This window comes from Corvus hawaiiensis, chromosome 5 (genome assembly GCF_020740725.1).
Source record: "Corvus hawaiiensis isolate bCorHaw1 chromosome 5, bCorHaw1.pri.cur, whole genome shotgun sequence".
Lineage (NCBI taxonomy): Eukaryota > Metazoa > Chordata > Aves > Passeriformes > Corvidae > Corvus > Corvus hawaiiensis.
In genome coordinates this window covers 32,336,031-32,480,209 of record NC_063217.1, presented here as the reverse complement: position 1 = coordinate 32,480,209, position 144,179 = coordinate 32,336,031, and the positions used below count along the sequence as shown (strand labels likewise).

The following is a 144,179-nucleotide window of genomic DNA, read 5'->3' as shown; positions in this document are numbered from 1 at the left end:
ACCAATCTCAGCTTATCTGTATTTTAGGGTAGGAAAGTGCAATGCTGTATATTGCAATTGACTGTTTTAAGCATGCTACCTCATAATTTTGATCTTAAAGGTTAACTTGGAGCTAATTTTGAAGTCGGGGAGATGAGGGTGGGTAAGGTTCAGGGCTATAAATCCTGATCAGAAGCTGATACTTTTTGATGCCCACAGTCACAGACCAAAGTTGCTGAGATAGGTGAGTTAATACTCAGCTTTATCTTCAGTGGCTCCAAGACTTCTAAATCAGTGCATCTCGTGGTAGATCACACTAAGAGACCTACTTTGCTACATATGGAGTGAGGTTGCTTACCTCAGACTGTTCTTCTGGTCTATTTCTTTGCCAGGTCCATTTCTTTGTCCTGGGATTCTTCAGGATATTGGCCCCAGCAACTACTTTTGAGAGCTGATTGATGTAGATTGTTCCACAATGTGAGCAGTCCAGTAACAAACAAGGCTGCTAGAGACAGGGCACTCTGTATTACCACACGTGTGTGCACCAAGGAAACAGAACTGTCCTATTATTTGTGGTTGCCTTCAGCTTCCTTCAACTCTGCATTTAAAATGTTAAGAATAAGGATTTCCATGGCAGTAGCATTTTACAGTGTCATGACAACATGTCACTCTTCTGCCCTGCCCCCTGAGCACAGTTCCACAGTTCCTGGTAGATACCATTTACTTGCATTAACTATAGAGGTTTAAATACTCCTGCAATAAAATAAAAGCTGTGCCAAAAGCCAGAATGTACCTGCACATTCAGATTGTTAGCTGGTATTCTTTTCTTGCAAGGCTGTTGCCTGGTTTTTTATGCCATTACGGAGCTTTTTTATTTAGCAAGCTCAAAAATTCACAGTGATTCCAGCCCACCCATTTCTCTGATGTTCTCACTGTGCTGACCAAATCCAGCCTGTCTACTTAACATTTAAATTTGTTTTCGTTTTTTTTTTCTATACAAGAATCTATTACAGTCAGGGAAATAGCATATTCCTTTAACAGAGCATACAGAATGGTTTAAAATAGAAATAACGTTCACTTTCTTGTTGTATATTTTTATATTCACCTTTGAATATTCTGCTGTTGTGTGTTTATTTTTTTTTTTTTCCTCCTTGGCAGCTACTTTAAAACCTTTCAATATCCCCTTGTATTCTTTTATATGACTCTTTTGTCAGTCTGAGTGAATGTTTTCTTTGGCTTTCCTTTTGTTTAAATATGGGGAATAAAAGGAACATGTCTTGAATTGAAATCACTGAACTGGAAAGGGACTACAGAAAGAATTGACTGTAGTAAAGCTTAAGTATTAAAATCCAGCCAGTGCAGTTCTTACCAAGTGTAGAAAAGCAGAAAAATGCATACAGCCTCAGAGAGTGCATGGAGAAATTACAATGGAAACGGTTGAAATGAATGGGAAAAATTGAAATTGGTAGTCTTTGGCATAAAGCAAGAAAAGAATGAGCCAAGGGTAGGGTGGGGTGCTGAGTCTGGGGGATTGGAAGAAGTTAAAATGCTTAAAATGGAGAAGCATAGGATTGTTGTGTGTAGTCAATATTCTAGTTTCAGGCTGTTAATAAAGAACTGAAATCAGCGGAATAAGACTTGATTGAAACGGTGATGACACAATTCCATGATATAATGCTAGGGCGCACTTCACAATGGGCCCTTTAAGAAATATGGAATCATTTGCAATTAGAATTGATGGAAAAACATGAAGATTTAATCTGAACTGAAATCCTCAGATGCTGTACTAAGTATTGAATGGTTTTGTCACTATAGAATCTCACCAAAAAAAAGAATCAGCGACATAGTTGCTTTTAATTTTTTATTCAGCACATATGAGTTGAGCCATTTTCTTCCATTTGAGTATCATCAGCAAATCAAGGAAGAGATTTTTAAACAGTTTGCCTTGTCTGCAGTGTTTCCAGAGACCTTTTCAGGCTTGAGTCTACAAATAACAACTTCTAGGTTTGGGGGCTTTTCATTTGTTTGTTTCTGTTTGCACACACCCCCTTCTCCCCCTACACATGCGCTTACATACACACACATCCCCCAGTTATTCCCGGAGTAGGCTTGGATGAAGTTTGTAGATGATCATAGGGTTCATGACAGCGATTTGCCTTCCCCATTTCCAATGAAAATGACAAAACTTCTACTAAATTATCCAGGTGATTTGCCACTGTGATCAGTTTCTAAACTTGAATTCTAGAAGGACAGAATGTTTATGAAGAAATAGAGGCTAGAAAGACCAAATAAGTAATTTTTCTGAGCTGGCAATTGTGTACTGCTCAGCAGCTATTTATATTAATTTTGCTTACTGCTTTCAACATATTGTTTCATACTTCATCTAATTTATTTTCTACTCTTTTTGTTTCACTAATAAACAAAAATGGATTTAGTGACTACTTCTGCTGTAACCTTTTAATTCCCTCTCAGTGTGATGCACTAGACTTCATCCATATTAGTTTTAGTAACTCCTCAGGTAGTTAAGAGTTGTGTCAATATAAAACCTAGTCACAAAATAAACCACGAGTTCAGCAAAGGTTGCTTAATCTTCTCAGGGATCTCAAAGTCACCAAATGTGATTTTTTCTTCAAAAGACTAAACAAGTGACACATCAGAGGTTCTTCAGAAAGGATTGAACACATTTAGTATTGCTCAGTAATCAAAAAACACCTTTGTGTTTTTGATACAGTGCTCTTCAAAGAGACAAGTAACAGCTCTAAGAAATGTTGCCTCTATGTGGAAAAGATACAATACATCCAGGGAATAGAAATGCTGTCTCTATTACTCTTGTACCTGAATATATATTTCGGAGGCAATGATGTGTGAGAGGGAAGTTCTGGCTTCAGAATAGGAACTTGCTATTTTTTTTGGAACTGCAACCAGAATACCTGCTCTATTGAGATAGTTAATATTATGCAGAACATGTAAGACATGTCTTGTTTCCTGTATCTGCTCAGGAAAAATCTGGAGTGGTGATGGGAGGCCATAAAATATTATTGAAGTCAGTGGTCAGCACTGCATCACTCTGACCCAACTTGTTCTGGGTAACATGAACTGTGTCTTGTGATTCCTCACACGTCCTATTCAGGGCTGATTGTATTCATTTCATCTGCTGGTTTTGCATCCTCCTGTCAAGATATTTGTGTGGGCTTGTGCTTATCTAACACTTAATAACCTTGCAGCATTTTTTAGTATTTGTTTTATCTCCCTCTACACATCCCATCCTCTTGCTGAGGAATCCAGTTTGTTTGCCTGACTTAGTCACAGTCCTCATGCTCAGCCACAGAATTTCTCTTCAGTTTTCAGGCAGTTTCACCCTAAAATTTAATTTCTGCACTTTCTGCACTTTAATTTCATTTCACTTCCATCCTTGAATCCTCAGCCTGTGACAATAAGACAGAGGTATTTATTAATTTGTGCCCACTACTTTTTCAGAACATGCTCTTTCCTGGTAATTACTCTGCTCTTTCAACAAGAAACCTCCAATGGCTCTCAGAAAAGATGAAGAAAAATGGGAAGACAGTAAAACAGAATAAAATAAATCTGGTGATTAATCAGTCAATAAACACCAGTTGTAGTACACACACTCACTAAGGGGATACCATTTAAATCTATTGGCTTAGAAATCTGACATCATTAATCCATTGCTAATTTTTGAAAAAAAAAGCTTGTTATGCTGAAACTGTTTTGCATTCTAAAACTAAATGAAAAAAGTGACAATATGCAAATCAAAACTGCATAAGAAGACAACACACATAGAAATGAAATCATCAAAATTAATATAAAAACCTTTACTCCTTGAGAATTGTGATAGTTACCATAAAGTGTATTTATTCTCATTAGTTTATTAAAAAAAGGTACCCGGTTAGCATCTAATCTTGAAAATGCTAGAAACTATTCACAAGAGTATAATTACTTATATGCACCAGGCTTCTGGGCTAAGTTCTTTTAAACTTCTATATAAAATAAGAATAACCTGTGATTTAATACCTATTAGTCTGTCGTGGTCAAATGATGTTTTTTTAAAGCCCTTGAAAAACAGGCTGGAACCGTTAAGTCACTCTTGGTGGAAAACCTCAAAGTTATGAAAAAACTCAAGGAATTACTTAAATTCTGAGCATGCACATAAATAAAGCGCTAACAGAGCATTTCGTAGTCATTTTCTTCACTATGAGGGTAGTGAGGCACTGGCACAGGATGCCCAGGGAAGCTGTGGATGTCCCATCCCTGGAAGTGTTCAAGGCTCGGAGCAACCTGAACTAGTGGAAGATGTCCCTGCCCATGGTGGGGAGTTGGAACTAGATGATCTTTAAGGTCCTGCCAACCCAAACCTTTCTATGAGTCTGTGATGTACTGAGTGAAGTGTTTGATCCGTTTTGTGTTGTCAATTTCACCTTGTCTAAATTTTTTACCTACTGGGACTCCAACTATGAAAAATTCTGCAGCAATAACCTACATATGAAAGTGCAGACATTGTGTTCAGAAGTCATCTGTGCTAGGTAAATTTATATATTAGCCAGAAATTTTTAGTACCATCAATTTCAATTATGTTGATTAGTACATATCTACTTTGTTGACATGAGTGATTAATTTCAGCAATGTTTTGCTACAAGGTCTGCTGAAGGTATGTTTTCTCTAAAGTTTGGATTTTCTGCCATTGATAAAATCTCTAGAACTTTTCATATAACTTTGATCTCCATTATGAAGACATACTGCTTTTAGGCTTGTTTTTAAAACAAAATAAAGTAAAACATCATATAAAATTGTCATATACTTTTTATGTGATCTGGGACATAGAATAAAGGCTGTCACTATGATACTGTGCATTGACTTTGTTGAATTTATCTGAATTATTACTGAAATTGGTATAGTGATCCATTTCAGGGAAGCTTTTTTGCTTTAGAATTTCAGAGCAGATTTTAGCTATATTTATTTCATTGTGATTTCTTAGACAGGTACACATATCCTTTGGACTTATTTTGGAACAAATATGTGATTTCATTGCTGAAAATGGGTGACCAACATTTTGACTCTGATTCCTGTGATATCTCCCTGTTTATGTGTGAAGGATTGGTTTGTAGCCTATTGTAAGAGGTACATGCCAGTGATGCCAATAATATTTATTATTTTTCCAAGAGGGGAGGAAACAATGGAGCTGTTAATAAGAAAGAAGATTTCTAAAGTTGTACTATATATTTTTTAATAATATATAAAGTGGGGGAGAATACAAAAAACCGCCTCAGATATTAAACACTGAAGCTTATTCTAAACTCCAGTAGCTGTGACATTATATAAAAATATCATCCCCTAAAAAGACTTCTTTTCCTTATGTTTAGTCCATCTGACTTACTTGATAAATGTTCACCATTCAGTGTTTTATATGAAATAAACTAGTGCTTTACATCTAGTTAATGGATCAAAGCAGTGTTCAAAGAAGAAAAGCTCCTTTTATTAGCATTTTGTAGCAAATTCAGCTGACACAATAAGAAAGCAATGGAGGTGGAAAATGACTTGCCCTTTTATCTGTGAGTTTAACTCAAGGTTACAGCTAGCATGTGTGAGTGGTAGCTATTAATATTTTTAATTAGTCTGTTGAGAAATTTTCTATTCTATAGCTAATGACCCAACAATTTATTTGTAGACTGAATCCACTTAAAATTATCTTTGATGAACAACTATCTGACTAATAAAGCATCCAGATATAATACTTAAAATGCTTTAATTGAGATGGTTGAACTTGCAGCTATTTCATTGTAACTGAAAAACTCTTGTGATTTTATGGGAGAAGAAGTAATCTAAAAGCCAACTCCCAAGATTTTCACTTTTCAAATGATAAGAATGTGGAATAATTTGACCACAATACTATTTTTCTTGGCAAAATTTTTATAGCATTATTGGCTGGTTTTGTTCAATTAGAGTACATGTTCATTTTTAAAAATCTGGAGGAAATGACCCAAAATACAAAGCAGCAAAAAGCTGTCTGCTGAATAAAGTAAAATAAACAAAATAAGTGGTACAAAACCTGCCAGTCCAAGTTTGGAGATTTGTGTGGATTTTTTTTCTTTTCCTTTTTTTATTTTCTGAGAGAAGTCTGCAAAAGGTTATTTTTTTGAACCACAATTTTAAAGTCTTTCATGATGTATTCATGTATCTTTGTATATAGTCTCTATGAGCTTCTTTCACTATCAACTATCCCTTCTATTTTTGACTGTCGTTTTTCAGGTGCTGTAGGTTTTTCCTTATATGAGAAAATGGATTGCCAGGTTGACCTATCATACAGAAATATATCCGTCATTGTGCCTGACGTGTGGATTGCTACTTATGAAGAACAGGCTCTCCTAGCATACAAGAGGACTTATTTTTATCTCTTGCCTTGGTTCTTTCCAGGTACTTAGGCCCTGGTGTAGTGGTATTTCTTGGAATCATCATGTGCTTTATGATGAGTTTTGTTTGCCTGTAGCAAAGTCTGTCAGATAAGAAAATGAACAAAAAAATATAATCTGTTATAATTACCTGGAGCTGTCACTATAGAGAGAAGATCCATAGTTAGTAAAATTATGATCTTTTCTTGTCTTATTGATTAACCTGCTGAAATAATTTGTGAGTTGTATAATAGGTTGAAGGTACTCTTTTTTCCTTGTATATTCTTTCTAAGAATAAAAACATTTGCTAAGGCCTATGGGCTGAGATTTTTCTATTATTTATTAAGGTAAATTAATAAATTTGATTATATTATTTGATATAATTTGATATAGCTCTGTGGTATAGAAGGTACCCTTCCTATGAGAAGTGACTTGGAGCTCACATGGAAGCAATGTTAGATGTCCCCATTCTAGGAATGGATATCTGAGTTTTGTCAGAATTTCTTGAGGAGTGCATGTTTTGTTCTTAGATGAATTTTTGTGTGGAAGTAGAGAACCTGTATTTCCAGTATTTCCAAGTAAAACAAGTGTCAGGCCTTTTTTTCACTGTGCATTTGTCTTATGCACTGTTAATAAATTTTTTGTCAGTGCTACTAAAGCCTCAAGAATCACTAAGAAAGTTCACCATGTAGTGCTGAGCTATCTTACTGTAGGGACTGCCCAATCTTTTGATATTTAAAAATTTTTGAGGAGTAAATCAAAGAAACAGTTGAAACAGGTTTGCAATTTAAATGACTTTTGAAATCCTTGGCACAGTTACGGATTTTCTTACTTCTTTGTTGGATGCCTGTTGCATGATTACAGGTATATTGAGCGTAAAAGAAAATGAAATGCATTTGGTGTCACAGTTTTTTTTCTTATTTCAGTGGGTTTTGTCATCTATAATGTGATTTTTTCAAAGGAAAATTCCTTTCCAATTTTTGGCTGTCACACTTTCAGTGATTACTAGACTTGTTTTCAGGTGTTTTCCATTGTCATGCATTTTATTAAAGGCAGATAAAACTATGGGCAGTAGCAGAAGAACATTTTTATTTAAATATTTTTGAATCTGGAAGCTTGAGTTAAGTATAATCTGCTTCCAATCTAGTGAAGTCTACACAAAATACCAATAAATCGATGCAATTGATCACTGCAAGTGGGGCTAAAACATGAGTGACCCTTATGGGAGAAAGCAGACATTTTCCCCCACTGTGTTCTTCCCCATATCGTTTTTGCAGCAATGGCAATCACTAAATGTAAGCTACACTTCTACCATGCAGCAGAAACAGGAAATGGAAAACTCTTGAGAAAACAAGGGAATAGGCAGGGAAAAATTAAATTGTTAGGCTTTCCTCACAGACATACATGCTACTGATGAGTCCAGAGAGAATCTGTGTCTTATTTTATTCTGTGTGTAGGAGAGGCAACCTAGATTTAGAGGGCTGCCTAATGAAGTCGTGTGTATTTTTCCAGTATTGTAAGACAGGTTTCAATGTGTAATCAAATTCCACACTTGAAAATAAGTTGGATTTTTTTCTTTTCTTTTTTTTTTCATTGAGTCATCAGCTGTTTAATGTCTCTTTTCTGTGTGACTTTGTTCAGATTAGCCTGCATTTGCATGACCATGTCAGGTGCATGTGACATTGCCTTTAATGAACATGCATTGTGAGCTGTAGTTGCACAACACAGAGCTAAGCTGGAGGACACAACCCAGCAAATATGTTGTCATTGAAGTGCAAGGTGAACTTCAGTGTAGTGGAATTAAAACTTAGAATGAAGATGGTGATACATATTCCCAGTTGCTGAAAAAACAAGGAAGCATACATACAGTCTGCAGTGGGTACTACAGAAGGCAGGAGAAGGAAGGGTTTGTTATTGTTTTGTGTATGTTTGGTTTCTACAAATTCCATTCTGAATGTAGACATTAAGAACACAGTGGGTAACTGAGATTTGGACATACCTGTTGACCAGCAAGCAGAAGGGATCCCCCGGGTTATGCAGAGCAGGGTGTGGAGCCTGGTGCTGATTGGAGATCAGGGTAGGAGGAGTTACTGGCCCCTGCAGATACAAGCAGCTTGGATCAAGGTGCAGCCAGCCTTGTGACCTTGCACTACCAGGTCAGTGTAAAGCCTGCTGCCTTCCCCTGTTAATGAGGAAAATAGTGGTTTTGGAGCTTCATAGGGGAGCTGTAGGATTTAACGGGAACTCTGGGATCCTGAACTCCACAACCATACCCTTCCTGTGAGAAGTGACTCGGAGCTCACATGGAAACAATGTTAGGTGTCCCCTTTGTAGGAAAGGATATCTGAGTTTTGTCAGACTTTCGTGAGGAGTGCATGTTTTGTTCTTAGATGAAATTTTGTGTGAAGGTAGAGAAACCTGTATTTGCAGATCCTTTGCTTGTGCTTTTAGGCAAGGTCTGTTCTAGACCTAGATGCCAGGGTCTGGAAGTTTTGCTTGAGTCTTCTCATTTCATGTATGGAGTTGATGGACACGAGAAAGAGCCAAATCAAGGTAAATTCTCTTTTTAAGAACCTTTCTGCTTGTCGAAGTCTGTCAGGAGAGGCAGAAAAATCTGGGAAAGCTTTCTTCTCACATGAGCCCTTTGTCCCTCTGTCATATGCCTTGTGTTTCCATTTGAAAGCACTCTGATGTACAAAAATTTTCTTTTGGGAGATAAATACTCTTTTCAAATGGGTATGAAAAAGAGAGTGCTCAATAATGTAACAAAACCTTCTTTGTCATTGGCTAGACAAGAGCCAGCTCTTTCTTCTTTTACTCCTTTCTAATTACTATAGTCTCTTCAAATTTGCCAGCTATGCTATATGTTCCTGTTCTGTTTGAATGAGTGTAAAGCTATGCTCAGTAAAAGCAGATACCAAAAAAAAAAAAAGAAAGTAATATGGTTTAACGTGACTTTTCTGTGGACACTGGTACGGGGAGAACCTACTCTAGAAGGAAAGGAGGCAGATCTGCTGTCAAAATATGCAATTCCTGTCATGCTTCAAGGAGTAGGATCTGCTTGGACAGGAGTAGTGTTCGAGACCCTGGCACAACTCCATCAGGGAGTCAATTGTCCTGATGTCAACATTGCAAGGGAAATTGTGCAGTGAGGTAGAAGAGGAAGGACAAGCCCTGGGTAGATGTCACGTCCTCTTTGATCATGCTGCCTTTTCTATTGTATTATTCCTAACACCTATCCTGTTACTGTAGGTAATAACAAATGAAGTAATGATACAGTTAATAGTTAATCTTCTGTGTGATGATTCATGGCTTTAATAGCAATAAAGTGTTCTTGTTACCATTGTGGAGCCTTTTTATGGCTCTTCCTTAGTAAGCTAGTTGTGTTCTGGTTTTGACTAGAATGAAGGATTTTTAGAATGGAATTAGGATGTGTGGCATTTGGATACACTGGGAACATGGATCTTGTAATCCTCTCCTCTAAAGCCCATCTTGCACTTTGGGAACTGAAAAATAAAGAAGTATATAGTCGAGTTGGAAAAGAAAATCCTATGCTATGTGAGAGGCAGGTTAAATACTAGAGACATTTATGTGTCTCACTCTGGACAGCTATTATATTTATGCATTTCTTAAGTCCTGGAGAAAGAAAAAAAAAAAAAAAAAAAAGTAGATGAATCAAGAAAAATGGCTTGCTGCTTAAACCTAGCAAACATCTGAATCTGGGAGATAAACCCTAGTATAAATATATATTTAATCATTAAGGAAGGCATTTTCCATCTCTTATTACCCTGTATGTTGTTAGCTTTGCATTTTTCTCCAGGGCTAAGGAAGAAATTTTGAAGTACACCAGATGAACCTTAAAGCTTGTATCAATACACACAGCACAATTCTTAAGAAAAAGTCTGTAAATTGAGCCTTAGCCCTATTATGACATGTACTAGAAGACACACTTGGAGAGATGAAGCACCTGATGATTTGCAGATGCTATGTCTAAGGAGAGAGAAGATATCTTCCTCTGCAGTAGAACAGTGTGACAAAGACCTCTCAGTTGTTACAAGTTAGAAGGAGGAATGAGTGCTCGAAACAAGGTAGGTGTGGGGTGGAGAATGTATCTTTTCTGATCAAATACTTATGAAAGGTAAAAAATCTCAGTGGGTTGTGGAATCATAGCAATGCTTCACTGGTTTAGAGAATGCCACAAACACAGTATTGTTCTTCATATAGAAAAATGGAAATTAACTTTTTGCCCTCTAATCATCCTCACTCTTTTCAGCTCTTTGAAGTACTTGGTTTTTTGTGGGTAAGTTCAACTGTTGTCTCACATGGACTCCTTGGTTTTGTTCTAAAGGCTGTGCAAGCAGAAGGTAGTGGAGAGGTGAGGAACTGGATTTATCAGAGGAAGGTGAGGGAAAGGGCAGCGAAGCTGGCCAGGACAGGCTATGGTACTCCAGCACAGTGCACTGAACATGTCTGATCTTCTTGATTACATTGTCTGGACACATCCAGAACTGTTTTTTGTTTGTTTGGGGTTTTTTGTTGTTGTGTTTGTTTGTTTGTTTGTTTTGGTTGGTTGTTTTTTGTTGGGGGCTTCTTTGCTTGTTTATGTGTTTTTTTTCTTTGGTTTATTTTGTTTGTTTGTTTGGGGTTTTTGACAACTATGGGATTTTTTTAGTGGCTGTGAGGTGTCCCTGAAAATGTAGCATCCATGTATCTTGCATCCATGTCTCCTAGAATAGCTTTGTATCCTTTCTTATGGGCAAAGCCCTTTGGGACACAACTTAACTGTAAAGAAGTTACATAATAGCCAAAATGTTTAAAAAAAGGATTTTTTCCCCGACTTGATGTAGTTGTCCCTTGCAACTACATGTTATTAAGTGTTGGTGAGTGCTCTACAAACTTACCCCATTTTTCTGTCTTTCTCTATTGATTTAACTGTCTTTTTAATGGACTCTCTTATTACTGTAGCCTTTAGCCCACCTCTGTTAAAGTGGGGATACTGCAACACGTGTATCAGACAATGAGGCCCGTGGAAAGAAATATCTATGGACCGATTCTTGATAGATGTTTCAGAGATGTTTATTTCTCCAGCCGCATGGCCGGGGCTCTGCCGAGGAACTGCTCAATCAAGGGACCCGAGGGTCCTTGCCCGCCCAGGGGAACACAAACCAACCAATGGGGAACGAGGCTGACCAGGGGCAGGGAAACCCCCAGGGCCCCTCTCCCAGGACCCCACGGCAGGGGGAGACCCCAACACACCTCTGTCTTTGTATTTGCTTTTCAAGGTAATTTTCTCTCTCTCTAAGAGATGCTTAAGGATGCATCTCTTAAGGATGCTGTTACAACACAGTAAACAGATATCCTTCATGATGGAGCAGAGTATTAGCAATTACAGCAATTACAGCAAAGAGCCGATGAAACCCTGAGGTGCTGCTCACTCAGCAGTGCAGCATGTTTAAAAAATGATACGGACAAACAAACTATTTACAGACCAGAGAAATGCCCTTTTACACACACACACAAAAATATGCATGGGGAAGAAAAAACCTCCAGAAAGATTCTGTGTAATTTTTTGTCTTCTAAATAAAGCAACAACTTCAGACCATATACTATACAAATATTATGTTGTTTACAACTATTTTTTTACTATTTCAGGAAAACTGTTCTGCATTTGGTGCCATGTATAACTGTACACCATATCTGGTGTGAAAGAAAATGTGCTGTTAAAACCAATGAACTGTATGTTTTAGGAGTTGAATCAGTCACAAGAGAACTGGTGTTGAGATTTTTGAGGTTTATTTGCTGGCTGACAGAACTGGAAAATTGTAAACTTTCAACCCGATTGTAAGAGTCAGGATATATGGTGATGAGTAAACAAGGACAAATGTGAACAATTTAAGAAAGGGAATTATAAAGAAACAAATATGTACATTAAAAAAATGTTGTTATTGCTGATCCAAATTTATCTGCAGTAAATATAGGAAGAGAATTTCTTTAACAAGCTAGATGAGTCTAGCAAGGGGATTTACCAGGGGGTAAATCTTAAAGGATAATGTGGTGTTGCTTATTGTTCTGTGAAGACTGCAAATACACAGTGGCAAGAAGGATGCATTCAAGCTGGAGATTAGCCAGAGTGGGAATTTGAACAGTGGGTTCATGGTTGAAGGGAATGCATAGAGACTTTAAGCAGGCTGCAGTGCATATATTTGGAAGGGAATTAGTCTGTCTCATTTTGACATCAGTTTCTGTCTGTTTAGATGACTAATAAAGCAAAGGGCTACACTTTTATCTTACTGTTGTTTCTGAGCTGCTTGGGCACAATCCTTATTTTAAAAGGCCTGTTATTTCTTCCCTTTGTAATTGAAGCCACAAACTCCTGAAATCCTTGTTTGCCTTTCCTGCCCACCCCCCCCCCCCCCCATCTAGATTGCCATGTGAATTTTCTTCAGATCCTTCCTGAAAACTTACTCCAGTTAAGCTTTGCATCAGTACTGCATGTTGATATGAAGGCTTAATAGGAATGTGTGTCCTCAGTGTCCTGCATTGCACCTGAGGGTTAGGTAGGATTAAGGTGAGGATATGGGAGGATTGGCACAGCCTTCATTTTGGAACAGGCAGAGGGGAGAAGCTTTTTTGGGGGTAATGCCTCCAGGAGAGGTGAGCAGCAAAAGGGCTGCTTGTCTGGCTGGAGCTGTGTGGGAAGTGGGAATCCTGCAAAGAGCTGAGCTACTTTGGGGGCTGACTTGAAGGGACATGAGCCTGGATGGTCAGCCAGACTGACCAAGGGATAAAAATGTCTATATTCTAATCCAGTTTCCTGAAAAGGAGGTGGAGAAGATGTGTGTAAGCATGATGAAAGAACAGATATTAGTCCAGCTATCACTGTGACCTCCTTGTGTTGGTTTTATTATTGTCCTGGAGAAGATAATTCACCACATTTTTGATATTGTTTACTAATGCAGATTCTGGACTGACTACTGCTCCTTCTAATGCCCACCTCCAGTCAGTTTGTGCAGCACTCAGGACTGTGTGGCAATTTTATGACATGTCCTAACTAATTTGCTTTTCAGTTTAGATCCTTGTTACCTCGGAGGAATAATGTGATCACTTGTTTCACCCTTACTGATGCATGCTTCTCTAAAATGTGAGGAGGGACTGCTCCCTGCAGCTTAAACCAGAAGTTTATTGGTATGTGAACAGCAACATGCACTGAAGTTCAAACCGAACAATGTTCTGTAATCCTAGTTCTTATGAGTAATATCTTGGGTGTTTCTCCTACCCAAGCAGCAGTGAGCACCACCAGACATTTAGACCAAAAGTCTGGGTGCAGGCTCCTTCAGCCTGAGAGTTTCCTGACAATTCATTTGGGCAAGTTCCAAAGTTGATAGTATAACCAGAATAGCAGAGACATGTTTGAACAGATCCTTTAAGCACAAGAAACCAGACTGGTGTTGTGATCACAAGGTGAAGACAAATTGCAGTCATTTTAAAATCCATTTATATTTTAATTTGAACTAGGAAAAATACTTTAGTTAGATGCTTCAGAGAATAATTATGAATCAGGTTCAGACTGAGGTTCCCTTCCTGTCTTGCTGCTTTAGTAATACAAATAATCATAAGGGAATCATTGGTCTAGGTGTGTCAGACTACGTGACGATTTCTCAGCTGCACAGTTTGATACCATCCTATGGTCTCAAATACAGTGGTCCCCTGGGTTTCTTTCATCTGTTCAGTGTCATTCAGCATCATATCCTATATTTTGACTATGACTGAAGCTTGCATGCACATTACTTTAAAGTCTTTATGTGCTTGTTTTGCCCAGGGAATAGTTTTTCTCACTAATTTGTGTACTAGCCAACCATGACAATATCCAGTTTCACTAATTCAGGCTGGCATGCCATCTGCACTATCTAAAGGTCAGTTCAAGTATTATTGGTAATTCTGTGGCCTCTTAATAAGCAGCATAGTAGTGGTACGCTGGTTCTGTTCCCTGATAACAGTAGCAGTAATCCAAATCCTGAAACAAAAAAGAAAAAAAAAAAGACATCTCTCACCTGGAAGAAACCTATATGTCTTCTAGTTCAGGAGCTGTTCCTGCATTTCTGAACACTCAATTTCCTTGCTCTGAGAATTTTGCTTGATGCGGATGCATGGAAGGCTTCCCAAACTCTCTTGTCTGGATTATAACAGTTAACAGCGGCCCCTTGTGACCGCAAGAAGAGTTTTTGGCACTCAGGCTCTCATTATGAGCAGCGCGGGTTAAACAGGCTCCCAAGCTGCTGCTGGATGGAAAGCAGGATAAGCTCTGGGAGATGTCTCCTCTTGCTATCTGCAAGATCCACAGCTGAATTAGGGGCAGAATTATGGGTCAGAGTGTAAAGGAAAAAGGAAATGAAAGCAATTATGTCAATGCCAGACCACCAGCTGTTCCCCACATGCTCATCAGTTCTGGTAAAGAGCCCAGAGGTAGAGTTATGGAAGTGAAGCACCTAAAGGAGAGACAGAACTGGAGTTCTGGAGGGGTTTGGAATGTGTCATGGAATGGTTTGGTTTTGAAGGGAGCTTAAAGATCATCTAGTTCCAACCCCCCTTCCATGGGCAGGGAATCTTCCACTGGACTAGGTTACACGGAGCACCATCCAGCTTGTTCTTGAACACCTCCAACCTCTCTGGGCAACTGGTTCCAGTGTTTCACCATTTCTTCCCAATATCCAATGTAAACCTACCCTCCTTTAGACTTACTTCCTTCGATGATTATCCAGTCTCACAAAGAGAAATGTTTTGGAAGGCAGTGACTGGCCAGCAGCAAGGGCTACTTTGGGCCCTTGACCCCTCCAGAAGCATGCATAGTTAGTGTCACACCTAGAACTGAGCCCTTGAAGAATCTCCAAGATTCCTGTTGGGTTTTTTTGTTGGTGGGTTTGCTGGCCCAGTAATGTACTTTGTAGCACTTTTGTATCAAAGGAAAATAATGATGGAGAAATGTTCCACCTTACCAAGAGCAATAAATATTTTTCCACATACTGTGTGTTTTGTGCTGTGTGAGATGCTTCTGAAATTCTCAGGAGGAAGCAGCAGCAATAGGTCATGAAAGAACTGGAATTTGAGAAGTTAGGAAGGTCTTTGGGCTTGAGTGCCAGTGCTAGGGCTGCCAGAGGTTTCCAAACCTGTGCTGTTGGTACTGCTCCTTTGCCCTGTGTGGCTGTTTTGTGTTGATCTGCATTTGTCACATCATTCCTTTGAATGAGAGTGGAACTGAAATATAAAAATGTTGATGGATAAAATCTTGTTGAGTCATAAGTGTATCGAACATAGTAGTTATTTATTGTTAGTTAAATAGAAGGTATATTTAACTTTTTGTAAATCCCAGTGAAAAGATACTTCACTGAGTCTGGACTAATTTCTACTATGTAGAAACAGAAATACATAGAAGGAATATTAGGGGGAAAAAACTCTTCCTTTCACCTATAATGTTCCCTGAAAGGCGAAGCAAACATAATTCAGTTTTATTTATTCATTCTCATAGTCTATGTGCTTTTGAGAGACTGCGTTACTAACTTCAGGCTGCAGTTTGATATCAACTTTACCTGGGTTTTATATTTAATGTTAGATAAAGGAGGGATAGCAGAAGGGGTGATTAGAGCCCTGAAGTAGTTACAGAGGTTTTCAATTACAGCTAATAGTCTGCTCCCCATGACTCTTTTAAGATTTGACACTGCAAATTAACACATTGACAAAACTATGCCAGAGTGCTCCAGTAGCAGTGATTTCTACTGTAGGAGATAATATTTCTTCAGTGTTGGGTTGCCTTAAAAAAACATAGAAGGAACTTCATTGTAAGACACAGCTGACAGCACTGCCATATACTAACAGAGATGAAAAGCAATTTCAGAAACAGGGCAGTAAAAATAACTTCTCCCTCGTTCAGACACCAAACTGAAAATTTCCTTCAGTACAGCTGTATGAAAGCTCCTGTATCATGCTGAAATGAACACTAAAAAACCAACTAAAACACCCTTGGATCAAGTGAACTTTTAGTCCACCTTGAAAACATCTTGTTTCATTTATTTAACAAAACAGTGAAGGAGCAGAACTGAAATAATTCATGAAAATTGGGAAAAGGCACTAGTATAACTCCTTCACACCTTTGTTTGCTGCTCCGAACTGCTAAAATGGTTTTCCCTTTTGTGGGAAATCTTGATAAAAAACTCTGTTTTACATATAGGACACTTTTTTCTCCCCTTTCCTTTTTTTCTAGAACTGACTGCTGTGTAAACCTGTCTTTCAGGAAATACTAATCTGGTTATGTTTAGGCAGTACTTCTAATCTAATATTTCTACCTGAACCTGAATTTCTGTCCCTGTTCCACAACTGTCTGGTTGACAGCAGAAATGAGTAGCTTTTGTCCCCCGATATTGATTATACTCCTAATGTCACAGTGCCCATGGGAGATCTGCTTTTTTGTTAGATAAAACCAAGCTGTTTGGATTAATGTTTTTGATAATGGTCATGTTGGCAGGTGCTCTTTTGTCTCTTATGTTTGGGAACAAAGAAAACATGAAAAGATTGTACAGAGAATGTGCAAATGCCCAAACTTGTGCCATGTGATTTCATTCAGTTCTCATTTTACAAGCAGTGGACCACATTGATGGTTTAACAATCTCAGTTTAACAGTCTTAATTGTCACAATTGCTTGCTGCTGCTTCTGCTATTAGTGTTTTCATTCTTTCGTAGAAGAATATACATCTGTGAGAAGCTGGTACTTATTCATCTTGCTCAGAATCCTGTCTTTGCCAGTGGTTAGTCTTGAGGTCCTGAGGAGGTTTTAGTTGGCTATGACTCTGACCTGGGTCTCTGATCCTTAAATGATTTAGAATTGTTCAGCCAGTGCCATATTGACTTTGATACTGTTCATTCTTGTTCACGAATATCTTTTTATTGTGTGATTTACATGTTAAGCCATTTGGAAAGCAGTGAAACATCTCAGCTTTTCCCGCAGTGGACACAGACACAGTGGGGAAGGTATGTGCTAGTCTTGAATTCTCCAAGGTTCCTGTTACACCTTGATCTTCCACTAGTTTCGTATTTATAGTTTCTCTGGCAGAACTTTCTGCTTTTAATGTATTTTAAAATAAACTTTAATTTTTGATGTCTGTAAATTGGTCCTCAAACACTTCTGAATAATCTTACTTGCCAGAGTTTGCTCCTTCTTTTCCTCATTTTTGTACAATTTCCACCTCCTGGAGTTCATAGCTGTCCTTGCTTTCCTGTTGTACTGTGTCATTCTCCTTTTTGTCTTTCAACTCTTGCTGAAATAAATGGTACAAGCTTGCCAATATGACATCTTTGTACACTCTGTGCTCCCTTCCAAAAATTGCCTTTTTAGCTGCCTCTCTTGGCTCTTTCTAAAAAATTCGTTCACTTCTGTGTTGTTTAGATGGTTTTGATCATGGTGGTTACAAGTTTTGGCTTTTGATGCTCCTACAAAGCTTCATTTTTAAACTCTTTTGTTAAATACTGTGTCTTCAGTAGTGTCCGTAGTCATTGGGTACTGTGAACCGCAAGGCACAATTTGAAAAACTGATTTGGCTCTTAGGGGCTCGTGGCTTGATTTCCGCAGTGAAGGAGCCGCTGAAAGGGCTGAAAGATGTGGTACATCATGTGGGTGTGCATGAAGTACCCACACAGGTGGGAACAGGGGAGACCATAGGGACCCTGCTGATCCTGAGGCAAGGTACCGTAGAGTTAAGCTTGTGGTAAATGAACAATACAAGGGAAACATGGAGAAATCAAACCAATTGTTTTTAATTACCCCGTGAAGTTCTTTTCAGATGATTCCATCTTAAATTTTCTTTTCTTCTTTGAAAATCTGTAGGTGTTTCTGTTAGTGGATATCAACAGGTCTAGCAATTCTCAGTTGCAAAGTCTACTTAAACACTGTATAGGAATTAAGTATTTTTAAACTTCGTACACTACTCCCTGGATGGAACTGTTCAATATACCCTGCATACGTAGAGCATCTTTTTCTGCTAACTCTGTAAAGAGATCGACAAAACCTGTTCGTTACAAGTTTTCCTTAAGACTCTTACCCTCTTGTGACAGGTTGGCCCAGCTAGACACTCCTGAGTCCTTTACCTGAGGACCATTCTTTTTTGTACAGGGTACTAAAATGGATTGAGTTGAACAAATTTTTGGCAGAGTGGCTAAAACAAATATGAATAGGGGAGAAGATATTTCTGCCCTTTCCCAAGATAATTAACTAGTTATAGCCAAAAAACCTCCCATAAAGAACCCCAAACACTCTAAACCTCAGGGGTGCTTAAAATAACATGCTTCACTCCAGATACAGGGAAATAATCTCTGGTGTTTAAAATATAGCATAACTGTACATTTTCCTTGTTTGAGAGGTGACTCAGTAATATCTGAATTCAGATACAGCTGGAGCTGAATATCAGCCCCTTAATGCAAGACCTTTCCTCCACTTGTTTTAACAATAATTGCGAATACCATTGCCGTCTGGAGATATAAATCCTCCTGTGTGCTTGTGCTGAGGGGCAAAGTAGCTGTAGGCTGTTTAGCAGGGCTTTGGCAGCAGAATTTATTAATGTCACCTAGAACTGAAGAAATGGAGGAGAAATGAGCTGCTGTCCCTGTGGGACTGAGGAGGCCTTGTAGTGTTAAAATATTGATTGTGGGATTTTTAGGGTGGCCAATAGAAAAGTCATGGCAGCAATAGTAGCCCTTTTAAGAAGGAAAATATTTTCCTTTTAGGAAGGCTATTGAGGACAGCTTAGAAAGGTTTGCTGTCTCCCAAATAAAATGGGACTTACTTGAGGAACACAGCTCCACATCTAGCTCTTGGAAAAGCTTCCACACTGAGCAAGAATTAGCCCACACTAAATCAGAGGAACCCTCTAGGCTATGAATTTAAGTGTCTAAAATACTTAAGACATGGCCTACTAAAAGACTTTGAAACTGTTATTAGGATATACTTTCTTGGACTTAAAGCAAAACCTCTCTCTGCCACAGCTGCTCTCTGCTTTTAGTAGCTATCTTCCTCTGAATTTCAAAATTCCTCACACTTTGCTTCTATGCATACCTGAATCTGAGCTGGTAAGTTCCTGTTGTTGTTGGCTACGTGTTTGTGTGGTTTTGGTGTTTGTGATTTCTTTTTCTGTAGCTGTTTTGTTGCTTTTGTTTTCTTAGGACATCAAGTGCATCTTTTGCCTTTATCTTTTCCTTTTTCCCAGGTTAGATGGCTTTCCAGCTTCCTCAGGCTGCTCCAGCTCTTGAGGTGGGCAATCAGTGGAAGATGTGGATTGAAACACTTTAGGTGTCTAATCCAACTCAGCCAAAGTCAACTTTGTTCTCCCTCTTTCTAGGTGTTTCTGAACAGCTACACTGAGTGTTTGGAGGTGAGTTCTGTGAAATTTTAGTGGTACTGAACAGTGTTTGGCTTTAAACCAAAAAAAGCTCAATACATGCAATCAGGCTCCAGTTGTCAGGCTAATTATATTTTTAGCCTTTTTCTTTGTGAGTGGAGGTATTTTTCCCCAGTGAAAGCCAAAACAGAAGTTCCTGTTACCTATATGGCCATCATGTTGATTTCCGCATATTAGTTGTTTAAACAGGAGGCCTTTAAACTTTTATGCTAAAAATTATTGTCAGTGCTTCAAGTTCTCTAGAAAAAGATGAAATTACAAAACAAGCTTTTTGATGCAGCAGCACAATCTTTCCCTACGTATTCTTCAAAGTTAAATTCAAGCTCTGAAAGCAATTCATCTTGCTTAGCGTGTTTTCCAATTGGGACCCTGGGGATTAAGGATAAAATGACTCATTCACATAATTGGGCTTCTCAGTGCTTTTCCTCACATTGAAGGTTTCAATCCAAGCATATAAGAATATAAGAAACTGAGAAATGACCATCTGCAGCAAAAAGTCTAGAAAGGCATATGGCTCAGCTTTGATAATGTTAAATGAGACTGCTTGCTCTTGTTCTAAGGTCATGTTCTTACTGATAGCCTCGACTCTTGGGTGACTGCTTCCAATGCCTAACTTGCTTGTGTATGAAGTTTTAGATGTGTGCTAGGAGGTTTAGCGATGGATGCTGGGCATTGGCAATTAATAAGCTTTTGATTATCAGCAAATTTTCTCCTTACATGAGGGGAAATAATTCTCATTATCTTTCTCTTAAACTTTTTTCTGTAAGATCAAAGCAAATATCCCATTTTCCTGCTTTGCAACTGCACTGGATATTGCACTGTGCTTCTCTGATTTTTATTCTCCCCCACTGCAGCTGTGGAAGAATGAGTAATGCTGACAAAATTTATGTCTGCTTCAGCATGCTTGGTTTAATGGGGACTTCATCTTTTTAGTATTTTTATGAAGGCTTATGTGGGCTTGAAAGCCATTTAATGCTAAAAATTGGCAAAAGCTATGAAGAGAAACTGAGGCACCAAACTCTTGGTTAGCTGACGTGTGGAGTGTGTGCAGAGCTTTCAGTGATACATGTAGACTCCTTGTGTGGAGGCTGCGGGTACCTTGGTGTGGATGTTCACAGCTGATGTGTGCAGAGCTGTGATGCAGATGGATTCAGCCCAGGACATGTTTGGCTTTCTGGGCTCCAAGTGTACGTATCCAGCCTCTCATTCACTAGCACCCCCAAGTCCTTCTTGGCAGGGCTGCCCTCGATCTGTTCATCCCCAGCCTGTGTTGATACTGGGGGTTGCCCCAACCCAGGTACAATACCTAGCACTTGGTCTTGTTAAACCTCATGAAATTCCCATGGCCCCACTTCTGGAGCTTGTCCAGGTCCCTCTGGATGGCATCCCATCCTTCAGGTGTGTCAACACCACCACTCGGCATGGGGTCATCTGCAAATTTGCTGAGGGTATACTTGGTCCCTTTATCTATGTCATGAAGATATTAAATTAATAATAAAAATATTTATATCAATTATTTAAATACTAAATATTATATTATTTATTGTTTAAATATTAAATAGCACTGGTCCCAGTGCAGACCCCTGAGGGAACACCACTCCTCCTGATGTCCATCATGACTCTGAGCTGACCATCCAACCAATTCCTTATCCACCTAACAGCCCACCCATGAAATTCTTCTCTCTCCAATGCAGAGAGAAGAATTTTGTGGGGGACCCTGTCAAAGGCTTTACAGAAGTCCAGATAAATGAGATCTGTAGCTCTTCCCTTGTCCGCTGATACAGTCACTCCAGCACAAAAGGATGAAGAAAAGGCTGAGTTACTCAAGAGTTTTTTGCCTCAGTCTTCAATGGAAACCTCTTTTCCTACACCTCTCAAGAGGATGGACAGTAGGATGGGGACTGGAGGAGCCAAGTCCCTCCAACTGTAAGTAAAGATTGAGTTCATGACCTTGTGAGGAACCAGAATGTACATAAGTCCGTGGGACCCAATGAGGTACATCCTAGAGTCCTGAGGGAATTGGCTGATGTCGTTTCCAAGGCACTCTCCATGATATTTGAAAAGTCATGGCAGTCAGGAGAAGTCCCAGGTGACTGGAAAAAGGGAAACAATAGTGCCCATCTTTAGAAAGGGTAGAAAGAAGGACCCTGGGAACTTCTGGCCTGTCAGCCTCACCTCTTTGTCTGGGAAGGTCATGGAACAGATCATCCCAGAAGCTGTGCTAAAGGTACAGGGAGGTGATTCAAGACAGTCAGCATAGCTTCTCCAGGGGCAAGGTTGAGTCAGGAGTCATGCAAGGCACTTTGGTGAACTGCACTTATTCGGCACTGGTCTGTCTGCAGACAGGCATTGAGCCACGACCCCTTGATACAACATGGACTAATTCCTGCAGCTGTCTTCCTTCAAGGGCTTTACAGGTAGATTCAAGGTGGAAATAGTGCATTTCTTCTTACCCCTCTACTCCAAAATGGAGCTTGCAGTTAGACAGATTTCATACCTACTTTGGCCTGAGTGGATTCAGATTTGTATCCTTTGGGCAGTGCAAGAACTCTCCTTAGATACGGATTCTTGGGACAGTACGTGTTTCATGGAGGCCACAGGTAGAACAGGGAACAGTGGAAAAACAATCCGAGTAAATATCTTTGGAAAAGGGGCCAAAAATAACACTCTGTTCATGTTCCTTCTACTAAACATATATGCCTGAGTCCTGGAGTTCTCAGACCAGGTGTGTTAAATACTTAATGAAAGAAGTTTCATAGGGTTGTCTGTTGTTGTTTCTGCCTCAATTACTCTTAATCAGGTTCTCTGCTTCAAAGCAAAGTGACATTTCATTCACTCAAAATGTAGAATGGTCAAAGCAGCAATGAGCTGGACTCAAATCTGCTCAGTAAAACTTTAAATGCTACCAGCTTATAAGTATTTTAAAATAGAAAAAAAATACTTCCACAGGGGAGCTAACTACAGTTCAGTAAAGGGCCAGTAAGATGAGTAAGAGACTGGAGCTGCTTTCATATGAGAGGCTGAGAGAACTGAGGCTGATAAATCTGGGGGAAAAAGAAGGCTCAGTGGGGAACTTAATAATGTTTATAAATACCTGATGTGAAGCTGTAAAGACAGAGGCAGGCTCTTCTCAGTGGTGCCCTTTGGCAGAGTAAGAAGGAATGGGAAAAATTGAAACACATGAAACTACATCTCGACATAAACCTCTTGGTGTGACAACATGAGGACAGATGAACACTGAAATAGTGAATGTGTGACTTCACTGAAATTCCTTATTTTAAAATGTTTGGTTTATAAAATAAATCACCTGGCCAATGCTTTTGATGTATTGGACTACTGTTGAGTCCAACAGCAATGCTCTGCTGTATCAGTTTTAACTGGGTTTAAAATGTCACCAGCTTCATCTAGTGCATTGCTGTAGCTCTTTGTGGGCAAATAGGTTTAATTATACTTACTGGACCTGAATTAGGCGATAAATGCTCCCTACAAAGGGAGCATTTGTCCAATGTGTCCTTGCTTTACACACCAACAGCAAAGCTGCTGTGGAGTTGAAAATGCCTGCTATTTCCATAAGTGAGTGTTATGATGCAGCCTTGTTTTCTGCTGTGAAGTATAACCTGGATGTTGCATGTTGCCTAGCAGCACAGTTCTTGTGAAGAGGTAAAAAAAAATATACTTTTAACAAAACATTCTCATACACCTACATGGAATTTCATTGTAGAATAATAAGACATTGTTCCTTTTGAGCTTCATGTTCTATGTTAGCCTTCAGTTCACAGTACAACAAATAAAAGTATATTTAAGTGTTGATATTCCTTTCACACCTCTCAGTTTTAAAAATATGTCTTCAGGCCTTTCTTCTGTAAATGAGTAACTCTAGAAAATGTATTTGTAGGCTTTCATCTTTACTGGGAATCCTGATCAACTGAGAAATGATGCAAATTTCTGCAGCGTCTTCCTCTTGCTGACTCCTGAGACCATTCCTACTGAGCAGCAGGTATTAAGGAATCTTGAGCAGAACTGCCACTAAGCTTAACCTTCCTCACTCGACATGGGCCTTAAGCAGGGATGTGAACCACTACAGAGTGTGTGACACCCTCCGCTCACAGGGTCTGTAAGATTCTTCTAAAGCTATTAAATAGAAAAATTCTAACAGCCTGATGTACAAAAGGCTCCTAGTTACCAGGGTGAATACTGCAGTGCACAGCCAGAATGTGGGTTTAAACCTATTGATTTTTCAGCCTTTTTACATAAGTCATGAGATTCTTAACCTGCATATGGGCAAGTTAGCACAGGAATGTCTGTGCCTGGCTGTGTCCTGTAATCCACTCCATTTCCATTATACAGCTGCCAAGCTGGGAGTTGTTCCATTTTGTATATAAATAGCACTCCAAATACAGTACCCTGTTCCCCTAGATGGTGGAAGGCTGAGGCTTAGCTCTCATGACTGAGAGAATCTGATATTGTATATTTCTAGGCTACAGAACTTTATGACAGTAGGAACAAAATGGAGGTGGAGCTGAAAGGATTCCAGGCTATATTAAAAATTCACTAATGTGCCAGGAAATCTGTTCTGAACTTAAAAAGCGTCCCTCAAGCAAGAGGCAGAAGACAGTTATATTATTCCTTTAGCTTACCATCAGGCCAAATTTATGCTAGAGAACTCTGTTAAAGGCTTTATTCTTTTCTAGTCAGAAAACCAGCTAGATAATACACAGGAAACCTGTATTCCATCTTTACTTCTTCAAGGTAAACTTCTAGTGTGAACTTAACGTAAGAAACTGCAACTGAAATATAATTGCAGGAAACCACCAACTATTTAGCACAAAGTCAGACAATGACATGGCCATTTCAGCATGCAGGTGCACAATCAAGGGGTAACTAGTCATGAAAGTAAGTATTCAGGTGATAAAGGAGGGGAGAAACTGCTTTAAAGATCTTGGGGATTTTTTTTGTATATATTTTTGGGACTTGAGAAAAAATATTCAGCAATTTACATAGCTGATATTATATGTTTAAAGAAAAATGCAAACTACCGAGAAGGCTACTGCAGTTTGATACCCATCAATCTTTATTCAGACTGGCCCGATTACTTTTAAAAACACCATTAAGCAGACACACACTGCCATCTCGTGAGCATCTCTAACACAGCTGCAGGCTGATTTTGGAGGAGAGGAAAACGAGTTGCTTGGAGCAAGTAACTTAATACAGTACAAAACATATACAGACTTAAAAAATGCTGCACTGAATGCTTTGTCAATGGTATATTATATAATAGAGATACACAGAGCAAAGCTAAAGTATTTTATTAATAATTTATTGTCAGTAAGAAAGACTGGCTAATGGTAATTTTCAGTAAAAACCTTTACAAGACCATTGGATCACAAATATACAGACACTATAAAAACTGTGTCACGGTGGTTTTGGTTCTAAACTGGTATGCAGAGGGTCCCCAACACACTTTCCAAGAAGGGAAAAAAAATGTTTACAGTTCTAAAATACAGCAACCCATTTAAGACATTTCCATATAGCTGACCCAGAAAAATATCAGACCTAATGTATGTAAAATTGAAATTTTGTAAATACGTTGAATGTTTTACAATGAAATGTCAAACCTTAGTTTTCAGGGGAATACATACAGTGATGCCCTGACTGTAGTAAGTCAGGGTGCTCATTTTTAATGGCACACTAACACCACTAGTTTCAGTGGAAAACAAATTCACAAAATATCTACAAAATCTAGTTAAAACTATTAAAATCAAAACTGTACACAAAATTTACAAAAAGTAGGAGAAAATTAATTGCATTAGAACTATATAAATATATGCATCATGCTAACATGGAAAAGTGGTATGTGATTTTTCTTAAACACAGAACAATGTAAGTACATAAAAGATGTTCAGAAATGGCACAGCCAATGGAAATCTTGGAACTTTCCAAATATAGTAGGTCAGGAAATGGAAAGAGGTTCATCTAGTGAAATGAACTGCATGATCCAATGCTGCCATGCCAGTTTAGCTCACTGAAACAAAAGCATTCACTGTGGCTGGAAAAAAAAAGAAGAAAAAATAAAAAAGCTCTTGAAAATTGTTCTAGATTTGATAAAGTTTGTTAGAGTCCAGGCACTTTTGTTGAGTGTGTCAGACTTCTGTATGTTGCTGGGAATCAAGTGGAGGAATTTTCACATCTTCAAAGTGACCATCGTCTCCACTCTCATAGTCACTCATCATGACTTCAGACTCCATTTCACAGCATGCTGACACATCTGAGCAGGAGGCTGTGGAAGCATACACAGACATGGACATGTTGTCTACAGTGGGTGCTTCAAAGTCTTGATTGAACCCCAGTGAGTATGGAGCGTACGGTTCTCTGTAGCTGCTGCTGCCACCACTGGGTGTAGTCTGAGGTTCTGACATGTCTGCAGGGTAGTGATGGGGAAGGTACTGATTAAGGTTAAATCTCTGCCTGCTCCTTGTAGAAGAACCCAAACTACCTACGGCTGGCATGTCTCTGGGTGGCTGTATTGACTCAAACTGGTCGCTGTATTCAGGTGGTAACGGTGGAAGCTCATCAGGTGCAGGGAAGTCATCAGGTGGAGGTGGAAAATCACTTTCTATGTCATAACCACCAGGGTAATAGTCTGTATCGATGGCATTTGGATCTGTGTAGAGGGGAGCTGACTCCTCAACCACTTCGTAATTTGGATACTCTTGGATACCTGGCAACTGAACACTTGGCATCCAATCTGATGTATCCCAGTGATAACCTAAAAAGTTAGTTTAAAAAAAAAAGTAGTATTACTATCTTGTATTCAAGTCAGTCTGAACTGAGAAACCAACACATGTAGTAAGACAATAATCACTGTGATTAGGACACTACTTGTTAATCAGCATTTTGCCCTGGTTGCACAAAAGACATTCAACTCTACTTTATGCCATGCATGAGACAGTGCATCATTCACACTTGAACTTTTACATTTTCTCAGACATAACACCTAACATGGGAAGAGCTGTAGTCACCTATGGAATGTGCTGTCACAATACATAATGGTATAGAATTGTTCACTGGATAGCAAAGAATCAACACCCTGCCTGGTGCAGCTAACACTTAATTGTTGTTGAGGAATTAGTTAAGGTGATAACAATGGCCTAGTTCTCTTAAAATATATTTAGCACATATAACCCATGACCTTATTACATAAAAGAAGCAATTTCTATTTGGTAAAGTATTCAGACCATTTAAATTGACTTTACCACTTAAGCAAATTAAAAAGTTAATTTCAAAAAATACTGTTAGCTCTACAGGAACTGCCACACCTCTGATAAACATCTTTGATTATTAGTAAAGACATTCCACATTCAAATACAAGAACAAAACAGCAAAATCAAACTTAATCATGCAAAAATGACTGGACTTGATCCTCTCTTACAAACTCCATTTGAATAAGTTTGTATTTGTCTGCTGGAAACTAGATGTAAGCCTAAACTCACTAAAAACCAATAGTTTCTCTCATCTGGATACCAAAAAAAAAAAACCCCACATTGTTGTAATATAGTGCAAATCTAGTAAAGGGAAATCACTGCAGACAAATGCACAGCAAGCAACTGATAGTAAGTCAGTGTTAAAACCAAATATTTTGGTGAACATCAATGAACTGCATGCAGAAGTCACCTCTTGAATTGCTGAGGTCAGGAACAGCAAAAGATTCTTTAGGTGGCAGAATAAGAAAAAGGAGAAAACATCTGTAGTTAGGAATCAAATAGCAGAACCAATATGAAGACAAACAATGACTAGTCACTGTGACATTCATGCTGCTTTGTTCAGTTTAATTAGCAATACTAAAGTTGGCTTTTTAAACAAAATTTCTCCTGGGCTCCTTATTTGTTAAGACTTGAACTGTAGGACAGCTACTGAATTAATGTACAGCCCATGTGGGATATGGCTGTCTTGTGGTAAAATCTGCAGTCTGGAGTTCACTGAAATCCTTGTATCAGTATATGCAGGACTTCTGCTACAGAGGGTAACAGGACTTGATCTGATTTTTTTCTTTCCTTGTATCTGCCCTTGTTTTTCTGTACAGGGCTCCATCTATTGGCACACTTTCAAGTATTCCTCGAGTATCAAGGTAACTCTTCCTTTAGCGTCTGGCTTCCACACACAAAGCACTAGGAAACCTGCCTCCCTTTGTACAGCAATTCCAACAACTCATGCTCAGCAGAGAACTGCCTTGTGTTATCTGACAAATACTAAACCCTTCTCTCTTCAGAAATCTATATTCCCTATTAAAGTCTCTAAGGATGAGCGATGCCTATCCTAATAGCAGAATCTTCTCCTAAGAATTCATACTTTCATCTGCTGGAAGACTGAAGGGACAGAGGTTGACTCCTTGGAGAGAAGTTCCTGTTTTTTCAAGTTTGTCTAGCCCAGACAAGAAAAATACTGTTCAGACTAATGGAGATGTCAGTCTGAGTTCTGAGACTCTTAAAACATCTCTGGCCTCAACTCCAGGAGAAGGTTCTGATTACTAGTCTGCTTAGAAGACAACATTCTTTATTTTTTCCTGGGAAATTGGTGCAAAACTAAAGCCAAAAGGCTTTATGATTTAGAGCACTTTTACCAAGGAATGGAGAGATCTTGGTTTTCCTCTTCTTCTGAAGCAAAGACCTTTTAACATAAATGACAGAAACACAAACTAGAACCAGATGTGCCCATCTTTATGTGACAATCTGCTAGATTGGAGCTATATTTTCTCTTGCACTCAGCATTGCTGATTTGCATCAGGCTACAACCTGAGGAGCAGTGCAGAGAACACAGGCCTAAAACTGTCCTTTGATGAAATTAGCTACAGCTCATGCTACCAGGATACCTGCTGGACAGAAACACTTGGGGAAACTAAAGGTAAGGACCATCATTCCCAGAACTTGACCTTGCTGAAGGCTTGAGTAAGGATCTCTGCTGCTTGAACTGACACCCACCTGAGGGTGCTCAAAAGCAGAACTCTTTACCCAAGATGCTTTGAAAGAAGAAATGCTTATTAAGAACAGAAACTTTCAAATGACAAGAAGCAGCTGAGTAGGACATACTTAATCTTTCTATGACTACAATACATACAGTGTTTGTATTTATCTTATGGTGATACTAAAACACCAAGCAATACTTTTGACTTGAGAACTACATCTATAATTTTTAGATTCTACCAATTAAAATCTCAGAGAAAATCTGCATAAGTTATTTAATATTTCCCCTGGTAGATCTGGCCTCTTTTAGTCCTGTAATTCTCCCATTCCCAAGTAATGTGCATTACAATTTTTCTGCATTGAGAACTATTGTCTATAGGTACACATTAATGAAATGGCACCCTCATTAATGAAATACTCTCAAGTAATTAGAAGTCTTTGCATTTGTCTACTTTATTTTGCGTGTCTGTGTAAATTAAAAAGGGTGTACTTTAGCTACTATAATCAATTTTATGTTCTTACAATGGCTTCATTTTAAGTAGGACTTAGTAAAAAAACAATGTTTCCTAGTCTATATCTACAAATAGGAAGCATATGCTGGATATTATTTCAGAAGAAATCTCTGCAAACTCATGGTCATGGAGTGAATCATTTGCCTTTTAATGGAACTTAAAGTACTATTTAGTCAATTAAAACAATAGTAAGGATTTGTATAGACTCACTGGGACTTTTATTACTACTATTATTTTGTAAAGAGTTTGTGTTTTCCAGAGTGGTTAGTTCTTAAATGTTAGCAGAAATGAAATAAAATACCATTGAAAATGCCTACTTTGCCTCTTTCTAACTTCCAAATACCTACTACACACACAAATGTATGTGTGTCTACGTACATACACCCAAACATACCTTTTAGGTACTGTTGTAAGGCTGGATAGTAATGAACTACTTAAACTGAGAGGGCTATATATCTCAGCTGCAGACAGAAATCAGGTTTTTTCAGCTTATGAGACAGATTGATCTGAAGACCAAGAAAGTGAGTACTGATATCAGACCATTCTGATTCTGCTCAGCTGGACAAGGTATCGACAGGTGTGGGTGGGAGAAGAAAAGGAAGCGGAGGCTGCTGCTGTTTCAACTACACTACTGTATGTATTTGCCTTTGATGTTTCCATTCTGCTGGCAGCTTTAGTATGAATATTTTCAGAAGAGAGTAAGCACCAAGATCTTTTTATGCCAATCCTTTTTTACCCAAGAAATCACACTTTGAAACCTGTTCACAGGGCATCTACAGGATATGCAAGAAAATATTAACAGATATACAATATAAATATATTTTTTGCTAAAACTTATCAGAAAGTCCAAGTAAATAATATTTTATAACTCGCATCTGGCTAGGGCTACATTACTAGAAGACAATGTAGGAAGACAAACATGCATTATGCTGCCAAAGCAGTAAATAAATATGAAAACATGTATATACCTTCTTTTTCCACCGAGTCAACAACAGCATTGACAAGGTGTATTACAGTCACTATGGAAGCTTGTAAAAGGTATAAAAGGAGCAAATTAAAACAAACCTATAGTTAGTATCACTTTAAACAACATACAGATATACATAAAACCCCCCATCAACACTGTGAAATTGCAGTTCATTACCATTTTATAGAGCAAGATTATTGGTGTACATACACATCAACTCTCTACCTAGAAAGTAGTTGCATGTAATACATAAAACACAAATCTAAAGCTCAATTTTGTTCTTGCTAAACATGCAAAAGTACTTGTAACTACTCGTGAAGCACATTTTGCATGAGTACAAGGCTGCTTAAGCTGTCTTACAATTTCTGAAATGTTGCCTAAATATACTCATTTGCATAATACTTTATCTACATAGCAACAAACTAGACTTTTCTAAAGGCTTGTGTTGGGTGAATTAAGGAGTTCTACTTTAAATTAAAGTTCTCCTTTAAAAATGTAAACTACGTTCCCTCCCTGACAACGAAAGATATGGGAAAGAAATTTTCCCTTAAATGAACTAAAAGAATAGAATATGAAAAATACCTACTGAAAACTTCTATTACTGATCTACTTAAGTTTTGTATGAAGTAGGGATATCACAGTCGGAATACTAAATTCAGGCTGTTAGATGCTTATTTAAAAAAAACCTAAAATGAATGTATTTTTTATGTCTTCCCTCTTCCCCAAGATAGTTTTGGAATGGAGAAGGATTTATTCTTATAGGGTAAAATGAAGTAAGCACATGCAACTTGTTTGCACAGCTCAGGGATTAAATATCAAGCTAATGAATACTAAATCTATCAAAATGGAAGGAAGGAACAGTATCTATGATGCCACAGCTATTTATCTTAAAATGATGTATTAATGAGTAATCAATACATGACAAGAAATGGGAAAAGGAATATACGAAACATATGAGACAGTGAGGAGGAGAGAACAACATGTACCACACAACACTTAAAACCACAGGAGAAAAAGCTGGAAGTTGGTATCAGGTCTACTGATAAAATGATGAGGACTGTAAGCATACCATTTTACTTTCACCAATCATTAAACAGATGGGTTTTTTGTCATGCTGTTAATAACAAATCACTCTACTTCTTTGAGAAGCAGAATGTTCTTTATTCCTAAGCTAAAGGAGTTTCAAGTTCTTTTTTACCAGGCAGAGACAAAAGCAGAAATTGGAATAAAGAGTCAAAACACCTTAACTTAGTGAATTAAGTTATGAGACAACTGTGGCTTTGTCCAATCAGTATGACATGTTTCTGAATACATAGATGCATTCATATCAACTATAAAAGCATCTGTCATCACAATGGAAAGGACATCCAATTAAAAATAATCAAACCCACAAATATGTATGTTGATTATATTTTGATGGACTTGAGGTGTGATCAAAATATTTATATTTTTGTATTGGCTTTTTTCAATGTATGAAATGTTTTTATGAATTCATTTCAATCATGGTGAAAGCCAAATATACTGTTCTATTATAACAAAATTCCTCTTTGTGCAGTTTCCTTCATTACTAAAGTAATCAAACTTACAAGCAGTCCCTTAAACTCTGCTCTCACTCAGAACTGATCTGATCCATATGGGAGCTGAGGTCGCAGCAAGAAAAAGAGAAGGAAACAAATGAAACTGTAACACCAAAAAGTTTTTTACTGAGAGCTGAACGGCAAAGCAAAAGTTATATTTGTGCAGAGGTCTTTTTTAAAATTCATTGTATGCTCGCATAAGGTGATAACTAACAATAACTTAGAAGAGTTTACCAAATTTTAATATGTTTTAAACATAAGGCTCTGAACAACTTGAGTTGCATTTTCACTGTAATATTCCAGCAGCAGAATGATTATATAATTTTAAGGTACAGTAATTAACAAGAGATGTAAGATAGGTAAACTATTTTTTTAAAAATTAATAGATCTGGGTATTAATGTAAGTAAATACAAATATATATTAAATAAGCTACTATTTAATATATATTCAACATATATAAATCCTATTGTTACTAAGAAATACAGATGCAAAGACAGAACAAATGAACCTAAGCAGCAGTACAGAATGATTGCATTTCACATACCATTGTCATCACATGATTCAGACTGGAAGGAGCTGAGAGACTGGACCTCAGACATGCTTTCTCTAGCACTGTAAGGATGGGAGTTCTTTTCATCCAGAGGCTTCTTAGAAAGGCAGGGGTCAAGATCTACTACTTTAGCTGAAAGAAAAAAGTTTCATGTGAGACAATGAATAGATTCTAGATTAAATAATCAATACAATTTAAAGTTGAGATCAGCACGTTTTTACAAAACTTAGCAGAGCATGAAGCCTGATCAGAGACAAAACCCAGTAGTCATAATGCCTTTTTTACCCTAAGAGGTATAGACAGAGACTTTGTACTCATTAAAATTGTACCAGCATACACATTTAACAGGAAAGTAAAAAATAAGAACATCTCTTACTGTCATAGTCAAAATCCCAGCTGGGTTTCTGTATTGAATCACTGTCTGAAGGTGAGTTGGAGGGAGGTGGAGGTGGCAAATTTGGTGCAACACTGCAAACAGCTACAGCTTTCCGGTGGCCATGTACAGAATCTGGGTTAAAAGTACTAAACTCGGGGTGCTCAGGGATAGCAGACCCTTCGAAAGAATTCCTGTCAAGATTGTTCCTGGAGTCACTTGGAATGCTTGGAGTGTATGAAATGGGACGAACAGGAACCTGTGGTGGGATGTCAGAATAAATGTTCTTATTCAATTTTGCATCAAAATATGGTCTTTGCAAGAAGGCTGTTGTAGCTCCCAGCTGCTTGTCTTCAGGTTCTTGCTGGTGCTTCTTCTTTCTACCAACCACTTTGCGGCAAACGACAAAAATCACAACTAGCAAGAAGATTCCTGCGATGAAAACAATAATCCCAATCACTTCAGCTAAGCTAATGTTCCAAGATGTTGAAACATATTTATTAAGAACAATGTCTGTGCAGTGTTTGCCTCCAAATCCACGACTACAGTTGCAGTGATATGAACCGTAAGTATTCTCACAAAGGGCACCATTGAGACATGGGTTTTCTATGCATTCATCGACATCAGTCAGGCACCTATCAGAAACAGAGCACAGCAGTGATGTTTAGTTTACATCAATAGTCTTTGTTGTAATCTTGCTCTCAACTATTTCAGATATATTTAATATAAGGGACTGCACACTAACATGCAATTTGCTACTTTATCAACATCCCAGATTTCAACCAGTTTGAACTGTTAATCTGTCAATTGATACTATTAAAATTCAATATATGTGGAATGCTACCTACCTTTCTCCATGAAAGCCTGCTTCGCACTCACAAACAGGTCCATCCAAACTGTCAATACACTTGCCACTGTTTTTGCAAGGATTGTCTTTGCAATATGGACCCAGCTGGCATCTGCAAAGGCAAAACAAACAAAACCACATGAACCATTACCTTACTGCAAGTGAATTTATTATGAGGGATTCAGGGCTGTAACACAGGGGCTGTTGTTAACCTCAGCCACCTCCAGTGTGTCTCAAAGTTTGAGCTTTAAGTAGGAAACAGATAAAAAAAGGAAACAGAAGTGTTACATTTATAGCTTGTTTTCTAAGGGGTTCATGGATACAATGAACCATACAAACATACCTTTGACCTGTGTATTGTCCTCGGCACTGGCAGATAAAATCATCACTGACTGGAATGCAAGTCCCACCATAAAGGCAGGGGTTGGAAGCACATGGGTTGACACTTACATCGCAGTGAGTTCCCATAAACAAAGGTGCACACTTGCAGTAGTAGCCTGAAATCAAATACAGTATTTTTGAAAGATGCACACAGCTTTACTGGATTTGAGATAAAATCCTCCCTGCCCACCTACAGATTTAAGGTAAATTCCTCCCTACCCAACTACCTGTTAAAGAGAGAAAGGATGAGAAAAAATAGAAAGGTTTTTATCGAAAGATGAGGCCAAGTCTAACAGTAAGAGTCTTCTTGAACATGACTGAAGGATAATTTCCATTTCTCTCACAAAATGCAAGTTGTCCCAATGATTTCAGAATTTTAAAAGAAAGATTCCAAAGTAGGCAGTTAAGAGGATGGACCTCAGGTGTCAGCACTGAAGATTAAATCTCCACTTTGCCAGATGGACTTTATCCACTTCATACCCCAAGGAACTGAATCTAGTTCACACAGCCTTCCTACCTATTCAACAGCCAACCCTCTACAACTCCGGGAAAGCCAGAATTATGCATGAAGTTGTTTTGTCCTTCAAAGCAGAGAATTTGAAAAGCAGTTTTGAAAACTAAAAGCAGAAAAATAAAGAGCAGCTTACCTCCATTTGACAGTGCATTGCAGATGCCTCCATTCTGACACGGGCTGCTTGAACAGCCATCTGTGGCAGTCAGTAAGCATCCAGGAGTGACATCTACAGATTCTTCCATGTGTGCATAATTTCGTGGCTTGCTGTTTAGGGGCAGCTCTTGTCCATTTAGTACAATAGAATCCATACAGCCTCTGAAACCATTGCTAACCTGAGGACTTCTACCATGTCTTGTACCTTGCTGACGAATATGACCACCAAAAAACACATGATTGTCTAGATTTAGTGTTCTAAGAGTACCAGGAGCAGTACCAGATGCAGTATGTACCCTGTCCAGAACAAGTCGTGCATAGTTTCCATCCACTTCAAGAGATACGGAATGCCACTGGCCATCATTTATCTGAGTGCTCTGAACAGAGACAATCCCAGGTCCACTGCCACAATCAAATTTATACTGCAGTCTTCCATGATGGATCTACAGAGGAAAGCCACAACATCAATAAATAATCTGCACACTTAAAGAGTATAAAATATTGATGCCTATAAAAGTTTACGTTTGCTGGAAAGACAGGATGATGGCGGTGTTCATAAAAAGTAGTTTAATAACACTGCTTTCCAAACAGTCACAGCAACTGTGATTTATTCTATATGGTTCTTTTAATTGAAATGTACATTTTGTGCATTTTTTTCCTCTAGTAAAGCAGTCACAGATCATAATCAAAGTATTACAATACTTCAATACCTTTCATCTTGTGCTTTAAGTGACTTTTTCTGTATGGACTTCAATATTATAAGCAAATAAATTTAAAGTTGTTTAAAACAGATGACTCAGGAAGCTTTGTTTATTTACACATTTAAAAAATTCTGTTTGTCAAGTTTGTCACCTGGATGTGTAACACCCTACCTTTAAGGCAATTTTCAATTATAGCAATTCCACAGAAATGTTGTGACCCAATCTCTTAATCTGGCACAAAAATAGTAAGACGGCAGGAAGAAAGGAGGAGATACGCACTGGGAGATTTTAATATACCTCTAAGATACTGTAGTCTGTTCCTCGAGCATACATAACAACTGCATGAGCAGAGTAAGTTCTAAGTCTCATTGTCAGCTTCATTTCCTCTTTGTTCTCATTTTCCATGAGACGATATTTCACATAGCTGCTCCCAGTAAATGTCACAGCAGAGCCAGCTGATGCTTAGGAATACAGAAAAGCATAAAAAAGTATTAGCACAGGACTGGAACTAAATTTTTGTTTGGAAAGTAATATAGTTTTACACAGAATTTTTTAGAGTTACATCCTTACCGGGACATTGTCCAGCTTTGCTGTCTGGGCAAACACAGGTGTATTTTCCTTCCTTTGGATCTCCTAAACATTCAGTACCTTCAGGACATGGGTTTCCTTCACACACACTGTTCACCAGGGGGCATTTCCCTTCTGTAAAACCAAATCCATTATTTCTTTTCTGTTAGTGGTAATGGTATTTTGTGAAAAGGAACTCTTAAGTACAGTAGCTGAAAGTAACCCAAATGATATTCCTAACTCTCAGACAAGGAAGTGAAATAACAGTTAATGGAGCATGACTGGCACAGACTAGACAAATAGCATATAGAGTGGCTGATGCTCATCTTTATCTTGATTACTCAATTCAATTGGTAAAATTGGGAAACTGGTGTTGTGGTTTAGGGCTTAACATTAGAACCATTCGCCACAAAACCCAACATGTAGATATTAAACATGGACCGAGTAGGCTGGGGAGAGCAGAGAAAAGCATGTCTGTATTTGAGACAGGAAAGGAACAGGCTTTAAATATTTAGTTCACATGGGCAAGTTCACCCAGCAAGGTTAAGTCCTGGTTTTAAAAAGCAATGTTGTGCTCCTCAGAGATAAAGATAAATTAATCTTCTGTAAGAAATCTTTATACTTAAATATATTTTAATGAATATTCATTTTCCATATTACCCTCTTATTGCCAACCGAATTTGGAAACAGTGTGGGCTACTCCTCTAAGCAGAAAAAAGGAGGTATTCAGGTGCTTTGCAGGAACTTACCTTTGTGCACACAAGACTGAAAATGGCCATCAATATAGGATAGGCAAGAAAAAAAAAATTAACTTCATAAAATGGAAAATCAAGGTGTGCCTATAAAAAAAATAAAAATCTGCTCCCATAAGCTTGTATAATGTAAACTCTTGAAATGAGGTAATGATATAAGAAAGAATTACTCTTTCCTATGAAGAAAATTAGGCAAATACAGTGGAGAGAGTTACAGAACATTCTTAATCTTGTCCTGTAATATAAATTTCCATCTGTGGATTACGGCCTTTTAAAACCAGGACAATCTTTTCAAGGATACAGTTTTCCTTACTGTGTTTCTTACCTTCACAAAGACAAACTGCTGTTCTGTGATGACGGGGAGTGACAAAACTCAACCTGGCTGTGCTGTGGGTTGACATGATGTTCTCATCCACTGTTACTTTTTCTTCACAAAATTTCAAAGGACAATCTAGGCCTGCGCAGAGCTTATGAAACACATCAATTATCCGGACACCCAAAATCTCCTCCAGGTCAGGCACAGAAGAGTTTATCTTGTGGAGCAAAATTCTCATTGGGTGGTGAGAGCTACCAGACTTTTCAATATTCAGGAGGACATCCAGATTAGAAGGAGGATCAGAAGGCTGCAAACTAACAATCTGGATGTCATTTCTCCTCACGCCCAAGATGTTTCTTAATGCTCTCTGGAAATTGCGCCAGTAATCACCAATGAATTCTTCAGGGGACAGGTTTGCAAAGCGTATTGCGATACTGTGATTTAATACATCTTGTGTGATTTGTCTGATGTGTACAGTAATATCAGCTGCAGTTGTAAATTTTCCATCTGTAACAGTGACATTTAGGAGGTACTGTCCTACATCTAACCTTTTATGTGCTATTAGTTTGCCACCAGTACTGGAAACGGAGAACAAGGATTCCATTTTGGGGTCCAGACTGTATGTCAAGGTATCATAAACATCTTGATCGGTTGCATGAATTTTTCCAATGACACCACCTGAATATTCTTCCCCAAAGGCTGTGATAAAGATTTCCAGAGGCAGTATTGCTGGAGAATAAATGCTTTCCTCAATAACTCTAATATCAATGTAAGTCAAAGATGACAACGGTGGTTTTCCATTATCTGCCACCTAAAGGAAAGATGAGGACAGATTTACACTTTTGCTTTATCTCAAATTCTACCGTAGATATTGGTACTGTATACAGTAGAGCTGTATTTTTGTACTAAAAAAACCCCTGCCAAAAAGTCCTATTGGAAAATGCTTTACATAAATTCCGTAACACAATTCCTGACACAAAAGTTAATACTGAAAATTTAAAAGCGTATATAAGCAGGCACACACAAACAGGTTTTCACTTCTCCCAAGACTAAAAGCCTACAGTGCTCTTATTACCTGAAAATGCCAGGAAGCTACTAACACTGGTAGCAAATACAGAGGAAATGCACAGTAGCTGATTTCAGACAGCAGATGGTGCTTGAAGCCTTTTGATATCAAGCATGGAAACACATTACAAACTTGAAATGAGTCATGCACTAGAAATTTACAACATGCTTCACCACAGTTAGGAGGTGGTCTGGAAGATAAACTAAATGCACTGTGCCAAACAGTACTTCAAAAGGAAAAAAATGCATGCAGAAAGCTACAATTAATTATGTTGCCTTTCATGATTTTTGGTCACAGAGAGGGTAAAAAAAAACCACCCGTAGTGCTATTTGCTTCAGACAGTTAATTAACTATCTTTAACTGTATCAGCCTAATTCAATTTCAAAGCCTTTTTGAACACCCTATTCTCCACCTCTTTTGGACAAAGACATACACTGCTATTGTATGAAGACAGTACAAAAAAAAGTGTGGAAAAGTGAGAAAAGAGCATTCCCTTGGGTTCACTTTTTTCCTTTTATTTCTCACCTCTTGTTTCCCATCTAACCTTTTTCCAGAACTCTCTCCCAGTTACTGAAAGTGACACTGAAGAAATAGTTAAAGAAGAATTGGAGACATCTGAAGGTACAGAGGGGATATACAGGGCTCAGAAAGTAGAAGGTATTCTGCATTGTTTAAAAGATTTTGCAATAATTTTACAGAGAACACTTTGAAGATCCACGCAGAGGCACTGCTTTTGATTTTTCATACAAATTTAAGCAAAAGAGGGGTAACTCCAGGCACAAGATTATCTGTGGATGGGCACATAAATGTAGCATTTTTAAAAGGTAGTATGTGTCTTCTGGAACTACATGTCTTCATCTGTTAACTCCAAAAGACAGGCATGGCTAAAAACTTGCCCTCCGGTTACCCAAACAAATAAGGAGAGCTTTGGGTCAAGTTGGCAAAATTTTGTTTTGCCTAGATCTCGGCCTGGAAACAAGACAAGGCAGGCAGTTTAGCTACAGAAGAAATGCCTAAGGGAAACAATAAAAGGTGCAAAACAAACAGACAAGCAAAATTATAACAAATGGGCAGCAAGTAGGAAAGAAGAGCCCCAGGAGAAATGGTTTTTCAATAGTGCAGATATTTAAAAATGTGCTGTGGTTTTAAACTGAAGACTTCAGAGTGTGGCACAAAGGACTGCATGACTCATAGCTGAGGATTTTGCACACTAATGCTGTGAGACATTTGCTAATGGACAATCTATTTCCTTTGCAGAGAGGGAAAGCAAATACGAGTGGCATGCTCATATAAGGTGACCATTGGGAAATAAAAAAAATTCTTATTTCTATTAAAATGACAAAAGTAAAGTCTTTTGGAGATAGTGGGTGCATAGAGTGCATATGGGGAAAGTTTCTGTGGTTTTAACAGGTTTCTTTTTGGTTTTGAGTTTTTTCAAATGAAAGCATGCCTGTAAATTAAAGCCACAATGTCATGGGTTAGCAAGCATAGTCCCGGAAGTGATGTCCTTGCTAAGGGGTGCTTACAGCTTCCTCTGGGACCTGACAGAACCTATCAGCTGGCCAGCTTGAATATGGACAATTCTCTAAGCCACTTAAAGTTGTGACTGCCTCTGTGATCCACACTTAAGAATAGACAAACCCCAGGCAGAGTGCTCTCTCATTTCCAGTGCTGGGACAGGTGGCTGCAGGCCCTGTGTGGGGGCCAGCGGGCCTGGCCAGGCCCTGCTCGGGCCAGGCCGGGCCAGGTCACGGCCATCCTGGAGCCGATGGGCCCTGTTCCACCTGCGGAACCCCCACAGTCCTGCTACGTGCAGACAGAGCGGCCCGGCTCCCCCTCTCCAATGCGGCCAAGATTCAGCTGAAGCTGCACCGCTGTCCGGCAAAAGATCATCTGACCAACAGCGATAAGCCACATTCCAGCTGCAAGGCCTGGGTGAGATTAACCCTTTTATTGCTGTGAAGAGCTGAAAACCTGAGGGAGAAGAAAGAGGAGATGCTTAAAGCTGAAATTCTGTTGTAAAGCTATGATGTATCAGAGTACCCATTGTAATTTCATGAAGGCATGGGGGGTGGAGTGTTCAACTTGTACTTGTGAGCAAAAGCACCTGTGCTGAGATAGGCAGATGCTGAAGCAGCTGTAATTTCATGAGAAGTTTGAACAGAGAGAGATGAAAGCGATGAGGACTTTTGCTCCAAATGGAAAAGGAGAAAACCTCAGTTCCTAGAGATGCTCCCAGAGATAGTCCTAGAGATGAAGATGAGGAGGACCCTTTGCTCCCAGGGAAGGAGGAGGGCCTCTGTTCCTAGAGATGAAATGCTCCCAGAGATGGGTGAAGAGAACTTTTATTTCTGAATGGCTCAACCTTAAAATTGTACCCCAGTAATTCAAGAGTGGACCCTCAAAAGCAGTTGCAGGAAAAGCTGCAAGTCGTGGGAAGGGACTCACATGCGAGCAGAGAACCAGCCCGGGGGGCTGTCTCATTGTGATAACGTTTTCATAGCATGGGCAAGAGAGACTCCTCTTCCTAAATGGACTGAACAAGGTTATTATGGAAGTGGGTAAACAGAACTGAACATCTCAAGGGTTGTCTTTTTACACTGTCAGTGGGAGAAGAGAGAAAGGTGAGAAGGTGGGGGGAGGAGAAGAGTTCTGAAGGTGTGGTATGATTTTTTTTCTTCTTTTAGGTCTGTTAATAAACTTCTTTATATTTTTTCAAGTTTGGTGCCTGCTTTGTGTTTCTCCTAATTCTTATCTCACAGAAGATAAACAGTAATGAGTATTTTGGACCAAACCACTACACTAAATTGGTGTTTCTGCCTGGTTACAAACCGAACCCGCTACACACAACTACCTCAGCAATCCATTCAGAAAGCAGCTAAGGTGAAAGCTGTCAATACTGAAAAGCACAGCAGTGAAGGTCAGTTAAAAACTGAAAACAGGTATCAAGAGATCAGACACAGCCATTAAATCACATTAACTTGTGATTTGCAAGATCAAAATGCAGAAAATGAACACAATGCAAACTTGAGAAAATGCCTTCCTACTGATGTTAAAAAATATTATTTTAAACGAACAGAGGAAGAATATTTTTCCTCAACAGCCATGCCTATAGTTTTGTGCGTATCATTGGAACTGGAGTCTTGTGATAGGACAATGCTAGTTTTAGTCTTGGATGCCTTCATACCCATGTATCGTAACATAATAGCAAATAATAGCAGCATGTCTATTGAAAAAAAGCTAGCAAAGTGTAAAATGACAAATGGCAATTACAGTGATGTATTTCCAGAATCAGTTGGGAAACTTGGAAATCAACAGACTAGACAGGTCCAAAATACTGAGACTGGGTAGTACAGCACACAAATTATGCACATTAGTACAGTCTGCTTTAATGATTTACAATCTCTGAGAAGTCTTTGTTCTAAATGAGTACATTTGTTTTAAGATACTTGTTTAGCTACTGGATGCCATTAAAATAGCCCATGTTCATTCCCTAATAAAAAGGCACTTTTCAGCTGCTGTGCTGAAGACAAGATAGCTGAAGTACTGACAGGCTGTTTACAAGCAGCCTAGAGACCAAGAAGTGGTTTAGAAATGAAAGAACTGCAAGATTCCACCCAGAGGAAGACGTTAGACAGGCATCTCACACTTAAGAAAAGCCAGGCACGTTAGGAAGGCCCAAAGGTGCAGCTAAATCATGAAATGTGACAAAGACAGTGTAACAGTCTATATGGAACAAACATAACTGCCTATATGTGCATTTATAAGAATACATTTTAAAAGCAAATTAAATAGAAATTAGTTACTGCTTAGAGAAGATTTAAAATAAAACATATCAATCTTGTACTACACTGATTCCACATACAGGAAAAACATTGATAAACAAAAAAGTGACTTTGGGGGAATTGGCATATCACTATTGAGGAAAAATTGGCTGAGGAATGATATACGTTTTTCATACAAATTCTTAAACCCTAAACTAAACTACATTTAAATGAAACTATATCCGTCCTTATACTGATGGTTCCTGGTTACTAGCATTTTAGTGACTCAAACAGCAAATTACAGTATCTGTGGGAATTTTTTCTTCTTTTCCCAAAGAAAACAGACTTTGTGTAAATATGTCACAATTATCCCAATATTGACAGAATTCAGCATACACTGTTATAAACAGTATTGTTCTAAAATTCTGCAAGTGCATGTTTACTCATAAATTATCTGCAATAGTATGCCTAAGAATAATTTGGCGATCTAAAGAAATTCCTCCTGTGAAAATGAAGGTAAGAATTTTTCTTAAAACCTGAATCAGGAAATGAAATTTAAGAATTAAGGCCATCTACTTTTAGCCTACCAATTTTAAGTCCTCTGTTCCCAGCTGCTTAATTTATAACTGAATTTAAAAGGACTAGATAAGATTGAAACAATTAGTTTGAACTTTTCTCACACTAGGTTACAAAAAGTATTTGAGAGAACTTAGCCAGGTTAATCTAACCTTGGACATGGTCTGGTCTTTCTGCACAACAATGGCAAATGTAGCATATATTGTAGCACTTCAGGGTCATTTTTTGAGTTTTTTGCTGTGTTTTCCACTGCAGGATCCTGAGATCTCAAACTACTGCACTGCAAGTTTCAATGCTATGAAAAAAGATCTACTGAAAATACTATGAAGAAAGGTCCAAACTTAAAAAAAGATGTTTTCAATTGCAATTGAAAAAAGAATGTGGCACTACAGAAAAATTTTTCATTACTGCTATGTTGTGCAATATCCCTGCTTTCATCATGTGCGTTTAGTCCAGCACACAGCCAGGGTCAAAACAATAGTGGCAAGAGGAATTCTGCAGTCAATAGTGAGTGGCTCAAGGGACCTGTCCCTGCTGGCTTTTTCAACACTCCAACCAGAAGGCAAAGGGCTTATCAAGACTACTCATCCAGTTAACATTTCACTTACACCTTACTTCTACTGTGATTTTAATTGAACTTTCCATTGCATCTGTGTAGATTAGTATTTAAACCAACAGACTTTGTCTAGGAAGATGTCACCTCATGGGACATGCCTCAAGTGACTAGTTGGCATGTCAGGATCTCCTAACGGAAAGGCAAGTGGTGGAGTGAATATGAGTGAAAAAGCTAATTAAATACTTACAATGTAAAACAGTTAGAGGAATCATATCCTACCTTAACATGAAGCAAATAGTGATCTCTCACTTTGCGATTCAGTGCAGCACTTGTGGTCAGAACTCCCTGCTGGGTAATCTGAAAAGTGCTCTCTTCGTTTCCACTCAGGATGGTGAAGAGAAAAGGAGGGCCGTTGTGAGAAGAATCCTTGTCTGTCACCACTAGCTGCAGCACACTAATTCCAATAGGCTTATTTTCCTGTAGATACATAGTACACGTTGGTTTTGTTATAATTGAGGACGTGGTCTGATGCTGATTTCTTCCTCCCAACAGAAACCCCAACAAACTGCTGTCAAACCAGTTAATCAGTACAAAAGAAATAAGAATGACAATATTGCTTCAGGAAAACTATTACCCTCTGAGAATAAGACTCAAAAACAGTAAAAGGAGAAAGGCAGTTGTTTAAACTTCGATTTTATTTTTGAAGGTAGTTCAGCCTTGACACTTTACATTTTCCACTTCTGGTCTGAATTAATATTATTGTAGCCTAATTACCAAGTCATCAAAGATTTGAAATTTAGTGAAAACACCTGTTAAGAATAATCTAATGCCTTTGTTGGGAGGACTAGAAAAATACGCTCCTCCCTCTGACTCCTTGTGCCCCTAATTAGTGTTCTGGCTACAGCTGTGGCTGCTACAACCACCATCCAGTTAAAATATGAAATCCAGGTTTTAAAATTTGCATCATAAAATCCCTTCAAGTTTGCATCATGTGGATGCCTAAGGTTTCATAGACACTTCACATACTCTGGCTTATCATGTATCTTACACACACATACTGCCTTATCTGACACTTGTAACACCTCTCCCAGAATACATGTGCTCTACTGTATCGGCCAGATACATACTTATTTCAAAAGCAAGGAAAGTAGGAACATTATTTTGAAGTACAACGATAACAAAATACCATCCTTTCACAGTTGCAAAAACCCCTAATAATAACAATACTCTGTTTCTGACAAAGTCAAATTTAGTTATCAGATATTGCAGCTGAAGCTTTTTCCCTTTCAGCAAAACAAAGACCATCACTTTAAAATACAAATATTTGTAGTTGAACATCTAAATTAATTTGACTTTCCTAAGAACTAAGCACATTTTTTACTGTGTCCAAATATATCCACCTCCAATACAGGAGGAAATACACACCAGCATTCTTGGGCAACTCCTCCAGCTTTTTCTCTGCTACCTTCCACTAGGACAGGCTCATATGAATTAATTATAAAAGCAGAGGTCTTCTTTTTTAATTGAGTAAGGGAAATAGTACAGACATTGGCTACACAGTCTGCAGTTTAAGAGATATATTAATGAACATTCATTTCAAGAAAGACTGTAATTGGGGAAAAGAAGATAGCACACAGACATGAATCCGTTGTTTCGGTTTTTTCTTTTATTTTTGTTTGTTTGGTTGGTTTTTTTAAAGCAAGATCCAGGACATCTTATTTGCATACTGTGTGTATATTGTATATATTCACTTTGCCCTGTTTCGGAAACCTGCCTTTACAAATGACGCCCACCATCTCAAATACAAGTGGTATGTTAGGATGGCACAGTGCACCAGGTAACATTGTCTGATCCTCACTGGTCTACTGTATCAGGCCAGGAAACAGCAAAAGGACACAAGGGATTGAGCTCATTTACATTACTAGTCTACAAAGGTCTGAGTGCAATTCCTTTGTTGCCTTCCTTATATTTTCACTTGGATTCAGGAAGACAAGAAGTATAGATGCTGCCCCCGCTGTCTTTGCTTTAGCAGTTTTCTGAATCAGGCAAGTACATGCCAGACACTTGAGAATGTGGCCTACTGCTAAGGTGTAAAACTAGTCAAAGGATTGATATGCAGCCACATGAAATTCTACTCTTGTTCTAACTGCTTCAGATCCCAGAGGCGGCCAACGGGAATTAAGTCTTAACCTATGTGCCATGGTGCAGAACACTAGCTTCACAGTAACAGGTACCTAAAGGATCTTTTTCTAAGCAGCAACTCTTAAGACTAAAATGAAATAGCAAAATAATTATGTATTTTAACATCCCTGTATGATTCTAAGAATGTTTTATGCATAAAGGAATGTGTAATATATATACATGTACACACAAGGAATCTGAAAAAGAACCTGAGAAGTTATGCATTCTCCCTCACTGTAGATATTCAAGAACTGTCTGGACTTAATCCTGTGCCATGTGCTCTGGGATGACCCTGTTTTAGCAGGGAGATTGGGCCAGATGACCCACTATGGTCCCTTCCAACCTCACCTGTTCTGTGATTCTGAGAACTTGCAACGTAAGTTTCTAAATAACCTGCAAACAGGAATTTTATAACCCTTAGCACTTATTTGATAAGTAGTCTCACTGGTGACATTAAATAATTAAAAATACAGAAAAATTCAAGTCACAAATTCACAATCCAATAACGTTATTGATTTAACTACTTCACTAGTTGTATTTACCTGGATGATAACACTATAGTTTCCTTTTGAGAACACTGGAGGATTATCATTTACATCAGAAACATCAATGTTAACTGTAGTTGTGTTAAACTTAGGTGGGTTTCCATTATCTGAAGCTTGAACTGTCAAGGTATATCCTGAAATCTAAGAAAATAATAAAAATAATTAAAACATTTACTGAAGAGGAAAAAAGTAACAAACCCAGATTTTGTTTTATGGAAGAAATATTTTAGCACAACCCCCAGTAAAGCTTTCCTTCATATATTTAATACTTTCTCTTCCTCCCGGTCCTCCAAAACTACTGATATAAATAGATGCTTTCACTTTAGTACAGCTATATTAATTTTGGAACATGTAATGGTAATTTACAAATAGAATAAGAAAATGGTGGTCATCAATTATGCATAGGTAAATTAATCCCAGCTGCCCAAAAAGCATGAAAAACTCACCTTTTCTCTGTCTAGAAGCTTAGTCACTTTTATTTCACCCCTGGTAGGGTCAATTGTAAAAGGATTTCCTTGATTGCCATCTGTAATTGTGTAGTGAATGCGGTTGTTGGAAGGTCCATCAGCATCATCTGCCATAACCTAAGGGGCATTACAGTCTCATTTAAAACAGGTTGAAATAGACTGTAACGTCTTTCAGATAAACTCATCCTGAAGATGAGCTCTTTCAGTCTAACAAATTTCATAGTTCGCAGGAGAAATGCCATCTCAATAGAACATACCAACATCACTTAATTTCCTGAATTTCTTCTGAAAGTTAAGTCATGGTCTCACGGACTCATAAACATATCACAAAATATTATCTACTTTCCCACAGTATCTGAAGTCCCTACTTCTGAAACTTTTTCAAAGTAAATTTTCAATTCACTCAGTGGCAAAAATCTATTCATTGATGTTCACCTTCAAATCCATACTTATTCCTTCAAGACTGAAAGCATGATCTTGATGACAGAGTATTTCAAAGTAAAAAACCAATACGTACTGTAATAACTGATTGTTCAAGCATAGCATCTTCACTGATTACTGCAGTGTAAGTGTCTTGGCTAAACACTGGAGAATTGTCATTGATATCCGTGACATTAATATTCACTGTTACAACATCACTTAATGAAGGTGTGCCTCCATCTGTGGCTTCCACTGTCAAGTAGTACTCGTGAGAACTTTCATAATCCAAACTCTCAATGATAAAAATGGCTCCTATGGAAGAAGAAAAAAAAAAAAGAAAGCCTCAAACAAACTCTGCTACTGCTGTAGTATTATGTATTGCAACATTTTATTTTGACCTGACAAATAGTCAGCTTCTTCAGGGCTTGACTTGTCACTGTAAAGCTGGAGCTACCCAGTGAAATGATTATGCTTTACACATGTAAGTAAAAAGATGCAAAGTTCCTGCCATTACCACAAAAGATTCACAGTTTAAAAGAACCTGGCTTACATTTTGTAATATTAGTTTTTAACCAACTAGTTAAGATTGTGTATGCTAGGGATTGCACTCTGATTTGCTGGAAGAGTTTTTGTGGAACCTTTTTACTCCTTTCAAATATATGAAGCTTATCTGGCAAAGTACTTCTATACCTTATTACCAGTGTGTCCACTGGAAAGAGCAGGAGAATTGTAATTTCCATTACACTAGTACAATTAAGGACTAAATTATTTAAATAGCTATTAAAAGTCAACTAGAATTAACTTTTGGGTAGAAATCTTACTAAAAATAAAACAAAACAAAACCCCTCCTCAAAACACAAACAATTTTACCAGAAATTAGCTCTAGAAAAGGAACTATGTAAGTAAACAAAACTAAAATTGAGGTGTATAATAATTTTTAACAAAAAATTGTCATTAATAGGGAAGAATTCTCCACAGAACCTAAATAGTCCCTGATACTAAATCTGACTATCACGCAAGCCTAAAATCTCCACTGTCATGATGGATATATGGTTGAACATAATATTCCTATTCCAACCTCTCTTTAGCGCCATATCAAACTTCTCTAGGATTACTGCTTTTGTGGACAAATGACTAGTCTTCCCAACCAATTTTATTTCTGATCCTTCTTTTGCCAATTCTGGCCATTCCTGCTGATTATATATCTTTCGTGGAAAGAATACTATGCTTCTGTCATTACAGATCTATGTCTTTCCACCCACCTGCCCCAGAGTGGGGAATTTCCAGTTAGGAAACTCTTGCCTCTTGCAAACTAAATGAATCTAATCCAAGTAATAATCTAATAAATAGAAGCAACAAATAAAGTTCCTATTCTACATTTTACTGCACTCCTCTAGGGAGCATGCTGGCAAAATGGGTGAAAAGACAGCAGCAGCAACTTCATAGCCAGGATGATGCACATAGGTTATACATAACCTGGCTGAACTACGGAAGAACTCAGTATGGCACTGAGATATTTCTTCCTCTAACAATCAGGCTTGCTTGGCCTAAAGTATATTCACAGTTGTAACCTGTTACCTGTTGTTGAATTGATGCTGAATTTTCCGTGTTCATTCCCACTGACTATTGAGTATGTGATTTCAGCATTGGCTTCAATGTCTCTGCTTGCAGCATAGATCTGGAGAACTTCAGTTCCAACCAAAATGTCCTCTGATACACTTGCACTATACTCTCTATGCTCAAATACGGGTGGATTATCATTAATATCCAAAACAGAAATTATAAGACTACTTGTTGAAGACAGTCTTCTAGGTAAACCTTCATCTGTAGCCTTCAAAGTTAACATGTACACAGCCTGTAATTCCCGATCCAAAGACTTCTCCAAATGAATGATTCCAGAGAATTCATCAATAGAGAACTGCCCCTCTGCAGAGTTCACCAGTGAATAATGGATTTTGCGGTTCAAGCCTGCATTTTGAAAACAATTTTCAAGAATGAAGCAGCCATTAAAATACATAACAACAGAATAATCCATCTGATAGCTACAGAAATAAGACATGCATGCTAAATATTATCATTCATGTTAAAAGTAAATTTCAGAAAGAGTTAAAGGCTCTCATGAAGAGCAGACTTACGTCCATAAAAAATTAAGCTGACACTTCACTGCACTGATTTTCTGTCATATAGAAAACATGAACCATGGTTCTGCTTCAGTTACAGCACTATTTAATATGAAACAATTAGTAATATAAATGTAGTTATAATTTCAGAACAACAGAATCTGCTTAGCAGGCTTATAATAGCAGAGTAGGATATGGGAGAGTTAGGTTGCATCAATTAATTAGACTCAAAACCAGTAAGTTTATTTAAGAACCATGCCCCAAAATTAACAGGAACATAATTTCTAGCAATATTTCTTTATAAAACAAAAAAAGACTCACAGATTTTAGGGGCAAGTATTTTGGTTCTCCTGAGCCTCAAAGACTAGTGAAGTATGAAAACATTTGTCTTTTACCTTCCAAATGAGCAACCTAGCTTTATCATAGCACAAACCAGGTCAGTTGTTTTATGAGACTAAGCCAACTATTCATTAATCCTATTCAATTAATAAATTGATGAGATGTAGAAAGCATACACTTTTAAAAATACTTTATGCTGTTGTGTTCCTTACAACAAAGCCTATGAACAAACTCTTTCTAATGTTATTTTCAGTTCATGTTCACTTAAATATTTGTAACTGAACAGTGAAGATAAGGAGACAGTAAAAATCTTAACAGCATATACATAAAGCTACAGCTGACCAGGCTTCTCTTGATGGTATGATCACCAATGGCTGTCCTGAGAAGCACCATCAAAAATCTATGAATGCCCATTTACATGAATAGTCATGGCTTCATAGTCCTATTACTTACATCAGGAGTAAAAGGATGAACCCAATCGATCATAACATTAATACCTTATTACACTAAAAATATCCTACATTTTGTCTCTCCCCGCTTTCCTCATTTTTGCAGAGACACTATAGGGATGTCTTCCAGGCTACTCGCACATGGAAGTCAGGTGTCACATGATTTAGTAGACCTAAATATATCTTTCAGGAGTCTAATCCTGAATGGCATTGAATACCTGTCAGCTCTACTGAAACACTTGACACATCTCAGGATAAAACTAAATAAATATTACTGTAAGTCTGAGAACATGACCAAAGTATCAGTCAAAGAATGCATACCTGCATCTGCGTCTGTTGCCTGCACTCTTGTCAAAAGGGTTTTAGGCTCTGTGTTTTCAAATACTGTAATGGAGTAAGTATCCGTTGTGAACTCTGGGGCATTATCATTCACATCTTCTAGAGTCAGGATAATGTTAGCTTGGCAGAATCTTCCTCCTCCATCTGTGGCTTTCACTAGCAGATGATAAACTGCTTGCTGCTCACGATCAAGTGCCATTAATGTTTTCAGTTCACCTGCAAACAGCATAACACATATAAGTTGATGCAAGGTGCAAGACTTAAGCACCCCTAACATGTTTTCCCCTAAAATTAGAAAAACTAAACAACAGTTTTCTTCTTCACAGTAATTTCATCAGTGGCTAAGTCAACAGCTGTACTGTATTAATGAACTCCACTTTGGGCAAAGCATACAAGTGACCTGCCTTTTCAGCTTGAACAGAATAAGCACTAAAACCCTTTATTTTTTTTCTAATGCTCTTGAAACAGATATTAGCTAAAGTAAAGCTCTCTGATGGTGCAGAGAGAGAATGTGTATACATGCAAAAATCCATGTGTGTTTGTGCAAAGAAAATTAAAATATTAGAATTCTGTCTAAAAAAATGCAAGGTTAAATCCATGTCTGGTTTTTCTGGGCTATTTAGTTGTATTCCTTCCACAACTATTAATATTTCTTCCTCTAACAATCAATGAATAGCCACAGCTACAGACAAACCTCTAGAACTCTAACACATACTTTCTTTCTCAAGTGACAGAAAACATGAGAAGCTACTACTAAGTGTAGTCATTGTCTCCTTATAACCAGTTCAAGAAAGTATTATGAAACACTTTTTATGAGTGTTCTAGCCCTACCAATTCTCAATTTATGTAACAACACTGTAGCACATCACACAGGTGACATTCAAAGTCAAAAAGTCCCCCAAATACATGAAGTAAGGTCTTTCTCATTTATTTTGTCACTGAATTTTCTGATCTCTTCTACCTGCATTACACTTTTGTATTCATCTTATCCCATTTTTTCTACACTGTTTATCTTCCTACTCCTTATCTACTGCAGCCTGCACAGTACAGGATTTTGGCATATAGCTGTAACCTATACTATAATAAAAAACACACAAATGCCATGAAAACCAAAGTGAAGCAAGTTAAAAGTTAATATCATTTATATAGTGCTTCCAATAAAACTGGGGCCACTTTTGGTGTTTGCTATGGAACGGAAATTTATTGCTCCATCTGACCTCATCCCATTTAATTTTCCAAAACAAATGATGGCAAAGAGAATCTGAATGAAGATATTTTCAGTTACAAACCATTATTGCTACTGCTACAATGAACATAAAAAGAGCAAATTTTATGTCATATTTTTATTCCAATCACTTCAGCATGGAAATTTCTGGCTTAAGGGCAATTACCCTGTTTACACTTTAGTTCCTCATCTATTAAAATACTTGCCTTTTGCCTGACTTTATTCAATATATTATTAGTATTTGTGTAGTAGAAACTCACATTTTAAACTGTTGTACAATAAACCAACCCTCAGTGAAGAGTCTTAAGTACTGACATTTATGTATGCCTTAATGTAACAGCAAAACATTTTATAAAATGAGGTGATGACTGGAATCTTGTATAGTGTATAAAGTATTATTACCTGTGTCTGGAGTGAGTCTGAATTTTTCTGCTCCTGTGCCATGCAGTGTGTAAGTAATTTCTGCATTGGAACGAATATCTGCATCTGTAGCAGACACCTGCATTATCAGTTTGCCAGGAAGGGCATCTTCAGGAACGGAATCAGCATATAAAGTCTGCAAGATTTCAAAGTTACATTGAAAGACTAAGCATATGAAGTAAGCAGAGCTTAGAAAGGGGATGGGAAGAAGGAATGATAGAGGAAATAATATTCTGTTTGAATGTTTGGTAACACATAATGTGAATCAGAGGATGAAATACCTGAAAATTAAAAGAATTTATGATTTTCTAATTAATTACGTCCCATTTATTAGGTTATTCAGAAAGGTATTTAATACTGCAACTATATGACTTTGGAACATCACTGCATTGCTAAGAACTCAAAACACTTGTAACTGATTAACTGATAATGAAATGTGTTCCCAAAATAGGAGTTATAAATTTTTGCTAATTTCATTTTTAGCGCTTTTGGTGGATCATCTTTTCTAGGTCTGTCTCAATCTACAAGAAACTGATATCTGCTCTTTTTTTTAATGACACAAAAGCTTCTAGATTAAATAAAAAATAAGAAAAAGGATTCATAATTTAATGGCACTAAGCACTCTTACTGCTCAACCATGTCAGGAATGGGCATTACATTAGAAGCACTAAGCCTTGTTACACCAATATTAACAAAGGGAAAAATAAAAGGGGAAAAAAGCTAAAAATACTGACTTGCCAGTCTGTTTATAACTGCAACCATTTACACAGAAGTAACCAACATAAACATCAACTAAGAAAAAGAATCCTATATTCACTATATACTTGTCCTTCCTAGTACAAGCAAACACTTCCATCTAGTAATATCAAATCTGTGTTCAACTATGAGAGGTCCAAATGTGTTAGAGAGGAGGAAAAAAAAAAAAAGGGAAAAAAAAAAGTTGAGTTCCACATAAGGCAATTACACATCTTGCAGGGGCAATCTTTCTGGGTTTCTTCCATTCCTTATTTTTCATGTACATTTTTGCGGACTATAAAATCTGGTAAGGTAGACAGCTTTGTAACAAGAAAACATTTATGGATTACAGATTTTTGGTGCTGTTGACTGCAATTGCAGGGTAATGTTCCAGTCTTTTCAACTCTTTTATCACAGGAAATACACACATATACCAACTAAGCAATGGGATTCAGCCTTCTTTGAGACTTTGCTTCTTTCAAAAAGGAGAGCATATAAACTATGATGGCTGCAGCTTAAAACAATCTTTTTGGAAAAGAATTAACGTATGAGAAAGGTACTACAATTCTCCTTGTGTCTTTCAAATAGCCACTGAATGTCAATGAACTGTCTTTGGATTTTTAAAAAAATCTGCCTGTGAAGTATCTTTTATTTCACAGCACTCTATCTTAACAGTCCAAATTTTTGTTACTGGTTTAAAAGGACTAGCTGTTTGTCAGTCTCCTGAGAAACAATTTCAGAGAAAATGTAGATTTTATGTATGAAAGCAGCTGGACATGGATGATACAAGACTCTGCCTACCTTTTCACAAACAGGGCTATTATCATTAGCATCAAGGACTTTAACCTCCACCACAGCTTTAGCTGCAAAGGTCCCATCAGTAGCTGTAATATTTAGAAGATAATGATCCTTTTCTTCCCTGTCCAGAGGCTTTTTGACATAGACCTTCCATTCATTCTGTATATTTTCAATAGCAAACTGTCCCAAAGGATCACCTCCTGAAAGGTGGAAAGATATTTATTTAAAGACAGAGATTTCTACTGTTACTCAATCAAAACTAAGATATAGTTAAAAAAAAAAAAAAGTAAATGCAAATAAGTAGCCACTCTTTGTGGCTTTACACAGAAAGAGCTTCATTTCCTGGGTAGAAATTGTCAGTAGATGCTCATACAACAAATTCAACTGCGGCCAACAGAATCTATAAAAATTAATGCAGAAATTCATGTAGCATTATAGAAAACATCATATCATGACATATGCTAAATAAAACCAATGAAATAATACTCCACTGGAAATTAATAGCCTATTATTTTGTGAAAATTATTTTCATTTGTTCTCTACATCACTAATCCAAGTATAGGTTTTTAAAATAAAATTAGATATATAAATAATATACAGAGAAATGCATTTTAAGCAAGGCACACATGAAACAAAGCCAACTAAAACTCCATTTTCCACTGAAGTTTTTACTATTTATATTAAGACACACACATTCTCTCTTTGCAGCTCTATGGTTTCAAACACTTTCCAGTCTTTTCAAAGATTAAGTTGTATCTCCCATCATTCCAGCACCACTCAAATGGTTATTCTGACATTACCCAAAAAGATTTACCTGTAATGTAATAAAAGACTTGTCTATTGGTTTCTTCTGTATCAGCATCCGTTGTACTCAGGATAGCAATTACCCCACCAGGAGGGTCATCCTCACTGACTGTTCCTTTATATATCTCTGCAGTAAACCGTGGAGGATTGTCATTCACATCTGTGACAGTAACTTCAACCACAGCCATAGAAGACAGTTGAATTTTTTCACCCCGGTCAGATGCAATCACTGTGATTTTGTATTTGTCTCGTTTCTCATGATCGAGTTCGTTGAGAGTGGTAATCCAGCCATTTTCCATGTTTATGGCAAAAGACTCTATTATGTCTAGCTCTTGAGAAGGATCCAAGCTGTAAGTAACCTGCCCATTGAGCCCTGAATCTAAGTCAGTTCCTTTAACCTGTATGACTCTTGTTCCAGCTGGTGTGTTTTCTACGATGAATGCTTCATATGGGTTGGACTCCAAAATGGGTTTGTTATCATTTGCATCTTTTACTTGAATGCTTACCTCTACTGAGGAAACAACATTATAATCTTCATTTGCAAACTGTGCTCGAACAGAGAACTGGTACCACTTAGTTGTTTCATGATCAAGATTCTTCTCAAGTTTCAACTCTCCAGTCTGTCGGTCAATCACAAAAAAGTCATCTCTGTTGCTTTCAGGAGTGTTCCCTTTAATCAGACTATATACCAAAGTCTGATTATGCTCTGCTTTGATAACATCTATCACAGTTCCAATTGGAATGTCCTCAGAAACCGTGTAAGAATAAAATGGTTCTGAAAATTTTGGAGGAAGCACTTCAGGTGGGAGTATTCTAGCATAGACAGGAACAACTGACTCTTTTTGGGGCGATCCACCATCAATTGCTCTAACAAGGAAAGTAAGAAACTCATTTTCCAAACCAATTAAGCTTTCTTTTGTTGTAATTATACCAGACAATGAATCAATTTCTAAGTTCTCTTCTACATTTTCAGACTCTGCTTCAATAGCGTATGTGATGTCTGCATTTGTACCTTCATCAGCATCAGATGCCCAGATTTTAACAACAGAAGTACCCCGTGGAACATCAGACCCAATATTTACTTCATACTCTGTTGCTCGGAATTGAGGAGCATTATCATTGTCATCTGTAAGTATTACATTAAAAGTACAGAAAGCAACTTTCCCTCCTGAATCTTTGGCCATTAAATTAATGGCAATTACTTTTTCTGCTTGTGTTTCACGGTCAAGCTTTTCAGAGGTAAATATCTGCCCTCTCTCATTTGTATAAAATCTGTCTTTGGCAAAGTCATTCACAATGTGGTAAGTGATGTGGCCATATGTACCAGAGTCTTCATCTGTTGCTTTAACTTCTGTCACCAAAGTATGCAATGGAGCATTTTCAGCTAGTTCAACCTCATACTTATTCTGGCTGAAAACAGGACTATGCATATTGGCACTGATTACAGTTATATGGACTTGGGCTGAGCTTCTGAAGACCCCATCAGAAACCGACACGTTAAGATTATAATGTGACTTCAGTGTCTGCCTGCGTAGGTTTGAGATGGTGATAATACCAGTTTTACTGTTAATCACAAAATTCTTCTGATCATTGCCTGTCAGAATGGAGTACTCCAGCTTGTCAACATCTGAACTATCTGCATCTGAAGCTTGCACACGTGTCACAAAATGTCCTCGAGGAGCCAGTTCACTAATTTTAGCTTCATAAAGCAATTGGCTAAAAAGAGGGGGGTTATCATTGAGATCAGTTACATCAACAGTTACAATGGTATCACTGCTCAAGGGCAGCATGCCACCATCTATGGCCCTTATTAGTAACTTGTGTTGTTTAATTTGTTCATAGTCCAAAGTTCTTGCTGTAAGAATGAGCCCAGTGCTGCTATCTATGTGAAAGTAGTCATGACTTTCACTATTATCCTCAACCAAGTGATAGGAAATTCCCCTGTTGGTTCCAGAATCAGCATCTGTAGCGCTCACTTGTGCAACAGATGTTCCAATGACAGATGCTTCAGAAAGTGTTGCAATGTAAGACTGCTCTGTAAATACAGGAGGATTATCATTGATGTCTTCCACTATTATGTCTACAAACACATCAGCATGTGCCCCATTTAGGGAGTCAGTTGCTCGAACACTCAGTTTATAGGCTGGGTGAGACTCAAAGTCAAGAGGGGCAACAACATTTATAACTCCAGTGTTGAAGTTGATAGTGAACTGACTGAAAGGATCTCCACCTGTGATGCTGTAAAACACCTTGAGTCCTTCAGGGCTGTTTGCTTGTACATGTACCACAGGACTATGAAGCTGAATGTTTTCTGGTATCTCTGCACTGTAGAAAGGCTTTTCGAACACTGGCATAGCTTTACTCATAACTGAAACTGGGACTGTAACTTCAGCTGAAAATGCAGGATCTCCTCCATCTTTTGCCACTACTGTGATCAGATACTCCTTATTTAGTGTGTCTGGTTCGAACTTCTTCTTCAGGGAGATTTCACCAGTGGGATCAATTTGGAAATGTTCATTATGTTCTTTGAGATAGTAATGCACCTCTCCGTTTTTGCCCGTATCTTTATCTACTGCTGTCACACGCTGAATAACATGACCTGCTTCAGAGTCTACTTTAACAACAGCATAATATGGAAGATTGACAAAAAATGGAGCGTTATCATTTACATCTTCCACTGTGACTTTAACTACAATGTGTGCAACAACTGATGGTTTATTTTCCTCTGTCACTTCTACGACCACATCAAAAGATTCTTGCTGTTCACGATCAAATGGTATTCCCGTTGTTGAGAGGACTCCTGAAGTTTGGCTTATTTTAAATTTGCTGTCTGGATTTAGAATATGGTAAAACAAAGGCTTATTTATTTGATTCCCTATAGCAGTAACAACAGCTATTGTTTTTGCCTCTGTGGAATTCTCCTGCACTGTTGCAGAGTAAGAACTCTGTGTGAACTTCAGCTGGCTTGTTTTGCTTTCCTTCACATTAATTTTTACAGATGCAGTGCTTGCAAATCTGCCATCAGATGCTCTCACTGTTAATTCATATCTACTTCTTAACTGAGTTGTGTTTTGTACTGTTATATCTCCAGTCTTAGGGTTTATTGAAAATTTTTCTCCAATGTTGCCTTCAATAATAGAATAAATTAATTGGGAAAAAATGCCTGAATCTGCATCAGTGGCATTTACGCTGATGACTTTCACGCCTTTATAAGTTGGAACCAGAATGGATGTCTCATATAGCTCTCTTGAAAACACAGGAGGGCAATCATTGATGTCAATCACATAAATAGTAACATTAGCTGCATATTCTGCATATAGACGTGGTATCCCCGTATCATGTACTTGCACTGAAAAGTGGAAAATATTTGTCTCCTCGTAGTCCAAACTCATTACTGTCCGAATGGCACCAGTGCTAGAATCAATGGCAAAATACTGGCGGACAGATGGTTCAACAATTTGATAAACAAGCAAAGCATTAGATTCTTTATCAGCATCTGTAGCTCGAATTACTAATGGGATATTCTTGTCAGTCAGAACCACACTGTTAATTGAAGCTGATTCACTGATGAGTCCTGTATATTCAGCCTGCATAAAAATTGGTACATTGTCATTCTCATCCCGAAGATGTACCAAAACTGTTGCATTACTGGACAAGCCAGCCATGTTTGTTCCTTGTACAGTTAGAATATAAAAAGGCAAAGTTTCAAAATCAAGTATCTTCTGAGTAACGATGACACCTGAGTTCGGGTTGATAGCAAAGGCGCCATCTGTATTACCATCTTTTATTTCATAAACTACAGAAGACTGACTGTATGCTGCAACCATTCCAACAAAACTGCCAATGCTGGCACTTTCACTGATTTCTGCAGAATATTCCTTGGCTGTGAATTTTGGTGAGGCATTATCAGAAACCGTAACAAATATGTGCACAGAGGTCACTTCACTCATTGGAGGATGTCCTTTATCTGTAGCTTTTACCATCAGGTTATATTCTTCCTGGTTACTACGATCTAATTCCTTTGCAATTTTAATCATACCCAAAATGGGATCAATAAGGAAGGAATTTCCAATATTCCCTGTGAAGAAAAAAAAGCAATTAAGAAAGAGGTATACAGAATTTAAGGAAAGACTGCTTATTTAGCTCTATACTTAAAGAGACATAGAGAGAACATGGAGACTATGAAAGTTGCTTAGTTTTGCTTGATAAACATTTGTTAGCCTGTCTGGAAAGTTTTCTGTAATCAGGAGTTGGCAGTAATTCTAAGTTTACTCGTGGAAATACTGCATAAAATATAGTTAGCAAAGACATCCAAGGCTTGAAAATAAATGCAAAAATTTTCTTTTAGCAGACTTAAATATTGACTGTAGCTGAAAGGAACTTATATTCAGAAGTTAACATTAGTGGAATAAAAGTTACATTTTATAATCTAAAATAACTGGACTGTTTTGGACAAGAAAAAAAAGAAGGGTTGTAACGAATAAACCCTTGTGACTCTTAATTGTTTACACAAGTATTGTTTAAACCACTACTGTAAAAATAAACTTTTTGAATTGGAGAAATAGTTACATCTCTCCTAACTTCCTACTGATACACAGACAAATTATTCTCTGTGACAGTATTAGAAGAAAAATAATGACTGCTGAGAAGAACCAGCTGCCATTTAATACAAACACTTGTTTGCTTCAAATTTTGAAATATACAGATGAACTACCCTGCATACAACAATCTGCTCATGTATTAAATATGCTAAGATTTAACGTTTTACTTACCTAAAAAATTACATTACTAAAACCATGATCTCAGCATGGAAAAAGTCATTAAGAACTTCTGATTTCTGCACACAAGCAGGCAAGAGTGAGGTTTCGCGTTTTGTTTGGGTTTTTATACTGTTGTGGTTTTTTTGGTTGGATAGTTTTGGTTTTTTTTAGAGGAGACTCTAAACACAGTGGCATTCTTAGAATATCCCATTACAGATCTAAGCAGCCATTACAAGCATTTAAGGAATGTTCCTTCCATTTGCCTAGAATATCAATTATAATGCTTTAACCTCCCAGTAGATCACAATCCTGTAAAATAAACTTTACAGGTCTTACATTTACTCCTACAAAAAGCTAGAAGAAAGGAAGAGAACAGCATGTAATTTCATTCTATACTGCAGACACACACATTTTTTCTTGCCATTGTTTGAGATTCGTAAAACAAGCACTAACAAAATGGGAAAGGCAAGAGAAAAATTTCATGGATGTTAGTGTCCTGCTTAATAAATGTCATATTTCTAGAAATGACAAAAAAACCTCATGTATTTTAAGCAACTAATGAGACACTCAAAAACATTAATTCTTTTCAGAGTATCATAATCACAGCTTTGTTTTAATACAGTGTTAACATATGTTTTCATATCAAAATAGCACTTTGGGGAAGAAAATATTTACAGTAAACAATTCTATCCTTTACACAGCAACCTATGTAAATATGAAAAACAGCATCTGCACATACCACTTTGCATGCAACAGTAACTGAATAACTTTTTACTTGTTGTTCTCTTTAATACACAGTCTCTTATGCTTATTACTGGGATTTTTATTTTAAATTACTTTTTTACCTTCAAAGTAGTATTTCACATGTGTAATGAAATTTAAATAACTTTTTTTTCCAGTCATGGTGTCTACAAAGCTCAGGACCTTGATAATGGCAGACTCGTATTAATTTAGACTTAATGGACTGAACCAAAACCCACTTCTGTCTGGTAAGTGAACTCTATCAATGTCATCTTATTTTCTAATATTAAAAATTGCCATCATTTGAATCATATTGTTGTAGGCAAGTTCAGAAAGATACTCTGAGGTTAAAAAAAAGGAGCAGTTCTTTCCTGGCCTGCAATCTGAAAGGAGTCTAGCTGCCACACTGACCAACTATTAAGGAATTTCTCAAATATTTTAATAAGACAGAATAGCGGTCTCACTGCTAAAATCAGCCAGAGGGAAGTATGCAAAGCAACACCTTCCTTGCTGCATCATCAGAAAGTTTAACTTAAAAACTGGGATTATTTAGGGGTTAGGTACATGAATATTTAGGTTATTTTTGAGCTCCTTACTTCTCCGTTATAGCAAACATGAAAGCACTTGTCTCAGGCTCTTACTCTATTCATCAAACCCTTGCTTTGCCTATGCTACAAAAAATAAGATTTACAATATTAGAATGCATTTTTAGACCTGAATGCAATGACTCTGTAATTCCTGAAGATATTACTCCTTTTGAGCATTTCAAGATGGCTTTTTCTTCCCCTACTACTAAAATATTCCAAATGTATCTAGAGAATAACATAAATAGCTAAAGAATGGAGATGAATATTTGTAGTTTTCTTTTAAATACTCTGAGACTTGTATCTTCGATACATCTCAGAATATGGCACATAAACCTGCACTGCCCCCCTTTTTTTACAGATATGTTTTTATACATCTACAATTGAAAAAGTATCTACGAGTTCCACGGGCTGAAAATGTAAGAAAGTAAATATACCTGATTCAATAGAGTACATAATTTCTGCATTTTTTCCTTTGTCCTTATCTAATGCTGTAACCTGAAGTACTGCTGATCCAACAGCTGCTGACTCATACACTCGTCCTTCATAGGAAGGGCTGGTGAACCACGGAGCATGATCGTTTGTGTCACTGACATTAATGACGATTCTGGCATAGTTGCGCTTTACAGGAACATACTGATCTCGAACCTGCAACAGTCAGCACATCACTAGTAATTAGCACTGTTATTTCAGCAGTTCACCACATATTAGTAATAATTCAAGGTTCAATCAGTCACAGAGTCAAAGACTGCATAAAAAATAAACATACAAATAAATGTTTGAATTATGGGGACAAATGAAAAAGACATTAAAAAGTAACTGTTTGTCATTGACAACAGAAGAAATCTCACACGTGCTTACCATTATTGTGAGAATATGCTGGTTCATGGTCTCATGATCCAGTTTTTCTGAAGTATAAAGGGAGCCAGTTGCAGGGTCCAGACGAAATTTTTTAAGACTGATGGGATCAGTGCTGCCCTGAATAGTATAAATCAGTTTATTCTTCTCATCTCTGTCTGTGGCACTGACTTGCAGAATTTCTGTCTCTGGTAAGGTATCCTCAGGTATAACAACTTCATATCTTGAAGCAGAAAACTGAGGCCTGTGATTATTTGTGTCTATAACTTTGATGTACACCTGAAATGATACAATAGGAAGGGGAAAACATAGATGATATTTGGTAAAAAGAAATGAAAGGAGGATATTTCATTAAAAATCAGACCATAATACTGAAGTAATTCCACCTCAAGACAATTTTACCTTTCTGGGAGGAGGAGAGAGCCAAGACGTGTAGGGAAGAAGAATATCACTTAACCCAAATCTACCTCACCTTCCCCAAAGTCAAACTAGAAATGTGTACAACCAGAAATATCTTACATAAGACATCTTACAGGGAATGATTTTTGTCTAAAATAAGACAAAAAAAAATCCTTGTTAATTTTGGAATTAAAAATACTCAATATGGATCCTAGAGTGAGTAAAAATCCTGTTTTGGGGTGCAAATTTACAATTTTAAGCAGTGTTTTTTCAAGGCAGTGGATGCATAATACTCCTCCTTGCCCTCACGTAAAAACAGTCCCCTTTCAGCTCCTTACATCTGCAAGGCAAAAATAGAAGAGTGGTGGAATTCCCACAGAAGTGCATTATTTAGAAGAACTGCAGGTGCTGTTGTTTACTATTCTCCAGCAATGCAGCATGATTTCAGTCTAGCTCACTGGTCACCAACACATTTTCTCTGAAGCTACAGTTAAATTAAATCAGATGGCTTGAATTGCATCTTTGTCTGTATAATGTTGCTCACTGGAACCACACAAGATCCCTGCACCTCCACTTGCCTTTCACAGCATCAAAGTTTAGTATAGAAAGGGTAAGACAGATAGCCACCATCCTGTTTTGTAACAGCGATAACATCAGACAAGTAACAGTAATGCAAAGGAGTTGGCAAATAGACAGCAAAGCTCCAGCAACACACAGCTAAATTCAGGTTCTTTATGGGCTACATGTACAGCCAGGCTTTTATCCATCCAAAGGCTAGGTGCTTTGTATAAGTTTTTTAAGGGCTAAAAAATGGTTTGTAAAATAGGTACTTACAATATTGTAAGTGGGTTAAATTTTCCTTTGAAGACACTTATTGATTTCCATTGGTAACTGGTGGAGTCTACGGATGTAATTTAAACAAGGTACCAAACTCCATGCAGTAGAAACTAAATGAGATGAATCCTGATGGTGGCAAATAATTAGGAAATGCCATACCTCTTGCTATAGGAAGAAGAAATGTCAACCTTGCAAAACTAGCATCTTACACTAAAACTGAGTCATTTGGAACACTGATAAAATCCCTTGCAAGATGTTGCTATGGAGACTAAGAAGTTTGGTTTTGTCATCAATTAGAAACAGATTAAAGAAAAGAAACAAATAGTTGGAATAAATATTGACTTTCAGTGGGGAGAAATATTAATGGTAGGTGACCCAGGATACATATTAGGACAAGTTTTTAATACATTAACTAACAAATTCAGTTGGAAAATGAAAAGCAAGAAGGAATTTTTATATTAAAAATGTGATCTTTTTATATTTTCATGATTAGACAGGATGCAATAAAGCAACACAAGCACAGTTGTTAGTTTCTTTTTAAATTTTGTATAAATAAAACACATTTTAATGCCTCTTGAAAGAAGTAAGACAGAAGGGTCTAATACACTCACAAAGCATTTGAGTAAAAACACCTGCTCACTAAACAATGGTGCTCAGGAAAATGAAAAATGATACCAAATGAAGATAAACAACAAATTAAAAAAACAACAAAAAAACCCCAAATAGCATAAAACCCCAACACTCAATACAAATCAAACTATAAAAACATCTTTGTATAAATGAAAGTTTTAATGGTCATATACAATTACAACACCTCATTAATGGATAGTATGCTTTCAAAATGAACTCATCACCTATTTTTTTTATTAAACTTCCACCCCCAAGAAATTATTAAGGTCAGACTCAGAAAAAAAGCAAGTGAAAAGCAAAGAAAAGGTGCCAAATTCGATGAATTTAAATTAAAATTGCTATTTAAGTTCATGTCTATTTCTACTGCCAAATGAGGAAATACAGAAACTTTTGTTAAAATTCGATGTGAGAGGGTATGCAACTACAGAGCAACTCTGTAAAGTGAATCTATGGAGCAGAAGACATGGCCACCTGTGCTCCTGGTACTACACAAAACAAATAAAGAAAAACAGCATTTCTAGAATGGAGCACCACAAAAGACCCCATGCAAACTACTAAGTTAAATGCCAGGAATGCAATGACTGTAAAACCAGCATCAGTACCTGCAGGACTAACCACATATCCAATGAACCAGCTTAACTGAAAAGTAAGCTGTTGATCATACCATCAGGATTTAGCAGCAACTCTGGTATTAGCTAGCAAAGCAGTTAAAATGACACATAAGGAGACGTCCTCCAAAAAGTACTGTTGGGCTAAACAGATAAGGAGTTAGCTCCTCAAAATGTACAGCACTATTAAATATGAATTATTAAAAAAAAATATTGCTAAAGAATAAATATAATGACTCAGTCACTACAAATAGTTAGCTCAGGTATTCCATTACTTGTCACATTACTTGCTCAGGCTGCAGTTTTTCTCCACACTGGTAAACACAACTACAAATACACAATTTGATATATTAGTGCAATGATTTTAAATGCACATGAAATCCAAAGTTTATCTTAGACTCAAGTGAAAAGTGTTTTATCTACATACTCTAGGATTCATCTCTTTCAGTGATATTATTACTTTATGCCCCTGCACAGGTTCTGGTGGACAAGCATAATGTGACCTGATGGGCTCCCTTCTGGTAACTTGTCTAACTGCACACTGGGCTGCTTTAATAAGGGGAAGAAATTACCCCCTTCTGTTTGACACTCACTGGTGGGAATGTAGATCCACTACAGTTTTAAGTCCTGCAGTCCAGGAGAGATCTTGACAAAAGGAAACAAATCCAATGACAGGTCATTAAAATCAGTGGGGATTGAAAAGCCATCTGTCCACTGGAGGGGTGCAGGAAAGAGAGCCAGACTCTTCTCAGAGATGCAGTGAAAGGACAGGAGGCAACACTCACAAGCTCCAATAAGAGAAAATACAACTAGACGTAAGAAAAAAATTTTTTCAAGGACAGTTGTTAAACACCAGCATAAAACCAAGTCCAAGGAAGTGGTGCTGTGCCTTGTCATCCCAGGCAGTCAGAACCTGACAAGTCACTGAAAAACTTGATCAACTTTGCAGTTTGCTCTGCTTTGACCAGGAGTTTTAGCTTGAACTCCAGGGGCTCTTTCCAATGTAAACTATTAAATAAATTTACTAAGGAAACCCTACTCTCAAGTCAGAATTCTAACTGAGGGTGACAGGTGCTAGATGTGCAATTACCTTTTAAACGTAAGAGGACCAAATTGTCATGTAAACTGTTAAGACCTTGAAGTTAAACTGAAAGCACTTGAATTAATAATTGTGAGTGCAGTTTTAAAGGCCCACACAGAAAAATACGGTTTAGTGTGTCTGAGAACAAAACACATGAAGAACTTGTGTAATTCCAACATAACATAGCATAAAATAAGCTACTGAACATCTCTCAATGAAATTATAAGATTCAATTAAAATGAAATATACTGATGTTATCTCTTAAGAAAGAGTTGCACATTAAAGAGTCACAACATAGAAAAGCTTGACATTAACAGACCATAATGTGATCTTTGAAACAAAATGTTCTGGAACTAAAGAAACTTCAGTCATTTTGCAAAGATATGGAAGGGCTGTCTTGCACAGCTGCTTTCTGCCCACAGATCCCACTGAGAGCAATGCACACTGGTTATACAGAGAACAAAGCAGCCCAGGATTATTTTGAGGAAGGACTTCAAATGTATTAATAATCTGGCAGGTGAAACCTAATTTTGCATAGGGATGCACTGATTGCTACTAAGTTATAGAGGAAATATGTGCCATTGACAAAACATACTCAATGTGCAATATTTAAACATAATGTTCCTTCAGATTCTTTAATATAATCTTTCACTTACGGATTCTATGTGGAGTTTAAAGTCTACTCCTCTCCCATAATTACATTAGTGACATTGACATGTTTATAATAATTTTCATAAATAAAAAGTTGTATTATCCAGATATAATCTAAGTTCCTTCCAGTTCTAAATGTCTCCGTAGAGCAGTGTAATTGCAAGCAAAAATCATATTTAGTATGCATTAGAAGATTATTCGATACTTCATTCCCAAAGTATCATATCCATATAAATTTTGCATAAAGCAAGATTAAATATTCTGCAATAGCAAAGAATTGGTAAAATGCTGCAATTAGCTGTAAACCATCTGAGGTATTACTTTCAATGTAAAAAATTGATAGACATAGCAATGACTTCAAGTGGCTACAGCTAGAAACAGGACCTTTACTTTTTGTTTTCCCCCCAAAATCAATTCAATAATTCATTTATTGCTACTTACAGTCTGTGAATAACCTTTTCTGTTTCAGTACATAGGTACCCTGACTTTTGGCTTTCAGTTATTTAGTTTATTTTATTTTTAATCATAATCCTTTGAAGTGTGACACTAGTCATTTCTAACATAATGTCAAATACCATTACTGTAGGAATTTGTTTGTCCTTGCTTTGCCTCATGCATTTGGTATTTAGATGCATGCAAAATTCTAATAGCCTCCACGCCTACTATTGCTTTATTTTTCAAAAAAGCTATTTAACTGAAGTCCTGAAAGAGTCAAATGCCCTACAGATGTTAATGGCCCAAGGCCAGCAAATGCCTTCCAGTTTAAAGTCAGATTCAATACACTGCTTTTACACAATAAGATTTTCATTTCTTGTGCCCCTCCCCTATTTCTTGCAAATGTCATTTCCTTTTTCAAATTAAATGTAAAATGACTTACTCTGCTGTTAATCAAGGTCTGTTAAATTGTTTACTGTATATCCAGGGTTTATAGCAATTACTTTCTAAGCTAAAAGCTCTGTATGGCCTATTGTTGTTCCTCATGCATGCATTCAGAATTCAGAATCTCTTTTGCATGTCACTCCATTTTAACTGTCTATCAGCTCTTAGAAGAATCCAATGCCACATGAACATTTAAAGTTTTATCAGTATTTCAGCAATGAGCAACGGAATTTACACACTGGCAGCCATAAATCACACCTTCAGTTTTGATTTTGTATCAACATTTTTAACCCCCTAAATTAAGCTTGATTTGAAATGCATCTTCTGAGTGATAGTCCTGAGGGTTATCTTAACAGGTGAGTCCATTTGGGTGGGCCAGGAGTTATGGGGGAGATAAGAGAATCAACTAAAATCAGGATCATGCACCAACAGTTGCAGAATTTGAGCTAATCCACACTCCTCAATCATTGCACCATATTAACATGAGACTCCAACAGCAACAGCATAACCTGTGCTTATCCCACAAGCAGGGCGAAAGGAAGACGACGCAAAGGAAGTCTTTGTGCTTGTTTGTAACAGAAACCACAATCTCTGATCCTGCCAAGCCTAACAGAGAGGAAGACAAAGATATGAAAAACAATCACAGAAAAAGCGATCACAGAAATGACAAATTTGAGATGACTACTCCAATTCTTCTGGAGAAGAGCGCTGTGGTAAATGTTTATAATGTTCACTTAGCTTTACAAAATGCTAAAATAACAAGTTCATTTAAAGAACTTGAACAAAAGGTACACTGTGCACTTCCAAGAAGAACTAAATGAATCACATGACTGAGAGGAAGAGAAGTGGTGAGGGTTAAAGTAATTTTTTGACCTTCCAATTCTTGGTTGTTCTAAAAGACAAAGCAGATTATGGTTCAACTGTGACAGCTCAGGATGTCTACATAGATTCAGCTATGCAAGCAGCAGCACTGGATAGGCTATCTGCACTCACCAAGGCCCCATATTAAGTCCCTGGGCTGCCCCAAAACATACTGTATGATGGCATTTTTGACTGCATTTTTGGAAGGGGGGGGAAATGTGTATGGAAAAGCCTCTTGCTATCTTTTTGACTTTTAGCTGAATTTGTGTTTCTTCTATTTTTTGTCCTGCCTTCTATCCAGCATTCTGTAATCAGTAGATCTGCTCAATATTTTTACTACAAGTAGGCAAATTTAATAAATTTACAGCAGGATTCTCCAAACATCTTATGGTGGTTATCAGCACCAGAGGCAATGGAACCACAACTATGATTGCAGCAAGTTCCTGCTAGGAAACACGTTGCTGTCTCTGAAGATTCATGGTCTAGAAAAATCACTCACAATTGTCACCACTAAAGGAAAAGGCGTTTTTCAAAGGAAACTGCTAAATCTGGTTACCTTCTACTATCAAATTTACTCTATTTGACCTATCAAGCCTCCAGACATGCAGTCAGCTCAATAAAGATTCTGTTTAAAATCCTGAACATTGACAAGAAACATCTTTTCCTCTGGCCAAAAGCAGAAGACAACATATAAGACATTAGAAAAGATAACAGAAAAACATATGTGCTGCACAGAAGCTGAACAAGAAGAAATTGCATTTGTAACGCAGATCTCTATGTACAGAAAAGACAGCAGCAATCCACTTATTGCTCTTTGAGTGCCTGAGGGGTAGGTCAATGATAGGGATAGGTAACACAGACACATCACTGTCCAAGTCCAACAGTGTTTAATCGGTAAACAAAGCCTTTCCTTCCTATCTGAAAGAACAGAGAAGCTCCTCTATGATCATGGCTCTGTTCACACCAAGCTCAGAAAAACTGTACTCTTAAACATATTTAGGTTCTGGGCTGGGGAAAGAAACTAGATGGGGAAAATAGGCAGGATATACATCATAAACTACTTTACTATGAATTATTTCCAGTACTGCCACAAAAGGCTTCTGCACCTTCAAGTGAACTTATTAGTCCAGCTGCAAAGAACTGCCACCATCACAGAGCCTTAGTAAAAAGGTAATTTTAAAACATTGATTTGTCTGAGGTTGCTGGTTTTTGGAGATTGTTTAGCAATCTCTACTTCCACCAAAGCTAAAATAAGGTATTTGGGATGATACAAAGAGATGTTATAATCTAAATCTTGTTTCTATACGTATATTATGCAGAAGAAGCAGCTCAGTTTCATAAAACATTACTTGGACATTGTACAACTAGTCATCCACAGATCTTGCAGGGGAAGGGGAACAACAAAATTTTACAATGGTTGTCTTTAAACCTCAAGTACAGCAATCAATTTATTTAGTGACTTTGGGGGAACTGGGTAAAGAGGAGTAATTCAGGTAAGTAGCACTAATCCTTTTCTTGTGAGAAAATCATGCATGCCAGGGCTTAGCTTCTGTTTTCATTTATTTAGCTGTACGAACACGATATAACTTAAAAGCTGTTGGTCCAGACTACAGTATAGTAATACACAACCTTCCACCTAAACCACCAAACAATATGGCTCGGTGAATAACAGAACTTACTTCTATTTTAGACAAACTCCCTAATTTAAATAAACCATGTTCATTGTCTAGGATGAAAAAAATGGTAAGAAGAAAATACCACACCTTCCCTACCCTCCAGCTACACACACTTTTTATAAGTGCTTCATCAGAAAGTTCATTACCTGAGTGCTGATAGATCTGGTTCCATCTGTTGCTTCTACTGTCAAGTTGTAATTTGATTTCTGTTCTGCATCAAGAGGTCTTGCAACAATGATAGTTCCTGTGCCCTTGTCCACATCAAATCGACTGTCATAGTTGCCACCTTGTTCAGGGAATTGTGAGAGGGAAAAGTTAATAAAATGCATCATTGCTTCATTGTTTTCATGTATGATCATGTTCTGTCTTCCGATGCTTAATGAAGGTGGAACTATATATACACATACTTATACATACATTTAGTTTAAACACTTTGGGTTTTTTTCCTGGTAACATGATATGCTGCTAATAGATATTTAAAACTGAGTAGTTTTGGACAAAGCTGATTTGTCTGGCTCATGGAAAGTCAGCAGGTAAATTCTTATTAGCATGATTCTCTACTTAAAAAAAAAAAAATCCACGGAATTTAATTATTCCATATAGCAGGAAATTGAGAATTACTGGGCCAGATGCAATAGTTCATTTTGGGCAGATTGTCAGCTAATAAGTGAAAAACATACTTTTTATCAAAATAAATTAAAATCCCAAATCAGACATATAGTCAAATTTTTGTCTTTTGGAGCAGAGTACATATTATTATATTCATATATGACTATAGATAAGGCCGAAAAAGCTGCAGTACCTCCAAAGGATTCTCATCTTAATGTTGAGTATCTAAAGAATTCACTATCTCACTCCTACTGAGATAGGCAGGATTCAGAATAGTGCTAGAGGTTTAAATGCCCAATGTTTAAATATGGCCAAGTTCCTTTTCTGAAGCAAATTATCTTAATTTCCCTTGTGAAACTTTCATATTACTCTTTGAAATATAGTTAAATAACTGTGTAGATCAATAGCTACACTCAGTCGCTTAAACATTTAATTGATCATCATCCTGTCACCTGGAGCAGACTGTCCTGAGAATACAATGTCCATTAAGTCCAAATACTATTAGTGATGATAAATACTGCCATTTAACTACAATTGCTTTAGACCTCTCAATAAACTGCCTGAAATGGAAGAATCAATTTTTATTTTGGTCAAGCCAGTGCTAGATATGGCAAACCAATTTCTCCTAATTATGGGCATGTGTTTTTCTAATTATATTTCACAAGAATAGGAGATAGCATTCAGATATCATCTGAGTGCTTTTTCTTTTCTTTAACAAGATTATACATGCTAAGCTTTGCAAATCACTAAATGCCTTTTATGAAAAGCCAAGGTTAGAAGTGAGAGGGTGAAATTCCAAAGGTTGCAAATTTGAACTCAGTCCAAGAAAAAAACAGTAAATACTGAAATGGGCCCCCATTCACATGTAAAAAGGATTTCACCTTTAGAAGGTTCCACTGCATGACAAACATATCATTTTAGGAAAGATGAGCTGGATTCTGCTTCACTGGATTTGAGATATTTGATAATGACCAACATCACGTAATTTTTCTAGTTCAATCGAAAGTCAACTCCTCTTACTAGCCCAGCAGCAGTTTCTGAATCACTCAAATGGATAGAAACTGGACAGCATGAAAGGCAGCAGCTTTTTTCTTTTCTTAACAGATGTACATGAATTTTTTTAATGGGCTTTGTGCAGTATGTCAGTTTTAGAAGATGAATCTAGTTTTGCCATTTTCTCAGATGGCTCAATGAAGTCCTCTACATTTTAAGGGAAGAGTAAAGTGAATGGGTATGAATTGGCACAATCAGTTTTCCTGACACAAGGACAAGCTCCCTAACCAAAATTTTTCCCTTCCTTATCAAGAATGGGCCTTGCCTATGTTTGTAGTAATAGTTATATCTGGTGATCCGCTGAAGCAGAACTCAACCCAAACTTCTGCATCGAGTACACTGAAAGTGTAACAGCAACAGTTTTGGCCAAAGCCAAAACTGGATGCTCAGAATTTATGCTGTATAAATGTAATGATGACAAAACAAAACAAAAACGAACCTGTCACAAATGCAACCGTGAGCACTTTGATTTCCGAAGGGTTAATAAAATAAATAGTTTATAAATGTACGCTTTCATTTCAGATCTCATAATCTGGTAATAAATTATGTGATCTCAGCAGATACCTTCTGCTGTACAGTTCAGGTCACAAGCCATCTGTAAGATGTAAAATACTTCACTAGCAAGCTTGTCTCCTGGCTCAGCCAAAAAGAAAGAAAGCATGGAAAGCAAGCACAGAACACAAAGGAAAGCTGTCAATCAAATTCATTCATGCTATTAGAAACAGTAAAAGAGGGTAGTAAAGTGACCACCTGTAAGAGTAGCCCATACTTCACAACATGATCACATATCAAACTTCCTAAAACACTTTAACTAAGAAAACTGTCCAAATAAAATGTTTATTTTACAATGCTTGGACTAGTTATGCTCTTTCCCCACGGAGTTTTCTGTATATGTCTTTCTAAAGAGGGCAGGAAAAGATCATTCATTTTCTGCATTAGGCATACAATAAAAATATGTAAATGACCAAACTGCTCCACACTTAGACGGAGCAGATCGAAATAATACTATCAGCCAGAATTCTATTCAGATGTACACACTGTTCAGAGTGCATAGCAGTTGGAGCACACTAAGAACTATAGAAAAGTACGTCCTCAATCTAATTAACAAATTTTGCTAATAAAAGGCCTCAGAAAACATCTCTACTGTACTGTGTTCAAACTCCCAAAACATCTGAGGCCTCTTCTATCTACTCTCTTTCATCTCCATGAACTGCTCATGTTGTTCTGGCCATGTCACTCTTAACCTTTCCTTTAATGGATTCATTTCAGTCTATAGATATTTATGTTTGCTGTTGACAAATTACGATAAACCTAATTTGAATTGGAGTACATGATACCTTCTAATTTTTCCTACTCACTTATGTTTATACTTTCTGCTTTTTTACTCCCATATCTGTGTGTTCAGGTCTGTTTGGGAGATCAGTGAAAGAGCAGCCTTGGTTCCAAAATACCTCTAATGCAGAACTTTGCTCCTATGAGAATGCAAGAAAGCATCCCCAACTTTTTAGTTCCTCCACACTGTTGTACAGATTTGTAACCCCTAGATTTGTCTAAACACCAAAACTTTTTATTAAACTATAATCTATTTGGACAGGAACACTTTTTTCAAGAATACTTTAGAAAGAACCACTTAAAAATTTTTTTGTAAGTATTAATGCATTAGCAATGATTATCAATATCATCACAGGTTGCTCATGCATGAAGCATGATTTTAGGGAAGAATTGTATCTGTTTGCATGTGCCTGAAAATTTTTTGAAAACACCCTCAAAGTATTTGGCATTTATATATATTCCTGCTACATGTGTCAGTTTCATAAACTTTATTTTTAACTGTTGCTGTTCTCAGCATGGCTCAGGAAATACACACCAGCAAACCAGATGCTTAAAATACTTAAATTATTGAGAAATCATTTAAAATATGCTCTTCCCAGCAACTTAACACCATAATAATGACTAAAGTTTTCAGTAGTAACCAAGATGAAAAAGATCCTTCTCTCTCGTGAATGTAGTAGAAAAATCACAGTCTGATAGACTGACAGAAAGATTTTGCTTAAGACTAGAAGCAGTTCACTACAAGGCACATCTCCTGAAACAAAGCTATGCCATTCTCCTTGATTCTAACACACTTAACACACAACAGAACTTGGTTTTACTATCAGCTATGCAGTGAACACTCTGTGTATTACTGGTGCTCACAAGTCTAGCGGCTAAGTCTAAACTTCAAAAATGTACTATTAATTTTGTTACCATGACATCAACATATAATCATATTACTGGTTAGAAATCCCCTTTCAGTGGTATAGGCTAAGATATGATTTAGTAGAAAGAATATGTACAGGAAGAAGATTGCTGGTGTTAGGAACATTGCAAGCTTTCCTTTTAGTACTGAATCAGAGGACAGCAAACTGAGAAGCAGCCCAGAGAAGAAGAAATCCGTGTGAATGGTACAATCTCTCTTTGTGTGTACTATCTTGATCTGCAGAAAACTAGAATTTTATTTCCTTTCCTATCATACAGTCTAGGAGATTGACTTCATTAGTTTTAACTTCAGTGACACAATACTCACAAGCCATTTTTAAAACTGCAACACAGCAGATATTTTGCAACTTAATTTTAATCTTTGATACAGAAAAGCATTGATAAAAATTAAATAATTTTGACTTATAAAGTCCGCATCTGCATTTAAAGAATTCAAAAGCTTGCATTATTTGGAAGTGTGATTAAAACCAAGCTGCAGTGAGCCCTACAGTATCTCAGACTCCATGCATTTGTTTCTAATAATAAAGGCCCTTAAGGCATCCTTACCCGTTATGTCAAACCAAAGTGGTGTTCCAAGAGGTTCAACAGCTATTACACCAATCATGTGAGCAACCGGGTCACTTTCCATCACCGTAAAAGAAAAAAATGATTCCTCAAAATAAATAGGCTCTGTGGGTGGGACGGGCTTTGGAATCCATTCTATGTAAAGCCGTGTAGTTGAAGATTTTTGTGGACGACCATTATCTACAGCTTTAATCTGTGAAACAGACACATCTTTTAGGCTACAGGATTACATAAATCATTATGTCACATAAATAGAAAGCAGTAATAAGCTCCAAGCATGTTTGCTCGTGTGAGATATTTCCAGAAAGGTTAAGTGTCTCTCAAAGTGCCACTTGCCCTTCATTATCTGGGCAGCAAATGGAGAAAAAGTATGCAGCACCTGATAGCAGCACAAACTGTTATGTTACCATAAATTCACTTTTATTTTGCTTTCTTCCCAAAGGTGAGTCAAACTGATTGTTTATGTTCCCTCATGACATACATTATCTGTCAAGTTCTGAAAAAGAACAGACATTCTTGATACACAATACAAACATCTGAAATAATCCTTTAATGAAAACCAAACAAACACACAAAACATTACTTCTGGATTTGTTGAAGCTTTCTTCCTTCAGATACTGCAGTCACTCACCTGCCAGCTACTGAATAAGAAATGAACAGTTAAAAGAACACTTTACATATTCATGATATACAAGATTTTCACTCACTGAAAGGATATCGTAGTCCCTTGCTGCAGAAAATTTCTTTGATGAAACCACTCCAGTTTTTGGTTCAATAAAGAATTTGCCATGTTCATCACCATCTTCAATGCTGTAGGAGATCTCTGCATTGGGGCCTTCATCTTTATCTGCAGCAATAACTCGATAGATTGGCTCTCTCCTAGCAGTTCTCTCTCGCTCTGGCTTACCACGCTCTGGAAGCCGAATTTTGTAGAATTTTTGCAAGAATTGAGGCTTGTTATCATTCTCATCTAAGACCTTCACAATCACCCATGCAACTGTTGATTTTGCAGGAGTACCGTTGTCTGTTACTGTTACCTGTTTTTATTAAAAAGGGTAAAGTTAGTGCTCAAACAGGGTCCTTCCAACAATGCTCCTCCCTAAATGACATTTTCCTACAACTGCCTAAACAACTGCAATGTTATCCCCTAGCTTCAGTTAAAGCAGTTGCCTAAAGCTATTAGGTGAGTATTCACAAAAGGCACTACAAAAGTATATTCAGCTATTATCTTAATATTTTGACTTATGAAATGCAACATGAAATGCAAATATTCATGCTCATCTCTAACAGATGGTATGATTTCCACATATATGAATATCTGTTCCCTTTAGTACTTGTAAAGGAACACCTCCACATACCTTTCAGTTCACAAAAAAACCCCCAACCAAACCCAATGAGAAAACCAAAGCATATCCCAAATGAGGAAATTACAAAGGGTATGGGATAACATGGCCATTAACATAAAATTAGCATTGCCCTGAACCAAGCAAAAAACAAAGGCAAATTTGAGAAAAATCTATTTGATTTGAATGCAACATCAGTTTTGAAGGCATTACTGACATAACAAAGAGAGTACTATGACATGAGAGAATAACATGAAGCTAAGCTATAATAACTGCACAAGAAAGTGCCAGCTGGCACTCAGAAAATACTTAGAAATTGGGAATAAAAAACATGGGGCATATTAGTTAATATTATGCAAGCAGAAGTGCAATCAAAGATCAAATTTAATAGCAAAAAGTAATAAACCCACCAACCCATCTGGTCAACATTTCAATGCTCATTTAATTAGCCAGATGCTCAGCACTTGGGTCATAATACTGTCCACCATTCTGTGCATTTCTGGGTTTCTTTCCCACCTATTATCACAGTTGTAAACATAAAACTAATGCATGGGAAAACTGCTACTTTAGGCCGGGCTGTCAGTATCGCTCTGTAGTTAAAGAGTTCCTCTGTCAGATACTTCACAGACTTTTAGTTAAAACTTTAACAACCTATTTATATTTTGTAATTTATAATTGTAATTTATAATTCTTCATTCTTTGTTCAAAAGAACAAAGAATGAAGAATTATAAATTACACCAGCAGGCAATAAACAATGTTACAACCTAAAGAGCAATGAGCTTAAACTGCTATTTTATACAGAATGATGAAAGCAGGAAGATTTATGTACCCTGACGTGACATTGTAATCCTAAAAATAAACTTTCTGAGTTCTGTACATGTTAGCTTAAGGTTATAAACTTAAGCTTAAATTAGCATGACTGCTAGCAGACAACTGCCCATAACATTACACCATGAGTGTGACCTCTGGCATAAGTTTTGGCCCAGAAAAAGTAGCACACACACAGACACACACGTTGCTTAGCTGCAGCCTGAGAATTCACACAACTTAGACACAATTTTCAACAGGCAACTTGGATGTGGACACCCTGTTCCAGGGATAACGCGTAAGCAATCAAAGCCATATGAGCCATGTGGCTTCAGGATCAGAAAACAATCCACAGCTCATTTTATACGCTGTATAAATCTCATACAAAACCCAGTATAATATATAGAGAAGTAAAAGTAATGATATGCTAATTTTACAACCAGTATACATAGCAGTGGTCAAGAAATAAGACACAATGGACATGAAGTGCTTTGGAAAACTGAGACAACCAGATTTGATGAGGCAATTTGAAAAGAGAATTATATAATTACTTTAAAATTTACAGGAATACTATGTCGAGTACTAAATCAGATTTACCATTTAATTAATTTTGTTACTATTACTTCTAGAAACACACTGTAGAAATTCTGCCCCATTGCTGCTTAGCTACAAAGTGTTCTTTTCAAAGCTGATACAGAAATGAAAATAACGATTAAAAAATTGGTCCAACAGCTGCATGAATCCAGCTTGCAATGTACCAAAGGGATACAAAAGGCTCAGAAAGACTGCACATATACTGCAATTATGCAAAAGGATAGTTTGTGCTATCAGGGAATAACTACATTCATCTCCAAGTCTCTGCAGTCATTGCCTTCCTATTGGAACACCTTTCTAAGGATTTCACAAGTTCTGAGTAAGTCTAGAGTTGTTTCTCTGTCTTTAACATTAATTTGGCCAACTCCCATTGCGGTCTTTTATCTATCACCCATGACAAGAGGCACAATAAACATTCCAAATAAATCTTAGGACATAAGGATCGCTGTGAATATTAAATCTTCACTACAGGTGAAGAACCATGCCTTTACACTACTTGACAACATTGTGAAACTGGATGACTCCAAGTTCTCTGTGTGTTTTCCTTTCATGCGGTTTGACAGAGAATGCGAAAAGCTCTTAAATAAACTCCAGTCAATTAAATGTAGCTAAATAAAAGCATTATGCCACAAGTTCCATGCTCTAGGACTCCGGCTCTATAACGCATGTCTTGCAACTGATATGACTGGTAAACACATTATGCAGAAAATAGGGCTACTCACATACCACCCTTTTGTATTCTCCATATTATAAAAACATTCTGCACTTCTTCTTGAGAAGCCTATATTCAGCAAAAGTTAGGGTGAAATAGCTATTCCAATAATTACACAGGAAGATAAAAAGAGGAATCGCACTCCTTTTAGCAATCATGCCTTTGAATGAAAATCTTTGTTTTGAGATATAGGAAAAAAATTGCATTCAATCTGTACCTTTACTCTTTTTTAGCAAAACCCCCCAACACACAGTTTTTATAAGATAGGTGGTTATCTGCATTGCAACATAATGAACATAGAAGGAAATTACTTCTGAAATCCAGTTTTTTACATTCTTCATATAGTAATCAAGTCTGGCAAACTTAATTCTCTGTAAATGAGCAATGAACTTACAGTCACTGTTTTTCAGCAAGCTAAATAAATTATTTACCTCCAGTATGTGCTCTCCCTGCTGCTCTCGATCTAGTTTTCTGGATGTGGTTGTAATTAGCCCTGTAAACGTAAGAGAATAATTAATCAGATCCTTCAAGAAAATAATCTGAATGAAGGTTAGGTTAAATCAGCAGTTACTGATATCCACAATCTCAATTTCTTCTTAGGTGGTCACTTCCATTTTTTGTAGAATTTATGCTTTCATTAAGGGAAGGGGTGAGGGGTTTCCAATCCTTAAAAGCTGTGAAAATATTCTTTGCAATCTGAAGACTAAGCTGTTGTAACACTTAAGACAAACACAGTTCAGTGTTTCAACACATCTGTGCATGTTCCATTTCTGACAGAAGTAATGAATGTAATTCTCCCACATGAAATCTTGTTTTCAGAGGGCATTCATAAGCATTTTTCAAAAGGTGTTGATGGACATTATCTGAATTAATTACCAATCTCTTCAGGATAAACACCTATTTGTAATATTAGTGATAAGGGCAAAAGAAGGATAACCTGAAGAGATGCAATAAGAGTGGAAAACAGAGCAATTTGTCTGTGTTGGCTTAATTTCACAACGACAAGCAGTCAAACAGTTGCTGTCAACAATAGCAGACAACAACCACAAGTTTTTGATGTATGATGTTAATATTTTGTCACAAGACTTTGCTCTTACTTGAACTAATTCTCTCTAACAATTAGTTTAGAATTTTAACTATTGAGTTTCACGAAAAGTAAACTTGGTCAACTCTCAATTACAGCGGAATGATTTGCTCTTGTGTTAGTTAACTGTGCCATGGATGAAGCCACAAGAGGATTCCATTTCTTTGCTGCACAAAAGCCATTAACCTTTTTGCAGGTACAAGTTGGCCCCACAAATACCATTGCTGTGTTCACATGGGACTGACGCTGTGCTAGTAAATCTTGCTAGACCCAACCTGGCCTTTCATGAAGCAAACAGCAAGGTTTGGATTTGCCCAGCTTAACCAACTACTGATCAAAGCATCCCATATTCTCCAAAGCAGCAACACAGAGGACACAGCAATGTCAGGAGATATTTTATCCAACTATCCCAGCTTTTGACAGTGAAAGGAAAGCACTGCCATCTTGATCCTTAATTGTCAAACTGGAAAACAGAGAAGCAATTACCCAATGAAGGATGAAAGAGAGATCAAAATACAGGCGGCATACTTCATGTTCCATTTTCCAGCTATAGTGTAATTTTTTTTATTAATATGACCTTATATAAGGAAAATTAAAATCCACTTACAAAGTTTTCAAACCTGGTCTGCTACAACAAAAAAGCCTTCAATTTTGTCTCTCAGCTGATAAAAAGCAGAGTATGTAAGAAAAGCAATAAAGACTTCAATTTCACTTAAAAGAGAAAGGCCAAGAGAAACAGGATTGTATACCACAGGTGCACAGCTACTCAATGCTTCTGACAAAAACAGCTGTAGTCTACTTATACCAACAAAATAGACAGCCTGTGCTAAATAATATGAACAAAACCTATATGAGGCGATATTACAGCTGTCAAATGTTCAAACAACTATTCTCCAAAAACCAGATAGTGCAAATAACAGCTGTTTCAACTACAGTCAAATCTGCCCTTGTTTTTGCAGCAATTTTGTTTGCCATCGTATCAAATCCATTATTTATCTAGTATTCTAGACAATGGTGGGTCATCCTCTCCTGCTTTATATTTTTATGCTTTTACAGCACACAGAAGATATGTCTGTTATTGTTAGGATACATCTTTTGGTATTATGAAGTTAGTTGTCCTTAGTTACAAAGAAAGAGGGAATGAAAATTAAAACATTCACAAACCCCAAACAAACCAACCAACCAAATAACACGGAAAAAAAGTTGCATTAGTACTGTGAATTTAGGAAGGGCAGGGGGGAAAAAAGAAAATGATGTGACAGTTGTCTATTAACCTTCTTGAGGTAATATTTTCACACTGAGATAACAGAGCTGTGAACAATGACAACTGAAAATATTTATTGTCACATATTCTAAAAAGCTTTCCTTTCCTGGCTATGTCTGGGCAAAACATTTTCTTTTCACAGGCTCTATGGGAAACAGAATAGGACGGTTAATTGGAAGTGAACAAGTGGCATAGCCAATGCCTCATCTGCATCCTTCCAGCAACAGGACTTGCAGGTGACTTCAAAAAACACAAGTTCTCCTAAAACATCTTTCTGTTGAGTACCTCTGTAGAAAGGCAGCACAAGCCCTCCCACAAAGCATTAATCTCAAGGCTCACCACAGTTACAAGAGAAAAAGAGTAGATTGCAGCATAGCCACTAAAGGAGTTGGCTGTTGAACATCTGGGTTGAGGATGGGGAAAATCTCAAAAAACACAGGAAAAATAAAGCAATCCTAGCAGAAATATCTCATGATGCTTGCATTTCCCTGAATATTCAATAGTTAGTCTACATCCTCTGACAATATTAAGATTCCATCTCTCACAGCAGCAGCAAGTAGAGAATTACATAAGATCAGACAAATGGCACCTTTCAATAGCTTCCTATCCATCTTTTTGTCATCAAGAGCCACAAAGACTGGTGCCACCCTTAGAAATGGCAATTAATACTTGGAGGGAAAAAATATCAAACAAAAAACAATTCAAAAGCTTTTGCTGTAAGTACTCAAGACAAAATTCTACCATGCACCACTACTTTACACACTAGTGATTGTTAATGGAAGTCTTGTTCCAGATAAAATTCCTTTTAATGAAGTTGGTCAATACAACTCAAATGGGTAAGCAGGAAAATATCCTGCAAGAACAAAATATATATGCTTTGATCTGTTAAAACCTCCAGTCTTTTCAGCCAAGCATGCCACACTTCTGTTAAAACACTTCAGACCAATAACAGAAGGGCTTAGTCTTCACCATATATATCCTGTATATTCAGCAGAAACTAATGCCAACAAAGGAAATGTAACACTTCTGGATTTAGAATCACAAACACATGCATAACATTCTTTTTATTTAACTCTTTACTGCTAGACACTTTCCTAAGTGCAAATTTAGCTTCAGTGAAGTATTTCACTTCAGCTTAAGACTATAAAAGGTTTGATTATTGCAATCACTACATTTTTCTATTTTTGCCAACTTTTTCTATGTTACAGAATATTTAATGCTGCACCAATAGATTTCGTCCATTGTTGAAGAGCTTTTCCAAAATACAGCTGTGATAATAAGGTCAAGCGTTCCTATGCACTGTGACTGCCTGTTAAGAGGGCTGGGTAGAATCTTTGGATCAGTCAAAGTCAGCTCCCTGCAACAAAAGCCACCACTCTGCTCTGCGCTTAAGTTTTTTAGATTGAGCTCCTTCTCTTTTCTGTAACACGTTGTATATATCCATGCTGCGCCCCTCCCTCTACAAAAATAAATGCATGACCACACTTTTGCAAACACCACATCCCCACAGGAGTGGCAAGTAAAAAGATTTCAATTAAGCTGTGAAGAAGTCTGTAAAACAACCAGTTTTGAAATCCTTGTTGTGAGGTGGGAAGAATGTGTTTATTGCTGAATGAAATAACAGCATGTATGGGAAACAGGTCACTGTGACAAACCATTCTATTTCAAACCTAAACTGACTCAGAGAATTGTTCCATATTCTTGCATTTTCCTCTGCCTCCTTTTATTCCCCCCCCCGTCCCAACACTGACAGAAACAATAAGCTTCTGTAAATTACATCACTATTATTTCACCTGAAATCAATGTCACTATGGCAAGATGGGTCAAGCATTCTTGAGAAATGCAAGTTTATAACAAACATTTCTAAGATAATGAGGAGGAAATGGTATCTCCAGTGAATTGGTGCAGTTTTTGTATTTAGTAATATTTAAAAACTTGCCTCATCAGAAACCTTTTCACAATAGCAGCTTAATAATTTAGAGAGTCTCTGGATAAATCTGCATTCAGATAAAACTTACTTCAGATTTCTATTCTAAATAGTAGCAAAACAAACATACAAAAATGCAACTACAGCATACAATTATGTAAATATAAATAAAACTGCTACATTTGGAACAGAAATTAGCACCAGAGATCAGATATTAGCAGGGATTTATTTCACCTCAGTTCCCAGCTACATCATATTACCTCTGTTTCTAAAAACTAGCACACCAACAGTTTTCATTCAATGCTGAAATGGTAGTATCTTTAAGAAAACACAGACTATTAGGTGGGCACTGTGTTAAGAATTATCTATTAGCTATCTTTATGGCATGGATGATATCAGTGATGAAAGAAGTGGCATCAGAAAAAGCGGTCTTTGCAAGGCGAGGAGGAAGGCTCAAAGTTTTTATCTTGCTCTGTATGCATCATGCATTCCCATGCATTTGTGCTTTCACAAATATCTACGCACTTTCCAACTGCACATTCAGCTTGACACGATGAAGATTCTGGAGCTGGGAGTTTGCCTGTTAGACATGGCTAGCCCCCACAATGAACCAAAAGACTCAAGCAGATGCCAAGTGTACTATGCTGCCTCCAATGAGTTTGAACCGATAGGCTTAATTTGGATTAGCATACCACTATTTGAATTGCAGCATATGAAAAGAAATACAGTTTCTCTGATCTTTGAATGCATTGACACTGAAGAATTAAGGACATTAAGGAATTAAGAATACAGGAAGCAAAATACAGGAAGCAAAAAAATTTTTTTATCACTAACAGATACAAGACATAAACTAAATATCAGGGAGGCCATATTTGGTCAATGTGGTTTCTCTCCTCTGTGTTAAATATAAACCATAACTAACCAGTAGAAATGGTTTCTCTGGACTGCATCAATAAATTATAACTTAAACTCTCAGTAATGATTACTGCAACGTAGTCAATTATTATTTTAGCTCTTGTCTCCCCACTTCAACCCCAAACCCAACAAATTACTAGCGAATGTTAAAGGGTTTTCTTTTTTTTATTTTTAACATATTGTTGTACCTTATAGGTCTTAATATGCAAATCAGTCTAAGATTTGAAGGAAGTATGGATTTTAAATTTACATGTGGCTGTAATGGTGATCATGTTAACTACTGCATAACACAACTCAAAAGCACTGGGCAAATTACAGCAAATATTCTGTAAGTCGAAGACCAGTAAAGTCTCTTCAAGTGATAGAGATACTGTCTCACTTCAAGGCAGGGTTTCCTACTAATCTTCCTCATTTAAGAAATAGTGTATTATATCCAATTCAAGACAGCTTTCCCTTCCAGACAGAGAAATATATCTCTTTTGTATGCTAGACTAAGAAGTTCACTGGAATCAGCAGTTCCCTCCTCACAGAAGTACTGGGTATGATCAAGTCATGTCTTAGACATCTCTCATAATACAGTGAGCGTCAAGTCTCACTGTCTGAAAGAACTCTTATGACATCCTTTTAAACTGCTTCCAATATCTCAGCACTTTCCAAACTATGAGCAAAATGACTGATAGCACAATACTCCATGATTATTTCATCACTGACACAGGAAGACGATAATTTTTTTTTCAGTCTTCTTTCAACTGATTTCAAATTAACTATGTTTTACACCTAACTTACCTTACAATCAATGACCATCAGAAAAGGCCCACACTTTCTTTCTAAACATGTTCACATAAGCTTTTTGGCAAGACTGTAGTCAAATCTTGTTTTCTACGCAAGCCAAAAAAAGGCTTCACAACCAAAACAAGTGAGCAGGTTAATAAAAACAGTAAAAATTAATAGCAGAGGGTTTGAAGAACAGATTCCAGCTTTGCAGCTGGCAAAAAATACACTCTGTGTCTTACTAGCCGTGTAATGAATGATGATGACTATAAGCTAGAAAGTGTAATATATCACCATTTTCATACATCACCATGAAGGCAGACTGCTGAGTTAAAAAAGAAACAAGAGAGTGCCAACAAGCTATCATACTGGAAGCATATCATAAAGGAACTGAACTTTGGTTTATATAGTCTTAAAGATAATTCCTTAACAATTTCACTTGTTTTTCGTTCCTAAACTCTTCCTTGTTCTAAGCACCTTAATAACTCTCATTGAAACCAGCAACAGAATTGTCACCAGTAATTTTCTAATGCTGAAATAGGATTGTAAATATACGGTCCCGAAAGAAACTAGGAATCTCATTTAAAAGCACTTTAAATGGCTGCAAATCCCTCTTCTGCTAAAGCAGAACATGTAAAAGCAATCATTACTGTTCTTTCAATAAAGGCTACAAAAATGATACCATTTTTCAAGAAAAACTGAGAGCCTGGATTCCTCTTTCAATTCTCCTAGCCACATACTCGCTCCATTAGTTATGCTGTTGCTTGCTTGTTCTCTCTGGCCCCTTGAATTTTACCTTTTTTTTTTGCTATGCATTTGTTTAGGTAGAACAAAGACTAATTCTGCCTAGCAGAGCTCACAGCCTGTAGCTAGCAGGTTTTTCTGTGTAGTCTAAATGCACTTTTGGGGCTAAAGGACTTATTTTCCACTTCATACATAAACTTTCTGATCAGCATAATTACAAAAATGAGTTACAGCACCCTAGCTGTAGAAAAATTATAATGAAGACTTACTGCAGTACACTCTGATGAAATCACTGTTCCCTTTTTGTTAAGTATATAGTATGATGGCACTCAACTAGTAGAGTCTTTCATAGTTTTGGTGCCTTTTCCCCTTCAATTCTCATATGCACCAGTTCAAGCAAAAGCCAACAGGACACTCCCACAGTGTACTGTACCTAAGTACAGTCCAGACTGAAAAAACACATTAAGAACTATGCACTCTATTTGCTCTTCAGATCACCTTTCCTTTTTACTTATGTACTTCCTTATTCCTGTTTCAGATGCTGGTGCATATGCTCTGGATTTCATCCACAAAAACCACCATTGGCACATTTGTCCCAGATGAATACTTCTTGCCTTCTGAATGGTACTCCATGAAAAGTCAAGCCATAATTGAGATCTCAGTCCTACCCAAGTCAGGACTGCATCAAACAAGGGATAACACCCTGTCCATAAGGGTGTATTTGTGTGATACATTTATTGAAGTACAATAATATCACAGAATATGCTGAGTTGGAAGGAACACACAAAGATCATCAAGTCAAGCTCAGTGTTTATCAGCTTGTTGCTTGTTACCAGAACAGACTGTAAGCTTTGTATATAGGATCAAAAAGTAGATTACTTTGTCCTATGGCTAATATTTCATACCACCAGGCACCATGTTTATCTGTAACCAGGCAATTTAACTACTCAGTCCTACTATTACTATAATGTGTAAGTACAAGGTGCACATCTGAAGTTGAGTCACTTGCCTGAACTATTTTAACAGCATCCTGGAATCTGCTGAGCAGAACACTCATTAATCATATTTGTGATTTGAGCATAAGGCAGACAAGCAACGCACCGAAGATTATTTATGTACAGCATAAGGAAGAAAAAATAATTTACATAAACAGCTAAGCCATTCAATCCGACAAACACTGTAGAACTTCAATTTCAGCTAGATTTCAAATGAAGTGTAAAATCAGTGTTTAGTGATCATATCATTGTAGAAAATCCCACAAATGTTTTTAATAAAGCAAAACCACGTCATTTTGTATACTATAATTAGTCACTGACTACATTATTTTTAGTCTGGATTTATTAAGACAGGGTTATTAACATCTTTTGCAGTAATTTTTTAGTAGTAAAATTATATGGGAAATAATGAAAATAACTATATAAATAACAACAAACATAGCTACATTAAAAAAATAAACGTATGTCTATGATCCTGCATTCTGAGTGCTTGAAAGCATTTAGGGTAAGTCCAGTTTCACTGTCATTCATATTCTTTTGCTAGTTTCTGTCATACAAAAGATAAAACTCAGAACTGTAAGTCAAAAGCAGTATAAGATAAAAATCACAAAAAAAAAGTATTTAATAAATAATAGCAAATAGATAAAATAATTTTGAATGAAAGATTAAATAACAAAACCCGTGTATGGTTATTTTAAGGAAACTAGTAAGTGATGATACATTTCCTCTAGAATGAACTTTGATCTTACTATCAACAGAACACTATAAATTTTTGTTACCTCTTTGCTTACTTCGTGAAAGTACTCTTGCCTTCAAAAGCCACACCAATTCAAAGTGCCTTCAGTAATTAACTCTAAGTTACCTAATGTCCATCACTCACTTTTTTCATCTCATTGTGAGATACACCTTTATTACAGAATTATTACCATATTATTATTACCATTAGTACAGAATTACTACCATAAAATCAAACATCATCTTGCAAGACCGTTTTAAACCTGACATAATCTTACTTTATTTATAGTGCTCTGAACTCCCTATACATTTGAACCCTAAAATAATAATTTCTAAGTGAGAATTTGCAGATTTATACAATGCTGCTGCCTCTCCCCCTTTTTTTCTTTTGTTTTCAATTTTATGTTATTTCTGACATTTACAATATAGATGTACTCGAATAAGTGTGCTGCAGTCTTATCTGCTGATTTAAAGGGAACTGCTTTTGTAACTGAACCATACATATAAAGAACATCATGCAATGTTCATAACAGGGATGATCAGGTAAACTGCTGCCAAAGATCTTGTCTTGCTCTCAGCTAAACTGAGGAACAATTTTATAGTTCCCTTCTAGTTAGTTCTCGAACTGTGTCTCCACTGTGAATTTTTCAGATAGAAAAATTATATTACTTCATATAGAACTACATTTTTTCTGGGATTGATCTTCTATCTTCATTGATTAAAAAAAAAAAAATCAAGCCAAGCTAGATGTGAATCAGGGCACTAATTCTGAGTAATTGTTTTTTATTATGACATTAATCAATACTAATGTTATAACATTGTTATGTACACAACTTAAATTTACACTACTCAGAGATGCTACCAAGTGAAGACTGTTATCTTTGAAAGCATGTGTGAAGGTGGGACTTTGCAAGTGGGTAATAACAGCATCTGATCATTGTCTCTTCCTTGGCTAAAATCATAATTTTGCATATTATATACTCCAGCTCAAAAGAACATATGATATAGCAAGAGTCTGGCTGCATTAGCATTTCAAATGTACCCTCGGCAAGTGTGCATATGACACAAAGCTGAGTGGCGCAGATGACACAACAGAAGAACTGGTTGCCATCCAGAGGCACCTAGACAAACTTGAAAGTAAGTTCACAAGAACCTCATGAAGTTCAGTAAGTCAAAGCACAAGGTGCTGGGTCAGGGCAATCCCAGCTATGAGTCCAGACTGGAAGATAAACTCTTTGAGAGCAGCTCTGCGAGGCAGGACTTGGGTGTTCTTGTGGATGGAAAGCTGGATGTGACCCTGCAATGCACACTTGCAGCTCGAAAGGCCAACCACTTCCTAAGCTGCATCCAAAGCAGCATGGCCAGCAGGTTGAAGAAGGGGATTCTGCCCCTCTACTCTGCTCTGGTGAAACCCCACCCGGAGTGCTGCATTCCAGCCCTGGGGCTGGTCCTCAGCACAAGAAATACATGGACCTGTTAGAGCAGGTCCAAAGGAGGGCCAGGAAAATGACCAGAGAGCTGAAGCATCTCTCGTATGAAGACAGACTGAGAGAGTTTGGATTGCTTGGCATGGAAAAGAGAATGTTCTGGGAAGACCTTATAGGAGCATTCTAGTACCTAAAAGGGGCTTCTAAAAGAGAAGAGCAGCTTTTCACATGGGCACATAGTGATGGGACGGGGGAGAGTAGTTTTAATCTGAAAGAGGGATGATTTAGATTAGATGTTAGAAAGAAATTCTTTACTCAGAGGGTGGTGAAGAACAGGAACAGGTTGCCCAGAGAAGTTGTGGATGCCCTATTCCTGGAAGTGGTTAAGACCGCATTGAATGGGTCCCCATAGCAATCTGATCTAGCGGGTGGCGTTCCTGCCCATGGCAGGGGAGTTAGAACCAGATGAGCTTTAAGGTCTCTTCCAACCCAAGCCTTTATTTCCATGACTGCTGCATCAGAATATGGTAATATTGAAAGAGAACTTCATTTTCTTTTACTCTTGGTTTACAACAGAGATCATTCAGAGCATGACCTGAAGTTTTATGCAGTTCCAGGGACATGTAAAGGAAAAGAAAAGGACTTCTGTGCTTCCCACTTATTTTCCCCAAATTTTTCTTTTTCCAAAGATATGTAAGAGAACAAATAAAATAATTTTAAAAAGCCCCACCACCACCATCACTTAAGATGTAAAAGAAGTGCTCTCTACATACTTTCAAATAATTTTTAAAATAGCTGCCTCTGTTATAGCAAAATTTCTATATTTTCAAATGCTAAATCCCTAAATAGTGCAGTGAGTAGATACGAAAATATTATTAGAAATTCCAGATATGAACTTGTTTTCCCAGTTACAAAAAGGAACAGTAGTCTGATAGCACTTCAAGTGCTTTTAAAAAGGAAAATTGAAGTAGCTTCTTGCAGAATTAAACTCTTTTTACAAACATTTGGGCTAATTCTGGTCACATTTTCAGTAAAAAAAAAATCTCTTTGTAGCAGGTTCAGTTTGTAAACCGGGCGGAAACACCAATTAAGTATAGTGGTTTGGTTTGAAATATCCATTACTTACTTATTTTGCTTCTGTGAGAAGAATTAGGAGAAAGCAAAGCAGGCACAAAACTTAAAAGAATATAAAGAAGTTTATTAACAGAACTAAAAGAAAGAAAAAAAAAAAGTAAGAGTCAGACTAAACCTTCAGAACACTTCTCTTCCTCTCACCTTTCTCCCTTCTCCCACTGACAACATAAAAAGACAACCCTTGAGATTTTTTCAGTCAGTTTACCACCTCTATAATAATCTTTTTCAGTTCACTTAGGGAGAGGAGTCCCTCTTACTCATGCTACGGAGATCTCTCCACAAGAAACTCTCTCATGGCTTCAATGTCACAATGAGACAGCCGCCCGGGTTGGTTCTCTGCTCGCATGTGAAAGTCCCTTCGCTCGACTTACAGCTTTCCCCACAACTGCTTTCAAGGGTCCAATCTTGAGCTACTGGGGTACCATTTTGAGCTGCTCAGAAACAAAGGTTCTCTTCACCCATATTTGGGAGCATCTTCATCTCTATGAACAGAGGCCCTCCTCCTCCCTGGGAGCAAAGGTCGTCATAATTTTCATCTCTCTCTGGTCACGCTTCTTATCAAATCACAGCTACTTCAGCATTTGCTTGTTTCAGCACAGGTACTTTTGCTCATGGTTGCCGTTTGAACACTCCACCCCTCATGCTTCATGAAATTACAACAGGTATTCTGATGTATCATAGTCCAGCACCATAGCTATACAACAGAATTTCAGCTTCTAGGTTTGAAGCATCTCCTCTTTCTCCTCTCTCGGGGTTTTAGCTCTTCCTTCTTCACTAACTTTGGTGTCTTTATGGTGTTTTTCTCACATGCCTTCACCTTTCCTCTTCCTCTGACTCGGGAGAGGATTGATGTCTGCAGGCTTCATCTGTTCCGGAGAATCTTACAGCACTAAGAGTTAATCTCACCCGGGCCTTGCAGCTGGAATTCGCCTTTTGCTGTTGGTCACCTAATTTCTGCCGGGTGGTGGCCGGAGCTCGTTTCGGTGCAGCATTTTATCTCAGCAGCCGCACTGGGAAGGGCTGGCCAAGCGCGGGGCCGCCCGCACGGAGCAGGGCCGCGGATGGAACAGGGCTGCATGGCTCCAGGGTGGCTGTCTCCTGGCCAGCCCGGCCTGCACTGAGGGGGCTGTGCCGGGTGTCCAGCGAGCAGGAGCGGCTGAGATCTCAGCCAAGCCATGCTGTGGCTGACCTGGCTGGGCCCGGCCCGGCTCTGCTGGGCCATGCTGCAGGCCCCCCCAGTTACCTGTCCAAAAGCCAGAAGCAAGAGAGCTTTCCCGGGGTTCGTTCATTCTTAAATGTGGATGACAGAGGCGTGTCAAGCTTCTTAAGTGGTTTAAAAAAGTTGCCAATATTCAAACTAGCCAGTTGATTGGTTCTGTCAGGTCTAGAGGAAGCTGTAAGCACCTCTTTGCAAGAGAATCACTCCCGTGGCTGATGGAGCCCTCTTTAACTAAAAACCCAAACTATGCAAACCATGACACTGTTCTAGAGACAGTATAATCAAATGCTTTAATTTCGCTGCATGTTACAGGTAAACACTTGAGCACATGGAGGCTGCTACATACACTTCAAGCTGTGTGACGTAAGTGAACAATAACTGAGCCTGGCACTGCTTACCAGCTACATAAGTTACATGAAAAAATTAAGCATTTTGATCTTTATTTAATTTTAAATCACATAATCGTGCAATATACTAGCACTGGTCTTATTTGAGTTCCAAAGTATTACGTCAATTGGGATTAAAACCCACAAGTAGTTAAAGAACAAAGATTTCTTTTGTTAAAATGAAGCCAATACTACTCTGCGGTCACTGGCCCTTCATTTCCTCACCAAGTAATTCTCCAGTGTTATTGGAAACCCATGGAAGTTGTTTGCAGCTGTACCCATTTCCCATTTCACTTCAGTCTCCAAATCAGACAGATACACACACACACACACACACACACACTGCTTTAAAGGTTACTGTGTAAAATGCACAGGATACAGTTATGTTCTGAAACAGGCAATTGCTCAAAGCGTCTGCTGAATTCCGCAATTAATATCCTTATCTAAATGGACTACCTCCAACACCATAGGATTACTAATTTCCTCAAAGGTATGTCCATAACATTTTCATAATAATACCAAAGCGCTTCGTATATAAATTAATATATCTTTATAACACTCCCAAGTAATTAGGTCATGCAATTATTCTATTTTACACCTGCAAAACCTAAGTGTGGGAAAATTAACAACTCAAAACTAATTTTGGCATTCTCCTGTCCAGGTTGTGAACCCCAAGTCTAGTTTTGAGAAGTGTGCATCATTTTCATAGCAAGTTCCATTAAAAGCATAGAAAGCTATACTTTTGCAATCAGCATTTCTGCCAATCTGACACAAAATTGTTACATGGAGCAATATCAGGTACCTCTCTTCCTCATTTGCTATTACTGTTTTAAAGTTCTGAGGTAAAGCATGACTTCTCAAGAAAGTGATTTATGCTACCCAGCCCTAATTGCCTCCCCAAGCCAAATCTGGTTGGTACAACAAATGTAACAGAAGTCCTGGGGAAGGGAAAAGAAGTAAACCAATTGGGCAAAAGATCAGAAATATTTCTAGCCTGAATATATGGGCAAGGTAATATGAAAGGAGTATAAGGGCCCTATATGGATACCTGGTTAGGATTCCATTTTCTTGCCCAGTAATACTAAGGAGAGCTGGAACTCTTTTCACTATGCAAATGCAGATTTTGCCATTCTAGCGTGCACACTGCCACAAAGCAGTATAACCTTCTTTCAGGCACCTTAACTCACCAATTTTATTCATACAAAGCCTGTAACACTGAGCAGTAGCCATATTTAAAAAGCATGGCACGGCAAAACTATCCATACGGAAACTAATACAGAGTTCAGGGAATTCAGTGAGCTTTTTTTGTTTAGAGAGAGTTCAGCCTAATGCCTCCAGATCTACAGCAATTAAGGAAGTCCTCCCTAGCTCTTCAATTTCCATGTTTTACATATGACTCGCTGAGTTGTTATTTTTAGTCACTTAAAAGTTAATACCTTTCTTCTAATTTCACATGATGTTTGTCATCCCACAATTTAAAAAGTAAAGCTAGAAGAAAAGTACAAAACAGGAAACAATGATAAGAAAAGAATTTGGCTGACAATGTCATTCTGGGGAACTGGAAGCACACATTTTAAATTGGGGAGCTAGTTTGCAAACAAACCTTACAATTCTTACTGGGTGCAACAAAAAGCTCATATTTCATGCATGTCCTATGTTCCTCAGACAGAAAGAAATTACATGGTTTGATTGAAAACTTTTAGAAAAATCAATACAATAACTCTTTCGCATAGGCACTAACAAATCCATTTCTAAATATATAATTTCTAAATCCAAATAGATTAGAAATTATAAAATCATAATTTATCAACTCATAAATGTACACATATATACAATGGTATCATCACCTATTACTAGTAGATGTCATACTAATTACCTGTTCCACTTCTCTAAGAAAGCAATCCTGCTATCAAGTATCCTGCTTCCAACACTTCTCAAAAGCAAAAAAGCAAATTAAGATATTGTAACATGAAAAGCACAAAGATGAGGAAAAATATATATTTTTCTACTCAATATGACTGTGTTCATGTCAATAGAAACATTCAGTAGTTTATTCCAAACATTAAAATAATCAATTGTATTTTGTAAATACAGCCATGGAGTTTACATCAATGATACGTAAAAACTTCTCAGTTCTGCAAGTACCCAAATAGCTCACAAGCAAATAAACCGCACCTGCAAGAAACGGAAATAGTACTAGACTACTATTACATGTACCCCATATGTATTACATGTGCTTATATAAGCATTGTATATGTATTTTGAGCTCCAAGGTACAAATCCCAGAACTTGTTTACTGCTATATAATCCTTTGCCTTATACGAATGTTGCTAAACGTGCAGATCTTTTCTGATCCTCAGTGCACTAGCTCTAGTGTTAAGTGCTGAGAATTAACCACAGAGTCCCAGGACGCGTGTTCAGAACAGCTTTCAAATCGCGCAACTTCAACTCTTTCCATCTAAATGTATTAACATGAGTTGAAATGCTTCTACTTTGTCAATTACTTCTGTATTTAATTACAAGCTATTTTGCAAGAAGTTAAGCAGATACAAAGTAGTTATTATAACTTACATGTTTTTCTACAGTTGTGTTCAGATTGAGCATGAAAGTTGTGGAATTAAGTCTTTGTTCTCATTCTTTCTGGCATATAATATTATAACTATTTTTATTCTACCTGGATAGTTCATATATACAGCACTTTCTTCTCATTACATGGAAACTCCAAAGATAAATAAAATTTGCTTTCTTGAAAGACCAAACATATGTGAAAAGATTAAAAAATGTCCTGTGATGTACTGATATATCCTGCTCCAAGAAGTGAAATAGCATGCAAAGAAAAACTTAGCAGTGTTTCCTTAAGTTATTTTATAATTAATTGAAATATAGAAGACGCATTTAAGTCTCAGTGAAGATTTACTGAAGGGGATACTTGGAAACAGATAGCAGTAAGAAGCATGCAGATACTACTTAAGCCAGTAGCATTTCTGAGAAACAGACCAGTTAGTCAGTAGTTCTTGTCATGAAAAGAAAACTCTTCTTTTTGTGAAAGACGAACTATATCCTAACACGGGTCCATGTCAGAGTTTGTAAAAACTCAGGATTATTGCATTAAGACACAGACATCTTAGTCTGGAGTCCACAAAATTCTAGAAATGCATTAGCTACATCAGGAAAATAGAATGCAGTGTTTCACTTGATAGAGGTTACATGTAGGTTGTTCCTATTTATAATCTGCCTTACTACTATGTATGGGAATTCTAGCTGTGGACAACAATACCATAGCAATAAATTTTATAAAGAGAAAGAAAACAATGGATCCTTGACCTGGAGAAGAGATAATAACACATTACCACCTGAAATATTTTTAACACTCACCACATATTTTAAGCATCCCAACACTAGCTTTTAGTTGACTTGAACTGAATGCCATTACAGTCCTCAACTCACCTCCGGGGATGCACAACAGCACACACTTAACTCATACTGTTGCTTTCAATGTTACAACAGGATACAGTTAAAAAGACTTGATTCGTATTCCAGCACTATCTCCCCTGTGATTGGAAGGGAAACCTGAGGCCCTGAAGGTTTCTCTTCCTTGGACAAACACCTTATAGTGCGGTAACTTCACAAGGTATAACAAGGATAATATATGCACATAAGCAAACAAGACAGGACTTGATCTCTCCAATTCCAGTCAAATGTACTCTTCAGCTGAGCCCTATTTTAATTAATCAGGGAAGAAAAAATACACTCTGTTATAACTAGAACAATAATCAGTGTCTTTTGAAGTGTTTTTTCAACTCCTTAACACATCAATTCTATTGAAAATGCTTTCACACCAAATAAGATCTGTTCAGATTAAATGTCTTCAATACCTAATAAACAGAAGAGAGACTTGAGAAGTTATGAACCTGATAACCTCAATCAAAACTCGACCGCTACGTTAGTGACCACTGCAGATTGACAATTTCAAACTGGTCATGTACAGGATAGGCAGCATGGCCCATTAGAGCACATGAAATTCAGGGTCCTATTTAAGGAAGGCAGTATATATGAGTTAGCTTTTTAATACCCATTGAACTTACCTGAGTACACTCTGGGAACAAGTTTCCCTTCTCTCTTCTGCCTACCTTTTCCCTTTCCATCCTCATTACATTTAAGATGTGTGTCTAGAAGCATGTCTATCTAGCATTACATTTAACAGTAATAGATACCAGTGAAGGGTGATACGAATCACACATGATAGGTAAATACCTAAGCCTGGGCCTTTAATTATATTGGGGGAAAAAAGTGATTTTCTTCTGCTGAATGTAAACCAGAGGGAGATTCTTTTCTTCTCAGTGCTTGCATTCTGATAATATAATGATTTAATTATTTCCAGTTGCCCTTTTGCTTTTTTTTTTTTTGACACCAAGCAGAGAAGGACTGCGGATGGCAGTCTTCCTTCGACAGTATGCATGCTGCAATAAAGGCAGGTAAGAAACTCTCTTGACAGAAAATCTTTATTACTTTTCTATTAAGTGTTCCTTATCATTTCACCGTCTAGTGTGTTGAGCTCTCTCAAGGTCCCCTTCTAACATAAATGAGATCACAGGAAGCTGTGGACGTGGAAAACTGCAAACTCTGGCTGAAGACAAGTCACAATGTCCCAGTGCCCTAATTTTGCTACCCATTAAGTAAGAATAAAAATATTTCTTTATGTCAAAACTTCGGCAAGGGAGGTACAGAAGTGTCGTTTTTCAAAACACAGTTTGGACAATGCCACCTGATGATACAGGGAGCAGAAAGGGATAGGAAAAGAACAGAAGAAAGAGGAAGAGAAAATGACCTGCAGGAATATTTAAGGAAACAACAAACAAAAATAACTGGCCAATTATACAGTAATGATGAAATGAATGGAGGTAGAATTTATATTCCCTTGCAATTTGAATACTGCAGTCACTCACTTCTTTCCACCCAACTCACAGGCAATTTTATTTCTATTTTTATCAGTATTATATTGAGACAACAAGAAATATCAAAGTGGCAGGCAAAAGTACTTTTCAAAATCAGAAAGGGCAAGGAAGTAGATAAAAAGGCAGATTTTTTTTCCTTTTACATCATGTAAAATGAGGGAAAGCAGAGACATAGAGAAAACCAAATAGAACTAAAGTCTACAAACACTTTCTGCATTCACTTTACAAGACTGTGGTTGAATTTTTCTTGTTTTACTTGTCAGGCTGCCTTTTCTCTAAACCCAACATTTTGTAAATACAGTGTTTAGATACACTCTTTAACTATACTGTCTTCTGTTGGTATAGCTAGTTCAGATGTCCCTCTTAGCAGTATTTTTACAAATACAGCACATGCTGACAAAGAAGTTAGTGTCAGAAATAACCCAAATAACATACCTGTGTTTGTACTCAGAGCTTTGCTGACACAGCAATTACAATTGATAAAGCACACAAGTCTTTTATACCCTGAGCTGAAATAACTACAAAACAAAATGAAGGCCATAGCCTTCAAAACATTTTTTTTCACTCCATTTTTGCTCCTTTAAGTCTCCTGAAATTGCTTCAACAAATGAGCAAGAGCTAAATTAATAAAGCTTCTACTGCTCCCTTGTACTTACTGGATTTGTAATAGATAAATGTCATTCACTACACCTCTGCAGGACATCTAGTCTAAAAATCTCTGAATAGTGGGCAAAAAAATCTGGTTGAATGAATCAGAAGCATCTCTCATAATTTTTACTGTGAAATAATACCTAAACACAACATAAAAAGCTAAACTGGGCACAACCCAGCAAAATATTATTGAAATAAAACCAAGCTTTTCCTCAGGAATAATTTGTGGGAAAAACATCCAGTATATGTCTTATTTTCTCTACATTCAGAAGCAAGGGATGGTAGGCAATCCTTAAAATGTTCTCAGAATTACTGGGTAGCTTCAGACTGGTTATTTTGTTTCCTGTCTCTCTGTCCTACACACCTTTCAGTATCTGCAATTCAGTTCCTAAAAGGTTACCTGCTTCTTGTATTTTTACTCCCCTGTTAAAACCTCAGTATTTTTTTCTGAAGCTTTCCAAATAACCAGTGAACTCTTTCTTTCCAATGCATAAAAGCCATACCTGAAAATAATCCTCCAGATTACGTATTTCTAGCAGTAGCAGTAGTTAATTACAAAGAAAGTCTCTTCTGACTGTGGGACAAGTGAGTCTGCAGATAATAAATGCTTCTGCCCCCAACAACAAAAAAAAATTTAAAACAAGGCCTGGCAAAAAAACTACACATGAAACTTTGAAGACTGCTAAAAACAACTGGGATGAAACTAAACTGAAATACGTTTTTTTACTGGGTACTTACTGCACTATAAAAATGCATGGACGTTGACCAGTCTAGAGTGGAGCTACTCAGAAGTAAGCCTTCACAAGATATGCCTAATGTAGACATCTAGTACTTTGAACCAAGTGTTTCTCAAATCTTTTTCTACATGTTTGTATAACTTACTAATATTGACACAGCCCAAGACACCAGGTTAACTCCAGCTATTGTGAAAGCATGTTTTCAATGTTAAACAAAGATTTTGATTTCACCTGGTTTATGCATTTATGCAAATACATTAGTTTATTAATATATAAAATAAAACACTGTGTTGTACTTACCAGTTTTGGGGTTTATTGAGAAGAATCCCTGCGGATTTCCACTTGTTATCTTGTAGGTTAATTTTTCACTTGAGCTCGAATCTGGATCAAATGCCTCAATCTGAACGACAGATACATCTTTAGGCGAGTTTTCCATGACCTCTGGGTAATAAACTGGTTCTGTGGTCTGAGGAGCATTATCATTAACATCCCCAACTTCTATGTAGATTTCAATGAAAGATGATAAAGGCACAATGCCCTGGTCTGTTGCATAAACAGTAAGCCAGTAATGTGAAGTAGTCTCACGATCCAGGTGATCTGCAGTCTCAATAACACCTGTTCAACAGGAAGAAAGAGAAATCGAAAATGCTCAGTAAGTATGCAGAAATGTGTAAAAATACAGTAAGCAACAAGTTTAAATAAATTAATAAATCAAAATGAATACAAGTTTAAAATAACCAACACTGATTCTAAAACGTGTGCTAATATACACACACAAACATATTAAGGCTAACCTGAAGCCACAAAAAATAAAATTACCGTAACAGTTTTCAGCAATTATGCATCACATATTAAAACAATATACTACTTGATTTCCTTCCAACATCTTTTGAAATATACATCAGACCAGTTAACACTATTCATAAAATTGGTTTTGCCTGAAAGATTAAATCAAATGTGTAATTCACAATCTTTTGGGATTTGAATGACCCTCTTTACTCCTTACAGTAAATTTTATACCATATTAAACTATCTGGTTTAGATGCCAAACTCTTGAGCTCTTTACTATTATTCATATTAATGAGCAACTACTTAAATGTTTTTATCTCCATGCCCAAATGAATTATTTGATTGAACTTTCTTAATGTCCTGATTTATGTTCACACAGAAATGTCACAGAAAAGAAAACAAAAGTTATACATAAGCCAACCTTTGCAGCATTAGGACTAACCAATGGCTGCCATTACTCTGGAAATGGAAGACAGAAAAAAAAAGGGGCAAAAATCTGCTCAATCTTACAAACATAAAATGAATTACAAAAAAAGGAACAATTCACAATTCACAAACTTAATAAAAAGCTGTCTGCTATGCATACAGGAGATTGTCTAAGCCAGAACTGATTAAAGAATTTACCCAGCAAGAAGAAATACAATTTTATTTTTATAAGCAGCTTACTCTACAGGTACAGCCATATTATGCATGTGTCAAAAGGGTATGTGGTATGGTGTAAACCATAACATGGGGGATGAATATTAAATAGATTCATGGAGCTATGGCACAATAAAAGCTCACCCTTTCCTCTTCCTGATCCAGTCACTCCTACAGGGTGCCTGATGTGAGAGATTTTCTGAATAGAACTTAAAATCAACCTGTTACATGTCAGGATGAGGGACAGCACAAGCCCTTAGAGCCATTTCAGTGGAAATTTTGAAGGGCTTTGTCACGGCTCTTACTATTTGTTATACACTCAACACACCAGGCTTAATCAGGATTGGAGCCAAGATGAGTCAAACTATCACCATGACAGCCAGTTTTGAACTCTGGATAAAGCTACATAATGTGACTATGCATGATGTGGCACTCCTTCTGAGCTCATTTACTGCACAGAGATATATGTATGTGTATATACATACATATACACACCATCAGTGAATAAATAAATATGCCACTACTTTCACAGGAGTTCTTCAGGAAACGAATTAACTCCAAGTATTGTGTCCTTTCAATACAGACATGTTTTTTTAATACATTATACTGACTGAGCAACATATTAAGGAATTACTTATTTATTCATTACTTTCTTTGCCTTGTGAGAAGCTGCGTAAAGGTCTGACCATGACAGTTTAACATTTTAAGATGTCAATAAGATCACTTCAGAAGGGCTGGAGGGGATTGAAACTGATGCTTAGACCTGCAAATTCCCATACATAGCATTTCAACCAACATGGCATTTCAGAACTACCACCAGATGTCAGTGTGGAAATTGGTTTAATATAGCGTCAAAGGCTGCAGAACTGGGATAAAAAGGAGGGGCGCTGCAATTTCAAAATATACATGCAGTCTGCAAAGTTTTCCTGAAAGTAAACTACTGGCTTTATAATTTCCTTTTTTTTTTTTTGCATAACAACATCATCAACAACTTAGTTCAGGTGTTAATTAATACATTGTTAATTTCACATTTCCAGTTCCTCTGCCTCAGAATTTATATTTTGTTTGATGACAGTTTTACCATTAAAACAAAAAAAGTAATACTATCCAGTAGTCATTGGCTTTGTTCACTGGTTTGAAACTACCTGAGTAGTTTCTGCACAAATTTGCTCTTAAAAACGAACACAGCCTTGAGCACTCAGTTACTCAGATTCTGCTTTGTAACTCATGGCACACTTTTTGCATGACTCTACTTCGGCAGGAGATTTGCTTGAGAGTAAACAAATTTGTTACTCACTGTGGCCTCACTTCTAAATCTAAACACTGGATGTAGCATATAAGCACTTAATTCTGGGTAGACTCTATGTATGCCTTGGAAAGTTCTGTAAACTCTTCATGTCCTACCAAAGAGATGACTGGATTGTGTTAATTCCCTTTTAGCAAGGGTTCCAGCAATGCTGCTTTTATTGCTTGTGATTAGTGCTGAAAAGTGCAACTGTTTCTATTTTACAACTCCCATTTTCTAAACAGTAGCTGCATCAGAAGTGGCAGATTAATTTTAACAGAGCCTTGACTGATTTTAAAGAAAGATAAAAATAGACTGTTGTTGGAAATGAAGCTCACTTCCTGCAATCTGCTCACCTAACATTTAGAAATTCTACCTCACTAGTTATCAAAGCCCTCAAGTAAAAAGATGACTGAACTTATTTTACTTTTGTAGTGTATCAGTTCTCAAATGCCCATTCCCTTAAGTCACATCTGTCACAAGGGATGAAGAGGAAAGAAGTACCACACCCAAAAAACAGCATCTCAAGAAGAAGTATGTGGAAAGACTTGGAGTATGATACAGCGCACATGGGCAACTTTGTCTTTTGGTTAATTTTTAATTTCAAATTAGATCTGCATATATAATATTACTTCTGTATATTTTACACAGACTTTGTAGAGTGTTCAATACAAGGTTTAGAATCTGATGATCTGACCACTGGATGCATCATGTAACAGATTCCCCAATAGGATAGCTCTGGCTTTCAGATTGTCTCTGATTTTCTACAGGGCCACTCACACTCTAACCATGCATTAGTCAAAGTAATGCAAAATCTCTATTTGTCCATTTTTCTCATGTTTCTCACCCAACTGATCCTGAATTTTAGGGTGAACATTTTTTCTTTATGTGGCTTTTATAATTCCAATCTGAAATAGAAAGCATTCAGGAAAACAATTTTGTGATCAGTCAGCTATGCAAAACTGTCTACCTGTTCAACACTAATGAACAGGTTATTTCCTGAATGATTTTGGGTTTTTTTAAAGGCACAAAAGACAGTTTAAAATAGATGCAATAGACAGGTATGAGTATGCAAGTTGGGAAACCTGTATTTGTGGATGCCCTACCCCTGGAAGTGTTCAAGGCCAGCTTGGATAGGTCTTTAAACAACCTGATCTACTGAAAGGTGTCTCTGCCCATGGGCACAAAGTTGGAACTAGATGATCTTTAAGGTTGTTTCCAGCTCAAACTATTCTACAATTCCATGATTACTAGAGACAGGCATCACAGGTAAGTGGATTACTTTAACAATATAAAAAATGAAGACTTGAAATAACATTCCTCCATCGTAAAAGCTATGCAAAAGGGAACAGGAAGACAAGGAACAAAAATTTCCCTTCAGCCTTCACATATGAAGGAGAGGCCACCACACCTAGCTCTCCTCATCGCTCAAAGCTGCAGGCAACAGAAAGGGAAGGGATGACTGGTCTATTAATGTGACTCAGCTTTCTTCCTGATGTTTCAGCCCAGCAATAAAATGGAACAGATATACTAATCTAGCACATATTGGGGAAGGGGGGAGGGGACCAGGCTCTGACTATCAAAACTTGAATGTTTTCTGGTTCTACATCAGCATTTATGTCACAGAATACAAAACTAAACGCACATAACTATATGAACTACTTCAGTTTTTTCTCTGCCCCTTCAATAGCCTGATCTTACATCAGTAATTACAAAACACCATCCTGTTGTCATTACTCTAGTTGAAATTGCTCCTGCTTCTGCCAGTTTAACACTAAATCTTTCCTGATTTTGCCTATGAGAACACTAGTAGCTTTGTTTTTAATTTCTATGCAACAATAATGAATAAAAATGCATGAAAACTTAGGTAGCCTGCTATACCTTCTAAGGAACACAAGCTCAAAGAATTTAACTGATTACTTTTTTTTTTTACAGAGATAACAATCATTCTCCTACCAAATCACAGGTCTAGAACCAGTCCTTAAAGTACCGTTGGTCTGTGTGTCAATTTTCTCCTTTTGCAAATGTTGACTACAGTAGCCTATTTTACATGTTAGGGCAGCGTAAGATTGTATGATGCCTGAAAGCCAGCGCTCAGCACTTCTGGAGTTCATAAATGCACTGGCTCATAATTCCAGTGGTTCTCAAGACAACAGAGAGAAAACTGATCAGAACTCCTATATCAAACAGAAATAATAAAAAAATCTAATAAGAGTTAATTTGTTTTAATCTTGCAAACATCTAGATCCATTAAGCATCAATAGGATGCTGATCATATCAGTTTCAACAGCATGTTTTGGCTCCTAGGAAGAATTTTTTCTTTTTCTTCAAGTGGTGCAAGGCACATTTAAGGAATACATTTTAAGTGCCTCTGTTGTACCTTCAATGCTGTAAAAGCTCCATCTCTGCTCTAATTCTTCTCCCATTCACAGAAAATCTTAAATCAGCAGATTTCCCATCCATCCTCTATGCTAAGGCAGTTGGCTAATTTTGACTTTCATGAACCATTTGCTTTTTATGTAGCAAGACAAGTGGAGAAATCTACTAAAGAATCTTTAGCATGTATGGTAATCCCAAAAACTTACAAACATTATTATTCAAAACATACGGTGAAGTGAGGATTTCAAAATCATTTTTCACTTGACTGGCTGTGCAATCTTGCAGCCTTTCAGGTGATCAGGATAAAAAGAAATTCAAATTCAGTCACTAACCACCAGAGGGGAGCACAAAAGAGCTCTAAAGAAATGTTTCTCAGTCATCTGCAAGAGGACATCAGAACTGATTTTACAATATTCATATGTCTGAAATTTCAGACTAGATATTGTTCCCACTTGATACAATAGGACTTTTCTATCAATTTCATTAAAGGAAGGCAAAAGTCCTAAGTGACTACTGTAGAACAGAATTTGGACAGAATTTAATGTGGAGGAACACGATGGTTTATGAATATAGCAACTGAGGAAAAAGTTGAAACATTAACCCCACTCTCAACAAGAACCAACTCTTCCTCCAATTTCAATCCCACAACACAAATCACTATAACCAAAGCCACTCTTAAAACAAAAATACGCAAAACATACACCTCAAACCTGACACTCTTACATATGTCAATTCTATCTAATTAACAAACGCTCAAACTATAATACTCCCAATTCCCAGGGATGATCCTCCTTAAGTGTGCTTATCCATAAGAACTCTAATTAACAATATTAATGATTCTGTAATGGAAATCAAAACCTGCGATCATTTCTCAGCAAAGCATGAAAATGCAGTTTAGCAGAACTTGCCCCGGGAACGACATTTGAAACAAACTAAGAGAAATCCCTGGCCTGGAACATGATGCTTAAAATCTGATTACAAACTCAATTAATCTAATTTCTAATAAGTTGGGAAAATCAAAAAGCTTCTTCAGCTGCTTTAAAAGCCATTCAAGGGGCCACAGGGAAAGCAATATTTTACAAATTGCATGAACAAAAGTTTTGATCAAATGTGACCTTCAACAAACAACCATTTCAAATCAAAGTTTTAAAAGGCACTGGATTAAGCATGTTGTAAACACGGAGACATGCTGTCCCTCAATGGCACTAGACTTTCAGCACACCAATCCACACTGAAACTCTCCTGAATTCTAAACAAACAGTAAGTCACTGCAGGGTAAACTATCACTAAGGCCTGCACACTCTTGAATTAGAGATAAAATTGCTCAGCACATACTGCAGTTTACTATGTGAATCTCTGCTACCTCAAGATAGGCAACATATTTTCCAGAAGTTATTATACGAACAAGGGTCCAAAGGACCCCACCTCCCACAAGTTTACTGGCCAGTTTTTCTGGGAAAATTTCTGCTTAACATTTTGTGAAACTTTGCTTAAGTTGTTCTTAAATAAAAAAAAGAGTCACATCAGCCTCACTTATTAGCGGTTTGGTTACCTCCCTAAGTAAAGTCTTATTTAATAGAATACCATCATACGTTGATTTCTAATGTTATACAATTCAAAACAGACAGTTTTCAGCTTGTTACTAAACTCTCCACAATTGCATGGCCAGAAGAGGCCAGGAAAACAGAGATATTTTATAAAGCTGGTATTTTCCGCTTAACTTTTGATTTTTTGGCCAGCTCATTTTATTTAAAATAGCATCTATTCTAACCAATACTTTGTTAATGACAGTCCAGTTCTTCAGCCTATCCAGATCAAACACAAATGAACACTAATTACTTCCTATTCAACTCTTCTTATATGCTCTATTTTTCCTAGATTTTTTTCTTACATTATTACTTACCATGACATGATAAGCATTTTCCTGAGCTATATAAATACAGAGGCTATAGCAGAGAAGACAAGATTAAAAATCAAAAAAACCCAGCCCCCCACCCTTCAAAAACCTGCACCCACAAGAAACCAGGAAAGAGCATCTGGCACAGGAAAAGATGAAGTGCTTGTCTGCTTCTCAGCAGACCCCAGACGCCTTGAAGAGCAACACATCCATACTCTTTTGTCCTCCTTTTCCCCTTGAGTAACTTCTAGAGGCACAGTCAAATCAGGACAGTTGGCAAGTGCAACCCCGTGTGCTCCTATGTGTTACACATGGGAATTCTTTACTTGTTTTTTTTCCCTCCACTTTATGATCCCTGTCAGAAATGCTAAGAAGAAGGAAGGTGAGTTGAAAAAAAGAGTGCATTTATTAATAGTTATGGTATCCGACCACACAAGATGAAACAGACTATAGCAGACTAGAGTGCATTATTTACAAGTACTACACCCATCTGTAATACGCAGTAAAATTGTGATTTTATTACTAATTGTGGCCAGTGTCATAGCTCAGATTCTTTCCACTTTTACAGTAATTAAAAAAAAAAACCCCTCTATCTGTGTTTCTGTTAAGTTAACTTCCTTCTGATAACTTCTGGAACTTCTGGCAACCACTATAATCTGACATTGGGAAATGCCTTGAAGCAGCAGTCACAACCCTACATACCATAAAGAGTTTTACAATTTGAAGGTTTTGAAACATGTAACCTATTGAACTCTGAAGAAAAAAATAACTCTTTCCCTGAGGCTGCTGTGCTACCGTAACTCAGGCCTTTACTAAGCACCAGTGTGTAAGGGACAGCTAAACCTTAAGCCTTCCATGCTTCTAATAGCATCCAATGCTAATGTCAATAGAATTTAATAGTATTTGATCACTCAAGTGTCATAAATAATCACTTAGTAAAATCAAAACAAAGACAGCACAATATCACTTTAATTTTACACAGACCAACTATCCTTAAGCACTGAAAATTTTACGTATGTCCTGCCACAGAGACAACAAACTAGTCAGTACGAAAAACATCAGCTGAAAAGACCAAAATCTCCACCCTGGTAACTCCATGAAGCAATCTCTTTTTAAAGAAAGAACAGAATGAGATTCCTCTTGCAAAAGTGAAATGTCAGCTCATCCACTCTATAAACACGGCAGAATGCCAAGAGAGGCACTGCACTCTAACTCCTGAAATATTAAAGACCTGTGGCATGCAGTGTGAACTTTTGAAAAGTATATACAATCTCTTCTTTTTAAAGAAGTATTACTTTTGACAAATAAGCTGAGCTGGAAAAGTTCCTTATTTTTATCGCATGTGCACTTTCACCAGGAAGCATTATGTGATTCCGCCTCTATGGAACAAAGTGCAAAAGCCACCCAGAGAAATATGATTTGCTCTTCAGCTCCATAGCAATTTAAAGCTTATCACTGACAATGCAAGCTACTTGTATCAGACATCTTGCATCTGAAGATTCACACAGACTAAACAGTACAGTTTCAGAATATAAATAATCCTTGCTTGCAGCCCTGAAGGAGAGCAAAAAGTTTTAGCAACTATTGCTTGCCTTTGAATTACACATGAACAAGAGATGTTCACTGCTTTTCACTCTCCTCTTCCCCAGAAGTATTAATTAGGCAGAGATAGAAAGACTGTAACCTGGCAACAAACCATCAATACGGTGTTTTCCATACCTCAAAGAATTTGGGTGACTTGTCTGCAAACAAGTCTGAGGAATATGAATGCACAAAACTAATGATCCAGTCTAGTTTTAAGTAGTTTATTTTTTTCTTTTCAACCACTCAGAAATTCTTCTGTTTTGCCTAAGCTGACATGCAAATTAACACATTCTGATTTATTTTTAAATAATTTGGTGCTTTACCTTTACAAGCATCCTGGTTAACTGCATTTTAATGCTAGGGGGAAAAAACAAACAAAAAACAACCAACCAACAAACATAAGATTTTCACATGCACCCCAAGATAGTATCATCTAACATACATAATCAATATAAATGTTCCTTCTAATAGTTACAGCTTATCACATATATTTTACATATTTTACACATTTATTTCTTTAAATATTCAGTAAGTTACTACACAGTGGTTTTAATTCACTTTATATGCATATAATACTTCTTCTTTATCAGAAATAAATTCTTCTTTATAAGAAAGGCAATGAAAAATCTTAAACTTCACAATTTCAGCTTCAGAGAATGCACAGAAAAATTTCTCTCAGGAAAAGCTACAAAAAAAATACTTAAAAGAAGCTGAAAGTATCATATTGGAACCACAAGTCTTTTGTCAGAATCTATAAAGGCAGATTCCAGAAAATGTAATTAAATTTTGTTTAGAGCTCTTTGACATAGTAATATACACATTTCAACTTGTGTCTTGTGTACTACCAGCTGAAAAATCATGCTTAGCTAGAAATGTGAAATGGAAAGCAACTCCTGTTGCTGTTTCAAGGACAAATTTCTCATTTTCTAACAAATCAAGGCCTGGGAAGTTTCAAATAAAATCACTATCAGTATCAGCAAGTTGATGGTACTACAGCAGTAGCAAGACCTTAAACATACCAAGTCCACCACTGCTTTCTCTCTTTCCAGGGACCAGATATTGCAAATTCTGGGAGGTGGGAAGGGAAGAATATCACTGGAAGGCAGAACCCACCCTTAAACAGAACTATCACCAGCAGAGCATATTTAAAATTTTAACTAAAACAAACCCGAATGGAATAAAGAAAAAACCTCAGTCATAATAAAATGATGGTTTATACCTCAAATTCAACTTCACTAGTTGAATTTGAACTGACTAGATGTAGCGAAATATATAGCCAAATCCAGTTTTGTAGCAGTCTCTTAAGTAAATGTGATATTAGTACAAGCTCTCAACCCTCCAGATTTCATTAAAAAATTACTGTATTTGAAATCAAAGAATTTCTATGACACTAATGGAACAGCAAGAGCAGTCAGTGAAACAATCAGATGCTATCAGTGTCCAGTGAATCCTTTTTGGAAAAGTCTCACTTTTCCAAACAAGTTATCAATACAGTCCTTTTAAAATATTTTCTGGGGACAAAAACTTGGCATCCAAAGAGCCTCAGCATATGGTCAAATCCAAACCTTGACATAAAACTTAAAACACAGAAAAATTTATGCATCACTTCTTTGCTATGAACATACAGCAGTAATTTGAATTGTGTTATTCAACTGTATAATTGTGTTATATACAGCTTATAAACCAGGCAGATAGACCTGGTCGATTTGAAGAAATACAGAATGTTGAACAGTTAAGAGGAGCTATCCCTTAAATAAGCATCTAGAGATAGTAAAAAGACCTAGAAGCAAAGATGTGGATAGTTAAAGCTCTACACCAAAGACAGACTATATTTTAAAACATTGAGAAAATAGATTTTTCACATAGCATTTAAATGGGTAAAGTAGAATAAAAAATGGGGCAAAAAGAGAATTGTAAATAATTATATGCAGTAACATTTTAATTTCTAGTTCCTGCCACTTTACTTTCTGCACATTTCTACAAAAAACAAGTCAAATGAAGGGAAAACACAGTGTTCAGACCATTTATAAAAGAAAAACAGTTCTTACATATATTCCTAAAATTGTCTACATAAAATATTATGCCCAGAAATTATGATTTGGTACTAGGTAGCCTGGGCTACGGGCAATGACTCTCCTAAGGTCCACAAGAATTGTGAACTTCCTTCCAGGAAGTTGGGGGGTTGGTGAGGGGGAATTTTCGCAATTAGAAGATCTGTGATGGCGTTGCTTTAGAACTCAACTGATTACTTCCAGTTCAAAAAATCTTTTGGGACAATGGCAGACAGCTCCCATTGTCAGCCTCATTTATGGTTATTTTAATAGTTCCAGCTTATTTCTGTCAGCTAGGCTGCTTGTATGTCAAGCTTTCGGACAGGCAATATAATTGCTATACAGAGGAACAGTACCATGTTGCTAAAGCTCAATATGGAGAGACATAAAAACCCCCTGATGAGTCCACATTAGGGAAATGTAATGTTAACTCCTATGTCAATTGCAAAAATCATTGTAATACAACCACATACAATCTACGTTTCCTTGAACAGAGAGCAAGCAAAGCAAGCTTTGCTGTTAACATGAGCAGTCATTCATGATTTAAGAGAAAGCTTGCTGAAAAAAACATGACTGCAATACAACACCAAAATTACAGCAGGTTTATAAAATACTAGAGAAAGCAGAACAAACTGCCAGCAGGTTCTAAGCCAAGCATGTGGGCTTTTGGTACTTGCAAAAGCAGCTTCTCTTACTACACTACATGAGCAAGGTTTGTAGGATGTGATGCAAGTCGTTGCTCTGATCACCCACCCCCTTATTCAGGACAGTTTTATATCTTCAGATAAAGACACAACCAGTTTCTATGTCTCATGAAACACAGTTACATGGTAGTATAAAATTAGAATAAGAAACTATGTTTAAGCAAAACACTTTGGGATAATATTGTTAAGCTATTTTCAGCTAAGTTACCTTCATGACCAAGAGAATTTCTACTAAAATGTTGGTGATTCACAAACAAGTGAAGGCCTTTTACAGGACCACTGTTTGTTTACTTATGAATATCAAAGATAAAGAAGGAAATTATTTAATCAATTTTTATAAAGAATGTGTACTAGCCTCTGCATGAGAAATGCCAAGGGTGAATTTCTATGTTCTTTGTTAAAGTTTATACAAATTTTTTAAATACATACACTAATGAACACATACATGCTCTTTAGAACTCTGGCTTCACCAGTGACTGCAAAATCCCTCTTAACTTTGCTATCAGTCGTCTTATTAGTAAAGAATTGTTGACAAAGGGTGTGGTAAGTCTAATAATTTAGCTGGGAAACGGGGACCCTCTGAAGGGGAAATTCCTCTGCAAATGGCCCCAGGAATTTCAAAACTAACTGGAGTTGACAGATTAACCTAGGTCCCCCTTAGGCAGAAGAAGAGTCTATAAGGAAAATAATGAGACGCATGGGAAGCCAATTACGCACAAGAGCAACACATTTAATTGTTCAGAAACTGGCTTGTTGATCCAGAAGGATCTAGCTGTTTAGACCTCTGCAAACTATTAAAACTTGGACAGTTCTACAACAAGTACACTTTGAAACTATTAAACTTTACAGATTACAGGTTTTGTCTGTAAATCTCGGAGCTTAATGACCACCTTAAATAAGGAAAATTGCTCCATCTATCCCAAGAATCCTTTTCCTGCACACACAGCATTTCTCGCAGACTCCCTTTTTGGTGCCAATTTGAAACTGCATCTTACCTCGTGTTACTTCTGCAAAAGTGACACTGAAGGCCCAGCAAGCCCAACAGAGCAGTCCTACCCTTCAGTAAGAAGAAGCAGTTACAGCTGTGTTCCACAGCAACTCTGGCTCATGACTAACCCACAACAAAAAACTGTTGTTTAGCACGTGTGTGTTATTTACTCATGGTTGTGGTTTTGACTGCTTCAATTTTGCTTCAAGCTTTCAGTCTCCAAAATATTTTCAGTTGCAGAAACTGCTGGTTAGCAATGACAGTTTCCAGACCAGCACTGAGCAAGAAAAGATACTGATAGTTATCAAAAGGCAGGTAGCATGTTGAGGAATACTGGAAATCAGGCTATTACTGCTGTTCGTATTACTGCACCAGGTAGCTATATACACAATAGCACTTAATTACTTCCAACAGAAATGCTGCTCCCAAGCAGATTTCTGTGTACAAAGAAGAGCTGATATACCTCTGGGCATGCTAATGCTAGGAGAACAAAGCAAATCAACAAAGTCATGAAATTAAAGCATCTGGGATCCAGTGACATCAAAAGACATTTTCATCCTTGTTCTGACAAAGTCAGATTTATTAACTTACAAAATATCCATTTATTTATTCAGACTTTATTTCTACATGGTTCCAGCGGGGATTCTACATTGATCAGTACCTGTTACACTAATTTTTTTATTAGCCTTATTAGCCTTTGCATATGAATCAAATTAAACACAATGCCATACAGAGACACATTTCTGCATTTGTCTGGTTTTGAGTAAAAACTTAAAACTAGAGGAATAATGAAGGCAAAGAGTTTTGCTACCATAAAATTATGTTTATTCTCTTTGGTTATGATTACTGCACCAAGCAAATGAGAAATCCTCCATCTGTGAGCAAATTCTTATAGCACATTGAAGAATCAGTACCTACCATCTAAAAAGAAGACATGTAACTAGAAAACTAGAGATTACTTACCAGATGTCAAGTATACTTATGTGTGGGGGCTCTGGCTGCTTGTTGGGAAATAGTTTCAGTCTTTCTCACATAAATAATGGATAACTGCATGTACGGTTTTAATCAACATTCTCCAGAATAAAAAAAAATTACTAAAGGTTGTAGAAATGAAGGCAAGTTACAGTTAAAAAGTAAAAATATTCACTTTATATTTTTTGTTTACTAGTAGAACCTGCAAGCATTTGGATGAACAGAGACCACAGAGTGTCTCTGACAGAATTTCCATTGAAAAAGCTCTTAATTATTCTCCACAGAAACGTTTTTTGCTGGATAACTGCACCCTTCATAACAATACCAAAGAAAGGAAATATTATGAATAACACTTCATAAAACCATAATTTGTCATGAAGCCATAACAGAAGTAAATCAACTCTGTCAACCAACACTAGAACCCTCTGTAAATGAAAGAACAATATGATATTGTAGGTAAGTAGTAGACCATTTAGACACAAAATGCATTTTGCTCCTGAACCACTGAGTACTTTTCCTTATTTAAGAAATTCACAGAATACACAGAAACTAGATGGAGTTGCACCAGGAGACCATCTCAAATCTCTGTATCTGTGCATAGCTGTTGTCAAAAAAACCCAAAACATTCTCTAATGTTGGCCATTCTTGTGTTTGACTAGACTGAATGACTCAGTTTCCACGGTATTTTTTTATCATCCTGGAATTACAGAAATGTATTTCTTATTCCATTTCCTCCCATCATCTCATGCTGGATCAATATTCACTCAAACCTTTACTCCACACAGTCAGCAGTAAGCTTGCTCTCATTCTAATCGTCACCCCCTTCTTATTAAACAACACACATTAAAACTGATGTGTCATTTGAGTCAATGACAACTTGACAACTCATTTTCCACTAACAGTTTTTGAACCTTCTCACACTTTCCTCCTCTACCTTAACTGTATCTGGAAAGATTCAAGTCAGTTCAAAATTTCATTACAGAATTTCACCATTCAGTACAAACATTTTGAAGCCAGAAAAAGCTAATTGAAAAGTGCAAGTTCTATGATAGTTTTTGTTTTTTATATTTACAAGCACAGTTCCTGATCTGTTGGTTTCTGTACTTAACAGACAAGGCCCCATTCAGAAATCTGATGAGGAATGGTGAAAAATAGTTTGGACTATAACCTGCTTAGATTTTTATCACTTTTTTTTTTGAGCCATCTTTTGTGTATATCCATACACAAGTAATCCACTTATTAACAAATTGTCATCTCTTCTTACATATTTTTTTACTTTAAAATTACTGTCTGAACAACCACAGGCAACCCAAAATATTACTGTACTAGCTAAAAGGACAGGTAGAAAGCACAAAGATAAAACAAACATTAAAGGAAGGCACAGGTCATTTTTCCACTTCTGATTAATCTGCTAAAATTGACACTGTAATATTTAAACTACCTTCAAAGTAAACTATCATACCAGACTTCTTGTGCGAAGGAATAATCATCTTTCCTTCCCCCCTCCCAAAGTAAGTCACATTCCTTGCACAGGCAGCTGGACATTTGTTAATCATTAACTGGTTTTGAAATAATGATGGAGAGAAACTGCTAGCTATTTCTCACAATGGTACACCAATAAAACCTTTCAAACAGAAGATATAGTGAATACTGTAAAATTATTTACAGTAAGAAAAAGATGCTGTATTATCATAGCTCATTCAATATCTTGGTGACAATATTTGTTGTTGTGAGCAAGACTTTCTGTGTTCAAACCTAAGTAATTAACTCAGAAATTTCATCAATAAAAAACTAGCACTTTTAGCTAAAACAGAAAGAGATATCTTTTAAGAAGATGAACTGTGCTGCTAACATTTCGAATAATAAAATAATACATATGACCAGAATTGCAACACCAAATATAATAGAGGCATAACCAATGCACACATTCCAATCTTATCTAGAATCGCTTTGATTCACTCTACCTCGCTTTCATTACAGGAAGGGCACAGCAAGGGCATTCCTCTCAGATCAAACAGAAAATTCCACAGACAGAAGTTTCCACATGTCTGATTCGTTGCAGATTAAACCCTTATCATTAGACAGCAATCTCTAATTTTCATAGAGACAGGATATACCCTGTCGTGGCAAATCTACGGGCAAAGTGGGGAGGCAGATTAAGAAAAAAATAAATATAAAGCCCCTGTAGAATGGAGATGTATTCCCTGTGAAAGAGCTATATATGTCACTCTCACAGCTTTGGAGAAATGGAGGGGACAACCGATCAACAATAAAGACCACATACAAAATTCCATAATCCATAATTCCATCATAAACTTTTTTGCACTGAAAGTCTTTAGAGCTGAACTACCAAACTTCCTCTCTCTCATAAGTACAACCAGGACTACAGGCAACACATACAAGAAGTCTGTATTCATTTTTAGCATATTATTCATTCACTCTATTCACTTTCAGCATATTATGTTACCAGTATCTTCATTTTTTTACCACATGACTGGATCAGCTCCATAATGCTCATGTACATTAACAGTAACACTAAAATCAGAAGGCTATTCTGTTATTATGCTTCTTGCATTTTGAAATTTGTAATATAATAACCTTTTAATCTTTAAATCCTATACAAAATATGAACAAGTGCACTATGATCAGCAACTTCAAAACCAAAACTCGGGAATTTTCACTTTCTTGTGTATAGAGGTAGTTTCAAGCTTCTTGCATCAGCAAAATAAAACACTTTTATATAAACACCCAAAATGATTGATTTAAGAAACATGCAGATTTTGGAAACGATTCATATCACTGAGGATTATTCTAGGTAGAAGATTAGTCAACAAAGCAATGCAATTACTGAATTTTCTACGTGTAACTTTCCAACATACAGGCAGATATTCAGTTCTGTTATCAGCAATACCACACTGACAAGTCTGCAAAGGCACAGAACTCTGAGCCAAAAGAACTGTTAATGACCACCACTACTAGTAGGTCAAGTCAATTAATATCCACTAACTCAGCAGTTTGCTCTTTAACCCTAATGCCAATCCAAACTACGCAACTACTTATAAGAAACATGAACATATTGATTATCCTTGTTCACAAATAATTTTAAATTAAAAAGAAGCAGCGATTAGAATCACGTATAGAACACAAGGAGCTTGGGGAAACCTCATTTCTGAGCACAGAAATGATTTGTTGCATTCCTGTTGCTAGATTCTTTGGACACTTCTGTTTTTCCAAAAATCCCTCTCTGATGGCACTGGAATGCTAGAGATTTTCTTTTCTTGAGGCACATGGAGAGTGATGAATTGAAAATTCATTTTTGGTCACATTCAGATGTCCAGTATAATAAAGTCACAGATGCAGTAAGAACGATATACAGATTAAAAAATGGACCTGCAAAACCTAGTTTCAGCAAAGCCCAAAGTATTTTTAAATCCAAGTTCTAAAGCTGCAACTACTGCATGTAATAAGTTCTGGGAGTTTGCCAAATACTTATGTAGGTTTGTCCTTTGTTAAGTATGTCCAAATGCTGTATGATTAAAGCCTAAAATCTTCAAAGAAAAGAATAAACATTACGCAATCATTTCAAGCTCCCCTCCTTTGACCTTAATATGTACTTCAAAAGCTCAGCAGATGCTTAGTAGGAAATAAATCCCCAATTTGACAGATGTCCTAACAGTGATATAGCAAGATGCACCTTCCATAGCTTTTGGCAACCCTTTCCTTTTATTATTCCTCTGCCCACAAGTACTTTTCAAGTCAAAGAGAGACCCAAGCAAGTTAATAGGCCCTTAATATCTATTCTGCTGCCCGAACTGTTTGCTGTTTATAAGGCAATCTTTGGGACCGCATGGGGCTTAGCCCCAGTTCATCTCCTACAGAGACACGGCCCCCAGGCTGCTCTGTTTTCATCAAACCAAGCTGTAACCCAATCAACACCTTTCACAACAGAACAATCCCTTACTTTCAGCATGCCTGCAGTAGAGGAGGGGAGCCTCAGCTTTTGTACGGGATCCCTATTTGGCAGCTAAGGTGATGTTTTACTCAGTAGGATACCTAAGAAAACTCAAACTATTTTGGAAGATGCCCCTGCCAACAGAAAACATATGATGAATATGTTTGTCTAAAACTAATTCAGCTTTTTCCAAAGACACATTCTAAAAGCTGCATTAACAACCTAATAGCACTTTGGGAGTTGCCACCATCACAAATGCAAATTACATGGTTTCCTTCAAGCCTAAGAAAGAAAAGTAATTCCCTAGCTCCAGGCTGCTCAGGACCTTGGTCCAAACCCGGGCCTCTTTAACCTCTGCCAAACTGAAACTCGACATTAGTTCCAAATGCCAGGCTTACTTTGATGAACCTAAAAAGAAACACAAATGCAACAGCATCATATCACAGTTTAACCCAGTGGCATCATTAGTTCTAGACCTTAGAATACATTCCAGTTCAATGTCCAGTCTAGCACAAAGCTGCAAACTGGAGTCAAAAGCAGACGGTCCCTGACAGGTTAACCAGGTAACCTCTTCTGAACTGGAGTACTAACAAGCACTTGACTAAATTCAGGTGTCAGGCAGCCAGCCCATGGTACCAGCAACTAAGCAAAGTATTTCACACTTGAAAGTTAATTATCTCCTAGTAAAATACTTTCTGGATTGCTTTTCATGGATAGCAGCAAATTTAGGCCTTGTCCTCAGTCTAACAGATAGTGGGTCCCTGGCTCTCACCTTTATTTCTTTAATCAGACACAAATTGTGCAGAACTCTTAAAAGACAAGATTTTAGATTTCTGCTAATACTAGAGGAGATGTAGAAGTACAAAAATCATTCTCAGCAGGCTGGTGTTACAACTATTTGTACTGTCTCATAAAAGAGAATCTATGTGCCAAACGCCTCATTTTTAAAACCATAACAAATGGGCGGAAAATATATTTTAGTTGCATGAAATTTGAAGCAAATGTTTTTTAAACTCAAAATACTACTCAATTTAGGCACAGTTACTTTTTGGGGTTTTTTTAACATAACTAATTTCTTCTTCACAATGGCACAAGTTTGCCTTAATGCCACTGAAGAAAAATACCATAAAACCAGAAATAAATCATACAGATCATATTCTGCATCATCTTCACTCTCTTTTCAACATCATACTGAACACATGCAAACCCACTGGATATCCTTAACTAGAAAGCAGAAAATAATACCCCATTTTAGAAATAGTCTACCCAGGTTTTTTTAGTATCTGTAATTAACAACCACAAGTATGCCTGCTCAATTTAAGTGTCCCACACAGATGTCTACCATCTTGCAGACTAAACTAGAATTTCAGCTCTGCTCCATATATATAGCATGCTAGACTACCACTGAAAATTATGGTAGGAAACAGGGGTCATAAAAACATGGGATAAATGCTTTAAAAAACAGGTCATTGTGTTTGGGTGGGCATAGTACCATAAGTGGCTTTATTCTTTATTGTCACAATGCAACCTTTCTTCTGGTGGCTCTGGAGAAGCTTGATAAGGACTCTTCTGCAAAGGATTCACAAGAGTGTCAGTGGGAGAGTTGAAATGTGCAGACCTGGTCTAGGGTCAGTGAAGTTGTTCTCATGCTGCTCATCTTTCTCAATTCAACACCAAAGGGAGAGAATGCCCAGGCAAAGAACAAAATAAATATGCCACTAGAAAAAGTCCTCAACATGGATCAGCATTAAAATATCTTTCCAGAGCAGTTAACTGCCAAAGTAATCCTTACTTGCCCTCGCCCCCTTTTTTAAAGTGTTTTAAGTGTTATTTTTACAAAACTCTCCTCATAGAGAAGACTAAAGAAATGACTATTTCTGCATTTCTGACCTAAACTACTTCATGCTTCCAGAAGAACAGCTGTATTTTTATTTAGCACAGATAAACTAAAACTTCTTTAACAGATATGTTCCCAAAATTTCTCAAAACACAAAAAATCCCCCAACCCAACATACACTTTTATCCTGATACACACAAAAATACATCTCTCAAACTCAGAAAATGTTACTTTAATTCTTTCAGGAGCTTTGATTACACAGTATTCAAACAAATAGATCATTGCCCTTTTACTATTTTCCAAAGACATAAATTTAACAGTGTGTATTCAAATTTCAGGTATTGACCTGAAATTCTGTTCGAGATGTCACTGTGACAACTGACCAGCCAACTCCAGAATCCAAGAATAATCTGCATAAGTCCCTTGATTAAGAAAAAATTCCTGTCTGCTGGCAAGAATGTCATTCAAACCCCCAGCATACATTAGAATTAGGTTTTCTCTTAATTGAAAACTGAAGTGTTGATGCAACCCCTCATTTAAATGATTAACCTTCCAAATTAACATTTACAAGCTTAAGAATTTAACTCTAACTTGGAGTTTACAGAACCTAGTAATCACTCTGGGGTGGTTTTTTTTTGTTTTGGCTGTTTTGCACGTTGAGGGCTGTTCAGGCTATTTCTTGTTGCTGTTTTAGGTTTGGGTTTTGGTTTTTTGGGTTTTTTTTTAGTTTGGGTTGGTTTTGTGTTTTTTTTCCAAATTGCATCAGAATAATCTTACATTCTTAGTCATGTATGCCTCAGCTACTGAAGAAATTTAGCTGGTATAGCTATATGGGTGAATCATTAACTTCAGTACAATGTAATGTGGCAGTACAGAATGCAGTGTAGGAGGAAAAAAATTTACCCAAAAAGCTAATTAGATACCTGGGAAATTAGTCTGTGCTCTGAGCTTCACTCATGACTGTACCCAAGCTAGGTAGGGTAAAAATTTATTGTGCAAAAAGCTGCAGCCACTTAGTATTCTGCAGAAATAGAGAACCTCTTAATCTTCAAATGTAGTGCGAAGAACTACTGTGCTTTGCAGGAATAAAATGGTGTCAGAAGAACCCATTCTATGAGTGTCTTCTTCCGAGTTATCCCTCACTTTTACTGGTCAAAACACTCACAAAAGGAATTTTAACTGCAAAACCTATGCATGATACTGCATCTGTGGACAGAAGCCAAGCAGGAAATGCTATTGTCACAATGTCTGTAAACAAACCTAGTCTATGAGGTGAAGATACTCTAAGAATAACCATATTAAACCCACCTAGAATATTCTTTCCAAAGTATCAACATCACCTAATCAATTACAATTTTTAATTTAATGTTTAACAGCTTTCTTACAAAAGGATTTGCTCTACATATTTTTCTGTTCATAGTTTTCAGTGACTACAATCTGACAGATCTTCAAAGACTCAGCATAAACACTAAGCCAACATATAACATGGAACTTGTATAGTAGAAAAATGGAAACTATTTAAGAACTTCTTGGTGTCTTTTTTTCCTTTTTTTCTTTTTTTTTTAAATTTAAACTGAGAAACTGAGTTTTTGCAAATCCTGATGTTTATATCCATGACTTATACAATACGGGTAACAAAGTATACACAACGAGCAACTACAAGATGCAGCATTCAATGAAAGAGCATGAAGAAAATCCTGGATTTTTAAGGATGCTCAACTACAATTAACTCAAAGCCAAATCATACTAATCCCAGTTTTGATTAAAAATGCCTCCCCTATCTCCAAGTATTTTACGACAATATCTGTGCAACAAACAGACAGAAAACATTCCCAAGCACTGGAACTTGCGTACTGTTAAACTGCTTTGGTTTGTGCCAGCTACCACTTTTTCAAAGAGCAGGGGGTACAGTTAGGAGTGAACTGCAGGATCAGCATTCCCAACAGATGATCTGGGTACAGCCACACTTCCTAAAGGTATGAGAGTTGTTGGTACAGATGCAGGCCAGTTGGTTTCTGTTCCAGAAAATAGTGCTGGTTTAACAACTATCCAGTGGGTACTTTTGTGTTCTGCTCCACTGATGATCATAGCATTTAAACTTTGCTAATGCCAGTCTTCAAAAAGGTCAAAATCCAAAGATCACTGAAGAAATGGAACCTGAAGCTATCCCTTATGTATAAATGTTAATCATATCCTGTTTTTAAATTAATGAATTTACATGAACACTAAAAAGCAATGTTAACATACTTATTACATGTCAGCCATGCTCTGTTCCTTTTATGGGTGTAATTCAGTACTTTGCTTTACACCGTTAAAATCCTATTCATTCACCTTAATGAATGTCTTCCCAGCTGGAAGTAGTTCTGGTAATATTAAAAATAGCATCCTGCAGCCACTAAGCTTTATTGATGCTATTTTATGCATACAACGATAGTGCAATAAAATTAATTCTCTTCCATATGCCCCAGCTAATTTTTTTAAATTGCTCCTTTAATATTCTTTACCAAAACAAATCATTTTTCCTTATCACAGTAGCAAGGTTACACTTGAAAGTGACATGGCTTCAAGGGAAGACTATACAAAAAAGATAAGCGTGTGAATGTTACAAACCACGTGTGACTTGAAAACTCCCCAAACAGAAAATAACCAGAGACTGGGAAAGTATTAGAAGAAAGTATCATCTCTGTGGCCTGCCTATGCTACTGGAGACAGCATCTCAGGCTAGACATATCTTTGTTTTAATAAACCACAGTCATATACCTTTTTAAGTCAGCAAATTAGTTTAATCACCTTAAACTTTGTTCATATCGTTAAAGCAGAATTACTGTTATTCTATAACCCTTATGGCCTAATAACTCTAATTAAGGTTAATGAAAGAGCAGTAAGATTCCTGGTAACAAATAATTAAACACTGTGAACACAAGCAATAAGGCTATCATGTATGAGGTTCAGACTGTCACATCATCCTTTACACCATTCTGGAACTAGGTTATGTACTGCGAAATACACTCAATTGCAGAAGTTTACAAAACACCTGCTGCTAGCCCTGCAAGTTTAACTAGTTGCTAAGCTTCTGGTAACAATCAGTTTATAAAATTCACTGTGGCTTGAAATCTTACTGTGCAGGGCCTACATGTAAGACCCAACATCCGCATGTGTAAGGATTGTAAATGCAACCACTCAACTGGTTAGTTACAACAGACACTGTGGAAGTCATTACTTAAACCTTCCTTCATTTCTGAACATCACTTTCCAGGATGGGCTCCCATCTTCCCTACACATTTCACTGAGACCATGGCATCTACACACCCAGAGTCTGCTGGTTCCCTTAGCTATCTAAGTTTTGAGCGCTAGAAAGAAAAGCAAAACTATAAGAAAACAACCTTGAAACAAGATAAAAACAGCTCTCAATAATAAGCTAGAAGTCCTGATATCGCAAAGAAAAGAGCAATCTGCTTGGCAAAAATTCTTTGGAGAAGGCCAGATAACTGCTACAAGTTTTTCTCAGTCTCATTTTTACAGCTGAAAATCGGTGCAGACATTTGCTCACCACATGCTGGTGCTCTCAAGATAAGTGTCCCATCCCGCCCTGTATGTGACACTGTTCACCTGCCTATAGAACTGGAAGAAGTACTCAGAGTTCTTCCCAACACCATTTTTACAAACTAGAGCTTCCATCTTTCAACTAACCTTTGAGAAGTGCAAATACTCAATGGAAATGCTCCATCCTTGTATTTGAAAACCAAAAACTAAAGAGGAAGACATTCTCCTTTCTCCCTCCTTGCCCGCTGGTATGAAAACTGGGAGAAGGAAGTTTCAGTATTGCCTTGGTCCCACAAAGCTTCTGCTTTATGTTCCCCTCTAGCAATTGCTTCTGTAATTCTTTAGAGCTTTTCTAAATTGAAGTAGCAGCATCGCATTGACATGATTTATCTCACTTTTACTGCTCAGTGCTAATGGGATTTAGAAGGCGCATGGGTTTTTCTTGTGCACACTGGGATCTGCATCAACACAATGCCTTTTATTATTAATACACACCAATGTGCTCAACTCCTTATCAAATTCTTTGAGAAAATATTTTACTGCTGCTTTAGCAGGCAATTTATATAGCCAATTGGTCACCTCAATTTACAGCCTTCAATTCTGCTCACATATAAAAAGCTATCTTAAATTCCAAATTCTCCTGAACACATACCTAAAGGACAAACGTTGTTTATACTTTGTTGAAACTTTGTTTTGCTGTATAAATTCAGAGCACAAAAATCTCATTTTAGCATTTTTCCTCTCATACTGCTATAATATCCCAAAGTCTCCATTTATCATGCAATTTGAATTTTATTTCTTTGCAATAACAGTCACAATGCACTGTTGTACTTCTGAATCATATATTGAGCGATGACCTCTGATCTCTCTCCCTTATCCACTTGGGTTCCAGTTAACAATTTATGAGCTGAAGATAGCATGAGACTGAACCTCAAAATAATCTCATTAGTATCATTTATTTTCTTTAGTCATACTTTCAATCTCTATAACTTCCTCAGGAAATGGGTTTCATGACTTTATTACGCTTCATGTGAAAAATACTTCCCTTTAGCTTAGGAAAGGAAAAAGACTTCCTTTAAAACCTGTTAACTGTGTGTGCCCTATTTCTTGCATTGAAAAAAACAGACAGCGATATAGGTGCTACAGAAACTATTGCAATTTTCTAGAATTCTATCATCTTGTTCTTCTCCTTTTCTGACCATTATTGCCTTTTCAGGCTTAAGAACACTAAGAAAGCTAAAATATGACTGACTACCAAATTCACCCCTAACGTACCTTTTTTCTGTGTCTACTTGAAAAGCATCAGAGCAGTCAGGGAACTAAGTAATCAAAGCAGCTCCTGAGTTTGGATATACTGGTGTTTAGTGCACCCTGTTAAGAGATTCACTTCTAATGGTTTGGACACAACTGCAGATAACAGAACCTATGAAAACCCACTGACCTAAACCAAAGGTAAGTCTTGGAAAACAAAACTCAAGACATAGTGGCAAAGATATATTAAATTCCCTGGTGAAAATACCAGAACTACAGGTACAAATATCAAACACTTAATACCATTTCCTACCTTTTGAACTGTAAAATTAAAACAAACTTAACATGGAAAAGACTACCCAAAAGTCAACAAAAATCAATGCATGGAACTAGCTATTTGATGCTTCTATCATCATCTAGTCTACCTGCAAATGTGATTATTGTCCTTAATTTCTTATAAGCAAGGGATAAAAGAATTCCTCTGAGCCACTTAATAGTTAAGTTTTGACTCAAAGTAAGTTCTTAAATCTGATTTATCCATCTTTGAACTGACAGTGCAGTATGATGCTCTTCAAAGACTGCTGGATGAGACATAGCTCAGGGGTAAAGTCAGAAGAACCTTTCAGCAAGCTGAAAAAGTTAGCAAGTTGCTTGACAGATCTTTCACAAAGTCTTCAATGTACTTTGTTGGCTGATAATCAGTCTGCTCCCTGTATCAAGGCCAGTCTATTTTGAAAAACATGACAAATATTCAGACACTGCAGTATAAAGAGTGCCCTCAAGAACAATTCTGATGGCTTTTTACCAAAATAAAAAGTGTCAATCCAAATTTTAAGCTACATTGTCAAGTTTGTACATACTCAGTGTCCTTTCCTGAGTTCCTTAAGATCACCATTTGATGGAAAAAACACATCAACCAAACTGAAATAAACACTTTCTTTCCCACACCCGTGTCATAAGTGGAATTCGTTCAATAAGATTAAAACTAGCAACCCCTCTTTACCACCACCCCATTCCCACCAAATCCCTCTACTTTCATCCCTGAAGAACTGCAAACACTAGATACCAGATATGAATACAGACAATGCCCCTGCCCTGCCTTGAAAATACAGAGCCACTGTTCTGGACAATATTATTAAATAGAATCTGGCTTTGCCCCAGGCTGGGCCAACTTTGTAAACCTAGCTGATAAAAAGCAACTTACTTAAACTCACACCAATTCGTCAGTCAAGTAAACTAGCTTTATGCCAAAAGACTAGAGAGGCAACACATGCAGACAACTAATTGTGCCATGGTAGTACCATCACAAAAACACACATACCTGTCCACATACCCATAAACAGGTTCATTCTCACTTACTGGTATCTATCACTCAGATGATAAATTGCCAAACACAGACTCATTCTGTAGGACAACTAGAGACACTTCTAAAATACCATAACGCAGTGAACTTTAATGTACTTATGTCAAAAGAAAGGCATAATGATACACAAATTAATACTTTGCACACAAAGCAAATGGCTGAAAGTGAAACTACAAGGTCTTGGAAAGAAAGTATTCAATCCTCCGTTTTTAGAAAATCTGTTACAGCATCTTAACTATGTGCTTTGTTAAAAGCAAAGCTAAGGGAAGCATTGTTACATTTCAACCTGTAGAGTTAGTTCTTTAGCCACAAACCACATAATTTAATAACTGACTTTCTATAGAAGAAAAAATAAGTCAGGAACAGTTTGTTCACCTAAACCCTAAAGGGTAAAGTGGCTTCATGAATCTCTATTATCCACATTCAATATTTTGGGTATCATATAGAACACACAGAACGACTACTGGATGAATCAGACATCACTCCCATCTTTTATTCTCAGTTTCAAGTTTTTTTCTTTAAGAAATCGATCACATATGTCATCATTTACCTACATGTAACCTGTAGACAAATTCTGCACAAGCTTCCTCCTCAATTTATTTCAAGATGCTTAGATAATTGTAAAGTATCAATGCTCTATCTTTATCAAAGAAATAAATAGATAGCTACACAAACATCCAACCAAAATTTTAGAAGTCAGCACTAGAATTTTACTGAAAATAAGATTATGTTTCTTCTGAACACATGACACTGGAAAAATTTTCACATTGCTCATCAGTGTATGCATTATTAATGAAATAAGGCAACAGTTCAGTCTGTTTGATTCATAGGAGGTTTTTCTAAGGCTACATCAGTGCATTCTTTGGCAGAAGCCTTTCGATGAAGAAGGCGCTGCTTACTGACTTCTAGGTGGGCACCTGTAGACTCTGAAAGTAACTAACAAAACCAGCATGTATGGCACTACCACAGCCACTCATACCTCCAGTAAAAGGAGCAAAAGATATGTCACTTAAAACTGAAAAGTATAACAGTTCCACTGTCCACAAGACAGCATGTGCGTGTGTTCACATGAGGCAGACCTCTGTTTTATATCAAGAGTATTACTTTTTCTGGGTGGCATAGCTTTTAAGACTTAAGCATGGCTTTAGGTAGGCTGGATGGAAGTGGGAATATTAGAGAGAAATTACTTATCAAATGTATAAAAATAATTTCACTAAAGTAGCAGACACAACAATACACATTGTTGGTGACATCTTCTTGTCCTAATAAAAACACCTACATCAACTGTGACAATGCTGCTTCTCTTACCTCTTTCTTGGCACTTGATTTTATTTAGTATATAAAAATAACAGAAAGCCACCTTACCTTTTTCTTCGTCTATTCGAAAAACTCCTATACCCGATCCATCTCTGATGGAATATCTGATCTCCCCATCTCGTCCCGCATCTTCATCATAAGCAGATACTGTCATTACTGAGGAGCCAACAGGAGCATCTTCTTTTATAAAGCCTTTATCTACGAATATGGAGAACCGTGGGGGGTGCAAGTTTTCATTCACATCAACTATCTCAACCTCAACGTAACACGTAGAGGACAATGAAATGGGTTTTCCTTTGTCCTTGGCCCGCACAGTCAAGTTATAAAGCTGTTTCTTTTCATAATCTAGTCTTTGTACGATACGTATTGCTCCACTTAGTTTGTCAACGTCAAAGGTGCCATCTCCACTGTCCAAAAGACTGTACCGCACTTGACTTGACTGGCCTAAATCAGGATCATAGGCTTCTAACCACGTAATAATAGTTCCCTCAGGAAGATCTTCTCGAATTTTCACATGATAATTAGAAGGAATAAACTTGGGAGGATTGTCATTGACATCTTCTACAGCCACTTTCAAAATAACCATTGAAAATAATTGAGGCTCTTCAGTAGGTTGGTCCCTAGCCTCAATTTTCAACAAATAGACATGCTGTTCCTCCCGATCCAGGACCCCTACAACTTTCACAACTCCTGTCACAGAATTAATAGTAAACTTGTCTGTATCTGTAAGAAGAGAGTATTTGACTTCTCCATTAGCCCCCAAATCTTTATCAGTAGCTCCAATTTGAATTATTTCACTGTTGGGCTCTTTGTTTTCACTTACTTCAACAAAATAACTGTCCTGGAGGAACTCTGGTGGGTTGTCATTAGCATCCAAAATTTTTATATCTAAAAGGGCCCAGGCAGACTTCTGTGGTATTCCAAGATCATAGACAGTGATATTGAGGGTATATTTATCTTTTAGTTCTCGGTCAAGGGGAGATAAAATTTTCAGCACTCCACTTTCCATATCAACAATGAAACTACTGTCTTCATTACCTGCAGAAATAACATACACCAGCTTTCCATTGAAGCCAGTATCAACATCAGTAGCATTCATGGATATTACGCTGGAGCCCACAGGTTGGTCTTCTTTTATCTCAATGCTACTGGGGAGAGTACTTCTAAACTGAGGTGCATGCAGATTCATAGAGTGAGTATCAAAGAAAACATCCTCAACTTCTCCACGATTGTGCAACTTATTTGCTTGTAAGAGTTTCTCTGCAAGCATTTTGGCAACACCAGTTTCTTCACATGGCAAGTTGACTGGTTTGCGACTGTTAGCTACAGTTATGTTGATATACAATGGTTTTGCAAAGTTCTCTCCATCTGTAGCTGTAATTTTCAAACTGTAAAAAGACATTTTAGCACCTACGCCATCTATTAGTGACTGTTTGAGAGAAAGGACTCCAGAATTTGGGTTTAGGCTAAATAAATCCAGTTCATTTCCAGATTCAATTTGGTATCTTACCAACTGGAGCTCATCAGCATCAATAGCAGATACAGTTGTTATTTGTTCTCCAACACCAAGATCCCTGGGGATTATTCCCTCACAATTTATTTTCTCAAACAGAGGTATATTGTCATTCAAGTTATTTAAAGTAATAGTAACAGGAACTTCAACTTCTCGACGATATGGTATACCCCAATCAGAGGCTCGAATCCTTAAATTGTAAACCCTTGGCATCAATTCATAATCCAAGTCTTCTGAGGTACTAATAATCCCACTGAAATGGTTAATCACAAATGGCAAAGGATTTAGGTTTGCAATGCTGTAGGTCACATAACCATTTTCCCCTTCATCAGGGTCTTTTGCACTTACTGTCATGACACTTGTACCTATTGGCACATTTTCATCAAAGGAGGCTTTATAGGATGTCTGAGTAAATTCAGGAGGATTGCTATTCATGCCCAGTACCTTAATTAATACTTTTGCAGAAGCTCTTCTGTCACTTGTCACAACTTCAAGTTCAAAATGGGATGCATACTGTGCTTTTATGGGTTCTAACGTGGTAATAAGACCAGTGTGAGGGTTTAAATTGAATTTTACTTTTCCTGGTGTGTTTTTAAATACATATTTTAAATGTGGGTAACTAGGTACAGCTTTCACCATTATCACAGGTGTGTTTGGAGGGGCAAATTCACTTACTTCAGCTCTATATATATCTTTTTCAAATCTGACAGGACCAGACTTAAACTGTGGTGATGTCACATGAACAACTTTTACAGAAGAAAATTGTGGGGGATTCCCTTTATCTTTAGCTTGCAGGGTAAGGTTGTATCCAAAAGGGTGACTCTCCCAGTCGACTGGACCAATGGCTTTTATTCTGTATTCTCTGCCACCTGGAACAGACCTCACTGTTTTGAACTGTTGAAGTGCATCTCCTGCAACAATATTTAATGATGCTATTTCCCCATTTGAACCCTGGTCATTGTCCTCTACAGTTACAACTGCATACGTTGGATCTGTGTCTGATTCTGATGGAGTCAATGGAACAGCTGTAATAACAGGGGCATGTTCATTCGCTTGCTCTACATGAACAGTTAGTTTTGCCATACTGCTTATGCCACTGCTACCATACAGCTTCAGCCCACGGTCCACTGCAAGAATTTCCATCTCATAATGCTTAGTGTCCGAGTAGTCAAGCCTACCAGTTAGAACTACCACTCCACTAGTTGGATGTATAGCAAACACATCTGTTCTTTCTTTAAAGCTATAGTAGAACTCTCCATTTGTTCCTATATCTGCATCTGTTGCACTGACTCTTGCGATGCTGGTCCTTATTGCTGTGTTTTCAGGCAAAGAAACACTGTAAGATGTTGGCGAAAACAAAGGCCGCAAGTCATTTATATCCAGAACCTGTATCCTGACCTTCGTGCGCGTTTCAGCATTTGTATTTTTTTCAACTGCTTTAACGGTTAGCATATAATGGTCTTTCACCTCTCTGTTAAGGATAGCTGTGTTTCCTCCCTTGGTCCGTATTCTCAAAAAGCAAAAGTTTCCAAGAACATACTCTTCAGCTTTGAACAAGTTCTCACTGTCACCAGAAATGATTTTGTATCTTAAGTCCCACAGTGGATTTGTAATGTAAATGCCCATTTTCACTGGATGCCCAACGTAAGTCTTGGCTGCAGAGTTCTCATACACAGTGGCATTATATTGTACTTGTGTAAATTGCATTGATGGAGCATGATGTGGCCTTTGATTTCCTTCACAGTTTCCAAAATGCTGCACCAGCAGCATCAGCAGCAACAGCATAGTCAAGTATCTTCCCATGGCAGCAATTACAAAGAAACCCTGAAACAAGAAAGAGATGTGGTAAGACTTACGACTGTTCAAATGTTTATCAAATAAACACTGATGCTTAGCTCAGAATTAACAGTTAAGAAAACTGTAAGTTACACATCTAGAGTATAGCCTTTTCTTGCAGAAAGCTTCAAAATTATTGCAGTAATAGAAACACAGATTAAAAAAAGCCAAGAATCCATTACATCAAAAGCCTAGGAAGTACTAATGCAACACGAGGGGAACACAGAGTTAAGCTCAAATGAACAACCCCATGAAGCAACATGCTAGAAGAAACATGCCAATGTCTGCTGTGAGCAAACAAACTAGGTCTGAACTTATCTGGAGTAGTGAACACTCACTCCAGTTCTCTACTTCATACATGACATTGACTTCTAGTAAAATATTCTCCTCTGTCATTTCATTTAGACTGTAAAATGGCTGATGTCCAACTATGTGGAAGTAAACTGCAAGAGGTGGCTTGATATTACTATGAATTCTTTAAAGTATCCTATGTGCACCTGTTCCAAGAATTATAAATATTATAAACAGAGGATAATTCTTATTGTATTCCTTCCAGCTCTGACTACACTTGTAAGACTAGTGCTTATCATTAAAAAAAAAAACAAACTATCAAGCACCACTAAGTTGTAAAGCCCATAAAGAATGAGACTTATTCCTTTATTCCCCTCTCAGAACAGATCTGAAACAAATTAGCATCAAGAGCTCTGAGAACTATCAAAATAACTGGAGGAACATTTCAGTCAAGTTTCTCCAACACACTCCAGAAATGACAAGGAAAGAGCCTGGAACAGCAAGACAGACATAGAGGCACACCCTCACTGGCTTTGCCTTTTGTCAAAAGGAAAGAAGTCAGTGTAGCATTTTCACTACCTAAATCTAGGCAAGACTGCAGTAGGAAGAAAGGCAGAAACCTCAGGAACAAGACATCTGGAATCACCTTCTTCATTGGGGTTTACAGCGACAGTCTTTACTTCCCCAAGTCTCACAGGATAATAAACCAAAGCTTCAGAAGGCTCCCTCAACAAGCCCAAGCTTTCAACAAGATCTTGGGGGCAAAATTTCTTTCCAGCAAGTAGAAAGCAATCTAACATTGTCTTGATTACTTTGATTAAGTAGTACACATTCATTTCTTTCTCCTTTCCCTACTTATCCTCAAATTTTTTCCCTTACCTCTCCTTCTGAGTTTTCTTTCCTGGCCAATCTGCTATACAAATCATACTAATTACTAACTGTGTCCTTCTTTCATTGTTCCTGACCTTTTTTCCCCACATTTTAGCCCTAGTTTGCCCATATCCTATTCTTTGGCTGTAAACCACTCCTAAGTGCCTATCTTCATGCTAGTTCTGTCCACCTCTGCTAAAATAATATCACATCATGTTGTCTCCTTCCTCCACTCGCATTTTCTCTTACAGTGATTTCTCCTGTCCCTACTTCCTACCTGCTCAGGTAGGTATGTGAAAGATCACAGTGGCTGACATTCTGTGGACTGACTCTGCCCACTAGCAAATATTAGAGCAAATTAATCTACTTGTGTCAACAGTTCACTTCAAAACCTCAGAAGAAGGAATTCTGTCACAGACATTACAAGCTCAATGATTTTAACAGGAATTTAAGACTCAGATGCACACAAACTATAGGAAGTATTGCAGAGAAGTAATGAAAAGGAGTATCCTTTTGGAAGGAGAAAAAGAAAAGTGTGCCTGTCTTCCAAATCTAGCATTTAAGTTGCACAATTAAAGCTATAAATACAGCAAACAAAAAGTGAATAAGCAAATAATAAAAAGCTTTAAAGCTCTTCAAAGTAAGTCACTAGCTGGAACCAATACTTACAAGGTCTTAACACTGGATGAAGAAAAGGTTGGGAGGGCAAATGAATGAGGTCAGAAGAGTCACCGTTTCAAAGGGTTAACAGTATTATTCCTTCCCTATCTACTTTTCTTCCCAGGCTACGATATGTCCTGGGAATACAGAGACACTTGAGTCTCCAGGGCTTCATGCCCTAGCATACTGCCAAGTCAACAAATATTCGCTTAAAACAAAAAAAACAAACAAAGACTCCCACACACAACCAAATTTCTGCAATAAATAATTGATATCAGTACTTCCAAAACTCTGAAATTTTCGAGATGCCACCAGACTGGCCTAAAAGGCAATATTAAGAAGATTGCTTAAAACACCATTTCTAAGCAATCAGCAAACCCAGCTTCTTCTCCATCTTGATGGAATTTTGGAAGCCACCTATTACCAAAATCTATTTAATGATCAAATTTTATGGTGATCTGATCAGATGCTTCCCTCTTTTCTCCCTCAGTTACACTAGGATTTTTATTATTATTAATTTATACTGAAGTCCAAAACCTAGCTTTACTTCTGATGCCGTAGCATCAGAGTGCTAACTCACTACCTAGGCTTATGTGAGGCAACAGGCTATTTGAAGTGGTAGATTTATAATATAAAACATTGTATCTGTATCTTTTATCATTTGCTTCTCACATCTCAGGCACCTTAGACAGGACATGTACCACACTAAGATGTACTAAACTACATTAAGATATGCAAACTTCTCATTAATATTCAAAGTTCAACACATGTGAATGTTTTACTATTACTGTAAACGTTTTTCTGTGCCATAACGCCTTGAGCACTTTTTGCTGCTCTTCTGTAATAACTTCAAGTCTGCTCAGAATCAGCAACAGGCAGCCCATTACAAACAATAACGTAACCACCAGTAAGAGAATCCATTCCTCAGCAGTAACCCGTAAGACTTGCTGAGTCACAATCAAGAACGTAAAAGCACCTCTCAGCTGAACAGTTAACCCCGCTAGATAAAAACAAGTTAGCAATTTATTTTACACAACACTATTTCCATCTTGTCATAATTTACATATAGCTACTAGAAACTAAAAAATGTTGACTAGGATTATCTGAAAAATCAACATAGTGTAATCTTGGAAAATATCTAAAATATTAAGCAATTCCAGTTACAAAGACAGTTAGCTACTTAAGAGAAAGTATGAAAGTATTAAGATAAACTGATAATGTGTTACATGTAAACTCAGATGGCTCATTAAAGTGTGCCAGAATGACCGAATTTCAGAAACATTTTAGCCAAAGGCTACACTTGGTACTCCTAAATTTGTATTAGCTTTGGAATATGACCATTTTAGAATTTTCTGTATTTATGCTCAATACATAAGGCAACCATTTGCTTAACAAAACATCATAGCCCTAAATTTATAAGAAGTGCACACCATATTATGCTGAAAATCTACTTTCAAACAAACTTTGATTTCCTATCTGGAAATTATTATTCAGATAATTTTTATTTATATGCAAATTCAGCACTGGGATATGTTAGACAGTTTTACTACTTAGTTATATTGTTATCAAAACTACTAACACATCAAAACATTAACAGAATTCGTACCTGGGAAAAAGTACTAACACAACTCAGAAATATGAACTGTCTTCACATTAAAGGTCTAATTCTGGAGATAGCAGAGCTCAAATTGATAACTTACAAATTAAGATGGATAAGATAGCAATCATACAAAAGACCGTTTCTCCTAGCAGGAAGTTTACAGTATTTGGATTTCAAAGTTTATAGTTTGAGATTTGGAAGTTTTAAGCATAAAATACAGAACTTAGTAAACAGCAATTTCAATGCCAAGCAAGCAAAGAAAGACCGAACCAAGCTTATCTTGCTTAACATAGATACATTGAACCAAGCTTATCATAGATACATAATGTATCTATATGGGCAGCATACCCTGACATGTTTACTCCCCCACCAACAGAAGTCACCGGTAGAAAAAGGTCCTAAATCAGGCCATATACCCAAGTGAGTCTTGGTCTCATTGCTATTCTTTTTCTATGTGCAAGCTCTACCAATTAAGTCCAGAAGAACCTACCCACCACACAAAACATTAACTATTTACCTTAAAGGTCAGTTTTGATCAGCACACTCAACTTATGTCTGACAGAAACACACTGTGAAACTAAGCAGTCATGTCAGGATTTCCAGTGTAGCAGTCTATGAGAGATCGTGTGACTTTGCAAGCTGCACTAACTGTGGTTACACCTACCCCTTCAATTGTTTAAAAGCAATTATTTATGTAGTCTGATGGGAAAAAAGAAATACCAGGTTTAGCTGTTTCAACACACTTAACTTTCCAATCAAACAAGTTAACAGTGTCTTTTGCTTTTCAGAGAGGGGGTGTCTATTTTGGTATTCAGAAAATTAACACATGATGAGAGTGTATGGTAGTGTTACTTTAGTAAAGCTGGTAAGTTATTCAAAAAACGTACATTGTCGCAGAGATTAACACAACAGTTTCAACTTGTGACTAAAGCCCAGTAAGTTTTATGTTTGTATTCCCCACATCATGAGTTAATCTCATGACATACTTTGATTTATATTTTTGAGATGTTAGCTGTTAAAAGGAAAATGCAGCAGCTATATTCAAATAGCAGGCAAAGATTCTGAAATCAGAATGAAACAAAGATTCACATGGAGAATTTCCACTGTTTATCTGTAGGCAGTTACTTAGTAGTCGTGTGCCTAATGCTGAACTCATCACCTGTGCAAGGAAAAGCAGACTTCCAATCTGTGTAAATGAGAGTTTAATCGAAATTTAGCATGGTACCTTAAAATTTCTGATAACAAAAATAGTTCTACTGATTTTGAATTCAGTTTTAAACTTAAAAAAAAAAAAAATCTTCGAGAGTTTAAAGGCATTTTACTTCTTCTGGGATGACTACTAAAGCTCGCCTTTCAGTTTCCTAAAAGAGATTTTAGGATTTCACAGCAAATAAATCAAAAACTTAAAAAATAAATAGTTTACAGCATAAAAGGAAGGTATCTACTCACCAAAAAGCTGTATTATTTCAACATGATTAGAAAAGCAAAAGGGAAATAGACGTCTAATATACAACGCTCTTTTCTTTTACAGAGAGACAGCAGAGGTGGTAAAAGAATACAGGTAGTATTTCCTATGCCACTCCCTAGGAACAACTTGTATGCAAGTATTCAAACCGCAGGAAAACCTGCTGCTAGAAGGCAGCACTTCTTTAACTTATATGCGTTTCCAAAAAAAAAAAAAAAAAAAAAAAAAGTTTACAACAGGGGGATGCTATCAGAGGTAAAACACGCTGTCACTTACTGACGAGCGAGACTAAAAAGTGCATCTTTCAAACATAACTTTGTTCTGCTTCAACTGCCTTAAAGAAGAGCAAAAGAAGCAGCAGAAGCCGACTGAGTCCAGCCGGGCTCTCCCGGGAAGCCGCTGCCAAACGTCGGATCCTGGCCGGCACGGCGCTTTACCTTTCGGTCAATCCGGCGCTGAACACGGTGTGGAAGTGCGAACAAAGGAAGAAACTCATCCTAAGGTACTTCTCACCCGCCGCGAACCGCCCCTGCCAGCTCACCCGGGAACGAAGTTTGCAATGGCCCATCAGACGCACTCACAAACACCTTGCCTCAGGGAACGGCAGCACCGCCAGCTCTTTTCCTCTGCTCAACTTAGGCGGAACCTGCCCGCTAAAGTCCTGCTGGCTCCCCGAGGAGCGTGGCCCCGGCTCCAGCGCGGCCGGCCGCCGCCAGCCGCGGGGGGAACGGGGCGCCAGGGCCCGCGACGCCCGGCGGCCACCCCGGCGCGGCGGGGAACAGGGGGAGGGGGCCGGCGCCGCTCACAGCCCGCCCCACCGGGCCCCGCAGCACGAGGCGGCCGCTCGCCCAGTGTCTCTGGGTGGCCTCGCCCCCGTCCCGGCCTCGCCTCAGAACCTCAATTTCCCGAGGGATCCACGCCGGCCGTCCCCCCCCCCCCCACCGCCAAAACTTCTCCAACTTTCCGGCTGGCCAGGCGCTCACCTCTCTGCAGCTCGCTGCCTGCGGGGCGAGGGCGCGGGCCGGGGCCAGCCCCGCACGGTGCCTGCCGCGCCGCTCCCCCTTTCTTCCCCGGCCACCAGCGCGCCTCGCCGGTGCCTCTCCGCCCCCTGCGGGCCGCGGCGCCCCCGCCGCCGGATACCTCCGCGGCGCTGGACGGCCGCCCCTCCGGAACTCGTTTCTGCGGCGTTCAGCTGGAGCGGCGGCAGCCCCCGCACCTCTGCCCGACCCCACCGTGGAAGGACGAAACGCGGAAAAGAACAGCGGGGGAAGGGCGAACCCCAACCACAAGCTGCTCCTCCCAGTGGCCCGAGGTTGGGGGACCCGTCACCTCCGCCGCGCTCGCCCCGCTCCTGCACGACGAGAGCGGCTGGGAATCGGGTACCGGTCCAGGGACGCGGGCGACTTCGCATATGGCAAAGTCCTCTCCAAGAAAGGCTACTCAGAAACTTCGGAGAGCTGCTGCCGGGGATGGCAAGGGAGATCGTCAGAACTCGCGGGGATACGCGGTGCTCTGCCGTCCGAGGAACAGCGGGTGCCCGGGACAACTCCCAAGGAGCGCCCAGAGGCGACCGCAGCGCCTCGGCGGCCGCTCCCCTCCCACAGGCGGCCGGGCTGCCACCCCCGGACCGCGCCGGCGGGCTTGGGCTCACGCCTCCCCACCTCGGCTGCGCTGGGCGAGCCTCCGCTTAACGGCCGGGCGGAGGAGGGAGGGCTCAGCAGAAGCCAAAAGCAAGGCTTCCGCGGCTCCCCGGCACTGCTGTACGGAACGCGCCCTGCTCCGGCGTCGGGAAAAGCAGCGGCAGTGAGAGGGAGGTGCGGAGTCGGGTATACAGCTGGGGGAGCGCGGCGGCGACCACCCTCCGGCCTGCGGAGAGGGTAAAGGCTACCTCTCCGTACCCTCAAGCGGAAAAGCGCCCTGCCGGATTCATGCTGAAGGGATGTCTGTCAGTGTGTCAGCCCTCCGTTAAAGATTAATATTCCGAAGCAGTCCTTGAAGGATTCCCCTCTCATTAATAAGTGATCACACTTAATAACGATCAAATGTTTGCCTGGGGAATCCCGTCCCAGCAGACTCACGACGAAGCCGGGTTGCAGGCAGGAGCCGCCGGCGGGGGCGCATTTACCACGCATTAGCCCCGCCACGTCTTTTATTAGCCACATAAATAAATATGCGCAGGGGGCCCCTCTGCAACCACAGCCTCACGCGCCCAGGGCTGCAGGTCAGAAGGAACCGACCCCGTCAGAAAGCGCTGGTTCTCGGGGTCACCAGCCCGCAGCAGGGCAGCTCCGCCCCGTAGCACCCGCGCCCCCTCCCCGCGGCCGGCCCTGCAGCCCCCGGGCCGGGCACCGGCTGCCCCGCGGCGGCGCAGTTCGGCGGCGGCCGGGCAGGGGGCGCCGCGCCACAGCGCACGGGCGGCGGGCACGGCAGCCAGCCTCAGCTCTCAGCCCCGGCTCCCAGCCCCGGCTCTTCCGAAGGGAGCACAGCCGAGCCGGTAGCCCCGCGGTGGCGAGCCCGGCTCCAGCTGCAGGGTTTCGAGTCGGGAAACTTGAGCCTCGCTCTCCCAGTGAAGGTGGCGGTAAAGCTGGGGGTCCCTTGAGCTCCAGGTACGCGTAGCTTTGCATACAGTCGATGTGCGGGTATATATACACGTATTGATTTATACATAAACATACACACTACACACTTAAAAACTACGGGTTGAATCGAAGACCCGGCTGTTTTCAGTAACGCAAGAAATTAGAGCGCTAGAACTCTCAAGAGAATCATCCCTCTCAGCACCCTGCTGATAATAAACTCATTAAACAAAGAACTCACCAGACCAGCTGGACTCGGCACTCTTCTCACAAAGTCCGCTCCAGCTCAGTTCATCTCCGCACGCTTCCTCCCCCCGCTTTCTTTTTTGTCCTTTGGAGAAGGCGCGAGCAATGCCCCGGTGGCCACACGCTTCTAGAGTGTGAACCCCGCGGCGGCTCTGGCGCTCAGCGCGGCCCCGGCGCGCAGCCAGCGCGGCGCCTGGCCGCACCGCCACAGCGCGGCATGTCGGCTCCGACCCATCCGCTGCTTGAAACTTGAACGAGGAGGAGAAGGAAAAATAGACGGGGAGTGGGAGAAGAATGAAGAAAAAAAAAAAGAAGACGAAAGGCGAGAGGGAGGAAGAGATCCAACTTTCTTAAGACATGTCCAGGCAAAGAACAGGCAGAGTTGAGGAGTTACAGCAGCGGAGAGAGTGAGACTGGGGACGCTGCGCCGATTCCTTCCCTCCCTCTCTCCTTCCCCCGCCTCCCTCTCCCCCTCCCTCTCCCTCCGTCCTCTTTCGCACTCTGTCCGTCCCCCTCGGACCCTGCTCACGGCAGCACCACCCCCTCCCTGCCCTCGCCGCTGCAGTCGAGCGCGGCGGCGGGAGCAGCGCGCAGTTGTGCGCTCCAACACGGCTCCGCGCGGGGTCTCCGGCGCGCACCGGGGCCGCAGCCGCCCTCCCTCCCGCAGGTGAGGCGCTGTGCCCGGCACGCCCCCGCCGCCCCGGCCTCCCGCCGCCGCAACTCTCCGTGGCCGCCGCCGCTTGGAGGCCCCGCTGGCTCCGCCGCCGCAACGCCGCTCGAGTCGGCGGGACGGCGCTGCCCCCGCCGCACGCTGCGGGCGCCCCGCAGCAGCGCCTGGCGGCTCCTTCTCGGCAGGGCACAGCCGTGAGCTTAACAGGGAGGCTCCAAGTGGGCCGAGCACGGGAATCTCCCATTCTCTCCCTCCCACGTTAAGTCAAGAGTTTCTCCTCTCCTCTCCTCTCCTCTCCTCTCCTCTCCTCTCCTCTCCTCTCCTCTCCTCTCCTCTCCTCTCCTCTCCTCTCCTCTCCTCTCCTCTCCATTTTCTTCTTTTTCCTTTTCCTCTTTTTCATTTTTCCCTTCTTTTTTTCTTTTCCCCCTCCTTTTTTTTCTTCTTTTTCCTTCCTTTATTTTTTCTTCAAGGGAGGTGTATTTCTCAAAGCACACCAAAAATGTGCAAAAGGGCAGCTCCTTCTACAAAATAATACATCACAAGCAAGCAAGATGTATTTATAATGTGGTTTTCCCTCATTCAAAGTCAGCACCAATTACTCTTCCTCGACAAAGTTCAGGGGATGTTGCACTGCATAGTGGCAGGGATCGGCTGAAAGGAGGGGCCTTACTAGGTCCTGAATGGCGTGGTTTATAAAATTTTAGGAAAACTACACAAAATGCTTTAAAAGTTATTTGCCTGAGAGATACAGTGTAACAGTACATTATAGTGTAAAGCACTCTGAGGTTCTCAGAAGGTAAAATATTCTTTTACTAAACAATTTATCCCTAAGGACCTTAAAGTCATGGCCTTCTTCCAAAAGTCAAATTGACTTCTGAAGACATTGGATCATTATTTCCTATAAGATACACCACTAAAATCTATCAGCCAAATGAGCATGCAGGATTCTAGGTTAGGAAGAGCAGATACAAACTGCAGTATATAAATACTAAGTACATTTCCAAGCAGTGCATACATGCCATTTCAGTCTAGGAATGTTCACTTTGAGCAAACCTCTGGAAAGTTTAATGTCAAAATTCTCTGTCCTTATAGATTTCCACAGCAGACACAGCTGACTGATTTATTTAGCATCTCATCTTCTTTCTAAAGACCCTAAATGGAATTATACTGAGTCCTTATCCAAGTGCAACTGGGCCAAGTGACCTTTTCTTCTGTGAAAACTGCTTCAAAGTGAGTTGCATAAAATAAACTGCATTGAAAATAGCATTCCAGAAAAGGGCTAAAAGGGAAATACTTTAGGCCATTATAGCTAAGGGCTAGAAACAAATGTAAACCACACTTCTACTCCATACAGTTGCAAATATTTCATAATTTTGGTGTATGAAATTTCCTACCTTTCAGATTTCTTACCATATTGTGGTTGATTGCTGAGTTAAGTAGTGAAAGGTCAGGGCCACAGATTGCTTAAACTTTGTCTAAACTTTAATTCTTAATGCCTGGAGAAGTGCAGTGGCAGAATTGCAATAATGTCCCATAAGTTGGACAGGAAGACCTCTAAATAGTGTCTGGTGAAGATAATAGAAAATTTAAGGCTTCTGATTTGGATTTCCTACTATACACATGCTATGCTGACAGTAAGAACTTTAGATGAAGAACAAAGGGGTTTGCCATCGTTCTCCAACAGTGGGTAATGGTGCTTAGCACTTCACATGAAGTGTTGGAGCCATGATGTCCAGGCAAGTTTATTCATAAGTCTGCTTAATATAGATAGGTTTGCCTTCTAAAACAGGTTTCTAACATCTTGAATAATATTGACAAAGTCATTTTGATATTTACTGAATATTCCATTTTCTTTTTGTGTTTTCTCTGCCCTTTAATTTTTTTCTTGGAAATAGTGTCAATAAAGCTGTTACAATCATTGTTTGCTTTCACTATAATGTGAAAGGGTATCTTTGTGATATGTTTTTTGCTAACCTATAGGAAAGGTACAAAAGAGAATACTTGAAATCACACTTGGGTGTCTAGGGCACCATCCACGTCGCTGAAAATCTTCCAGTCTTATAACCATTGTTGCAGAATATGTTTGGTTGTCCCTGTCATCTATTAACATATGTCTGTCCTTATCAAATTGCCTAAGATGAAACAAGTTTCAGCTCAGCTATCAATAAAAAAAAAAAAAAACAAAAAGAGTTATCTGGACTGGACTGTTTTTTTTCAAGAGAAACATGGATCCTTCAACTTTGGAATTTCCCCAAAACTGAAATAGAAATTGTATTTCCACATAATCATAATCATAACCATTATCATCCTCTTCCAAGGCATTATGGCACTAACACTCTTCTCACTAATTTATCTCAAAACCTAGCCTCACAGATTTCATCTCTTGTTTGCTATGTATTTAACAAAGAGGAGCTGATAGTTAGCTGGGTAAGATCGGAAGTAAATACCGAACTCAAGAGTCCTCCAAAGAAATTTTCCTGCTCCCAGCTTGAGGTATGCACTTGGGGAATGATATCTGAAGTATTTTGGACTGATTTCTCAGTTCCCATTTTGTTAAAGAGAAGATAATTTCTAATAGTTGTGACTTCAGCTGCATAAAACTTTGAAGATCAAAACTGGCACTTTGAATTGCACTGGCTCAGAGATGGCAAAGGTGAGGATAACTCGTCTTGGTCTTTATGAGGGTAAACCCGTTGCAACTGCTAAACAAAGTGCAGCTTCAAAAAAAGCACTTTTGAGCACAATAGCAGCCTGTGCCTCAGGGGCAATAAAGGGGCCATAAACATCGAGGGTCTGTGACAGAGGGCAAATATATCTTTTCAGTAAAGGGGTCAGACACAGTTTCAAGTGAGTTCTCTGTCAATTAAATATGAACTGACCTGATTGGTTTTACAGTAAGAACTAAATTCTGTACAGTACAAAAGGCCAACACAAAACCTGTACTTTATCTGAACCGCATTTACACAGGGAGAAGGAGACTGTTTGGTAACAGCTCTGCTCTGATCGTTCTCCTTTTCCTCATCTGGTCTTAGGAAGAACTCTCCAGACCTCAATTAGTTGTAGCCTTTGGAAAGCAAAACAAAACAACTCCCCAAAACTTCATAATTATCCTTTCCCTGGCCTGCAGTCAAGGGTATATATTCCTTTACCACTCTAGTTTGTTTCCTGTCTAGTAAATGCAGACCCAGGCAATAAAAAATAATTCTGTCTTTCTGGCTGTTCTTGCCTACTCTTTGAAAACTTGGGCTGAACTACAAATGTCCACTTCCCTCCCCTTCCCCTCTTCTGCCATTTACAGGGGGGAAAGGGGGCAAGCTCTATGAAATATACATTTGAGAGAGTGCTGACATTTTCTTACCTAAGCCAAACTTTTTCAAAACCCCTGAAAATCGTTAGGATTACCTTAGCATACATCTCTTTATCTGACAGAATTTGAGCAAGGATATTTAACTTTTCATATTTTAATTATTTTTATTGACTTTCTTTTGCCCTAGAAAGTTATTACTGCGTAAATATCACCGACTATTTGATTAGGTATTCTTTCATAGGGCTATTCAAGACATCCAAGGCAGCAATGTCAAAATAATAGTCATATATCAGCTTTGGTATAATGAAATGCTAAACAATCTCAGCTACTTGACAATTTATTGTGTGCCCTGTGAACCTAAAGAGGAGTTTACTGAGGCAACTCAATCATTAAACCTACAAGCTACAACTATTTGTGGATATGTATTAAATGCACACATATGTAATAGTAAAGAAAACCTGGAGCAATGCTACAGAGGAAGAAATTAAAACATACTTAAAAGACCATTTTATGTTTCTAGGTTCTAGTTCTTCAGGTACTAGTAGGGTGAGGACATCCAAATATTCCAATAGTAATTTTCTAAGCCTTTAAATTGGCACAGACAGCTGATCTGTTATAGAGTGATTTTTCATTTTTGTTTTTTTAGCAGCAGGAAGGAGAAATATATTCTTTAAACAGGAGTGAGCTAGGCAGCCTCACATTTACAACCTTTTGGTCTTACAGATTGCCTCTGTGTATGTCAACTTTTGAGAAATATTTTAACATCCCTTCAAAAACAGGCCACTTTTCCTCATCACACTTTTCTTCACCAATGTACCTTCATAAATAATTTTAAAAATCACATAATGTAAGTTTGTTTTTATGACATTTAGTCTACTCTATGCCATACTGGCAACTGGAACAGAACCAGCTGCACCGTTATGGACAGTACTGGTATTTTGGTTAAAGATCTAGATTGAAGATAGGGTAATGGTTTGTGCTAGTTCATCCCAAACAAAAGTGAACATCCCACTTATCTTCAAAATTCCCTAGGGTGGAAAGATGATGGAGATCTGCAGGGGTTTTTGTGTTGTCTGGCTCAGCAAGGTAGACTAAGTCTGCTTCTCCATCAGATGTTATCTTCCTACTGAGTGGTGCTTGGACTGCTCTATAGAGTTCAGATCCACCGATCTCAAGGCAGAAATGCATTGGTTCACAGTCTCATGCCTACAACACAAGTAACTATTGAGTTTAGATTTAACTAATTAAAGGACAGTTTAATTGTTTGAAAAGATCAGAAAAGGGCTAGGCTATAATAGTTGTTAATTTTAAAATTATTTCTTTAAGCTATGTAGGCTGGTATTTTTTATTTTATCAAACACAGGCTTATTTTATCACCAGCCCAGAGCCAACATGACTGGGACTTTCTGGGACGAAAGGAGATGAAAGAAATCTGTTCTCCACTGGATCGTAAACATCCTGTTTTCTTGAGCTGGTCTTTTACCTCTTTTAGAGCTTTCAAATCTTTCAACACTAAAAAAAGTTGAAATCCAGATGGTGTTTATGTGACATAGTGCTAAAAAATAGTGATAATTTGACTTCCTTGGTTTTGAGTAGTTGGAATTAATTGTTCAGGTTCCATTAAACCCAGAGCTGGTGTGAGATCACAACACTGAAGTTGTAAGAGCTTGGGTGACAGCAGTATTAAATAGGATTGAATGAAGTAAAAGAGTGATGTTGTGCAAGTGCCACTAAGGTATTGGTCCTTTTGATTCTAGAATTGGTCCCAAATCCAAAATTAGAGTTTGATGAACTATAGAGGAAGGAGAGGGACCAAGTGACTCTGGTACTCATAAACATCTGAAATAAGTTTTGGACTCTGCATAAGCAATGGATTTACCTAATGTTCCTGAGTTGGTAGGATGGTTTTAATTTAGTGTAGGATGATTAAGGGTGGAATGTAATACTCTGAATATCTTCAAAATTCTTCAGATTATGAGAAAAAAGGAAAGGCATGGGTGTCTATTGAGACCAAGTCATCAAGTCTCTTATTTTGGTCATTGATCCTTTTTAATAGACTAGGTCTAGACTTACAGCTTATAAATCTATAGTATTAAAATATATAGCATGTAAGTCTAGAACCCAATTAACTTCATTTACTGTATACTGCTGACATCTGCCATGTCATAAACTTCATGTTTACTTAAGACTAGATAGCTTATTCATCCAGATTTAATTATTCTTAGGTTATGGTTTGGTTTAGGATTTGCAAATCCAAGTAGTTAAAAACCTAGATGAATTCAGAATTTTGAAAAACTGATAGATAGAAAGGAAGACATTTTCTGTCATCACTAAGACTCAATGTTTTTTTCCACAGAATGGAATATTATACCTGGTTCTTCTGCTGCAATTAATCTGGATTTACAGCTAAGAGCCCTTAGATTTCATCAAGATGAAGATTCCTGGCCTTTACTGGTAGTTTTAATCCCATTTTACTAAGATTAGGATTCATTTTTGATTAAGCCTTGTGTACATGTATCCAGTTTCTAGAGTTCAATGTATTCGGGAATATTATTTCATCCTGTGTAAGAGAGGACTCTCCTGACTAGCATTTCTCATCCTACATGATATCTTATCTACTGTAAACTGAGTTGTCCGATCCAGAAGGAGTGTATGTATGGAAAAACCTTTTCTTCCTTTGCTTGCATGGTGTTCTTCTTTGTGTTATTGATTAAAATCCAACTTAAATCAATGAAAAGAATCTGAGTTCAATGAATGGCTGTTGGATCTTGAAAGTGCCTGAATATTTAAGGAACTAACAGAAGGTGCTCAGCATGACAAGTCCCCTTTCCTTGTCAATGTCTAGTTCAAGTACAGCGTCATAGCAAGGAGATGAGAGTCTCTGTTTTAAGGACAGTTTATGAACAGGATGCACAGTTATCTGTAGGGAGTCATGGATAGAACAATGGCTTCATGAGTGCTAGGGGGCAGTTCTTTACTTCTCAAAACATTGCTCATCCAGCTGAAATTAGTCCAGCATGTGAAAAAAGAACCTCTCCTGCAAGGGCACAGTGGGCAGAGAAAGAATCTTTTATGAACTCTTTTTATTTGTTTTCTGTCTTGCCTAGGCACTGTTAATTGAAATCCTCTACTTTAAAAGCTAATAAAATCTACTTTTCCTGTATTTGAAGGTAATTTACTATCCTTTTTTGGCAGCTCTGTGTAAGAAAAAGGTCTTGGTCTGTCCACTCTACATGATTTGGCTTTCCATCACAATTCTTGTCATAGAGCAGTGTCATTTCTTTTCTGGTATGCAAAGGAATTGTGTTGCCAAAAGAAAATTTCCAAATAAAAGAATTAATATATATATTCTGTATAAAAATTATCTATTGTCTCATATGCTCTGTGCTACTGAATAGGACTTGACAACCTGTTTTTTTCTCCTATTTTTCAGCACACATTAACCTTCTGTCTCTCTTTCATTATAAACAAAGAGAATATAATTTGCTGCCTTCTTTACTCTTTCTCTTTTTTTACAAAGTTCTGTATTTTAAATAACTAAATCATTGAAAGCATCACAGAATATCCAAGATCAATATAACACATCATCTTCCATAATACAGCTATGCCATGTTTAAATTCTAGTCTATATTCTCTCTAGTACTCTATACAGTCTTTAGTACTGTTATGGCACATCAGATAGGTTATTACTATTTAAATTAGCCAAATAATGAACACTGTAGAGGTGTTCATTCAGCCCAATATTGTATCACTCTGGCTGTATGGAAAAATTCCCTCATATAAATGGTATCACATAAAGGGCAATGTCTGTTAAATAAAAGCATATATCAAAATAGGATCTAACTAAGAATCAATATCAATGCGTCCCATTTTCACATCATAAGCATATATAAGTGTGTCAGTCACAAGAAATATATTGTGTCCTTTTCTGTTTGTAATTGCAACATCATTGCTTACCTACAGCAAGTTATAGAGCATGCCTTCAGGCATGAATTGTCCTTAAAATAAAATTCTACTGTATTATTACTTTATATTGACAGTCTTTGTAAAGGTGGTGTCTTGGAAGCTGAAGCTGTGTAATAAAATTTGCATGCCGCCTAAACACAACTCCTAAGCAGTTTCTTTAAGTTCAGAAAAAATTACCCTTGTTTTAGTTCAAACTACAGAGAAAGATATATCTGCCAAGAGGGTCTACATAGGGAGCAGAAAGAAGAAAGTAGATTGGTGAGGTAGACAGGGTAGAGTTCTGCAGATGAGTTTCATGAGAAAGAAGGAAGTATTTTCACGTTAAGAAAAGGTACTATGTGAGTTACAGAGCTGGCATTCAGTTAAGATGTTTGAACTTACCGTTGTGATATATGCGTTTTGTTGCACCGTTGTACCCGGGAATTTTTGCAGGTTTCATGCAGATTTTTCAACTAGCCAGCATAGTTAGATCTATTTGTACCTTGAAAGCAGATGTAACCAGTAATAAATGCTTGTGGTGATTCATTCATCTACATACATCTTGCACAGATGGAATTTTTCAGACCTGTGGAAGCAACATCAGATATACTATTCAAGGCTGATGAGTCAAACACTCTACCAGACCTATTACAATATTCAAAATAAATCACAGTGCTGCAGTGCTGCCCAAAATCTGGAATAAAGAGTACTTCAACGTGTATTTTATCCAACAGAAACTGATTAAGTAATAATCATAAGAAAATGTATTTCAGTTAATCAAGAGCAGTCTAGTAAAGGAGGGTAATAAGGAAAAAGATGACCTTAAATTCGGCATTTGGCATTTTACAGGCATAGTATCGAATTAAATGATTTTGAAGAAAAATCATACCTAAACCTGTTTTTCATTGCTCATCATTGTATTTCTCTCTTCTGTTCCCCTCCCCTCTTTCATTTTTAGCAGGTTTTAAGGATATTTCTGCTAATGCTCTGTGTCTCAACTTTTCTGTGTACTTATAATCCTGTAACTGTAATAGGAATCTGAGTACACAACGGAAGGCTGGCTTTGATGATAACTCCTTCTCTGCTCTCAAGTTATTGACTTTTCTTCCTGCTTAGTTTTCTCTCCTATTACTGTTACCACCATAGGTGTTCAGGAATATGGCACTCCACTGCACTTTCATTTGAACTTTTGCTGAAAATCTAACTGAGGTCAGCAAAATATCAAGTGTTTCCTCAATATAAATAAGAGGCCTTTCTGTTTCAGGTGTTGGTTTTGAAACTTCCTGCAAATGCGCTGAATTCAGATATTTTTTTATCATTTTTGTGCTGTAAAGCCCATCACTTCCGTTTTTATATGTTATATTATCAAGACACTATTCAAATGAAACAATTCTAAGGATTGTGTGTGTTGAGCTAGAAACATTTGTACAGTAGCACTTTTAACTGGTGACCCAAAGAAAACCATATAAAATAAATGCAAGAATTTATCATCACCTGTACTTTCCTGTCAGGGTTGAAGTATGCCAGGGAATCAAAAGCAGCTGAGCGATTATTTGTCATGAAATCACTACCACAATGCTCTCATAGTCCTTTGCAAAATGGAAGTAAAATGCAGACTGGAAAAAGACTTGCTACTTTCTCGCAATAGAATAAGTTTGTTTATTCAGTAAGTAACTATGTTTGTGCTGGCAAGAGATAAATTTTTTACTGAACTACTTGAAATATTCTGGCTATCTTCTTATTTCATTACTGGAGGCAGCAGGCAGAAACTACATTATGTGAAATTGTATTGCTGCATACAAGTCTTCTCATCTTGCATGATTTAAACTGTAAAATACATTGTTAAACTGCTTAGTCTGTATGGTGACAAGGACTGTACAACTATCTAACTGCATAAATAAAAGTATTATTAAAATTTTGTTTAGTTCTGTCCTTCTTTCTGATGAAAATGAGTGTTTTCAATCAGGCAGGCTCATTGAAAAAAGATTATACATAATTAAATTTCAGTGGCTATAACAGCACTACTTGATTGTATTATGTTAACTGTATTTGTAAAATGTGTTATGAAGATTTTGTGCTTTTTTAATATTTGGCAACACTGAATGTCTTCAGTTTTGATTAAAATATTTTTCTAGAGTATCTTCACATACAGTGGACTGTATTTCTTATTTTGTATTTATTCTAATTGTGTTCTAATTGCAAACATCACTGCACAGAAGACTAAAAGCTCTGATCATGAAAGAGTTTTCTGCATTTTGATGAAATATCAAATATGGAAGTTAAATTGTCTGTATTTTCCCAATCATCATACAGTACTTTAGAGTTTAGTGGAAATAAATAATTACATAGTAAAAAGGCTATCTGAGATGATGGATACTCCATGGAGAGAGAGTGGAGTTTTTACAGCCAGGTCACTGACTTGAATGTGGCCCATTTCAGTGGAGATTGAAAATACTGGCCTTTTGATAGCTCATCTCTGGCTGTAAGAAATTTGTTTGTGAATTAATCTAGTTTTGTGTAGATATGTGTTTAGGATGCAAAAAAAAAAAGATTTTATACATGCCTAAAATTTCAGAAGATGAAAAGGGATACTTCTAGGGACTTTATCATAAGACTAACATTTTTGCTGAAAATGCAAATAAGTGGGTAATAGCAATGCAGTGAAGCCTGTACTGCCATGCCTCTGTGTTGCTCTGGATATCGAGGACTTGAGTTTTTGAGACTATTCGCAGATTAATACAGACAATAATTTTTCCTTAAAGTTACCTGCTTAAATGTAAGGAGAAATTCTCTAACTATTACTGGACAATGCTCCTTCCATAAGCAAAAACCCGTTGCAGAATTGTACCCTAAAAAAAATTCAAGATCAAAAAATATTTAGCATAGTCTTAAACCATAGAAAAATCAATAGTGTTTTTTGATTAAGGTAAATTCAGGAAAAATGTCACATACAAGCCACAGAAAAATTTTTTCATTATTTATTTGTTAAGAAGACAGCTATCAAGTTTCCAGCTGTGAATTATTAAAACCAAAAAGAGTTAGCCAATGACTGAGCTCTATTTAGCTTCCTTTTCTATTTGGTTAAGATCTTGTAATATTTCTTTAAACTAGTCTATATAGCATGGTCTAGTCTAAGTGAGACCTTCATAGTTTATTTATGTATGCAGTTCATTCTGTTATTAAAGAAATATTTTGTTTGACTTCTTAATATCATGATGACCCTTTCACTAGTTAATATATATCCTGAAACAGACACAATAGCAGAAAGACAGACACAAATATGCTCTTCCTTGCAGTTCAAGTGTCAGGAATGCATTTTTTAAAAAGAAAACCAAACCCTTGCTTTCTCTATTTTCCCTCCACCCCAGAAACTACATAAAAGATGTCTGTCCTTTGAAATAATT

At 37.7% G+C, this 144,179-nt stretch overlaps 1 protein-coding gene and 1 long non-coding RNA gene across 11 annotated transcripts; one reads left to right on the top strand and one right to left on the bottom strand.

Moving 5' to 3' along the window:
* Positions 1-24,870: 24,870 nt before the first annotated feature.
* Positions 24,871-133,272, bottom strand: FAT1 (FAT atypical cadherin 1). 10 transcript variants are annotated; one of them, XM_048303122.1, is made up of 30 exons: positions 132,849-132,937; positions 121,845-125,133; positions 95,546-95,860; positions 76,733-76,794; positions 73,552-73,881; positions 72,827-73,037; positions 70,586-70,654; positions 68,506-68,645; positions 60,741-61,016; positions 60,317-60,527; positions 53,805-57,872; positions 52,994-53,190; positions 51,440-51,593; positions 49,795-50,028; positions 48,144-48,533; positions 46,663-46,877; positions 46,125-46,262; positions 45,676-45,819; positions 43,232-43,429; positions 37,000-37,801; positions 35,926-36,057; positions 35,653-35,816; positions 34,635-35,097; positions 33,950-34,103; positions 33,608-33,718; positions 32,763-33,394; positions 32,381-32,518; positions 30,260-30,319; positions 27,494-27,529; positions 24,871-26,588 (listed from the first exon to the last, which is right to left on the bottom strand). In XM_048303122.1, the coding sequence occupies exons 2-30, from the start codon at positions 125,110-125,112 to the stop codon at positions 25,963-25,965; spliced, it is 13,938 nt and encodes a 4,645-aa protein (XP_048159079.1). In that variant the 5' UTR covers positions 125,113-125,133; positions 132,849-132,937; the 3' UTR covers positions 24,871-25,962. The 10 variants fall into 10 exon arrangements, 8 of the variants coding, with proteins under 8 accessions (XP_048159079.1, XP_048159080.1, XP_048159081.1 ...); XM_048303123.1 differs by lacking the exon at positions 132,849-132,937 and adding an exon at positions 131,015-131,091; XR_007203535.1 differs by lacking the exon at positions 27,494-27,529 and adding an exon at positions 31,845-31,898 and having other exon boundaries at positions 26,540-26,588; positions 132,849-132,941.
* Positions 132,462-141,170, top strand: LOC125325771. Its single transcript, XR_007203536.1, has 3 exons — positions 132,462-132,637; positions 134,616-134,753; positions 139,187-141,170. It is a non-coding gene; the product is annotated as an uncharacterized LOC125325771 (long non-coding RNA).
* Positions 141,171-144,179: the final 3,009 nt, after the last annotated feature.

Excerpts from the sequence above, each read along its gene's own strand:
- FAT1 (XM_048303122.1), bottom strand. The coding sequence starts at position 125,112 with ATGGGAAGATACTTGACTATGCTGTTGCTGCTGATGCTGCTGGTGCAG. Across the intron at positions 61,017-68,505 it reads CCAGATCTATCAGCACTCAG|GTGTACATCAAAGTTATAGA; the intron begins GTAATGAACTTT and ends GTATCATTTCAG. Across the intron at positions 48,534-49,794 it reads GGCAACAGACGCAGATGCAG|GCTTGAACCGCAAAATCCAT; the intron begins GTATGCATTCTT and ends TTCAAAATGCAG.